This window comes from Colias croceus, chromosome Z, assembly GCF_905220415.1.
Source record: "Colias croceus chromosome Z, ilColCroc2.1".
Classification (NCBI taxonomy): domain Eukaryota; kingdom Metazoa; phylum Arthropoda; class Insecta; order Lepidoptera; family Pieridae; genus Colias; species Colias croceus.
Window position 1 is genome coordinate 5,247,072 of NC_059568.1, and position 120,562 is coordinate 5,367,633.

A 120,562-nucleotide genomic window follows, 5' to 3' on the forward strand; every position below is an offset into this window, starting at 1 on the left:
TCCGTCTTGCTGCAACCATGTTCTCTGGTTAAGTTATGTGGTGTGCCAGGAAAATTTTGCAGTGCAGGCACTAAAAACTCGTCTACCATCGCTCTGAATTTACTGTAACTGCACGCCCCCTTTCGTCTTCGAAAAAGTAACGGCCAATAATTCCTCGCTAATTTCTATTCTTGATAATTTCTTGTGGGGGTATCTTAAATCTAAAGTGTATGCCAACAAACCAACTTCTCTAGAGCATTTAAAAGAAAATATCCGGCACGAAATGGCAGCCATCACTGTGTCTACCTGCCGAGCTGTCATACTGTAATTTTACTGTTCGATTAAATGAGTGCCGTGAACGCAATGGACTGCATTTGGACGATATTATTTTTAAGAAATAAATTCCTATATTATGCACTTTAATAATTAATAAACATTTTTTCAATACACCGCTTACTTTTTTTTTTATTCATCCACAAAATATAAACTTTCCTTTGAGTCACCCTGTATAATCTAAGACCAATATTGTCAATACAATTCAGAAAATATTAATGCCGTTTTAGGAAAAATAGTTTGTTTTTAATTTATATCAAATGCATTTTATCATGAATTTATTTATAATTATCTGATCTAGGTGATTGACCCCTCTCTGAGTTAGGAGAGCTTCCTCCAGAAGCACTTTGAGGACTTCTATCACTGACCTAGAAAAAATATACATAAAACATCATTTAAAATTTTCCTTTTAATTTTACATGTTATAGGCAATTTATTAAAGTGAAACTTTTATTACATCGTCTCAAACTTTTTGGTCTGTGTAACGCATGTCGCGTGACGCACGATACATACGATAATTATCGTACAAATACGATAATTTTTAGTTAAATGTCTATAGTGTAAAAAAAACTTTCACATTTACCGTGGTTACATAAAACCACACAACATTTTTTTATATTAACTTCACTAATATTTACTCAATATAATATTTACAACTGTTGAGAATTAGGTACTAGTGTTTATCAGCAATAAAACATTGCGGTAAAGACAAAAAACAGTCGCTATGGTAAGTAGTCATCACATTGCAGCTAAAAACTGAACCTACAAGCCAGTATGAAGCATATTCGCTAGTCTCAACATAGAGCGACGAGTCCTGGGCCGAGATCTTCTTTATAGCCGACGACACGTCTCTCTAGGAAATTAGATATGTATCCAATATTTGAAATCTATCAGTAGGTATGTAGCATATTCGCTATTTCTCAAAATTTTTCTAGCAGACGACACGACTCTTGGAACGTAGAAAATTAGTATCCAATATAGTAGAGTTAAAACTTTACCTGCAATCCGGTATGAAGCATATTCGCTATAGTTTCAACATCGAGCGTCGAGTCCTGAGCGGAGATCTTCTTTATAGCAGACGATACGATACAAATATCGCCTCTCAATTCGCTAACTAGAGCGGTTATCTTCTGTGCATTGCTGAGTACTTCGACACTTAGGGTGTAAGGGTTGTAGCGGACGCCGAAGGGACGCTGAATACTCTCCGCGAAGGCCCTGTATTTATTTAAGATATATATGTGTTAATAATAAAATAATCAATTATTTAAAATTTATTTGGTATTAAAACTTCAAGACTATTTATCTTCAAAATGTGTTTATCTGCAGGTACTTCTTTAATTATAAAGCTGACGAGTTTGGTTAAACATTTGAGGAACGATTCAAGATCGAAATCTATTTATCGAGCAAGGCAAAGTGCTGAAATTTTGTTTACAGTTTTTGTCATCGATAACAGATTACTCTTAGTGCAATCGCTGATTTTTGGTTATTGGTAAATACCATATAACTAAAAATAGGAAAATAGAACTTAGAAAAGAGTGGAAATATATCCCTCCGTAATCATTGTAAATCGTATATTATTACCTCATCTTCTCTTTAGCCTCTTCAAAGGAGTCAGTGTAATAATAGGCGTTTTGATACGCCGTAATGATGCATTCTTCATTAACAGTGACATCAGGGTCAAATCTCTTGATCTTATCGGGAGTGGATATCGCGTGTTTAAGTTCTGCTACAGAAGATAGTAGACCAGCTCCATACACCCTGAATGTACCATCCGTTTGACGGCAAAGACCAAACTCCACGGTGAAAAAATATAGCTAAAAATAATAGAATTAATAAAGTGTATAAACTTTATGTAAGTTAAATATAAGTTCCTACTTATATTTAGTTAAGGAAATTTCTAGAATAATTGCGTACAATTTGCATAAAGATCTTACTTTTGTTATCTTTGTCTATAACACGGGTCGAGTGTTAAAAAAAAATATTTTTTTCTAATTTATGTGGTATATAATTAATAATAATATTATAATAGTAGATAAAGATGAAAAAATCTGTCATAACATTAATATATTGTCATATATTATGTTTTAACAATATTACCGTAGCTAATTTGTCGATATCTTCGTCAGAAGCGCCAAGTGAAGCCAATCCCAGTTCTTGAGAAAACTGGGCAAAACTAGGATTGGCCAGAAGCGGCATGTGGCCCAAAAGCTCGTGGCAGCAATCACTGTAAGTAATAAATATGGTTTCAAAATAAACACTTTCTTTATTAAATTCGTAGTATTATTGTATTGTCACCCATGCTTGGGCTAAAAAGATTGAATTAAAATTTTCCATTAAAAGTCGGTCTCAATCGAGTCGGGTTTTGGTTACAAAGAAAATTACAAACGTAAACGTGACGCTAATAAAAACGTATAAAAAATTAAAGTTAATAAATTATAAAGTTAAAATAATGTTAGAAAGATATTATACGTAACCTATCTATCTGATACCTTCAACGACATTGATCTTACCAAAAATTTTATCACTTTACTATTTTCAATGTCGCTTATTCTTTTGCTATTTATAAATTAAAGTTGTGATTAGAATTAATGTAATACTTACGGTTCTGGCGTATAAAATGGATCCGAAGAGTGTCGTATATACTGCGTGCAATGGAACACGCGGAACGCCAGCCCAGACAGAAAATCTCTTGGTGACAGGTACCCGGCAACGGGACGCAGTTGAAATCCCGTTTTGCGCTTCAAAAACGCACTCACGTCTTCCAGCTAAAACAATACATTATCACTAATTTAACACATACAGAAGAACAAAAACAAGAGTGAAACACACTTAAACAAAAATACAATATAGAAAATAACTCTTTGTCTGTACGCAAAATATGTGGAATATAATTTAAGCAATTCGAATATAAGTTAATTTAAATCAATCAGTCCTAGTATTCTGAAAGGCATCTTTTAAGACGTAGAGCTCTTGAATCTGAATTAAAGAAATAGTCCAAGAAATTGAGATTGGTTCAAAAAAAAAACTTTGAAAGACGTGTTTTACTGAGTCTAATCTCCATTATAAGAATAAATATTTTTTTATAACTTAAAAAAAATTAAAGGAAATTTCAAGGATACTACAAAGTTCACAGGGTGAGCAAGCGGATTTCTTAACAAGAATTATAAAGGTACAAAGAAGCCGTCTTTAATAAAAATGCGTAGAAAATAATTGAAGAAAATAAACATAAACAAACCGCCTCAAGCTTCAACCTGAACTTGGAACTCTTTACCGAGGCCTTGAATCTCTGTAATTATATCTGAGAGCAAGTGAAAGTGCTGTTGAAATATGCCTTTGAAGATTATACTGTATTCCTAGCTATTAAAGTTGTTTATTTTATATCATAGTGTTTGCGCAGGCAATATTAAAAAGATTGTATACTTTTCTAGGCCATGTTGAGTACTATTTTCCTAACCAATATTATAAGTTGAAGAGATGTGAGGTACAGAACCGTATGTAGATTTTATACGAATATTTTTATGTTAGGAAATGTGATACACTCATTTTTCAATATCACGTTGCATTTGTAGAACTTCAAGAAGGTTACGTACATTCCTTGCGAATAGCAGGTCTCAATTTTCTTTTATATTTTACTTCAGAATGAAATGCGAAAAGAACGGAAAGTTTTGACTTGATTTTATCTTGGAATACACGTGCCAAGATGAAAATTATTCCCTCTTGACTTTAAGAGCATTACGATAAATCATGGCGTTATCAATTACAAACTTGATTACAAATATACACACCAGCCAATAATTTTATTGTAATCTATGAATATAAATTTACTGTATTCTCTATGAATATTAATTAATCATTGTAACTACAGGTACCTACAACGACGTCAATCGACAAAATCAAATATTAGATTTAAAAAAAACGACTTAATAAGAATAATTATTATTATAATACTAGCGTCCGCCCGCGACTCCGTCCGCGCGGATGTTTGTCTTCGCGTGGATGGTTTATTTCTCCATTTTTGTGACTCTGACAATGACATCTTATAAATACTATTGGACCCAAATACGGCTAGGCCTATAATAATAATACGCAACGTGTGTTCGCGGTTCTACAGAACAACGTCTATGGATAAAACTGAAAAAATAAGATTAATTTTTTTCTACGTATTTTTCCAGGATAAAAAGTATCCTATTTTACGCCCAGGATAATAAGGTATAATTATACCAAGTTTCATCGAAATCGAACCGTTAGTTTTCACGTGATGCCTTCACATACAGACAGACAGACAGACAGACAGACAAAAAATTTTTTAATCACACATTTGGGTTTGGTATCGATCCAGTAACACCCCCTGGTATTTATTTTTTCAATATTTTCAATGTACAGAATTGACCCTTCTACAGATTTATTATATGTATAGATTTAATAATTTTTAATTTATTAAAATTTACTAATGAAGTACGAAAACATTTTAGAATTTCGTAGATTGTAATATAAATAACTTTGATAAAAATTTACTTTAAATTACACTCTTTTCCCATATTAAAAAGACGGAGCAGAAACAAATAATTAAATGCGAACCTTGATTGCGAATTCCAGACTTAGCTATAAAAAAACCTTTCTAAGTAATTAAAATAAAAAATAAAATGTAATTTAAATATCTAAGTTATCCAAAAACAGACCTTTTTCATACCAGTAAAATCTTTTATAAGAATCAACTAATATAATATTATCCACCATATAAAATATAGTGTACCATTTAATACATATAAATTATAGGTGCAAATAAACATACCTGAGGGAGATTGTCCTCTCTGTATCCACAATATTTGACCAGTTGAGGCCAATTCTGCAAATATTCTTCACACGCATGCATTTGATACAGCTTGTGCAGCTCACGGAACACAATACCCCTGTTGAGTTAAAAGCATTTTTAAATGTAAAAAGAAAAAAAAATAGAAGAAATAGCAGATTGTAGTATTGATTCTGTCTCTAGAGCAAATACTTTCAGATTACGTCCTTATAAATCATAGATCAGAGATAAATTTATTCTAGAATTATCATTAAGAAGAGAATGGTCGAATATCACGGTCCATTTGTAAAGTACCTATAGTTCGTATAGTGGTGGCTCTGTGGTGAGGACCTAGGACTTTCAAGTTTCAATCGATTAGTCGAAATAAATAGATTTTTCAACCATCACAATATCTTTCACAATTTTTTTTAGAGTAATAAAAACAATAATCTTTGTATCTATAGGTATACTAATATTATAACTGAAGAGTTTGTTTATTTGTTTGAACGCGCCAACTACTTGTCCGATTTGAAAAAAAAATATTTAGATAGCCCATTTATCGAGAAAGGTTATTAGATGGTTATTAGGCTATATTATATCATAACGATAAGACAAATAGGAGCGGAGCACTGCGAGTAATACAACGGGGCACAGCTAGTTGTTTAAATTGAGAGATAATCCAATTCAAACTTATAATTTTATTTATTTTAGCATCAAAAATTCGGATATTGCAGATACATTTGTTAGTAAAAATAATAAACCTAATAATGTTAGGTAATTACGTCTAAAAACTGATAATAATGAAGATCTTGTATTGCGCGCAAACACTAAGTTAAAGTCTTCAAAGCTGTTGTACGTCAATTCGAAACTGAGCCAAAACACTAGTTCAAAATTAGTATGTAACACAGTTTAAACTTGTAGTTACAAAGTTGAGTAAGTCCTTGTTAACACCACATCGTCGAGGCTTAAATTCAACTCGGAATAATTTACAACGCCAGATAATAATTTAAAGTTTTGCTGTCAATTGTGTTGAGTTATATTCAGAGTAAATTAAAATATAGGTTTAAGTATTATTATCTTACATTTTATTTTCTCGGAAACAATTTTCCAAACAAACAAGCTCACGTTAAGAATATTTTGATAAGAATTTTCACTTTATATGAAATTTCTTTATTAGTAAGTTATGAAAAATGTGCAAAAAGATATAGATAACACTGCCACGACAGAAGTTAATTAAAAAATGTTAAATTCCCAAGAAGTAATATTTAAAACTCTGAAGAAACTTTATGGAGATTGAAAGGGTTTCTTTGAATTTTAATTTTGTAAATATTAGAATTTTTTGCATTTTTTCGACTTCAAATAGATTCAATATTATCAATTTAACCTACCAGGTTTTGATTTCCACTTCTGTGTATTGCACACGAGGTATCGGTTGTCCACTGGAAAAGGAAATAGCATCGTTTTGTTAAACGAAATAGAAGCAAAACATATATGAAATAACATAGCTGTGCGAGAAATGGTACGTTTCATAAAGATTTTGTTTCCTGCGAAAATCAACTGTTACCTTAAGTTTGCTTAGTATCAATGTATAAATATTGAAACATTTGAAATACTGTAATTTGCAAAAATAGATTTTTCTAAAGAAACAAAAAAAATATTTAAGTGTGTTAATGTTTAAGTTATTTTCACAATTCGCCGTCCCCGGAGAATAAAATGATAATCGCCATTACCATAGTTTTATTGTTATGCGATATTTGAAGCCTACGTAGCTTAATACATCTATACAATTTTTTTTGTATTTTTTCTCCTGTTATCCACAAAGTTATAGGATATTACAATTGTATTCACTGCTTTTTCCCAGAACATATTCGTACTAGAAAAAAAAGATAGTAATATGATAGTGAAAAAGTTTCTTCACTCTTTATGTGGTAATAACTTTTACAATAATATTCTCGGAAAAAAGAAACGGCGAAATAATGACGAACGCCTATTATCATTTTATTCTCGTAAAAATATGTTTTGGCGCCATTCGTATGATCATGTACATTATGATCACGATGTAGATCAGGAAGACTGATTTTCATTATTTTTTAGTGTCTTCATTTTTTATGTAATAATAGTTGATTGCTCTAATATTGTTTTAAAAAAAACCCAGAATAAAAGTTCATTGGATATTATCCATTAATGCATATGTCCAATATAAACGAGAATAAAATGATAAGTGTGTATTAGTAAATTTACATTTCAGTCAAATGCTACTAACTTTTTAAATTTTAATTATCTTCAGTTCTCTTAAAGTTATTAAAAATATTTTGAAACATAATAAAAGGTTAAAAAATTAGCTACCACTGAGCCTTTTTTTATATCTCTACGTCTATTGCTTTGCGAGTTATAGACAATTATCGGTTTTTTATTTCTCCTGAAAAGTTGTGTTTTTGCTGTTATCATTTTATTCTCCGGGGACGGCGAATTGATTAAAACGATATATATTATGTATTTCAAAGACATTCAACGCAATGCTACAGCCATAAACTTCATTTTCAATTTTCTTGAAACAATACTTACTACTTATAATTATTTGCAATCGCTGCAAATTGCTCACGCCGTTTTCTATACACAGGATCCTTGAAGCCAGGGTGATCAGCGTCCAGCTCTGAACCGTACATTAGAACATTCTGCGCACGGTCCAAGTCAGAAATCTTGCGAGGAAACCACGGCATTTCACCGAAATCTAGGCGAAAATATTTAAGTGAAGATATCAATTACAAAATTTTATAATCTGCAAACATTACGTAGTCACTGATTTTTACCATTTCTGACTGTTTCATCACTACTTTACTTTCTTCAAGACGGATTTACGGGACACAGCTAGGTAGGTACTTTTTTAATGTCCATAATTTTATTTATCAAACATAATCATTAGATCAGAATATGAATTCTGCTAGCGGTTCATATTTGAACAATGATAAAGAGACTAATAGACTTTCATTTTCATTTACTTTACCATAATAATATGAATATTAATACTTATATCGATATTGATCTTGTTTAAAATTTATTCTCCAACATATTTGAATCTGCCAATCGATAAAGCAATCTGTTTTAGCTGATTAACTCATTTAATCATACAACTTACGATTAATAGCAAACAGGGTGTACATATAATTAGTTTGGATTAATTAGCTATTACTCTCTGTAATAGGATTTAATAGCGATTAACTTAATTTTAAAAGAAAAGCTTTTTCCCGACTTCACCAGAGAAAGGTTTTATTTTGCGAGTATTATTATGTTTATTTGTGTGATATGCTCTAGTAGAGTACAGTAACAGTAGATTAAAGCTTAAAACTAATCTCTCGAATAACGTTATTATCTACATCATACAGTAAAATGTCACCAGTAAAATTAGTATTGGCAAAAAAAAAAGACCACTTGGGTTGATTTAAAAAAGTGTATTCGCTGAACAGGTAACCAAGGGTTGAAAATGCCCTTAAATAGGTTTGTCTAGATTCGTTCTAACATTAACAATGCATAGATGTCTTTTTTAAATGACTTTTTGTCAGGTAATTTTTGATGAAACTTTTCCCAGAAGATAACTCACCAAAACTAGCAGCAGCGGACAACGGTGTTGGTGGGGGGAACTCGTCACCAGTATTGGAGGCAACCAGCTCGAAATCTTGAACCTCCCGTTTTAGCATTCTTTTCAACTGTTCCATGAGTCTTGGATCACATTCTACATCGACCAGAATATCCGACTAGGAGAAAATACATTTTAATGTCATAGGAATTTAGTGTAAATTTTATAATATATTGTGGATTGTTTTGGACTTTATTGGACAAAAAACTGCAATATATATTTATTACAATCTTTATTTAAATCTTTATTTATATAAAAAGCTGAAGCTTTAAAATATTTAAAATAATTTATTTAATAACATCAATATTATATGCGTGAACTTTTCTCGCGTCTTATGGTAAACAGGTGAGCTTTTTCATACATTTTATTTAACATTAATTGAAAAGGGATATTATAGTAGTTATTTGCTTAAACCTCGATTACGCATTTTATGTCTTAAAGAGCGAAGGGCTTGGTGCAAGACTGTTACGACGAAATCAATATAAGAACAACAATCATAAATTAAATAATAATATAATAAATAAGTTTTAGCAAAATACTCGATTTCTTTATATTTTTGCATTTATACGCGTTGCGCTTATACTTGTTTCACCATTCTTTTGAAGTATATGAAAAGGTTTACATAAATGTAACAGTTCTTAAAAGTACTTTTTTTCAGACTTTAAATAATGGGTGTATAATAAATTTTGCAATCAAATTATAATGAAATCGCTGAATATCGCTCTTATTAAATAGGTTCTTATATTACGAAAAAGTTAACAGAAAATTTTCGGAATAAAAATATAAATTTGCTTTCTGATTTTCTTAATGATGGGATTAAAAAGAGAATTCGTTAAAAATAAAATATTATATTTCTTTGAAGATGGCTAAACTTTTTTGTAGTTACATAGTGAAGGTTGCTTTCATCAAAATAATTGGCTTTCTAAGAATGCAAAAAGATCAGAGTATAAAAAAAAATTATCCTATCATAAAGCTATTCTAGATGGACAAAATCGCAGGCAGCGTGGCATGCATCATAAACTTACAGCGGAAATTTCAGTTGCTGATTTCCTCGATTCAATATGAAGTACGTTGATCCCAAGGTCTTGGAATACCGTCAGAACCCGCACCAATCCTCCCACTTGGTTCTTAATAGTGAAGATGACGGAAATTCTTTCCCCCTCCGGCTGGGTTTGGGACCTCATCTCTCCAAGTTTCGGATGGTGAGGCGCTTCCTTTTTGACCTCCCAGTCCGAGCCATTTCTATAGAGCCACAAACCGAGGAGACCTTTGCCTGATCCACTCATTTCAAGTGGTTGAAATTAATGGATACTATGGGTTAGGGGTCTAAGGAGGTTTGTTAGGTAAGAGTGACGGTGATGTACTGCGTCGTGTCCTGTCCCGAACGCTCCTTATAAAGAGATGAGGCGCGGGAGCCGAACAGGAGGGTGGGTATATTTGATTGGCTGAATCAAGTGTTCACTGTAACTTGGAAAATCTTTTCACACCGTTAAGTCACGGACACACTTCGCTTGTTATTTTTGATAGGAGATATTACAATTTTCTGGTACGTGTACACTTATTTACAACAAGAGTTGGCCTTTTGAGATGTTTTACAACATAGATTTTTTTTTTTTTTTTTTGAGTTAGAACTGATAAACCTGTATCGTCGTTAATTTAAATGCTTTGTTCAAATGGTATTCGTTCATTAGAAAATGGCCATTTTCACCACTTTTATATAACACTAGTGGTCATATTTCGCAATAAAAGGTAGCCTATCTCCTTTCACGGGCATCAAAATATCTCCATACCAAATTTCATGCAAATTGGTTCAGTAGTTTAGGCGTGATTGAGTAACAGACAGACAGACAGAGTTACTTTCGCATTTATAATATTATAGTATGGATGTTCTGAAAAGTATGAAAAAGGATATAGGCATGTTATGAGAAAGTTGTGAAAGCATACTGAACCAATTTTAAAATTCAAATGCCTTATCCCAATTAAAAGCGCCTGAACAACTATTGCAATGAAATTTATGCTCATGTTAATTGCTAAGACACTAGTTTCAGGCGTCGTAAATTTGCCAATATAAGTTATCTAGTATGTTCTAGGGCTGTTAACACACACAGATGCACCCACCCCCTTTCGGACAACCGTCCGATAACGGTGGGCTTGCTGTATTTATTACCATTGTTTAGCGGAAAGAGGATTCGCTGTCATTCATTATCAAACAGCCTTGCGTAAACGTATCTACTGATACATTAAGGGAATCTTGAACTACACTTATACAAAAGGTTTTCTTTTATTGTTTGTTAGTGTCATCTTAATGGAATGAAACTGAAGAACTTTTCATAAAACCATTTAAAAAGTTTTAGATTATCCTTATAAATTCCTCTTGTATCTGAGATTATTTCTATTTTTAAATGATTTGATTCGATATCTCTTGTTAAAAAAAAAATAACTTTCATCTAGTTACTTCTTCCCCGAATTTTTGGTTATAAGATTCTTAATGCTCTTTGAACGACCAGCAATACAGACTTCCATACACTTATCTATCAAATAATTAGAAGGCAGATTGTTTGGTATACAACAACATTCTTGTACAATGTTTGTGTTTCCAAATTCTGTAGTAATCAAAGTGAAAATCCGCAAATAATTTTCACTGTACAGTTCATACGACCTACATGTAGACTGGTATGACTATGATAATCCATTCATGTCATACACAGATCGTAGTGGATTCAGTTACAGTTCGTTAACGTTGGATACTGATTTATCTAATGTGTATGACCCACATTTTGACTAATTCTATTTTAGAAATATATGGATGTGAATTATTATAGGCATTGTTTCCATTGAGATATACCTACATATTATGGAGACGACACCGCCTACATCACTTAGCTCCGCTCAACATACGCCATATGGCGTAACTGCACGCTCATTTTTTATTTGTTTTAAAGTGAAACGCATCAAATATGCCTTCGTGTGTGTTACGATATTGCACAAATAATACGGAAAAGTGCAAAGGAATAACTTTCATCGGTAAGTACCTAACTAGATAATAATTTTTAAAACTTAGTTAGAGCAAAAAATGGCGCACAGATTTTGTTCGTGGTGTCTCCTCCATACGTAGTAATATTATCTCAATGATTGTTTCGAATGTTATCGGTGTTTCTATGTATGGGAATAGGGGATGTTATCTATCTGTTGATTCATTTTTAAAATTGCTTCAAAATTTAATAGGAAATAAATGTCTGTTTTGTGATTTGTGATTAGACAATTATGTATTTTTTTCATTCATATTATGTTTGTAATTTTATTTACACACAGGACAGTTGGCTAATTACTACTTTAATTAATTCATTATTTTATTTAAAAAATATCAGTTAATTAAAAAAATATTTAACGCATTTATAAATATCGCATAAAACTGCAACTGAAGCATGAATAATGTTGTTTATATAAACACATCATACCTTTTCAACACACAAGCGACTTTGTTCGATTTCATTCTCAATTTCCATTTCCAATTATTATGTCACTGAAATTCTTGTTTAAACATAATTTCATTGGTTTCAGTTAACCGTAAATATTTTATTGTAAGATATTTATTAGATATGTAAGCATTTCTTTATAAAAAGTTAAAAAAACATGCCTTCCTGAATAAAAGAGGTTATTATAATATGAGATGTTGCAAACAAACGAAATATTAAAGACAATAATATTATTCCCATTGAAGCAATCATAATTCCTTATATTGAAACATCGTTATTCACTCATTTAGCATCTGGTATAACCCGCCCTTTACATTCAGTCATAAGAAGTATTACAGATCATCCGATTTCCTCGCTTTGAAAACAAGAACATAGGTGCTTTTGATACATCGTCAGTTAATTATTGGAAATTGCATACATAAATACTAAGTCTATTCATATTATTCAGCCATAAGAACACTGTCTACTGCTGGGAGAAAAAGCATAACTATGCTCAAAAATATAATCTTTCATTTTTTTCGTAAAATAGATCAAAACCCAAAGAAACTTAAGAAAGTATTATAATACTTAAGCTACAAAGTTATAGTTTACTTTTATGAATATAATTTAAACAGAGTGAAACTTCAGTCTTCAAATAAAATTTGGCATTTCTTTAAATATGCTTTTCGTCATAATGGTTTTAAACAACAACCGATCAACCACAAAATATGACCATCAATGCAACCAAAGTACGTATTTGTAGCTAGAATAACTAAAGTAGGTAATCAGCCAAGTCAATTAAAATCAAGGTTGTCAATTCGAAGTATTAAAATCAAATTCCCATCTCCAATATTTTTATTTAAAACTGATAACTTCAAGATCCATTCCAATGCCACTATCTCGAGGCCACGTCTCTTTTTTCCACAAAGCAGATATTATTTCGCAGTATTATTATAATATCCTTTGGGGAAAAAATGATAACTAAATGTTTATAGAAATGGAAACACAATAAAACATTTCATTCGCAGAGCGAGCTTTTAATTCGATTTCCTAAGAGACGAAGCGTTTATTCGATTTGTACTGGTTCAGAGCTTGTTACTGCTTCCTCGCTTATTGTGATTTCAATATTTAGAAACATGTTTATAACCTTTTGGTAATCGATATTATGTTTTATGTCCTACTATTATTTCTTTCTTGGTCTTTGTATAAGCTCAAACAATATGAAACCATAAGTATATTTTATAATTATTCTTTACACATTTCTCAATATGAAACACATTTATTCCTGTAATTAATATTATTCTCTATCATGATAATAGGTAATAATATTCTATATACCTTGTATGACCAATGGTCATTCATTAAAAATAATATATAGAATCCTTATAAAACAGTTTAAATTTAAAATACCTTATGGTTTTCTAGGTGATTTTTACATATAGTACAGTAATTTTTCAAAATACACAAAATTAAATTGCCTTTACAAGTCAAAATTCTAAGTCCAAAAAAAATTGCTATCTTATCTTAGCTATTATAACAATGATTTTGTGGAATAATTATACACAATTTTACGTCAAGTGATATTATCAGCAAACTTATTCAACATAGATTTTCATTTAAAATAGCCTACAGAATCACATAAACGAAATCTATGGGTATTGCTACTTTTGTACTGAACTAAAATAATGTTCTATTAAGAGAAAAGATAATTCCAATCACAGAAAAGAAACAGCAAAAGTATAATAAAAGATGGAAACTGAAATAATTGAATATTCTTCGTTTGCATACTGGTTAATTATGAAATCGTTATCAAATGCGCATTCAGTGTGTTAATTTTAATTGAAATTGTATTTTTTCTTTCTATCTACCTTTTCATAATATGAGGCTCTATTATTTCTTCTTGTGTTAATTAACTTTTTTTAGTATCGATAGATTGTTACTATCTGCTGCTCGTAACATGTGCAATACATTTTTTTTATATTTCCACGGTGTGATGATGTTTATTGAAATAATTTTAATGAATATACTTACCTACAACAATACACAAAACATAAAAGCTGTCTTAGGCATATTATTTAAAACTGCTTTTATTTTTGTATTTCGTATTATATATTCTTATGTAGTTGTTACTGTTCGTTAAAATGTTTAAATGTGTGTTAATTTTAATTGAAATTGTATTTTTTCTTTCTATCTACCTTTTCATAATATGAGGCTCTATTATTTCTTCTTGTGTTAATTAACTTTTTTTAGTATCGATAGATTGTTACTATCTGCTGCTCGTAACATGTGCAATACATTTTTTTTCTATTTCCACGGTGTGATGATGTTTATTGAAATAATTTTAATGAATATACTTACCTACAACAATACACAAAACATAAAAGCTGTCTTAGGCATATTATTTAAAACTGCTTTTATTTTTGTATTTCGTATTATATATTCTTATGTAGTTGTTACTGTTCGTTAAAATGTTGTCCAATCATCTCTTTTAACCTATTTAAAATGGTAATTTTATTGTCAAACATACTTTGGCTTATTTTCTATTATATTATATTATAAAACTTTACACACGACTTTCAGATTCTGTACATATTTATAAACAGTTAAAAATGTACGTCCTGCCCAACCAAAAAAATTACACAGTCTTACATAGTCAAGTTACACAGTACAAAGATATACTCCTTCTTTCGTTCAAGTTTCCCACAGAATTGTATAAAAATTTCATTACTCTTGAAGTACTCTTTCATCCCACAGACGGAGTGAGGCGCACGTCTAAGAGTATTGTCAATACTTCGGTCAGTATCCCAAACACTAGACTGGCTTTGAATTAAAAAGGATTCATGCAATTACATCATTCTTTTGATGAGTGTGCTCATTTGGTTTAATTATTTCATTTGATATAACTTTGTACTGAGCTAATGAATATGTTTCTCTGCTCCGGAAATCGGGTCTACTTCACATGACTGAATTATCAAAAATTATAGTAAGACTGGGAGGACTGGGGACTCTTTTTTTATGGAAGTGCAAGCAAACGGATAGGTGGGCAATCTTTAAGTCGTCACCACCCCCCTTGGTTAGGGTTATAGGTTATGTTACATGTATTTATGTTATTTTTCAACGAATTGTGGTATTATAATTATTATTATTTTTTCATTTACACATTTTCACAAATACAATTTAAATGTAACAGACTTATCTAGTGTGTGGTGATGGCGTTTTGTTCTCCCGAAATAACTATCACAACACAATAACATAAAACTGATGAATCATTGTAAGTTTTATTTCAGAAACTTTCTTTTAACAGAAAAAGAAAAGATAAAAATATTAAAAAAATAGTCGCATATGACCACGACTATGAGTACAGCGACATCTCTGTTAGGGTGAACGAACACAATTTCAAACGCACGGCTACGGTGGTAATGAAAGAATTTGATATAGTAGCTTACTGTGGTAGCTGAGGAAAGTATTGAACAAAGTGACATCTGTGAAGATGAGTGATCTCTACTATCAAACGTCCACGAACATTGCAGAAACATTCTAAATCAGAAGGCGCCATCTTTTTATTACCAGAAATGCAAGTATTTATTACATTTTTAGCTTTACGGACATCTATCGAATAGTGAAATTTACAATTCAGTACCGAGAAGTGAGAGTCTTCTGTCTTCATGAGGTATTAAAATGCAGTCTTCTGAATTTCATAGCGTTTTGCTGGATTCCAACTAGATTGAGCCCTGAGCAATTGCCTTTGACATCCCATTTTTGATGACCGAAAACCATTGACATTATTAAAGTTGATCTGAGCCAGCGCGCACTAGCAACTTTGTCTCCGCAACTATTTTGTATCTCCATCAATTTGTATGGGGAGTTGCGTCGCCACGTGCGCGCACTTTCATTCTAGCCCATGGGTGGGAGAGACAAAATAGTTGCGGAAGAGCTACCTAAGAGCTAGCGCCGAAACGAAAATTTCCTATTACTAATAAATACGCTATTTTTTAATTTAATAAGCAATTTTAATATTCCGGAGACATGTTTTGATATTTTTAGTGCTTTTTGCATCTAATGAAATATTTTACCTAGTTATGTAATAATTATGATTTATATAAAAAATATTATGTATATTTTATGTTACTTATTTTTAGTAGACCTTTAACATAACCCCAAACTTCACTTGTCATTCTCTAAGGCCTAGTGCGCACTACGGTTACCGCCGCGGTTTTTAACCGCGTGATATTTTGAATTTAGTAAAAAAATTCAAGCTGCCTTATTTGCGATTTTTCCACCGACTTATTTTGAACCGAACACCTGAGCCAGTGAATCATACATCCATACAAATTGACAAACTTTCACGTTTATAATTTTTGTTAGAAGGTCTATCTTATGTGCGCCTTTAAAAATAATAAAAATGTGTTGTTTTCAATTTGTGTGAAGGCTATAAAAATATGCTTTTTGTTTTCCTTTACAAAAATATGTTTTTATTTTTATAACATCTACTTTTGAAATTTTTTTACATCAAAAGATATTTGTAAATAACCCTCGTATATTATACAACACAAGAGGCAGATAAGTAAGCACCATTCTATTCGCGCGAATTATGAAGTCTCAAATCTGAAATATGTCTCAATTGGAACTTCTTACTGCGTCATATTCAGGCGAAGAAAGAAATATATATCTAGTTTTGACACGAGAGCGACAAGGATGCGAGATTCGTCAATGTAGATGCTGAACAGATTCAAAATGTCAATTGATATGAAGATATAGTTGATAATTTATATTATCATACCTCAATATTAAATTACCTTATCATGTTTTTTTTTTCATTATTTCTAGATAAATATGATGTTCAAAGATATGGATTAGGTATCTATTGTTCTAAAAGTTTCGTAAGACATAATCTTAAAAAATATACCTATCTATTTCAATTAAAAACTTATGAAACAAGAATAATTCTTTTATAATTTGACAAACAATATTCATTTGCGTAATCAAAATAACTTTTTTCCTCTATAGGTAAACATGCCCAAAATACACCGCAGTCCATTCATCAAGTTTGTCATCTAGTTTGGGTTAACCCTCTGATTCATAACACAGGTTCAAATAGACCCTTATATTATAAAGAGCAAAGTGTGGAGGGTTAACATGCGCGCGCAGCGGTCGGATACATGCGCAGTGCTGATTCTTTCTACCAACCCCCGTCATTAGGGTCGATACAGGGACTAGAATGCGTTTCGCGCATGCGACTCCCTCTATGTTGAACAATCAGGTGTAGCGATATGGCCGACAGCGAGTTTGAAGAATTTCGCCGTGTATTTGATAAATTACCACAACACATTAAGGCTCCGACGCCTTTTTACTCGTAAGTTTACGTTTACATATAAATTTCCGGCCGCCTCGCTACCTCCCTTCGAACACGCCGCGACATTGTCTCGTATGACTCCATGTTTTCCATAAGTGTTCAAGTACTGAAGTGATGTTTGTTTTAGATTAGTGCCAAATGTTGGATTTGAGGATGAATCACCTTCATCCAAGAGTGAGGAATCACCTGAAGAAGAGAAAGTGTGTGTTGGCGATACGGACGGGGTAAAGACAACCTCCGATGCATCGCCTGTCGCTCAACCTGATGTAACAGATGCACAACGCAGCCCCCGACACCAAACATTCACAAACGGCGAAAGAAGACGAAGAAAACTACCTGAAATACCGAAAAATAGGAAACGTAAGTATAATTTTTAATGTTGTCACCGGTCATTTTTGGCATAAAATCGAAGCTAGCGATTTCATTTTAGCACCTGCGCTCTAGCAATGGTATTTTAATATTTATGAAATTTATATTTTCTTGGTACAAATGCAATGCAATGTCTTAAAATAATGTGTTTTTATCATACAGGAACATTTGGGAATAGATAAAATAATTTTTGATGGATTTTTGAAATATATTATAATTTATGCAACCCTTGACGTACATAGACAAGATAAAATTTATTGCCAACCCTAATATTTCATATAGGGATAGCCAAAATCAATACGTGTTCGGGCTAGTAATGGTCGACCCGTCGCGATGCACTTATAGGTGAAAACGTTTATGGATCCGTATCCATAATTACCAAAAATATTACTATGAATATATTGCCATTATGATTTAAAAGAACTGTATAAAGTGTTTGTTTGATAACGTTATCACTATTACACAACGGGTACTTCAAAAATCCTTTCAAAATGGCCTCCCTTATATTTTAACTTCCTGTTAGTAAGGTATGCTTTAGTTTATATCGAGTAGGTACTATAAAATTGCTTAACGAGGCGAATAATGCAAAACAGTAACATAATATTATGTAAAGATAATCGCTTTCTTAATGTATTATGCAATGTACTCTTGAAGTTTAAGGCTTAAACCTCATCTACTATAAGAGTTACTTATTCCGATATGCTATCGAAGGGCATCTTATCTAAAATAAACAATCTAGCCTAGATCTTGTTTTGTTCTAGACATTTTTTTTATTTCAATCATGGAACTTATATTATCATAATTTGCTAAATTATTAGTTGATCAGTCTCACTAGCATCGTTTAATCTAATGATAGGAATGTATTTTTCTGTTTTTATTTCATTTTGGAAAATTATGAAAATTTCCATCGACATCTTTGTTACGAAGTGCGCGGCAGTCGAGTTTTGGAATTTTCCACTCATAAGAAAATTTTACACGAAATCAATACAGAGAGACAACCTGAAGTTTGATATTCGCCATTTCGCTTCCGATGGAATATTGATTCTCGCCCACTTGTTGAATTCGAAGGAAGCTGTATCCGAGAAGATTTATATCTCATATACGCAGTTTCTCGCGCAATAGGTGCTCGTTAGTTGTCCGAACAACTAATTTAGAGCCCTTTTCTTAGTAATTAGTTTGGACATTCATATTTTAAATATGTTTGTGCCATTTTCTTGTGGAAAGCGATGCCGCTATGGAAAATAGGTACGGATAAGCAAGTTGTTTGGATTTAACTTAACTAAATATTATATGTAATTAGTTTATAAATTAAACTATAATAAGCAGTTATAAACCTAATTAATGCGGATAAGTAAATATAATTGACTAAATCTTTTCACAAACGAAGCACTTCCTTATCGCAATGGGTTACTAAAAGCTACCTGATTTAATTAAAACATAATCTAGTGTAGATCTCATTTTGTTTTAGCCTTTGTTTATTACTTCAGTCAGATCAATTATGTCGGCATTTTCAATCTAATTTTTATTGTTGCATCAGTTTCGTCATCTAATCAAACTTAATCATTCGAATACCTAATAGGTACTTGTACTTTTCTATTTTTGAACAGAAACAAGAATTTTCCGTTTATGAAAACATCGCCCAAATAAAATCTCTGTAGTTAACGAAAACATTCAGTTATTCTCGAATTATTTTCCCAAAAATGTAATCAAAATCAATACACTGTACAACCTGAAGTATGACTTGCATAAAACTTCACACGTGAAATTGCAGTTTGATGTGCGCCATTTTGCTTTGATGTAATATCGATTTGCGCCCACTTGTTGATTTTGCGCGGAGCTGAGATGAAATCTCATATTTTCAGTTTCTCTCGTTGTAATTATAAGCTCCTTGGTCCTGCGGAGAGCGATTTTACTGATAACTCATTATCAGTAAATTTAGATTTCATAATATCATGATCATGATTTTGAGCTATTTTACTGATAATGAGTTCAGATTTCATAACATGTATTTAACACGGGTTGCCATTTTGTTTTGCGACGCGCCGTAACTAAGGAAATTATACAAATGGGTATGGCTTAGTTAAGAGTCTGGATAAAAAATTTATATTCAATAAATAAATTCATAGAAGTAATGAAGCAAAATACTTCAAGAGTTTGCGACCATTTTTGCATCATTGATTGCATACCCAAAACAAGCTTTTGTAGCATCTTCTTCCGATTCCCGTGCAATTTCTTAGACTATTTTGGTTTTTCAGCGAACTTAGTGCCAGGTAGTCAACCGGCCTCGCTCGCTGACGAACTAGGAGCATTAACTGGCCTTCTTGTACGACCAGGGGGCCAAGGGCGACCTTTGCTGGTGCTCAAGTGTGGCTATCTCTTGGATGAAGACTCCAGTCCTGACTCCGAAAGACTGCAGAGCCTTGGCGATGTGGACAGCGGGCACAGTACAGCTCATTCACCCATTGACACGGGGCCAAAGAGCCTCTCGCCAACGCCGCTACAGCAAAATGGTAAGAACAACACACATTCATAAGGATTTCTTTTACTTTTCTTGATAAACACTTCAACATAGAGTTGTCATTTTGGTGCACTGATCGTAGAGATTCAAATATAGAGGATTTATTTAGTGATAAGTTGTGACTGCTGTTGATATGTTGTATTTTTTAAGTAAGAAACCTGCATACAAGGAGTAAACAATCTAGAAGCATAAAATATAGTTATTTTATGAAAACATGGCAACATGATGGCATCAAATTAAGGAAACATAAACTAAGCTTTAATCATGAGAGTGTGCAAATACATAAATTACATCATTCAAATACTTAATATACATAAAAATACATCCATTTCGTATACAATCATATTGGCATAGAAACAAAAATATCATACAAACAAAAACAAAATTAACATTGTGGACCTACAAACATTAAATTTCAATTCACGTTATGAGAGCTTACTCTCCATAATATTATAATCTGAAGACACTAATTGTAAAGAAATGTCCAAGACTACCGAACTGATTTGGATCCAACTTGAATTTAGCGAAGTTTATAGAAAAAATACCAACGGACCATAATAAAAATTGACCTAACTCTGATCCTGTTAATAACCTCGACCCGCTAACGCTGTTTCACCATCTAACGATGCGAGAAACGGCTCCGAATAACCGTCGCGTGCAACCGCCGTGCGAAATAAGATGCGCGCGAACGTCGCGTGCGCGTGAACGTCGCGCGTGAACATCGCGCATGAATGACGCGTGCGCGTGAACGTCGCGCGTGAACGATGCGAGTAGACACTGCGAGTGACCGCCGCTTGCAAACGACGCGAGTGAATGACGCGTGTGAGTACCGCGCGGAATCGCAGCGCGAGGACGCCGCGCGCTACCGCTGCGCGCAGGCGCCGCGCGATTCCGCAGCGCATGAATTCGCGATTCGTGTGAACTACGCGTGTGAACGATACGTTTAACCAAAGTGCAACCGCGGCATGTGAACGCCACGTGTAAACGCCGAGTTTAAATGCCACATGTGAATATCCCGGCAGGCAACTGCAGCAACCACGTGAGTAGATAAAAAGAACAGAGACAATTAATGTTCATACAACTATCCGAATCGGTTGTACTACAACAAGCACGCGATTTACGTGTGCGTGACCACTGGTCGCTTGCCGTGCACGCGGCTCTCCTCAGGAACGCCGTTTATGCAGAAATTTTTCCTTTTTGTATGTTAGTCGCAAGTTTTGATAATATTTTTTCGTAAAAACATGGTATTTCAGTATTTTGATAATAGAGTACAAAAAGTACCTGGGTGGAGATTAAATTTGGTGCAAATTTGCGAGTTTAGAATCCAATATCAAAATAATAGGAAGTAATGCTTAGATTAATAACTGACTGTTCGTGTTTAACACTAGTTTTAAAATATCAGATTGGACATGTCACCGATTGGTAGATAATTATGGGGAAAGTATGGGGATATGTAGATATGTCGTGGCCATATCGTAGATTTGCTCATTTCATGAAATGGCCAACATAGTTTGATCAGATCGTTAAATCGTCAACGTTTCACGATTTGGTCATCGACATTTGGCCAGATCGTATAAAATATAGGTTAGGTTAGACTTTAATAAGCAACGCACGAGCCGAGTGAGCAAAGCGAGCGTGCCGCGGCAGCGGCCGGCGAGTGCCAGAAGCGAATCGCTTTTTAAATAAAAACCGGCCAAGTGCGAGTCGGGCTCGCGCACAAAGGGTTCCGTAGCAGCAAATATAATAAACTTATTATGTCAATTTATACACCTGGTGAATGGAGCCTAAACTCTCCCGATATTTTGCCTTGTACTTTTATGTATGAATATTAATATTAATGGCGTATTGCTTGAATAAGCTAATATTTCTCGTAAAAAGTACCTACATTATAAAGATTTTATATCATCGCGGATTTTTAAAGGTGTACAATACTGTAGTATATTTTTTGATCTATCTTATAAGGTTCAGCCATCGTTTTCAGTGTAAGCACAATAACTTAACCAAAATTACAGTTAAATCAACCTATCTCAAAAACTATAAGAGATACTTTGATCAAACCAAAAATCGTTGAAAGAGTTAATTAGCATGCATCACCTCTATTTTTTTTAGAATTTTATACCCCGTAGTTATAAAAATAGAGGGGGGGGGACATACTTTTTACGACTTTGAGAGCTGATATCTCAAAAACCGTTCACTTTAAGAAAAATGTTTTTTAGAAAACTTTATATCATTTTAAAAGACCTTTCCATTGATACCCCACACGGGTATGTACATCGAAAAAAAAAATTTCATCCCTCAGTTACATGTATGGGGGGCCCCACCCCCAATTCTTTTTTTTACTATTTAGTGTCATATTTTTGTAGCGGTTCATACAACACATATTCCCATCAAATTTCATCACTGTAGTACTTATAGTTTCCGAGTAAATCGGCTGTGACAGACGGACAGACGGACAGACGGACAGACGGACATGACGAAACTATAAGGGTTCCGTTTTTGCCATTTTGGCTACGGAACCCTAAAAAGAAACAAAAATGGTCGCATTTCGTGAAATGGCCATCCACGTTTGGCCAGATCGACGATCTGGCCAAATGTGGATGACCAAATCGTGAAACGTTGACGATTTAACGATCTGGCCAAACTAAATTAGTCATTTCATGAAATGAGCAAATCTACAATATGACCACGACAGATACATTATTTTTAACATATCTCGCAATACGACAGGTTGAACTTGAAGTTTATATACCTTGGAGGTAGATGGCGATATAAGCATTAAACTAGTACAACTGCCTCCTAAAGGGTGGCGCTAACATGCGCTTTATCTGAAAATTTAGCTTCACGTCACGTGATGGCTTAATTGATAAACAATAAATTTTATATCGCGCCCTCTATTATCTTATTTCAGAACTATATATAGTTCCGAAACGCGAATATAGAAGGCGATTGTCGATTGTCGTATTCCGAAACTGCAGCCGGCTGGATAGGTTGAGCTTCAAGTTTACAAACAGTTGAGATAGATGGCGATGTAAACATTAAACTAGTACAACTGTTTCCTAAAGGGTGGTGCTAATATTTACTTTAGCTGAAGGTCCTTAAGTGATGGCTTAGTCGATAAACAATAAATTTTATTCCACGCCCTCTATGATCGCGTTGCAGAAATACCAATTTCCATTACGCAATCATAGGGTGCCCTCTAGGATCGCAATTACGTATACACCTGAAGCTTAAAAAGGTCAAGCTTCAGGTGAATTCATATCACTATTGCCCAATAGATGGCGATGTAAACATTAAACTAGTACAACAGCTACCAATGAGTGGCGCTATCATACAGTTAAGGCCTGAATCGGGTAGAATCCCCTTTTGATACCGAAAATTAACTCTAGTTATAACCGTTTTTCTTCTTAGATTCTTTATGTACATATCTAAAAAAAATGTATATTATAGTTTCGAATATGATAAAGGGCATGGTTGTTTTAATTTGTTTATTTTACAATCAGGTTTTTTGGAAAAAAAATCATGAACTGAGGTCGATTTTTGTACTTTAAACCAAAACGCTAAGTCAATATAATGTCTATTATTGTAGTGTTTTTACAGTGTGTTTATGAAATTGAAACACAGGGCATGGTTGTTTTAAATTTTGATTCAATATCCAAATATCTTTTTAAATAATTTTTATACGTACTTTTACTACGATAGATTCGCGCCGGTCCCCCGATTCCGCCTAGTAAATCATCGCCAAGGTCGCTAGCCCCTATTAACGCCTTAAGCTAGAAATACCCTAACCCAATAGAAACTTAGGAGACAATAATTCAAGAACGCCTGAGACATAAGAAATTTGGTTAAGGAGAGTGAAGACATTATCAGTCATAATGTCTTCAAAATCTCAGAGAAACTGAAAATTTACACGACCTGAATATGACAATGTAATCATATTTCAAGCTGAGCAGTGCTGGCTTAGTGGTGAAATCCTCGAAACTCAATCGAAAATGTTGATGATTTTTGATAAGTAAAATTAATTTTAAAAATTTCTACTTATTTTTTATATCACCACTGCTCGCAATGGTGATAGGACACACAAAATTGACAATGACGGTGATTGTGATGTGCCATCCAGTCTAAAGAAGATTTTAATTCATCTGGAATATGAGCATATTATAAGCTTTCAAATGTCTAATTCACATTGTACCTATACACTTAACTGACCCAAATCTTAAAGGTCAAGGTAGTATAAACAGTGTTTACTGTGTACACCGTACATCCTTCGAGTCGTCGGATAAGAACCAACTACCTAAATCAATTTTTGCAATCCATATTCTTAAAATAAATCCCGTTTTTTTACCCGACTACGGCAAAGCAAATGGGGGGTTATGATTTTGACAGGCTATGTATGTATGTATGTATGTTCATCTGTTCCCTCGTAACGTCTAAACTACTTATCAGAATTTGACAAATGACATATCATTAGAAGCGTCTTAATTGTCCGCTGGTTACATATAGGCTATATGGGGTTTCACAAAATCTAATGTGGCGTCCTCTATCGGACAAAACATACAAAGTAAAAAAATAAAGTTAAGATAAATATCCCGTGTTTAGTATCATTTGAAAGCGCTTTCCTTTAAAGGAAAGGCGTAGTCACACGTTACATAATATACCTATCTACCGTAGCACTTCAACAACGTGTGACTACGCCTTTCCAAACATGAAATTATTTATCTTTACATAGTGGAATATTGCATACTTCAGAATAGTATTGTTTAGGTAAATATTATGTCTATAATTTTTTTGCAAAAATTTTTAGGTTTTATAGCCCATGTGGCCATATCCTAACACAATCACTTTTTAATACTGAAACAAATGCATCAAGCTTTCTTTATCCACTAAATATACAAAGATTATTTGGCAAAAACCCCTTTACACTTCCAGTAAAGATCATAATTTTAACTCTCTTTCATTTCGATGTTCTTTCTTTCACAGATTGCCATCACTTTCGCCTTGAAAAATTATGAAGTGACCTTAAAAATGACTTTTACATTATCAATCTAACCGATAAATTGGCTTTATATTAGCCCTATGATCTTGTTATTAGTAAATAATTTATAACTTCTGGTAGAAATAAAACAAACACGTACATATACATGTCATAGCCGCTGTTCGAGCGTTCATCATCCAAATTATTGAAAAAAAGAAAAAAAATTAAACATGTTCAAAATCTATCATAAAGAAATATTGTGTTATTTTATGTTTTGTATATTTTTTTAATTGAGGTTGTGAAATAAAGATATTTTTATAAGCCTCTATAAGTACCTCAAACATTATTATCATGACTTTATAGACATACCACACGAGTATTAACCATACAGTCATACACACTGTGCAATAAATAAGGATTATTAATAATACCGTGTTTTTCCATTTTGATATTTATATGCAAACTTGCAACTGAACTGAAAAAAAGAAACTATGACATTGTTCAACCGTTTAACTGTTAGTAAAATTCTTCTTGGTAAAATTCAAATCGCCGTGTATCATATTATTATTGTGTGTGTTATGTGCTTGTACTGGCGGAGGAGAGTACCAAATGTTCCGCTTCGTTCTTACTTCTAACTCGTGCTCTTTCTTACCCGGTCCGAGCCTCACCGCACATACGTATAGGATGCGGTACAGCGGTTGCGGTCAAGCTAAAGTGGGACCGATTTACGCGGTTGTATGAAGCTTTGTCTCTGTAATATTTATTTACTCATGTGGACATGCTGTAATTGTCGCCATAACTCCTTACATGTTTAAAACAATATTGTTTACCGACATCTCTATGGTTGAGTTACAGAACTATGAGAGCATGTTTAACTTTATGTGTGTACATACCGTGAATGTATTAGTACAGCTATTCCCCAATAGATGGCAGTGTAAATATTAAACTAGTACAACTGTTGTCTAGTAGGTGGCGTTGGTGACTTTAACTAACTTTTTTAAAATAACGTTTTATGATTTCATCTGACCGACCGACTGACTGATTTAATTGAGCGGGCGGGAATTTTAATTATTTTTTGAATCTGAGAAAATACAAACTGCAAATGTATTAAAATTTCTAATATCACTAAAAAGTATCCTATTGCCTGGATTTCCTTAATTTCATGGTAAAGCGGAAGGCGAAAATTGTAATGGTATTTTTTCTAGAAGTATTTGAAGGACTGCTTGTGATTGTATGCAGGTTTTTTTCACTAGACTTATTGTTAATGCTCCTTTTCGTTTTAAATTATTATTGATTTTCCTCCCCAGTGTCACCATCCTCCAGTTGTAGTATTAGCGGCATCAACTTCGCTGGAAACATGACTACTGTCCCACACAGCCAACTAGAAATGCTTGAAGCTACGCACAGAGGCTTACATAAGTTCAACCCCCGACACCATGACGAAATAGAGGTCGAAATCGGCGATCCTATTTACGTCCAAAAGGAAGCTGAAGACCTATGGTGTGAAGGTAATAATCCATTGAAAGTAATAAACTAGTTACGAGTTGTTCTGTCTTACTTCACGTTTAAACTTTTAACATAAGTAGTAGCAGTAAAATAAAAATAACAAATTACGTAACTAGACGTAACTATAATGCGCTTATAATGCGTATCTAAATCTGAAATTTTTGGCACTCTGACAAGTTACAAAATTTTGAGCAATTCCTTTTTTTTAGGGGTAAATTTACGAACTGGCCAGCAAGGCATTTTTCCATCGGCCTATGCCGTTGACATGGACTACAACGACTTCGATCCAGCCAATGCCAAAGTTAAACGCGAGAGATATTTATTGGGGTGAGTATAATATAAAGTGCATATATAAACTATTATTACTATTATAACTTTTTAAAATATTTGACTTCAATGATTGATACATATTATCCAGATTCCAACTGTTGCAATTCTATCGTGTTTTTAAGCTATTGCATAGCTTCTATCGCGGGCCTTGAGCGCGGGGACCGAATCGAGAAATTCCGTAACGAAAAACCTCACGCTCCCCCACTCCGACGGGCGGAGGTGTGGCTTGAAAGTGTGGAGGAAGGAAGGTGGAATTCCTCCATCGAAAAAGGAGGTTTCTCGACCAGTCTACTCGACTGGCCGGCCGAAGATATTTTGGAAGCTAATTTTAATCAGAGATCATCAGCTTATAGATTAACAAATTCCCACAAAAAAGTAAAAAAGGACCACACCAAAACTTCACTTTATTTTGCCTTATAATTCATAGATAGTTAAATTCTAGATATCGAGAAGGTTATTTTCTCGAGTTAAATGTGTGTCCTCTTTAGGTACATGGGGTCTGTCGAAACTCTCGCTCATAAGGGCACCGGTGTAGTGTGTCAGGCAGTGAAGAAAATAGTTGGTGACTCAAATGGTGATATTGGCGCTCAAGCTTGCATTCTAGAAGTTTCGGACCAAGGCCTCCGCATGGTCGACAGATCTAAACCAGATGTGAGTGATAGATTATAATTTTTTACTATTTCTAATTTATTGTGACTTTGAGTGATTCGAAATGAAACGTAAAATATAAAAATGGTCTATTTTCAACCGATAAAAAAAAGTTTCGGTTTATTGGTGATTTTATGGTGTTTTTATTTGACAGCAGTTTATTTTTTTATAATTATACATAAGATTCATTTGGTTTCTTACTTAAATTTTTTTTATATTTCGTTTGTTTTTTTTTATTATTTTTATTGAAATCAAACAACTATTCGTTTTTTTTTTCTTTAATTTTCCTTTTTTGATTTACATATTTTAACAGAGGAGTCGGAACACACCTTGCATCGATTACTTCTATTCGTTGAAAAATGTTTCGTTCTGCGCCTTCCACCCTCGTGACCATCGATATCTCGGCTTTATTACAAAACATCCAACGTTGCAAAGGTTCGCATGTCACGTTTTCCGCGGTCAGGAATCGACACGGCCTGTGGCCGAAGCAGTGGGGTAATTGATGATTTTTATATTATTAATTCAATTGTGTGCATTTTTTAATTGCTTTATAGATAGATATAGCTTTTGCCGATAATAATACCGAGTGAGTTGGTACGGACCTGGTTGTACAATTATTTGCAAAAATCAAGTTTGAATGTATGTTTGATTTTTAAAAGTAATTCCTTATTAAAAATCCCCTATTATTTTATGATATTGGCAACATAAAATATTTATTTCTAACCTATTCACTCGATTACAACGCCTTTATTATGGGCATATATTAGTTATCGTAGCTCCGAAATCCAATTTAGATTTTGTTATTGCACATAAAGTAGAACTGTTTTGCGTATATAGCATTGCATATTCTTATATTCCTACACTGGAGTGATGAAGCACGCGTATTAAAAAAATAGATTTTTTTTAATTATTTATATAGTTCATTAAATAAATATTTAAATAGAAAATCCAAGGGTAACTAGGTAAGGTTAAGCAAGTAACACTAAGGGTTCCGTATAAATAAGCAAATGGAAAACAATTATATACTTTTGTTAGGGCAGCAAAAGCCTCTCAAAAATATATCTCTGAAAACAACGGTCAAGTAAACTAGGAAGTTTCGCGAGCCTGGCGACGTAAGAACGAAATAATAGCCAGTAAAGACTCAGTAATAGGTTCCTGTTTTTGACCCAACCTTAAGACTAATCATGCTTTTATTAAAGCAAAAGCATCCATCAGCCTTTTTATACACAGTTAAATTTTGAATATTTGATTAGGTGTAATTTTGCACTAAGGGCATGTGCTCCCGAACCACGTCTTACAGACATAAATGGCAAAGCCGTATAGCTGGTCTAAAGATGTCACTTTCCCATACTGGAAATAATGCTGCTATTTCTTTTACTTGGAAAAATACCATTCACCCTCTGAGTGACCTCCAGATCCACAAAGATGGCATGCGTTTTTTCAGCTTGAGCTTAAAGTTCTTTGTCAAAATACTTTTATATCCCTCTAAAAGTTGGACTTATTAGGCGTTCCTTCAAAAGTATGAGAATCAGTCTCAATTGTTGTAGAAAACTACTACGGTTCTTTATTTCAGGTTGATGTAACCTAATAATAATTGTTTGCGATCATCTATAGAGAACCCAAAATTTGATACCAATTTAATTTAATAATCCACACCAAATGATTTGTTGCAAATATTTTTATTTTTAACTGAGTACTTTTAAACATTGCATCAAAAACGTCCACCTTTTCCTTTGTTTTATTATAAAAATATGTAATTTCCGGGCAGTAGGTAGTAGTATTTATTATAATAGAAGATAATCACGGATCACTAAAGTTGTTGGCTTTAAACAAAGTCAGTCGCGTGTCGTTTTTGTAATGTCACCAGGTACAAGGTATTCTCCTTAGATGTGATGTTTTTTGTCTATTATGACGTCGTTGATTCAGAGATTACCCCAGAATTCGCTTACCATTCCAGGTAATTGGACTACCTAAAAAATTGGTTGTCTGTAAAGTCGTGTCTGTAAAAACGTGATAACGTCCGATTGTGCTTCTTTGTCGTTCGTTCCGCGCTCTCGCTCGCACTTCAAGCCTTACATGGAACGCCTCAGAGCGAGGTAACGCCGCAGAGTCATGTTTTTTCGTGCGTGCAGGCGGCTCTAATTATCTAATTATAAGACGTTGTCACGTCAAAAAATTGCATCCTGTACTTTTATTGCATCGATCGCTAGGGTCAATTATATGCATGAAATCTCTCTAACTTGTATCCGTCCTGTATATAATTGTGTCCACTTTATGCTAATAATAGTATTGGAATTTACGAGTATCATTAGCCCGTATGTCCAGTCTTCAAAGTAAGGTAAATGAAAATGACAAGTAAGTAATTTTTCCTAAGGTCCAGTTTTAGAATCTTATAGGAATCAGTAGTGTATATATTATTATATACTAGCTATTAGCCAGAGGCTTGCTCACATAGCCTAGATAGCCCATTTATTACCCTTTAGGGGACATATTCCATAATCGGTAGGTACCTAGTGCTCATTTAGGATATGAAATATAATCATCCAATCTTCTGCTTTAAATTTTCAAGCAGCTTTATATATAATATTTTATGTATATACAGGGTGTGGCGTAATTAATAGATAATATCATAGTGACTGCAGGTAGACCACGTCGCGTCGTGGCAGTTTTGAAAATTCTGTGTTTTGTAAGAGTCGTCGAGATATTTTCGTTATTCAAAAAATTTACACTTGCCAATCTTTCTTTTGGTGAGATTCCAAATAAGATTCCAAACGAAGGATTTTTTTTAATCTGGTTTATTTCAAAGGGCGCATGCATAGTTTTTTTGACAATTTAAACAGCTCGATTTTCATGTTTTTTTTACGGAACATAATATACTGCATAAGAAATATTCTTATCTGAGCCGACAGAACGTCCTCTACTTGCAATTACTATATTTTCCACTCAAGCTCTAACAAACAGTGAAACATAATATTTAACAGACTAATATTTTTTTTCTTTTTTATCCCATGTAAAAAATCCCATTTTTATCCTATTCTCAATTTCAATGTTTAACATCTATTCATTAATTAACAATATATTCCTATAAAAATGTAGGAATGAATTTTTCGTATTATTAGTCATTTTTTACTAAGAAGCTTAGAAAAATTACAGTCTTACCTAATAATTATTGAGTGACTGATTGCATTATTTACTTAATGATTGATCCCTTTTTTGGAATATAAAATCAATGATGTTTTTATTATAATATTATTTATTTAGGGATTTTTGTACTAGCGGTCCGCCCAGGCTTCGTCATTTTGTGTTTACACCTAATAAAAAATAAAATTTATTTATCAACGCTACTAGCGTTTTTTAAAACTCAATTTTACTGATCGATAGATTTTTTTTTCATAATATATAGTTTATTCATAATTTATCCATAGATCATCTTATATTAATTTAAAAATACATAGTTAAAAAAATATTAAATTTTAAAAATGCCTGCTTCATTTATATTATTTTTAATAGTGCTTATTTAATAATTTTAAATGATCAAATTATATTGTCTCTTTAATAATTAGCCATAGCCAGTACGTTTATATATTTTTATTTATTCCTTATTCTACCACTCCAGTTACTTCAAATATGCGCAAAGCGAATGTGTATTTTTTTTTTTACTTTATTCTTTTTACAAATGTCTCCTATAAAATGACGATCGTATATTTTGAGATTCTATATTAATTATAAAATAATATACATAGTCTTTTTACACATAATATTATGTGATTTATGATAAATTATGTGATATTAGTCCATTGAAAATATACAATGACGGTTGCTTTTCTCAACTTCTGAGCGATAATCTTAAAAAAAAAAACTTCTCAAATATCATCGTAAAAAGACCTGAAGAAGAATGTATAAGAAAAGTCTGATTTTATTTTATTTTACTCTCAGATAAAACTTTAAAAAAAAATATTATTTTTAGTTAAAACTTATTTGTATGATGCGTGAAAATAGGCGTAACTTCGAGTTCGCGTAAAACGGGGTAGCGTAAGTCGGGATACTACGATACAAAGAAAGTTGAAGACTTAGTTACAATTTCAAATTTTATCAATCAAATTTTCTGAAGTTATTTTCGGAAAAAAAGCGGGTAATCCTTTTTTCAAGGTGGCAGTCAAACTTGAAATTTTGAAGTTAAGCAGAATCTTTTAAAAATAAGTAGAAACTAATCCCTGCTACACATAAAAATTACGTCTTCTCAGAAACGCAAGGTAAAGCCTAATAAGTAACATTTCAATGAACTATTTAGATGTCAACGTCTTTTAAAACATCCCTCAGCCCAGCGATTGTGTCTTATAGTATCTAATCTAACATTGTAACCGACCTAAATGAGCATACTTAGTTATTTTTGTGCCATACTATGTGATTCTAAGGTCTAATAAATATGTCCTTCTTTTATTGTGTTATGATTTGTCGTTAATTAAATCGGGTTTAATTCACCCAGCGTTTTAAAAACGAGTAATTTTTTTTGTATCAAACTTATTTTTTGCAAATATAGATGTATTCATATCAAGGTCCATTTAGTAATAAACGAAAATAAGACGAGCTTTGTAAAAAGAAAACAAGTTAACATAACATAAAATGTTTAATGTTTACTGCTCGTAAATCTTGTTAACAACTTACTCGGTATTATATGTCTATGTTATTATTTATGGATAGATGTGGAAATAAAATTTAATAATCAGTTCTTTTTTTTCAGGAGGGCATTCCAGAGGTTTTACCAGAAGTTCATAGAGACAGCTTACCCGATCGAAGACATTTACATAGAGTAAAGAAGGATAACGGCAAACAAGTTTCACGGATAGTTAGCGTATTCCTGTGTTACAATGAAAGGCAAGAGATAATACGAATTAAAGTGTGCTTTTTCCTGTATTTTAATTGTTCATTTGCTTGGGAAATCCTTCGATTACAACGCTAAAGGTGTATTGCGCTAAACATCTGTGGAATTTATAAAATCTTTAAACTCGCTGTCGAAACCTACGTCGCCTTCAAACTTAAATGTATTCATATTGTATTATATAATATAATATATAAAAATATAATTATCTAAATTTTAATTCATCGATAACAATAATATCACGCCTTTCGCGCCTTGCTTTACCTAAATATTCGTATATTTAAAAAACAGTAATATATAACGCGAATTCAATATTAGTATACTTAGACCTTATGATACATTCGATTCCTTTGATGATTGCCCAATATTAACAATAAAATTGTATTTTGTCAGGTTTTTTTAGTTTATTTTCCATTTTCCCCAAATACTGACGAAAAGCGTAACAGAATCTTAAATACTGTGATATATATGAAGTTTTTTTTTCGGTGTAGGTGAAACCACTTATTCTTTAATTATCGTGACTTTAAACATGATCTATTACGTTCTATTCATTATTAGAAATTAAAAATCAACTCGTAATTTAATAATTTATACAGTATTAATAATTATTAACTTGATCGTAGACGTTCTAGATTAGAAATGTTGGAACACGTCAAATCAATTACTACCTACACCATTATTATATTGTAAATTAATTTCAATTGTAATTCTAAGGTTATATTACATAAGACACTTTTTGTATACCTTAAGTTATTTCAATTAATTTAGTTTTATATTATTTTAATAAAGAGGATAATATTTATTATATTGTGTTTGATATTTTACCTTTTTCGGCTCTTTCATTCTTCGTTCGAAATATGAAGTATTTATAACATATTTCCGCGGATTACAAAATAAAACAAAAATATTATATTTACGAAAAAATACAAAAATTGTCTTTGAAATAGATCCTTTGGCAATAAATTTGTCTTGTAAATATTTAATTATTGAATTGTTTGCATTTACGTAGCAATAAAATAAATGCGTAAATCTAATATATTAACATGATATTATAAAGAATATAATTATGTTTTTTTCGTAGTATGTAATGATTTCAACGAGTAGAAAATAAAAGTATATTTTCACATGAAATTTTTGTATATCACTCAAAACTATTATGAAGTTAATATGGACGCTACGTAAATGTAATCTATGTAAATAACACGAAATATACCTAAATTAAACATTTGATGCATTATCAATACGAAGCAAATCTGTCAACAAAGCTGTCTTTGAGTGCTGTGACTCAACGGATGATAGAATATATTTATTTTTCCAGTTCTTCATAGCGAATTTGAGATAGTGTTTAATAAGGCATTTAAATATATTAAGTGGGACTGAACCTATGTGTTTTATTGTAGATGTAACGCCCTTGAATTCGGTGAATTCGAAATCTTCCACGATTGACGTTTGATGCGTATAACGATAACGTTTTGAGATTTTTAAGGCAAGAAGTTTTGTTTTCTCAAACTTAAGCTATTGCATAGCTTCTATCGCGGGCCTTCAGCGTGGGGACTGAATCGAGAAATTCCGTAACGAAAAAACCTTACGCTCCCCACTCCGACGGGCGGAGGTGTGGCTTGAAGGCATAGCATGCAATAGCTTTACCGCGGCAGTCCCCGAGTGCTACACGTCGTTTTATAATTTAAGTTTTACAACATGACTTAAATATATTATATTATTATGTTTAATATGTTACTGTTTATTCACAGCTGCTGCCAATGCTTAATATTTTTTATGCGCAGCAGAAGGAATGTCTAGTAGGTATGATATGTATTTTATATTACAATTGTTATATGTTTATTAAATTGATAATAAATGAACTATATATATAATATTATTTATAATTATATAAAAATACTCCACTGTCTTATTTTTGCAAATTTAATTATCTTGATTTGTTATTTCTTAATTTAATATCTAATTTTAACAGTACTTACACAATAGATGGCGCGCGGTGTGTCCCTTAATACACATAAAACTGATATAATAGAATAAATTCGATTGCTCTGGCGGGTCACGAGTGGCTGAGTTGGTCAGGCATCCGCCCCGGAATGGCGCGAAAGGATGCGGGTTCGAGTCCCGCCTCGTGATCGAATTTTTTCTATACTTTATAAATTTATATTTATAAATTATATTTTATGTACTAATTGACCTATTTTAGTACTTAATTCTAAGTTCACGGTCATACTTGGAGGAGACCTCAATGTAAAATAATATTATTATCTACTAACGAATTTGAGCATGCTTATCCATAAGAATGAAGACAATATAATTATTTTTTATTAAATTTAAAATAAAACTTTCCTAGGGCGTACTGGGCGTACTAGGGCTACTGCGTATTTTGTAAAATTGGGAACGAAATAAACTCTTTTTTTTTTCTTTAATTTAACACACAATTTAATATTAAAATAAAAGCAACTAGAGGAATAAATAAAAAGTTCGCGAGTAACTGAATTTTGAAAAAAAAAAGCTATTTTTTTGAGTGAAAATCAATAATTACGGCTTCTTTCTAAATTAGTTTAAAGCGCGTCACACACGGTGAATATACTATAATATTTTATGTTAAGATTCTCTAATATAATATATTACAGTATCTTAAGGTAGGTATCCGGTATCAGCGTTCTGACCATCATTTTTCTTTTTGTCATTGCGTACTAGGACCCCTGTAGAACCGCCATCCTGTTTCAAATGACCCGAAATTTTGTGGGTCATTTGTAACAGGATGGTGGTTTTATAAACGCTAAAATTTTAAAACGTGTGACATTAAAGAAATGACTATAAATTTTATTTCAATTTTATTCGATGCTTTTAAATTTTATAATTTCTAGTCGTGAAATTGAAGATTATTCTAAACTAGCTTACCGCCCGCGGCTTCTCCCGCTTTGTCTAAAACCTAATAATCATAAACGTAAACCTTCCTCTTGAATCACTCTATCTATTTAAAACAACCGTATCAAAATCCGTTGCGAAGTTTTAAAGATTTGAGCATACAAAGGGACATAGGGACAGAGAAAGCGACTTTGTTTTATACTATGTAGTGATGATGAATCAGGAAATAAACACGGAAAATTATTTATATAACTTTATTGGATCACAGAACTAAATTTCGTACATTGTTACTACACACATATTTTAAAGTTAATCAGTTTGAGCAACATCATTATTCACACCAACACCATTAGGTAGATAATATAAAAAATTAATTATGTACTGTTACAAATATATCACTTGAACACAAATCACTCATACAAAAGAGAAATATTATGATAAAACGCTCTATAAACGTCTTCGTGTAAGAACCGTTTCGAAAAATTAGTTTTTCTAATTATGTTATATTTGGAAATTCTTAGTGCGCAAAGTGCGCAAGATGCATTGAATATAGTTAAGTTTTAGAGATTAAATATGTTTAGTAAATTAAAGACGAATTATCGTTCTTGACATAAATTACTTAATATTTTTTTTATCATTTAATACACGCGCTGGCCACGGCTGAAGCACACAATATAGTCCAGCCTCGCGCGGAAAATGCTTCGCGAGGCCGCTGTGTGGACCCGCCTAATGAGCGCCTAAACACACAAAAATTTAATTCCTCATTTTGGAAATGAAACTTCTTTACGCGCGTTGAGATAAAATTTCAAGGCAATACCGTCACGTCATGTAGGCGACGAATTTTATACCTTTGAATCTTGCCAAAGAAGTTTCACTTCTGACACGTGCACGTGCACGGCACACACACTGTTTTTTTATAAAGAAGTAATTTTATCTTTACCTCAATTAAATTATTTTCAGAAAATTTCCCGAAACAGTTCTCAGACACTAAAAATACGAAATGCTTAAAATTATACAGAACACGGTAACGATAAAATCGTAGATTACAGTTAAATTATTGATTCGAGTCGAAATTTTATTTATAATTAACAATTCGTTTAAGTTTAAGAAGTTGTAAGGGTCTTCGTATATTCAGATGTTACAAAATGACTAGCGAAGAGGTGTGTACCACAATGTATTGATGGTTAAAGAAATAACGTATTATTAGTATTTTAGGATGTTTACCCATTGTTTATTTTAAAATATTATTGACGAATTACAAGATATTCTAAGAAACAGTTTCAGAATGATATCACAATAACGCCTCAGAAAGCTTTTATCAATTTGTACATATTTAAAAATTATATCTATAAAATATTTTTAAATCCATCAATATAACATAACATTGTGATACACGACCCTATAAGGACTCCAACTAAACTAAAACAAGTAATAAACTCTTTACACATTACATAACAAACATTTTAAAATTCTTGAAAATTTAAATGCAGATATAACCATACTTAATCACAGACTAATAAAATAATACTCATAAACTCTTAATTAATAAATAAATTATGATAAAACACTTAATTCAGTCTTAAATTATATAACTAATAATTTATCAATTGGATAATACCAATAGTTTTTATGTAATAGCAATGAAAGAGTTTAGATCGGTAATACAGCTCTGCAAACAGCACAGTTAAAACAAATTTGAAACATGAATCAAATATAATACAAATACTAAACAGTAATTAATAATTGAAGACGATGTTGTCAGAATTAAAGAAGAGTGATCATAAATAAATGACATGGTTAGTTTTGTTGTAAAAGCTTGTCATATATGCGGGGGAGACAGCATGATCGATCGCTAATCAAAAACTAAACAATTTATAATATTACATTACTAAACAATACAAATCATTAATGCTGCTAATCCAAAAATACTTTAGCTCAGTAAAATAACAAACGCGTACATAACAAATACATCCTCAAAGTTACCTCTTTAATACTGACAATCGATAATTCCGTTGAGTATATCTAGTTAAAGCTAGTGGGAGTAAATGACGTGTAAAATAACACAAAGGAATAATTAACAGTAGACGGACGGTGTTAGCCTCACCTTAGACCTTCCCCGAAACGTAACTTTGAAACCCGCGAATTAAACTTTGTTCGTTAGCCGAAACATTTTCCCGGGGATTTAATAAACTCCCGTACAAAATCTTTTGAACAATTTTAATAAGAACTACGGTTTGAGCATTTTAATAAGCGAGATAACAATGCTGCAAGAACAAGGATCTAAAGTTAAAATTACAAAAGGTTTAACATAAAATTTTGCTACTTAAATATATACGTAGTCTACGGATAAGGTCTAAGTGTAAGTGAAGTTGATTTGATTAGTTATTTAATAATACTAACAAGTTAACATGATATTTCGAAAGAAAAGGTCGAGGGCCTTAATAAGATATAACTAAAAATACTTTTATCAATAGTCAAATATAATAGACTTTATCTGGAAGTTATTATGAATACACGAAGCCTTTTAATTTTATTTTTAATCACGGTTCGAAGTTATTTTTTTTAGCTGTACAAAAATATTAATGATCAACTACATTAATTGAAATGTCAAGTATAAGTACAGAGAATTAAGTACAGAGAATTATTATAATAGTTAGTGAACAAAATTGCGATCTAAATAAATAATATTAAAATAGTATGAGCGTTTTATATGAGAAGAAAGACAAGATTAAAAGGCTGGAACCGTGAATTCACAATAAATTAAAGATAACATCGAGATAGTATATTATTTCATTGTTACCTAATCCAATCTCGGGTATCACATCAAAATTACTGTCCTGCTCGAAAAACGAGAATTGAAGAAATGGTAGTCAGTCAATAGCACCGAAAGGAATCCCATATCCTAAGATGTTGATATAATTTAAGTGGACCACGGGGAATTTAATTTTATAGATATGGAGCTCGCCTAAGCTGTTCTTGGATAGATTTATCGCGAAAGTGTAGGATTCGAAGTTCATTGTTTAGGTACACAGGTGAAGTTAGATATCATGAGACGTCATTAGCTTAGTCCTAATACATCATGATTTTTTATTTATAAAGCAACATCTATGTAACATTCAAAAGTAAGCATATCGTCGCGCGTAATTACCATTTAAATAGTAACACGAAACACCAATTATACGTTGAGTACATTTAGCAATCTCAATATAATCTGCGTCCTACAAAGAAATTTAAAATTTTTTTCACATTAACATCGAGACGGACATTATAAAACAGCCTGAATTTGGCACATAATCTCATTTCCGTACGAAATTCAAATAATATTACAACATTCATTTGTTTTAAAATCAACACCATCTACAAATACGAATCGTGTATTAAAATTACGAAATTTCTCTACCATATAAACGTGACTTGTACAATAATAAAAATATATATGCATATCTACAATATTTATGCATTATGCTTGCGTGTGCTTTTTGCAGGCCCGGACCATCAAATTTTGACAAAAAATAGATCCAATCTGTAATTCATAATACAATAAAGGCATCCGATCGTCTGTGTTGTTTTCGGCAAGTTTCGGCATGGCGTCGATGTTGCTATATATCACTTCAACTATTGTAATTTGAATCCCTAGTTATATGTATATAATTTTACACGTTACCTATTCAATACCTAATATTCGACTCTCGTCAAAACCATCTCAACACCTCTCTCTCGTCCGCACTGAATTTTACTTCCCAAATGTTATTATAAAATGGTATTATGTGCATATTCTCCGTTTTCAAACGCTAGTATGAAATATGATATATTATAGGCATTGAACAATTGATACCTATACATTATATTAGTTCACTAACTCGATTTTATATCTCAATATATATTTTTATTATTCTAACGATTATTTAAATGTGATTTAGAATTTGGTTTCGCAGTGGAGGTTTGCGGTCGATTTGCGTCTTTTATACCTTTTTAGCGTTGCAATTAATTCATGTTTTGACTTATGACTACCTAATTATCATTCATACTCTCATCCCCTACAGACCTCGCATAGTCCGACAGACGCAATCCGACCGCTCCCTCTCATGCTAAGCTACTCTACTTCCTTACTAGCTAAGTGCAGTAATTTACATTTTATTTGAAATTTGAATAATTGCTTTAGTAAAATTATTATGCAACTAACAGTAACACAACATCGTTATATTTCTTTGACACTAAATTAACAGACGTAACGATTGTATTAATAAAATTTACATTTTAAGCCAACATAATATTATTTGTAACGTAAAAATAAATATATTGTTTTATAAACATAATTATTCAACTTTGATTTATATTAAACGATTTAATAATACTTTACAGGAAAGTTATCTACACACACGCCGAATAATTTTTTTTTCAAAGATGAAAGAAAAGGATATCAGATCTATTCGTATAAAATATTTCCTACAAACTGATTAATACTTTTGGCCTATATAAATTCTATAAAATTTGTCTATTCCTCGAACAACAGAAGTTTCAATTGAAATGTAGCGCAGTATCTTGATACTATAATTCTATTCCTATACAAATCTCCTACATTAATAGTTTTTACTAAAACATTGAGCATGTTTAGACGTTATCATGTTTCCCTATCGGCTTGAACCAATATGGTTCGTATAGTTTCTCATAATAATGAAATTTTAATGAACTAAACATTATCCGCAAAATTTCACGCGATAGTGGTAACACTAAACTTAAAATATATATTCATATTTTGATAAACCAAAATAATCTATCAAAAAGATTCACAGAGTCATCGGTGTGCGACTCTTAGAAAAACATACCTTTCGCTACTAATATGAGTGTTATTATTTTTTGAAACGTCGGTTAAAAGACATAATAAAAAAAAAATATTGAATTGAATAATTTCCCTTCAAAGATTGTACTAATTATATGCATGTAGATGTAATAAGCTGTAAGCTGTAAATAAAATTTGCTCATACTTTATTCTATGTTTTGCGCAGTTAGTTCTGCAAAGGCAAGTCAAGCCTGCGCAGACCTTGCTTACTGCGAAACTATTTTCATCAAATATTTAACAGAGCCATTACCTTTGATACGAACCAAGGTTAAGGTAAAATGCTGCAGAATTTAATATTAAAGGAATTTTAAACGTACATTTCTTTTTAGCTCTTTCTTTGTACGTAATGATTTAAATGCTCAGAAATTACAAAGAATTAGGGTCAGATTAAGAACTTTGTAACATTTATGTTTATGCTTAATATTTTTTGTAAAAATAAAAATTGTATAACACAAACATTGGTATAAAAGCTCAACCGACGTTCCAAAATAACGGAGGTTTTCCAGTCGCATCTTATTTTTTAAGTATAGTGTAACCACCATACAAAATTTCAGTGAACTGAAATTTAGAATTACTTTAACGTCTACCGTTTTAAAAATTCTTTTAACGCGTTCACACTTGTTATATGAGCTATTTATAATATTTACATATCTCTAGAATTGTTTTACGCGTTTGCATAAATTTATGTAGAAACAATACCAACAATATTATTCCGCGGTTCCAAGCCTCGGAGAACTAAACATTATCCCCATTAAAAATCGTAAAAAATATCTTATTTTAACAAACTAAAATTCACAGCACTATTTACTTGTACACATATTTCCTCAATCACTAATTACTCACAGATACATTGTATATTTATTATCGAATATGTGAAATTATTCGGTACATCAAAGTAATAGAGAATTTTAGAACCAGTTACTGATTTTACGAAGGATTACGAATGTTTTAAATTTTATTATAGACCATTATTTCGATTTCTGTTTGACAAAACATCGGTTAATGGTCAAGTATATTAAAACATCGATTCTTCTTTGGTGGAATATTTAGCTATATCAGAAAAGATTAACGTTAAACAAAATTAAGATTTTGAAAATATCAGGGACATACATATTATCAAAGTTATTTAGATGATTTCACAAATACATTACACATTATATATTATAACGTTTTATCTTTGAAAAAAGTATTGCGTCATTGAAGACATTTTAAAGGTTGAAACATTCCGAATCATACCACAAACATTCAGAATAAGGGTACCTTATACCACAAATGAGAAAGATGAATGACAAAATAGAAAAGTTCGAGAAAGATCGATTCTATCTTTTTTAACACCAATTCTAAGGAATATTTTATCGTAAGCGAGACCACATACATTATCGCTCATCTTTCTTATTATCTTGGCGGACGGGCACCTTAAAACTAAATACACAGCTTCAATAAACTTATTTATAAAAACACAGCAAAATATTGTCAAAAAGGAACAGGCATCGATAATTACATTAATTTTATAAGGTCCAATAACGTCTCTTGTTAAGTTAATTTGCCACAGGGAAATAATAAAAACCGTTCTTTTTTTATAAAACCAAAGAGATTACATATCTTGTTATTTATTCTATTTTTATAAGGAACTAGCATCTGTCGTAATCCTAGGGTTCTCGTTATTTTTATTTCTGGAATCAGAATATTTTTTTTATAAAAATCTTGATAATCCATTGAAGAATTCTATTAAAATTCCGATGGTTTCTCATTGCCTTACAAACTATAGCCATGCACCTTCAGCCGTCATTTATATTAAAATTCATCAATGATTCGCGATTTATATCCATTTAACCATATTCATGTCTCTAATTTATAATTTTTATTGAAAACCGTTTCTCATATATCACTGCGACAATAATAAAAAGGTAATTTTAATCTAAGCACGTAGAAAAAAGTGTACTGTGCACTAAATTTTAATATTGTGTTACCGGTGTATAAGTAATTATTAAGTTGAAACAAACATTATATAAATATATTTTTACATATAAAACTAGAATAATCGTATCGAGTACCTTAGTAATACAGAATATGTATGTATAAGTATTTACAATTCACCTTATAATATACCCGTGGTCATTTTAACTCCGAGGTCTTGCATTTTGAACGTTACGTTCTCCTTCCCCATTATTTTTTTATATTTTTTATACGTAATCTTATAATATTACATCATCTCATTTAGGAAACTTTTGAATCTAAGTCAGGTATCATGTAGGAGACACTAACTTTACATTTTTCTGTACAAAGTTAGATATTTTTCTTAGAAATATAATAATAGCGTTTTGATTCTTATTCGATATCGATTAAATCAAGAGTACTATAAAAAATGGTTATGAAAAATAACCAACTGAATTTTACTAAATTATATTAGACTTGTATTGTCAATAAATGACATGTCCCTTAGTTTAAGAACTAAGTATTCCCAAAGACTATTGCTACTAATTCATGTCTAATCAATACTTATAGGATACTTTGTAGAAACTATGATACTATACACTAACAAGACTACATAAAATTATGTATAGATTGACATAAATCTTTATCATTTAAGAAGTTAGTTCTGTTTAGTTGCCGTGCCGCTTACATTTTAAATGAAGTAATTACATGTGATTCTATGTATTTCATAAGGATAGTGTGCTACATAGTCGAGATTACTATAATATAATTTAAATATCAATTCATCGATTGGCCGTCTTTGTTTGGGAGCCTGCCGTCGTGTACCATTGTTTGCGCCAGATTGTTGTCCTCGTATAATTCAATGTTCCTCGCCGAGTAGTACCAGGTCGTCAGCAACCACGTCGGACACATGCAGATAAATGATCCAATACATTAGATTGAAGCAAACGAAGCACACCGGGAAAACGATTCGCGAATACTTGTCGATGTCAGACGGTGTCGTGCCCAGCAGTTTGTTGATGCTCTGTAAAATTTTCCCAACTTAACTTTTTTAAATTATTTGCATAGTGGTTATTTGTGGTCAGCACCTTCGCATCGGCAGACAGTCGCATTGCTGATAAATGATAACATTTGCATTGCACACGGTTATTAATAATTAAACGATACGGTCATAAAACATCAACTAACCTTTGAGGCCTGGAGAAGATGAGGTGGGATTTCCTCTTCTGGTTGCGGGGCTGGTGGGGCGGGAGCTGGGGGTCCGCGAGCACCGTTGATCGTGTTTTCATGAGTGACGCCTTTTGAATATGCCTTTGGGTCGTGGACTTTGAAGCGAACCTCCTGCGTGTGAGGATTGTACGACTAATTAAGGCGGTGACAATCATGTTCTTAGTTACATGAAATAAATCTACTGCAAGAAGGATACTTACTGATGATCGGCTTGGTGGAGCCGGGCGAGAAAGTGTGCTCGTCCGGGGTGGTGGTAGAGGCTCCGAAGTGCCAGGAGGGCCGTCTATGTGCATTTTCTTCTCAGCTGCCATTTTCTGAACAGCGGTGAATCTTTGCTTCCTCATCTGTATCCTCTTAGCCATGTAGCCGACGGTAGCATATTCTGGAATAGACAGAAATCGACTTTGTTAAGTGCCTACATTGGAACAGTCGCAAAGCTCTGAAATAACTAGAATAAATCATTGTAATAACAAATATAATATGATCTGCAAATATTAACATATCAGATTTGATCATAATTATTCCACATAAAAAATATATACCAATCAAAAAAATATACGACATTTAAAATTTTACAATACATTTTCATCATAAAATCACGCATCATATTCTATATTTGTTACCTAAGAGACTGGCGAAGACCATCACGAAGCAGGTACCAAGATAAACATCAATGGATTTGACATACGATATCTTCGGTAGTGCTGCATTTGTAGATGACATGAGGGTAGTCATAGTCAGCACGGTAGTCACTCCAAGTGACACTCGGGCAGGAGTCGCGTTTCGGTTCAACCAAAACGAAACCCAAGATATGATCACGATCAAACCAGATGGAATATAAATCTGGATCAAGTAGTATCCCATCGAACGCACAAATTGGATTTCACAAGCCAGGCGTGAATAATTTCCTGCAAAAAATATTTTTTTAATTTATTTCATCATTCAATAATACTCGAGTATTGGGAATGGACGATATTGACCTAGATATAATAGCTAAATGAAGTTGAATGACTAAAATAGTAGTGAAGTCGAATAAAGCAATTAACATGCAGTTGGTTGTTGTAATACCATCAAAATGAAAGGCTCAATCTTGACTCTTGGGGTCAGGTATATTTGAGTGAATTGTTTAAGTGCAAAGTACCTGTGGTAAGTGAGATCTCCATAGCTCTTTGACGATGCCCGAGCACCTTGAACTGCGGCAAAGACACTTCACTGGATACGCCCACGGAGTTGGGGCCTTCGTTCCACTTATATCGGATGTCCCGCATGGTGTAGCCAACTGTACCATGCAGATATATGGAACGATAAAATAAGCACCCATCGCACTGGGGTTTTTAATAAAATTGTAAAATGAATGAACCAACTACCAAAGCGAAAACTTTGAAGTGATAATGGAAAAAGAGAGCAATGTATGACAGAGATTAGAAAATGCCCATTATTTTTTAATCTACTGTCCAGCTTTATGGATCTGTATATCCATAACTGTGGTGTAATCCGTAATTTCATATTATATTTCTGGTGAAGCAAAAAAATACGTTAAGTTTCATCAAATTTTATAACAGCTAATTTGCAAAGAAAATAGGGAGGCATGGTAGCAAACTCACAACTTTCAATTTCTATGTTGCATAATTGACGATCCATCGGGAAGTACTGGAGATCCATGGGACATGATGCGGTGATTGTTAATCTGAAAATTTATTTCAAAAATTATTAAATAACAATTCAAAATTAAAGAGTTTTAGTTACGATACCAATTTTTTGAAAAACTCACCTTATACTGCGGGTAATCGATCCAGAATGATGGATACGAATAAATTCATTGCTTGTTGTAGCGATATGAAAGTAGGATTGCTTCTCGTTTACAAAAAATGTATCCGGCACCCAAATGTTTCTAATAAACTCGGACCCGACGGATAGTGTCTCTACGCCTGGCCTCTTTTTATAGGCTAACCTTGGATCCGTCCAAAACTGTCTAAAGTAGAAATCCAAAGTGAAATCCTGAAACATTATTTTGTGTTGTAGGAAATGATAGTTTGCTGCAGGGTTCTAGAAAAACATTGAATGCGGCTCGGCAATTGTGCTTATTTGCTGAGTAAACGTGTTCTCGCCAAATATTTAAAGAAAACGTTTCTATTGATTCTTGCAACATTTACAACCAGACGCTTGTGTTTTCTGCATAGTTAATATTATTATGTATACCTAGTTAACAATAAATGTCTTGTCGTTTTTAGAAACGTACCCTTTAAAGTTTAGTGAGAAATTGTGCCAATTTAAAATTTGCCGCCGAGATGCGTATTTTTTTTACATAAATTCATATCAAACATCGTCATGACAGCAAGGCAGGTCCTTTAAAAACAAGTCTGATAATATCTTAATATTACTTCACGATTGAACAAACACTTACTTTTATTTTATTTTCTGCCTTGCGTCGTCTATATCTTATTGTGTTTAAAATAACAATAGTTTTGTATTGTTATTTTACACTCTTTTTCTTTAAAGTACACGTATTTAACCGAATTAATGGAACGAATGAGACAATTTTGATATTTAACTGCAATCATATTACTGCTTTTATCTCAACACGTTATAATATTACGTGTACCTTAAATTTTTTCCTATCAACTATGGTCACGTCTCAAAGTGACTTTTATATGTAGTCCCCTTGATTTGGTTTCCACTAGGGGTCATAAACCCTGGTCACAGTTAGACGGTGTAATTTGGAACCGTTATCAAGGGTGAACCAATAGCGTCACTTGATTCAACAAAAAATACAATCGCGATTTTACCGACAATTAATAACGCGCTTATCACCGCGGACCGTAATTTTGAATTCTCAAGGTCATGGTATCGGAACTAAAAATTTAACGTTAAAAATAATAAAAACAAAATCGAAACGGTCGTTATAATTGAAATAAAGAAAATCATAAAATTAAAAGTTCCCTCGTCCAACTGGAACTCACGGACAACATTACAAACATTAAATAATATACATTCATAGCAAGACTACTAAAAAGTAAGAAAATTGCGAGTGGCGAAATTTAGGTGTTAAAACGCCAATCTGGGAGACAATAGTAAGAAACCCACAGTCACGACAAATACCTACTCAAAAACATAAAAAGCTCAAAACAAAAAACAACAATGGAGCAACGACAGTGTCTTGCTTGGAGGTATGCTTAATAGCAAAGTACATTTTAGTATGCCTTTACGACGCTCCTGGAAGGTCTCACTACTCCAACCAATTGGTTACTGATGGTATTGAGAGGAAATACAATTTAGTAATAGCAACGAGTAGTGTCGACCTATCCAGGAGGTCTGCTCCAAGACGCCGGCATGCTCGCAGCCTCGTGTCTGGGGCTGCTCGGTCGCTTAGCGCAGCTGAGCGACCGAGACAAGCGTGAGCTGACAGGGACGAGTACCATGAGCACTTCGGAGACGGAGCTGATAGAGAGCACATACATGGTGACGCCCACCTCCACTGGCGGACCTGCAATCAAGCCCAATCGTGAGTCGAGCGCATTACGCGCGAGTGAAAACCAAACCAAAGATCCCGGTAACCCTCAATCGAAGGCGGACTTATACGTATAAATCCGTCACTCGAAAAAGAGTAACTCTTCAGTGAATATGACCATCTAAGTAAAAGTAGTCTCTTAAATACCATTTTCACTTCAGATAGGGAGCTGATCGATAGCACGTACATGGTGACTCCCACGTCGACGGGTGGTCCTGAAATTTCATATTGGTTACTCCACAGTAGTCCCATCGCGACCGCTTTTGGTGCAATGCTGCCCAATACATTTCTTCACAACGTGAATTTCCAAAAAGCAGCAGATGACTGCTTCTCGAGCGCAGTAAAATAATTATTCTAATATGGAATACCTATCGCAAATCAGTTCGTGCTGCTATTTACACAGATGCATTTATCGAAACATTATTTAGGTCTATTTGGATGCAATTATTTGTGATGATATTTTTTTACAAATTTTTGTAACACGAACTTACTTATTAGGTCTAAATTTAAAATTTTCAGAATTAAACTTACCTGCAGATCAACAATTTTGTAAATAAGGAAATTTTAAAAACAATCTTAAATTTTTTGGTTTATTTTACCAATTAAATTGAAAATTTTAAAATCGTATTCAAAGAATTTTATCCCCTCTTTTATTTCAAGGAATTGTTTCCATCATAACAACGAAATTTAATTTGATAGGTACAACGTTATAAAATGAAAACATTTATATTCTGCATACAAACCGTCTCTTCCAGGAAATGTATTTTAAAAATGATTGTAACAGCATAACAGCGAACCGTTAAAGCGTGTCTGCGTGTCATTTATTTGAAAGCTTAGCTATCCTGACAGCTCGTTTTGCATCTGCAAGCTCAAGCGAATTTAGGAATTATGATAATCGTGTATAATACGAACATTTGAAAACGGTGACCCACATCGTGTGAGCTCGTTGCAAATAAGCGACCCTTTTCGGGGTTTAGACATAGTATAAAGAGAAAAGTTAAGTCATCTTCGAACAAAGGTACATCGTGCCGTTTGTATGTACGCCGTCCGCTTGGTCACGCTCTCCGTTCATGTACTTACGCTCGCACACAACGGCGCTCGGTTCCTACTCTGGTACCGTGACGGCCGCGCCATTGCTGTGAGCGGTCGGAGTTTGTTTATACAATTATTTAAAATATCAATCTGACATGGTGACAACCCTGCACCTCGCGAGTTTACGAGCCGTGCGCTTTTAAACGCCGGAAGTCGGCCTACTTCTCTCTTTATACTATGGTTTAGACAACACAGAATTGGATATACTCACCGCCGTAATTGGGTCTCACTCTTTTATCGTAGCTGACACTCAGCGAATCCAAAATGGCGGAGATGTTGACGTCACCGAACATGCCCCCACCGCCCGCGCCTCTGCAAACAATTCGTACTGTTAATATTAATATTTCATACTCTTCAATATTTTTTTGGGATAAAATATGCACGTTATGTAACATACACATACGCATGAGATACGTCCGTTAATTCGTACATTTTTCATAATCGGTCCCCTCATATTACTCGTTATATATTTATCTATAGATTATAAGTACAAAATATGAGGTCCGCTTAAATACAATTTTTCGAGCCAATAACCTCGCCCGATTAACACGTTCGACCGAACGTTCCGTTCGCCCGACTTTAAATAGAGCGAGTGCCTATGGATATATCGTCGCACTTTTATATCTTCCCACATTATTGATCGCACTAACGCAACCCTCTTTCACCCCAATTAAGCCCCCGGCTTGTAGGGTGAAACATTTAAACGGTGCTGGCAGTAATTGGTACTGTATTTTGCCAGTGGCAATGGAATTTGGAAATGATTGCGCGCGATCGGACTTATATTTCTGTTTCAAATTTTGCGCTTCAACCAAAAATTGCAATTCATCTTTTAAAATCAATGAATATTGTAAAATAAACATTTATCGGCGGATTTAAACTACAAAAATAAATTATAAGACCATTAATTTATATGTAGATGAATTAATTATTATAAACTATAAAAAATAACTACGCTAATATAGTACGTAACTAAAACCATGTTCTTTATAAAATGTTAACTCAATTTTATCTTCCTGAACTTTATCGTGAAAGTATCAAAACCTTTCAATACACTTCCACTTTATATGAACATTTCCCAGGAAATATGAAATTCTCACCGCCGCGATGTTGATATGCGTCGACAGCGTCAATATTATACAGTACATTTTCCTTTTATACATTTTATATTATTCTGTGAAATTTATTGTACTCTTCCATGTGTATTTTTTACTATTTATTCATGTCTTATTCCTGTAATTCTAATTGAGTATGTAGTTACTCGGAATTATTAATATTTTTATACAATTATTCGTATCACGGTATAACACGATGTCTATTCAATAAATTTCTAAAGCACACGTCTTTACAATAAATTGAAATTTATTTTTCCAACAAGTTTGATTTCGTTCGTCATTCATATTTTTTAATATTATGAACTCATAATGCCAAATTATCGTACTTTATTTAATTCATCATATTTTACTCAAAACTTCGAAGGGAGAAGTCATGATAAAGAATTTATACGTAAATCAATAAATTGAAACGGAACATAACGATAAATTACAGATAGCATACAACCCACATGTAAGCAAAAGTACCCCACTTAAGGATAATGTATCAATTCATTTAAATACAAAATGAGGGTGAATTGTTAGAAATTCAAGTTCACCATCGATTTGTGGAAATTGAGACCCATTATTCGAGCTAAGACATTTGATCGTTCGCGTAGGTGGACATGTTACGATGTTATTACCCCTTATCATCTGCTATCTTCAGATAATTGTATCGTGGTTAATGGATTGATCAAATCAATAACGCAAATGAACTATGAACGTTTAGGGAAATCGTTAGAAGTTTTAAATTGTATCTACGTATGACCTTTGAAAAACTTATAAAACGTTAAAGCGGAGCGTTGTTAAAAACCGTAATAAAAATAAGATTTCAATAACTTTTAAAATTAATTAAGTAGAATCAATAATAACGTTTTCTTTAACTAACCTAATAACTTAATTTTTAAAACTTCCCATTTTTGGAAATTAATAGATAAATATTTTATTAAGTATAATTAATAATTACATAGGATTTTTTTATATTATTTACAAACATATCACGAGCATAACTTCTCTGTGTTTAAATTATTGCTTGTTTATATGCAAATAATGTATTTAATTACAAGTGATTATTTAAACAGATAAAGATAACGCTATAATTTGAAATATTCTAGCATTATTGGAACAATTTATTTAAATTCGATTAGAAAACCTTTTAGTTTGAAGACGATTGGATAAACATTAATAACCTATAATCTCCTATCTAATGCGCTTTTATTTATTTTAAGTCCTGTTATACTGCAGTATAAACTCAAACTCAAACGTCTATATAAGGTGACTTCGTAGAAACTTGAATCGTCAATAAATTATATAGAAATTACCCCGCGTTCGGAAAGCAATTTATATTGAGAAGCCGATGAAAATCTCTAGACGCCCTGCCCTTCAAATCGTATCAATTGAAATAAATTACATTTATTATATTTACGTAAATTACCTACTTCTTTAGTATTCTCATTTCTTAGAAACGGTCAATAATTGATATTTAAGGAAACCCACATGAATAGTAAATTATCAAACATACTTTTATTGATTCAAAGAAATGCATATTTTAGAATGCTAAGTTTTATTATAATATTAAGTAGGTCGTGATATAAATGTGTGTGTAAATTATATTATAGTCACATAGCCATGCCATTTCATTTATCGTACATACCTACTGTATATTATTTTACAATTTTTAGGTTATATTATTTCTTAAACAAAAATGGTACTATGTTTTAAAATACATGTATTATAAATCCCACTGCATATGTTTATTATAAGTATAGTCAAATTATGTATAAAATATATACGAATAAATACTTTCGTCCCTGTATATTATACATAATATAGGGAAATTTATATAAAATATCGATTTTCTAAGGGTGCGCTACGTCTTACGTAATTTTATTATGCTGGTAACTTCTAGGCATGCGTGGTTAAAGTTGCTAGCATAATAATAAATTAAGAAATAATGAAGCATACAAATACAACATAATTTGACTATTAATCGATAATATAATATTGTTTTTAATATTTTTTTTCTAGAATTTTCTAGGTGGTGAAAGAAGAAAATACGTAAAAAAGGAATTGAGTTCTTATAAATGAAATGAATACGTGCGGTTTACGATGGACGATGGACGATCTTTTAATGAAAATAATTCTTTGTAATGTTTTAACCCTTTTTGTTTATTTTTTATTTTCTATTTAAATGGAAATAAAAATATTTATTAAGTCTGTGTTTTAAACTTGATCCTTTACCTGTAATCCAGAAAATTCCTACACGCGTTCCGAACGTCTTTTTTGTCGGGTTTTCAAATGATGCAAGGTGGAGGTGATGTTTATTTTTTATTTTTAAGTATTTTATATGTGAATTTATTTATTTTTTTTAAGATTTTATATTATATTATAAGATAGATTCGCTGTATATATTTTTTTCTACAATCGTCATCGTTGGCGTTGGCAGCCATTATTTCTACGCTACGCCATTTTAGGTATATTATCTACTCACAAAAGCTTCAACACAAGGTAAGTCGTTATTTTTATATTATACGACTATTTTAAGGAGCACTTTCATGCACCAAACTCGATCATAAAAAATATGCATTTTAATAAATAATAATATACCTGTTACGTATATTTAAAAATGTAGGTATGTGTTTTCGTATTTATTTTACTGTGAATTTATGAGTATAACGTTTCAACATAACATATTTTACTAAAATATAAAAAAATTACATTTACGTAGTTTACGGTACAAAAGTTTACGCTTAACTCTGTGTACAAAATACGTAGGTAATCGATTCGCGATTTTTTTAGCAACGTTGAAATGCATTTATTGCAAATAATATAATATCAAATAATATAACATTTTCAAGCAAAAATTTACGTTTTCTTAAATTATTGAAAATATCAAATTTAACATTTTTTACGCAATTATTTACGATTTTTAAATAAACAAATCAACCCGCCATTTCCACACACATTTATGCACAATAAAATCCGTGAAAAAATAAAAATATTTTCTACTTACATTTTTAAGCGCGGTGAATTTCGCGTCCATTGTTTTAGTATAGAACTGTTGCTCTACGCAGTACATAGCGGGGCAACGTTCCAACGTTGTTTGACATTAGCGGCGTCGCTGACATCGGCTCAATCGATTTTTCGGGGAACTCATAGGAGGCGGTTACACCCGCAAAGCTAAGAAATATAACTCCCCCAAAAGTGAAGTTTAGGGCGTCGGCTGTAGGATCGATGTTGGATTTAGTTACGGATGGAGGCGAATATGGTTAAGTTTGAATATTTTGATGTAGAAATTTGAAATTAATTTATTTGAATACTGAATTTCATTATTTAAAAAAAGGAAATTTTAATTCATACTGTACTGCGATTTCAATAATTTCTGGTTTAAATTAAATATCTAATTTATTGCTCTAACAGATACTTGATCGATATTGAAGGTGCATTTTGTTACGTTTGAATCTGATGCAAAAGTGTAAAAAATAGTTTATAAATACTGAATTTAATAAATAACAAAATATAAGATTCTCATCTATGAATACTGGATTGCGATTTTAATAAATTAAGGTGTGTTTTAAGTTAAATAATTTTCCATTCTAGCAGATATTCTTGCAATATAAAGTGATTATCGGATAAAAATTCTATAATTTTTATGAAAATATAGATCATAATATTATTATGTTAATGTTACATAACTAATAAATAAACTATTATTTAGTTCTCGTGTACAAAATTCGTTAAGGCGTGGGTTACTATTAGATATATTATTATTTTACCTACTTACGTATTTTCTAACACCAGAATATGAAAGAAATATTTATAAATAATATTATCTGAAAGCGTCTCTGAACTAATGGCGTTTATTTTTATATTCCTTTGATAAACTTTAATACATTTTTGTTTATTATAAGTAGATACTATTTATCGACTGTTGTTACACACGCGATAAAGTTTTAACTGTTCTGTCAATATTTTTATGAAACCTATGCAAGATAATATTATGTATATAGAAACCTCCCTATACAATTTATTGATCCGTGCTAAGATTTTTAAAAATAAGACATCACGTAATATATATTACTGTAATTTATGTAATATAAGTAATCGTATACATACGTAAATTAATTTGCATAATGTAAAATATTCATTTAAATTATTCCTGTATTTCCCTAAAGACAGAATATCTGAACAAAACAAACTTGATGAAAACTTGAAAATTGAGCACAACATGTCGAAATCAACAGAAAAAACTCGCTTGAATCATTTTAATAATGCACAACCCCTATTAGTATAAAAGAGAATAATTTCCAAACGTTAATAAACGAATTACCAACTACCTGAGGCATAGTTTTTATCGTATCTCGTTAATCCATTACCGAAATTAATTGAACAAACGAATCAAGCGTGTAAAGAACAAAAAAGAACGGCCAAGTGTGAGTCGGACTCGCGCACGAAGGGTTCCGAAATGTGGGGACCCCGCCTTAATATATGTATATTTTTTAATTTTTAGTATCTGTTGTTATAGCGGCAGCGGAAATGCATCATTTGTGAAAAATTCAGCTTTCTAGCTATCACGGCTTATGAGATACAGCCTGGACAACAAAGTCTAATAACTAATACTGTCCCGTTTTACCGTTTCGGTACGGAACCCTAAAAAGCACTAACACAGAACCACGTAACGAAATCAATTACAGCTAACCAGCTTAATGCATCACCTGAATGGAATTTGGTTTTAATAAACTTTGTTTGCAGTAGGTAATGCAATTATTCGGTTAACGATTTTAATGTGCCTCACTGCGGCGCAACGAAACCGCAATTTATTATAGACTTTAAATGTGGCATTTTTAAAGAATGAACTATGTATTGCAGTACGTTTTTCTTTGTCATAAATTTTGATAGTGTTTCTGGCGAAGTAACGCTGAATAGTCGAGATTTTGGAAAAGAACGCGTATACTAAAGAGGAAAAATTGTCCATTGAATCAGCAAGTAAAATGAAGAAATAATAGTTTCGTTAAATCACTGAATACTTAATTAATCCTGACTAATTAAAATTTCAAATCAATTTGCAAATACATGGCTTGAATCTATTAACAGTCCACAAAAATATCACATAAAACCCAGATAGAGTATACCTACGTGAAACAAACGTCTCACACTCGAAAATCTTAAAACCCATTATGCAAATTATATGTAAACATTGATCGTTAACATCATTAACCTTTCAAGCGAAAGTGGGTCTTAAGAAGGGAAAAGCATTTTGGAAAATTGGCTAAGAGAATCAACTGATCTGCCGCACAAGGGTGCCTGTATTGAGAACCACTCCACTCGACCACTGATTCCTCTTATAAAGTGGAAAAATAAACCTTTCCAACTTTTGATTAATTAGTTTGAGAGTTCCCGTGCGGTTGCAGTACTCTTTTTAGCTATCTTAACTTTTGTGGGTATCGTTTTAAATAAAAATGTAGAGAGATAGAGTTTAGTTATTGAATATTGTAAAAAAATAATAAACTTTTGGGTGGAATTCTGATTACAATTTGTTCTCTGCAGTCATAATAAAATCATTTTGTATGTTAATTACATTTAAGGACAATTAATTTTCAATGCTTCATTTCAATTTTTTTAACGTCATGACGTCACGGGGATATGCTGTTTTTAATACATAAAACATAGATTTAGTTCTTCGATAATCGAACAGTTTTTGCTAAGCTATAATCATAAGTGATATTAAACTTTGAGCGATACAATTTACTAAAGCGTTGTAATTTATTGCAGTTGTGTTCATTTATTCATAGATAAAGTCCGTCTATGGTGACTATAATCACAAAGAGAATATCTAATAGCATGATTGCACAGAAGCAAAGCTCCAAGAATAGACATCAATAATTACCAAGTGCATTTACTAGTAGGTAAAATGACGTGATGAATAATATTGAATGTTTTGTTATATTCTACTAGCTGTCTGTCTATGGCTTCACCCGTGTAGTCGAAGGTAAATTTCCCGTTACCGTTACCGTGGTTTAGCAAATTAAACATAGATCCTTTTTCAGGACTCAAACTGTCTTAATAAATTCACCGAAATCAATGGTGTAAAGAAAATACAGACAGATAGAGTTACTTTCTCATTAATTATAATGTTATTAGGGATTGTCTTTTATTAACATCTAATCAAAATACACATTATCATTATAATTCATAATTAATGAAACTGAATATACCAATGAATTTCAAACAACACGAAGAACATCTTTCTCCAAATCAATATAAATAGTTAAAAACTGAACCGCAGCAACTATTTTGAATTCGTGACTGTTATCGTGAACTCTGTTTAACTTTAAACGTTGTATAAACTGGGTTAAGTTGGTACAATTTCAGATTACGATTCGTATCACGTAACCAAAATTTGAATTATCGATCCCTATGGATGGTAACTAAGAAGCAGATGTTATGTAACTAGATACTGGTTTTGAGCTGGACTAGATTTCTGAATAGTAGCTGTAAGAATGGTTGATTTTACCTCTTTATTATTACAAAATTCACTGGGATTGAAGGAAATTTGCAAGAATTTTGTAAAACTGTGTTTTTCACACCGACTTTTTTACTTTGAACAAACGTGTTATCGACCTGGGCCTTTTTCTCAATGGTTTTTTCTAATACGTTGAACAATTGTTTTAAATACACCTTTTTGTTTCTCATACTAAATAAAAACAAATGTTAGCAACAAACTTTACTTAATCATTACACAATAAGACGTTTATGTTTCTTGCAGTAAAAAACGCATTACAATTTTTTTACGATTTTTCGTCATCAGATTTGAGAACAAAAAGACCACAAGAGTTATTTTAATATTTAAAGTTCCCGATGTTTTAAATTCCTATAACCATATAGTGAAATATTTATTAATATAATCTGTAACCACGGATAATTAAAATAAAGTTGATACCACATTTATTGTAGCATTTGTAATGTCAGTTCGATTAATAACAATCAATTAATAACCAGTTTAATATTGGAAAACTTAGATTACTTGGAAAACATGTCTTTTTTCATATTATAATAATGTTTTTCAGTTATTCCATAATTTATGTTTAATCTATTTCATAAAGAACAAAAATATTGAAATGTTATATCGGTTCTTCTCCGTAGAAACTGCTTTTCGAATCAGTGGTATTAATGTTCAAACTAAATTATGACGATTCAAACGTGCTTTTAGAAGAAGTCTAATTGGTTTAATAAATGTTCGAGTTTGAGTTTAATCGTCTTCTACACGTTAAAATGTTTATCAAACTTCATCGTAGTGTAACGTTAATAATATCTATTTAAGGAATATAAATAAATTGTTTGTTGTTAATTCTCAATTTAATACCTATTACCAGGCATCCCTATATTTATTAGGTTAGAAGGCGTAGAGCTGATTACAGCTAGGTGTTTCATGCCGTTGATCAGTAAATTAACTATCGACAGCACGGCTTCCAACAAGACTACAGTCTTAATTAAACCTTTAATTAATTCCACTAAATATTATAACGAGGCGTATAAAAGTATTACGTTCATTTTTACGTAGGTCATTTCTTAAAATAAATATTCCAATTATTTCTCCATAAATGCTATAAATAGCCTTTACTCCTCATTTATACGGACTTCATTACATTATGTTATACGCCTTTGCCTATCCTTTTTCGACGTATGAAATGGTAAGCTGTCTTTTGATATATTTACCTTTGAAATTATATTCCTAATTGAATGTAGGATGTACTTATTTCTCAACTTCCTCGAGATAATTGTTATTGTTAAGACCAGTTAGGAAGGAAACTGGGTGTTTATCAAAGAAAATCAGTAGGACGTATACAATTTTATTAGCAGAATATAAATATCTATTCTTAGGCGTGATATATTCCTAATATACCAGTTACATAAACCAAAACATGTGCAGTCTTTGTAACCTTACATTCAAAACAATTTTCAACACGCATTACGTGATCAAAACAAGATAATGAGCCAAATGCAGTACGAATTACCGCCGTAATCCGGAATCCCCATTTCATTATTTATGTAACAAGTGTCGCACAGCCATTCGATTAACGCATTAACTGACAAACAGTATGAACAATTTGTTCGTATACGTATATATCGAGTTCCCGTTATCGGCAGCAATATATTAGCATTCATTATAACTTTATTATCTGTATTGGAACTGCCGCTTTATTTATGCAATCAAGTAAATCCTATTAATTGCAAATACATTTATGTATTGATTAATTTAGTTCATTATGTAGTTGAATGGTATTGTCGCTAATGGAAAGTGATTGGGTAATGAAAGATGGTTTACTTCATTATCGGCTACTATCTTTAAAAGAAAGACAACTTAGAATACGTAGAGAACTATTGCCTCATGAATTTAAGAATCTACACATATAATAAATCTGTACAAGGGTCAATTTTGTACATTGAAAATATTGAAAAAATAAATAGCAGGGGGTGTTGCTGGATCGATACCAAATATTATGTGATTAAAAAAATTTTTGTCTGTCTGTCTGTATGTGAAGACATCACGTGAAAACTAACGGTTCAATTTCGATGAAACTTGGTATACCTTATTATCCTGGGCATAAAATAGGATATTTTTTATCCCGAAAAAATACGTAGAGAACGTATTAAATACTCATGTTATTATTTTAGTGCTTCAACTTGTTTCTGATAAATTAACTATTCTCTATGTCCTGGCGGACAACGTCTCTTTTTAAGTATTTCTTAATTTGTAAGTTTTTACCGTAGATTTGGAAAAATCCTGTATAAGATGAAGCATAAATGATATAACACGCCCTGTATTGAAAGCATTACGTGTTAGTAGTTTAGTACTGTGTAATTTTATTTGTTCCAATAGTTTCTAAAACAAAAACTATAGCTTGCAAAACTGTTATAAAAAGTTTGCAATTGTGCCAATATTCAAACCAAATGTTCACACTGTTTTTCCATGACTTTGTGTCAAACATCCAAAAGTTTGTTTGGGTTCTTTAAAAATAATAATATTACCTAATAGGAATTATGGCTGACTGACGAATAATATTATTAAATAAAATGGAGATGTTTTTAAAAATCAACACGTCAAATAAAACGTTGTAATAATTCAATGCAAATATGTTGAATTTCGAAGTTCAATGACATTTTACTTTTAAAAGCTTTTACTAGCAATTTTCATTACAACCTTTAATGAAAATGAATTTTCCGATCAATCGGTAAGTGGCGTTATTCACAAGCATATATGGGTTTCAGTAAGCGAATTGTTAATGAAATTTATAAAATTGTTTTTCACGTGCTGCAATTTTAATTGTGAAAAATAAGCGAAAATTCATTTTCATGGATGTTTTGATTACATTGCCAAGGTCAGGTATTCAAGTTCACTGTAGTAAACAATTCCATACGTAAAATATTTTGCGTATTCATATTTCAATTCATCGGAAATGTTTTGTTATTTAATACTGACGTATTTCTATGATAGATTTTATTTTATACATTTTATTTAGTTCGCTGAAAGCTTATTTTTATACGTAAATATTACAATGTGTAATCATGGCTCTTTATACCTTGGTAATTGAGTACACATGAAGTACTTAATAATAAATTGGTATTTACAGTGGCTTATATTGGATTGTATATTATTGAACATATTTTTATTTAGTGAATATAAATCGAAATATCTAAGAGGAAATCTTTCACTCTGATTTTTCATATACCAAATAATAATGTAATCTGTGGTTTTAGAAAATAAACTACCGAAGAATATGCTATTGAATTAGGCGTTAATAGTGAACATATATTACTACAATATTTAATTGGCCATAAAATATAAATAAAAAACATCTAAAATACGAGCTACGTTGTGCTACGGTGTGCTACGATGTGCTACGATATGGTAACCTTCCTCTTGAATCACTCTATCTATTAAAAAAACACATCAAAAACCGTTGCGTAGTTTTTAAGATTTAGTGTACAAAGAGACATAGGGACAGAGAAAACTTGATTTTGCGACTTTGTTTTATACTATGTAGTGATCAATAAGTACGTAACTATGGGCTATTGAGCATACATCATCAAGCATCGACAAATTAACTAGCTCCGATCCTTTGTTCTATCTATATGTTATCTTGAATTACACCATTGATGCGTTGATCGAGTGTCCACCACAAATCGTTCCGACATACAGTTATGGTGCATTTACACATTCGTGTTCGAATTCGCCTCGTCACTCGATGAAACATTCGTATGCGAGCGTCATCGCGAACCACTGTTCACAGTTTCGTTATTTCATTTTTATAATGGCTTCAGAGTACTGTAGGGGCGGGCTTCCACGCTTCTGTAGCGCGTCTCAGATGTTTGCCAATTGCCAGATCGACGATTTTTACGCGATAATGAGGAAAAGGGCAGCATCTATGTTGAGGAGAATGCATGAGAGTTCCAATGGTATTCTGAAGACATTAATTGAGAAAGTAGACGGTCCATTCCATAAGCGGTGGGCAAATTTACATTGTATGCAATATAATTAGGATAATGGATAATTTGGATAATTTTTAATGGTTTTAATCTTGTTTTTTAATTGTATGAATTTAATTTGTATGGAATTTAATTTTATAATCGTATTACTAACATAGTTTCTAAGATATATGTATACTAACACAAATATGGATGAATATCTGGAAATAAAATATTATTTATTATTATTTATTATTACGCCAGAAAACTCGTTTTTAAGACAAAGACGCGATTCCAAAGTAAATAGCGAGTACACTATATTGAGGAAGGCAGGTAGATGTCCTCCAACAAAAAAGAGAGGATCGATCGATCGAGAAACAGAGGATCCTTAACCTTCCGGAGGAAGGACGGTTGAGGATCAAGGATGGGATGAGGATCAGGACAATGTTCGTTAAACCTTAACCGACTGGCCAGATGTTAAGGCCCTGATGGATAGTATCGAAAATTTGATACAATATGCTACAAAACGAAAACATTTCGCTAGAGCGATAGAGACCGAGGTCGCTACACACTATATACATTTGCGTGTTCGGTATTCGCCTTGCTCGTCACCTCGACATTCGCACGAGTGTGTAAATGCACTATTAGGTTATACCTGTGTTAAGTTCGTGGCATAACCCCATTCTGTACTAATTGCTCGTTAATCCACTTTCCGGGACGCGTCAACCACAAATGCAATAATTGTCTAGCCACATTCTCTCGTTGTTTGTAACTTAAATACAGTACAAACGGTATTTAGTATCGAAATTGTAGGGGGGAAATTGTAGGATCAAATTGGTGGTGATTTTATCATGAAATGGGAATGAGTGTTGCATTTGTGTATGTACTTCCTATATATGGACTTTTCAGGTTATATAATACTATTCTACAGTTAAATTGGCAAACTATAGACGTTTACTATTATAGTTATATACAGCGCTGATCTGTTTTTCACAAAAATACAAATTTAGGAGATTTCAACTTGAATGTCACTTTTAATATGAGAAATGCTTTCGAAAGTATAGTTTTATCTAGTTTAGTTTTATCGTTACTTTATTTGATGTACATTAGAATATTTATCAGGATTAATTACAACATTAATTTATCTTTAACGCTGCATACAAAAGCGCTTCATTATTTTTGGAGAATGAAAATAATAGACTTAATTTCACATTGAAATTACCAATTCCTGGTATAAAGTAATATGAGATGTAATTAAGCGTACCTACTGCCTACGCGAAATTCCGATAATAATACTATTTTGTACGCAAAATATTCCCGGTAATATGAAAATTAATACTTAAATGAATTTAATGTGTTTCGATTTACAAATAATAAATTTGTTATAACATAGTAAATTAGATTTTTCTACGTGTAAAGCCAATTCTGTTTAGCATAACTACTGTATTATTCCTAAATAACAATTTACAAATTTCAACCTATACTAGTGTCATGTAACTTTGAAAACATACAAGTAACAGAGCTACCGATAAATACATTTTTGCATTTTTAAGACAAGTATGGAAGAAGAGCTAGTTTTCGTAAATTTCCGTAAACTCTAATCCCTGCTTAGACCATCTTTATTCGCCTAGTAAGACCGCTTCCGTCTCATTACAAAAACTTAACACCTGGCTTCTAAGTTCAGGCTATAAAGTCATGGTTTAACTTTAGAACAGAAGTTATATATTGTCCTTGCCCTGTACTGTTCTGGTTTAATACTAAAAAAATGTTTTCTATGAAGTTAACTTAGCGCATGGTTTAAATAAGTTTAAACCCGGTTTTTAGTTAGTCCGTATTTTATAAGACTTATAAAGAGTATGTATAAACTAAACTATATATTTCAAGTACATAAATACTGCAATAGAGGACTAATCCAAAGCTATTGATTTACCTTCACCCACGGTTGGGGAAGCCATACATTGTTTATTTATACTTAAGTTAAACTATATAGTGTACAAGTCAATTACAATACGTTATTTAAGTGAGAAATGTCTTGTGAATGTTCCAGTGAAATTAGTAATTAGTGAAAGCTAACTGTGTACTTATGACAATAAATCCAATGTATATAGGTACGATTTATTTATATTTCATACATTAGGTATCCATTTTTAATCCATACTAATATTATAAATGCGAAAGTAACTCTGTCTGTCTGTCTGTCTGTTACTCAATCACGCCTAAACCACTGAACCAATTTGCATGAAATTTGGTATGGAGATATTTTGTTACCCGAGAAAGGACATAGGCTACTTTTTATTGCGAAATATGTACCACGGGCGAAGCCGGGGCGGACCGCTAGTATTTAATAAAATAAAGAATAAAGATAACCTCAAGGGGATGGCGTAACTTACTAATCTTCTTTTAATATACTAAATTACTTTTAATATATTTTGGATACCATAATCTTACGGAGAGAGTTTTTTTTTTTTTTTTTTCAAGTAAAATTATAACAAAATATTTAACATTTATTTTAAAGCGCGAGTAATTTTAATTTTATTGTTACCTAGAATACAATAATCTCTTTACATGTTCCCAATTTTCGGTATATTTAAGCTACCATGGTAAGGTGTTGCTAGTTGCTAATTCTAACTTATGCTAGTTATAAAATAATTTAATTTTAAGATCTATAAAGAACAAAATAGTGACTTAATTTTAATCATAAGAAGTTAAATATAATAATATCACACATTGTTGAGCGTGTTTTAAGCATTTAAGTTCACAAAAGATTGCGACTTCAAAAGATCTATAATCACTAAAATTAACAAGTGATAACTGCGTTAAAAACAACCGACTTCAAACTTGCACTTGCAAAATTTACAAATACCTACAGACAAAAATGCTAATAAAATAAAAACTACTGGGCCTATCCGAATAAAATTTTTATGGGACCAATTCGACACCATCCCGCATCGAACAAAAAAAGAATCACGTAAATCGGTTCAGAAACCTCGGAGTAATCGGTGTACATACATAAAAAAAAAAAAAAAAAAACATACCGGCCGAATTGATAACCTCCTCTTTTTTTTTGAAGTCGGTTAAAAATACAGGGTGTCTCAAAAGAAAGTTTATATTTTGTGGATGAATAAAAAAAAAGTAAGCGGTGTATTGAATAAATGTTTATTAATTATTAAAGTGCATAATATATGGGAATTTATTTCTTAAAAATAATATCGTCCAAATGCAGTCCATTGCGTTCACGGCACTCATTTAATCGAACACTAAAATTATTTATGACAGCCCGGCAGGTAGACACAGTGATGGCTGCCATTTCGTGTCGGATATTTTCTTTTAAATGCACTAGAGAAGTTGTTTTTTTGGCATACACTTTAGATTTAAGATACCCCCACAAGAAAAAGTTCATGGGACTTAAATCAGGGCTGCGTGGAGGCCAATTTATATCACCTCTCCTAGAGATCAATTTTCCCGGAAAAATTTCATGAATTCGAGGTAAAGACATATTGGATGTGTGTGATGTAGCTCCGTCTTGCTGCAACCATGTTCTATGGTTATAGCCAGGAAAGTTTTGCAGTGCAGCCACTAAAAAGTAAAAACTCGTCTACCATCGCTCTCAATTTACTGTAACTACACGCCCCCTTTCGTCTTCGAAAAAGTAAGGGCCAATAATTCCTCGCTAATTTCAATTCTTGATAATTTCTTGTGGGGGTATCTTAAATCTAAAGTGTATGCCAACAAACCAACTTCTCTAGAGCATTTAAAAGAAAATATCCAGCACGAAATGGCAGCCATCACTGTGTCTACCTGCCGAGCTGTCATAAATACTGTAATTTTACTGTTCGATTAAATGAGTGCCGTGAACGCAATGGACTGCATTTGGACTATATTATTTTTTAGAAATAAATTCCCATATTATGCACTTTATTAATTAATAAACATTTTTTCAATACACCGCTTACTTTTTTTTTTATTCATCCAAAAAATATAAACTTTCTTTTGAGACACTCTGTATAACCGAGATTTTACCCATTGAATGTATTCTACATATAGGGTGTTGTGGGCATTCAATCCTTTATGAGAAATAGAACGTTATAAATACATCACATTTCATAGAAACGAACAGACACAATACAGAAACCAATACAGTATAAAAGTACCGTATCTTATCGTATTTCCATTCTTCAATATAAGTTCACTCGACGTTGAAAAGCACAAATACAGTTCAAAAATACTTACACATTCTCCACAATGAATAAGGGATTTCCAAGGCACAACAGTGAAAACTCACCGCGGAGTCCTATTGAAAAGACTTACAAGCGCCTTTGAAATGCCTCTTTACCAGACTTTATTCATATACGAGATACACGCTTGCTGCGAAAGGAAATGCATAAGGATTTCTCGGATATAAATTTTCACGGCAAGCTTATTACGAGCTTTTCATTTACTTGCTTTATATTATGAAAATTTTAAATAACCCGACGCGTCCTTTGGTAAATTCTTGCTTATTAAAACTTATCTCGTACACGTGTAGAGTTTTATGTGGAGTTTTCTCTGAATTCAATTATTTCTTAACCTTGCTACACCTACATGTGGCGTGTTAAATAAATTTATGTTATATTTTCCTTATTATCTTACACATCTAACACATTATTATAAAGCTACCTACATATTTATAAGTATTAAATATCCCAATGATAAAAAAATAGCATACCAATTAGAAAAAGAAATCACTAACTAGAATTTTTAACTGGAAAACTAATAGTCTCAAGCGCGAAAGATACAGCCATTTAAAAACATTACTACTTCGCTATAAATTGTATAACAGGCAATTACTCAGACGTCTAGAAAACCTATTGTAACCTGGAGAAACTAAACTTTGTTTTTTATTCTCATAATATTATCTCTTCTTTTAATAATTATAGAGATAAATATTTTTAAATGTTTATCATAATTTAATGGATTTATTACAAAAGTGAATAAATTTAAGAAAGCATTAATTTATCTAGAAACTAACAGGTATCTCATGAGGTAACTAACTTATATAAGACTAGATTTGTAATGTAACAGATTAGCTATTACTCCGGGCTTAACGAATAAAAATAATATACCTTTCCTATATAGAAGATTTCAAATCGTTCCATTATTTTTACGAATCTTGAATGCACAAATAAACAAACATTTCGTTTTTATAATATCAATATAGATATCATTAATCAGTCACTCGTATTAGCATAGATATTTGAATAACCCCTCACTCGAGCGTTATGATCTCAAAATAATTGGCGAAACTTGATACATGATACTGCAATATCGTCGAACTTCATAGAATACATTATACATATAGCTATATAATACTAAAGTAGGTACTAATAAAAAGCAGGGATGAAGCGGCAAGATTTTAATATACGGGCCGCGTCAATAAAATCGCTTTTGAAGCTGAATAGCGATACGATGCCTCTGTTATTAGTTACAGTGTTTTTGGCATGAAGTACGCTGATATTTTCTTATAAGCATAAGTTTTTAGACTCATACTTTAATATTGTATTTACAATCCTAAACATAACTAAACGTTCAATTACCTATTTGGCTAATATAGCTGTTATTTTTACATAAACATTAAACGATTGATATAACGGTATAGGTACATAAAAAAAGATGGACATGGCAGACCACTTTGGCAGGAATTTTATATAAATTTACTATGATACTTTTAGAGTACAAATTCATAAAACAATCGACATTTCAAGCTGAAAAAGCACTCAGCATACATTGCAAAACAATTACCGAACGTTCCACTTAAAATAGAATATGTACGCAGGGCCGGCAATTACAAAAGTAGGTGAGATATGAATTTTTTACTATGCACAACGGGATTTCCTAAGCTGGCGTTGGATCGTAAGATGAAGAATCGACATTGGCATGCCTTAGTGCGCATGCGTAACGATCTACCCGTATGCCCCCTCCCTCATTGTTATTCCACTATTTACCACGTGGTCTTACGTAATGTTGGAACGTTGGACTGCTGTTTGCTTTTGAACATTTTGGTCAGGCATGTTGGCAGCCCCGTCTTAATGGTGAATCGATAAATGTTATGTGATGCGTGCGCGAAATTTCGTTGCCGACATTCTAATGCTTGCGTTTATTTGCTGTCTGTACAAAAAAATGTTTGCATTATATAAAACATCAAAGCCGAAGCTCGGGATAGATGTTAAAGGAAAACCATGCCCGCTATTATCCTATTCACTAAGCTGCTATAATCCGATTTCGTTCTCGTGAATTAACACTTAGATTTACAAAGAACGTGATAATATTCAAAGGTTAAACCTTAATGTATTAGTTATACTACCTTACTGCCCGCGGCTTCGCCCGCTTTGTCTAAAACCTAATGAATAATATACTAAAACCTTCCTCTTGAATCACTCTATCTATTTAAAAAAAACGCATCAAAATCCGTTGCCTAGTTTTAAAGATTTAAGCATACGAAGGGACATAGGGAAATAGGGATTAGGGACAGAGAAAGCGACTTTGTTTTATACTATGTAGTGATGATACAAATATAAATACTAAATACACATGTGTATATAGGTAGGTATAGCGTAAAGTTGCTATCCGCATTGTCTCTTTGGGAGTCTGCGCATCAGTATTTTTATAGTAATGCGCAAACTCGTAATAATATATTAGATAAAAGTATGTACTTATATATGTGACTTTCAAAAAACCTCTTCTACTATAGATGTTGAAATCATTCCCATTCATATGCAACAACAATTCTCTTGGACTTGGAAAAGTTATTATTATATAAATAAGTTAACGTGGCTAACATATTTCAGTATTTCAGACGGTCCGCCCCGGCTTCGCCCGTGGTACATATTTCGCAATAAAAGGTAGCCAATGTTCTTTCTCAGGGTCTAAAGATTGTCTGTGCCAAATTTCATCAAAATCGGTCCAGTACTTTATGCGTGAAAACCATACATACATACAAACCTTTCCTCTTTATAATATTAGTATGGATTTGTTTGATTATAGTAATTAAATGATGAATGAAAAATTCTTTATTGCACACAGAAATACAAGTTTACAAAATAAAAGTGCATGAGTGTAATGAATGCATGTTGTAATAGAAATTTTAAATCGTGTTTTTAATCCGTCGAAAAATACAATTACTAAATGTGAAATACAAGTGATAACTGCGTTAAAAACAACAGACTTCAAACTTGCACTTGCAACATTTACAAATACAGACAAAAAGGCTCATAAAATAAAAACTACTGGGCCTATCCGAATAAAATTTTTATGGGACCAATTCGACACCATTCCGCATCGAACAAAAAAAGAATCACGTAAATCGGTTCAGAAACCTCGGAGTAATCGGTGTACCTACATAAAAATAAACATACCGGCCGAATTGATAACCTCCTCCTTTTTTTTGAAGTGGGTTAAAAATTCATAATTCCTATCTAATACTTAAATAGCTCCTCCCGTTAAATTAAACAACAAAAAAATACACAGTTAAATCAATCGTCAATATACTCCTTCTAAATCAGGCTTTAAAACAGTAAAATTGTATTGTTTTCGATTGTCCGGGAACCGCCCTGATTAAAAAAGGATTGATCAACCGCCCTCATTACTTAATCTAATCACTTCGAATCAGAGTTTTAATTGCTTTGTTTTCAATTCGCAAATTGTCCAATTGTTTATTAAAAAGACTGAAGTAACTGTATTTTATCTTCGCGAAATTTAAGATCATCTTCAATGCAATATTTATCATACTTAATATTATATCATACATTACATAGTATAAAACAAAGACGCTTTCTCTGTCCTTATTTCCCTATTTATGCTTACATTTTTAAAATTACACAACGGATTTTGATGCGGATAGATGAATAAAATAATTATTTTAATTTATTTCATAAACTTCATTATAATACAATAAAACCAAGCTGACGAAGAGAATACATTGTTAACTGAAACTCATAAACAAAGTCCACAATTATAACACTCGACACTATCTTATAATTTTAAAGGTCATCGAATGTTACAATGTTAATGAATTGTTTATTCTCTTCCTTAATTACTGACCGTTTGCTTTATTAACCTTTGACCTTCAAATGAAAGAACGTACCCGACATTGTTTATTGACCGAACGATGCATTTATTAACACGTTTATATCACTAGCTTTCGACACGCTGCTTCGCCCGTGTTTTCAAAGAATAACCCACAGAGTTCCCGTTTCCGTGAATTCCAGGATAAAACCTATCCTATGTGTTAACTCAAGTTACCCTCTATACACTTGCTAAATTTAATTGTAAACAGTTCAGTAGTATTTTCGTGAAAGAGTAACAAACACACACATACACATCCTCACAAACTTTCGCATTTATATATAATACTAGCTTTCCGCCTGCGGCTTCGCCCGCGTTTTCAAAGAAAAATCCGCATAGTTCCCGTTCGCGTGGGATTTCCGGGATAAAACCTAGCCTATGTTACTCGTGGATAATGTAGCTTTCGAACGGTGAAAGAATTTTTAAAATCGGTCCAGTAGTTTATGAGCCTATTCATTACAATCAAACAAACAAACAAAGTTTTCCTCTTTATAATATTAGTGTAGATTATTAGGATAGGATAGGATAGGAACCAACTTGAAAAAAAAAGAAAAGGATAGGATCAGTAGGGTTATCCCTGCAAAAGTATCAAGGGAAAAATATTTTTCCCAATATGCATTCGCAAAACAAAATGGCCGACCGATACACGTGAATCATCATTCTGACATACCTACACGTGTAAAAGTAACGAGCAAAACTCGAATGCGAAAAGAGAAATTCATTTTTCCAATTTGAAATTTTTTTTCAACGTTGATACGTTCCGAGTGTGGCGGAATAATGCACGTCGTTATAAAAGTCTATGTATATTCTAAGCGCTGTACAATGAAAGAAACGGAAATAATAATTTGAAGCGAGGCGACATAATATTATGGAAAGCCGTGACTTAGGGCTGATTTTTCAATCCTTGGTTAAGACTTATTCGTAGAATAACGTATTAAACTACCATTTATGAAATGTATTTTAATTGCCAGTATTTGACAGTTTACAGGTGTAGGTAGTTTTAATATTATCGTGTAATACTCTATTGGACGGGTAAATTTTATCCAAGGATTGAAAAATTGGCCCTAAATGTCATAAGTTAATAATATCTACGTAGATATCGTAAACGTTATTTCATTTTATTTGTATTTTATTTTTATGTAGGTATTTTACTTTTATTATCTTAATTATGGGAATATTTTATATAGTGCCTTTTAAATAGTTCTATTTTTAATGCATTAAAATTGATAATTAATTGCTTAGATATAAAATGAAAATGAAGTCTCTGGATTAGCGACTCCGTTCGCGCGGAAAAATTAAGAAAAAATAAGTTTTCTTTTTCTATGTATTTTTTCGGGATAAAAAGTATCCTATTTTATGCCCAGGATAATAAGGTATAATTATACCAAGTTTCATCGAAATCGAACCGTTAGTTTTCACGTGATGCCTTCACATACAGACAGACAGACAGACAGACAAACAGAAAAAATTTTTTTAATCACATATTTGGGTTTGGTATCGATCCAGTAATACCCCCTGCTGTTTATTTTTTCAATATTTTCAATGTACAGAATTGACCCTTCTACAGATTCATTATATGTGTAGATTAAGCTGAGACAACACCCTGAGATGGCGGGTGCCTATATTTCAAATTTTTTTATTAAATTATTTAGACAGATTCCCATAAAAGTATCAATGATGTAGGCATTTCAAAGATAAACATATCGTACTAATTAATAATAATCAATTATACAACTATGAGTAAAATATTTTATTTTCATGCAATTATATTCTCAAACTAGCACGTTGTTACATATCGTATTAAAGAAATGGCTTCAATTAAAACTAACTTAACCTCTTATGTATTTAATCGATTGACGACAAATCTAGCTCTCTTGTGAGTGCGATAACCAGCCTTGACTTGAATCCATTTATACTTTCAATGAAAGTCTATTTATGTGAATGACAATAAGTATTCGTATTTATTACTTACATAGTAATGGTAAATGTTAAAAAATGTTATGACGATTCAAAAGTGCTTTTATAAGAAGTCTTATTAAATAAATAAATGTTTGAGTTTAAAATTTATTAATTATCATTATCAGATTCTTCATTATCGTCCATTAAAACATAGAAAAAGTGGTAAAATGCAGCGTGAAAAATTAAGCTTACTAAATGAATTCCTAAGATTCTCCTTGTAGGAATATTAGTTGCAACTGCTCTACACTGCGCTATAATTATTTAATATACGTATAGATGATAATAAATAATGACTATTTGAGAGACATTTAAATACAATTATAAATATAAGTTAAAGAATAAACCAATACTATAAAATATATTTTTGATGTCTTCCGTCCACACATACATTCATACATTTTACGGTTTTTTTTTTATTTAAAGCAACCCTAGTTAATCTGTCTAGATTAGGATTAGATAGGGTCTTAGAGCGTGTTATTGTAAGCAACTGTAGCATTGTAAACGAAAATCATCCTATAAAGAAATAATACGATCATGAGATTTCAAAGGAACAGTCTACGTCACAGCCGAAATCCGGCCACTCCCTAACCTCCATCGATTTTCTTCTTTAGGACAGATTGTTCACTTTTGGATTTTCTAAATATAATAAGCTATAGAATTTAAATTGAATGAAGTAAAATTTATGAATTGGAATAACTTTAACTAAAATAACATGATAAAGTGATTAGATACATCGTTGTATGGATTAAATTATGTTATGAATTTTATCGATAGGTAAATGGTAAATGAAATAATAAGATTCAGAACTTATTGTTATTATAGTATAAAAAGTGAAACACATTACGTACTTACTACGTGTAAACAAAAAAGTATTTTCTCAATGAGATGGGATATAATAATAGAAATATTACAATAGCCTTCAGGTTATTGTCACCGTTCAAATATTTATTTGTATCACGGATTCCTATTGTATTATTTGTACCTATATTTAATTAAATACAGATAATAATCTGTATAGAAATTCTATCTATAGGCTTGAAGTTTTGTCGTTAAAGTATTTACATTCATGAAAAAATGTTGTATCTGTGGTTGTATCTTAAAGTAAATCGATTCTTTTTTTAATGAAACGATACTTAATTAATTGAATAAATGAATTCTGAACAAGAACTCATAAAATTATATCTCATTAGAACAAATTGCGTAAGGAATATAATGATTTGATTATCCAAAATTCCTAGATCATATTCGCATAAACATCAAATGAAATAATATTGTCTTTATTCAAATCATTAAATAATAATAATATGTGGAATACCTAAATTCTGAATAAAACTACGTGTGGCCCTGACCATTTCCGCATCAGATATTTTAAAGGTCAAACGAAGCGTTTATGAAGAAATTTAAAACAGTATTTTGTTACAAATTACCAATATTTGGATTACAATGAAAATATGATGCGCGTTGTATTAAATCTCCGTTAAAATTAATAGTTTGCTTCCTATTAAAAATATGAGATCATGCGCGATGCTATCAATTTTAATAGGGTATTTATTTCTCAGTACCATATTTCGTGGAATAAACTTCGTTTAAAATTGAATTTCATTTCGGCGCGAAATCGTTTGATGTGGAGGATATAAAACCAATGCGCGAAATATGCTTAACAATTCTGGAAAATTCGTTTGAATTTCGGTGTGAAATATCAATAAAGAGTTTTTTCTCTGTATTCACTCGTTTTTATTTACCGATCACTGGAATACATTCTCCGCCATTTGCGGAAAAAAAGGTGAGTTGATTCTGAAAAATCCGCCCTGAAATATATTAAATAAATAATCCCCATTTTATCAATAAAGCTTATCAAAGTAAGTAGAACATTTTCGATAAACATTGCTTAAAAGCAAAATAAATTTAACCCGAAAATAAATAACCGTCTACAAAGACTTACTCCGAAAGTATTTGGTGCAAAAAATTAAAAGATCTGTTCGCGGTACAAAAGTTAAGTGTTAGAAACCTCTCAGGTGTGCCGGAGCTGCGCGAATATTTTTGTAAACTTTCGTACCCTCGAGAATATTTCCTCTGCATTGCACTTGAGTTTTTATATCCGGAGTGCGAGGGTTCAAAATTGCGCGCACGTGAACCGTACTTTGTCGACTGCGATAACAGTTTGCCACATATCATTTAGACTTAAACGCAATGGTACTGTTTGGCCTGGTTTAGTTACAAAATGGCAGCCAGCCAGGTAAATAGCTGTACAGATGTGAGTGCCAGCTACTGCTATTTGATACGGGCGTCGATTAATCACAGCACTTTTTGTTAAGAAAAATGATAATCTGCTTGTGATAGTGCTGGTTTATGTATAGTTTATATATTACATGATACAGTTTATGGAGTAGGTTTATGACTTTTATATAGCAATTACCGTAAACCTTATTAAAACATGAAAAGTGGTATAAGCGTATTTATAACTAGCCTCCTAGGGTATTGACCGGGTAAAGTAAAAAAAAAATGTGTGCGTGTACTAGTGTACACAGTACACACGTAAGAAGTGAAACTTCTTTATGACCTTATTTCTCAAAAAATAATTGACTACTTATATGCAACTTAACAGGACGCGTAACGGAAAAATGTCACGCGTAACGAAAAAATTTTACACTAAATTTTTTTCCAACCCCGATAAAGAAGTTTCACTTCAATAGCCTTATTTACACGGTATTTTTGTAACTTTCTAAAGAGGAACCAATTATTTATGAATTAGCTCGATATGGCGATTACCCCCTACAATGTCACAAACTCTCAAGCGTCACCTCTTCATAATATGTAACCCTCGTAGTTTCCATTTCAGTGGAAATATGAATAATTCACGACCATACGCGATATTTAATAATTGATCAAGCTTATTATTTGACAAACAATTTACATGGATAAGGAATAATAGCCTGATATCAATTTCACAACTATTCGACCTTAAAACTATTATTTTTTATAACTTTTGAACGAAATATTATTAAAACTGTTATTGTTTATTTATATATTTATTTGGGTACATTGACAGATCGTGCATATATCATTGCTTATATTAATTAATACAAAGTAATATTCGAATGCTTAAATGTTCATTTTATTCTGAACATTTTTATGATTGGCTTGTTACTATTATTTACTATTGCATTTTAATTATCTATGTTATTTTTATGGTAATTTTATTTGCACACAGTATTTTAATTAGATCATTTTTTTTCCTATTGTATGTTTTTTTTTTATTGTTACTTATTATTTTCTGTCTCTGGATAAATAATCCAGAGGAGGCACGAACACCCTGAGATGGCGGGTGCGTTTAAAAAAATAATATAATACCTTCATACTTTATGTACACAACATTTTTTTAAAGTTATGATAATGGAGCCCTCTTTACAAATTTACAATCTTGTCTTGAAAAATAACCTTAATTATGATACAGTGAAATATAGATTTGGTATATTCTGTATTCAAACTCAGATAACGTTAGGTTGTGGCAAAAAATCTCTCAAAAGAGGTTATTTTGAATTTTTAAATCACTTAACTGATGCTAACACATACATGTTATGTACAACTGATGTTGTAAGTACATAAAGTTAGTTCAAAAATTTTTCAAAAAATAAATGTCTCTTTAGAAAAGAGGCACTTATCAAATCTATTTTTACGAATTTCAGTTCATTGAAAGTATATTTATGGTTATTATATTTTATAATATAATATTGCTATGAATACAAAATTGAGCTCACATTGTTTAAGCTTATTACTTTAAAAAGTTAATTAAAATATAATATCTACGTTATGAAAAATGCAAAACTCTTTAAAGAAAATAATTTCTGTTCTATTATAAATAGTATAGAATATAACAGTTCTTTTTTGTTTGTTGAAAGGTAGAATTATGTGGGTGTATTAAAATCGTGTATTGTTCTAAAACATTATTAATCTCATTGTTCACATTTTTGAATGGTTACTCATTATCAGGAGTAGGCGATACAAATTTAAAATTATGATCACCAAATAATTTTTACATTCAGAGATTATATTATTTATACGAATTAAGTTCCTTCTCCAAATCATTGCATCACTATTCTTTCTTATTGTAACTGATTATTTTATGTCTCTGGACAATAATCCAGAGGTGGCACGAACACCCTGAGATGGCGGGTGCCTTTAAAAAAAAATATAATGCCTTCATACTTCATACACACAACATTTTTTAGAGACAAGCCTTTTCAAGAAAAGAAGCAAAGGTCTTAAATTAACCATAGTTAAAACTTAGGAATTACTTGTATTTATTTTTTGCAATAACATCTCCATCATAATCCACCCAAAACTACGATGCTCATTTGTCAAAACCAATTAGAATTCAGCCAAACTTCAAATACCTACCGTTCATTAGTTCACAATTCATATCAAAGAACGTTCCACAATAGAACGCTTAAACACAATTAACGTGAGAAGTTTAAACTCGTAAAGTCTAGACGTATTCGAGCCATAGACGTAAGGGAATCCACATCAGCTGAGAGTGTAAGGGTGCTTTTCCACCAGTAATATGCGAGGAAAAGGTATCGTGCGAGAATGTCTAGCCGTGCTGTGAAAATGTGCGGGGGGTACCACAAAAGCTGTGCAAGGAAAATGTGCGGTGCGATTATATTGCTATTGCCCAAAATTTTAGAATTAACGGACATACCTCGCACAGATCTTTCGCAGATATTCCTTGCTTGTTTTGTATGCGCAAAACTTAGCACCGCTAAACTGTTTCCACCAGAACTATTCTGAGCGAGGCGAGGTAAATGATGCGATTTATTGGTTCTTTACATCTCTCGCTACACATCCTCGCACATCGCTTGTGTAAAAGCACCCTAAGAGCATAGTGCATTCGCGGGAATCCAGACATGAATGAAAATCGATTCCCTTGCCCATGTTTACACTCGAACCTTCAAGAGTGCGCTGTTCTGTTTACTGTCAAGTTTTCTCGTATTTCCAATAATAGATTCAATTCAATTAAGGAATGCTCAATGGGATGCTGTTTACATTTTACGTTCTGGCTTGTTTATTTGCGATTTAAGTGTACTTGAGGTTGTTTATGAGATTAGAGAGGCTGAGTTGAGAAGTCTTTCTTTCTGTTATTTTACTTTTTACGGTTTACGATATTCGATATTTTGTTTTATAATTATTTACAGTACGTATTGATAATTTAGTTATTATTCATATACATCGTCTTGAGAAACTTGGTAATATTTGTCTTGAGAATACGAAATAAATTGAACAGTTTCTTATAATTTATCAAATTCTCATTAGAATAAGAGAAAATAATATTGCATAAAGCTAAAATTCATAAAGTAATTTATATATTCATTAGATGCACTTAATATGGAATTGAATATCATAAATCATGTAACTAAAGCACTACTACCTATCTCCAGAATTGTATCCATTTTGTACCGCTCTCAGTAAATACATTTCCGTTATCCAATTCCCTAAAAAAACAATATTGAATCGCAAAAGTTAAGCCCATTGAGAGCTTAATAAAGAACAAAGAAAAAGTGATCAAACTCCACACGCTTATCTGCGCTGAATATTTATCTCTAAAGGTAAACTACAGTTAGCAGCCGTTCTCTACGATACGCCTTGGGCAAAATAATTTCCAATTCTCGTATATTTTCAGCCCCAATACACTGTTGTTTTTATGCCGTCGACGTTGGGAAACGGCTTGTTTTATGCGCAAAAAAGAAGAATTTTAAACGTAGTTTCAGAACGAAACGTAGAGGTATCGGAATTTTATTTGAAAATAAGTATTTATTAATGTAACCTGTAATTGAAGGATATTCCCTGCCTATTCTTGATTATTTCGTTTTTATACATTACTAGCTTACTGCCCGCGACTTCGCCCGCTTTGTCTATAACCTAATAAATTATATATTAAAACCTTCCTCTTGGATCACTCTATCTATAAAAAAACGCATCAAAATCCGTTGCGTGGTTTTAAATATTTAAGCATACAAAGGGATGTCCCTTGAGACAGAGAAAGCGACTTTGTTTCATACTATGTAGTGATACATGAAGTTAATTGTATTTTATTAAGTTAATCATTAAGAAAACTAAAATTATTTTTAACCTTCTGATAACTAATTTAAATAAAAATCCCATGAATATTTATATTTCGCGCCGCCAAACCGTCGCCAAAGTTCCAAGTCTGACGTTTTACCATTTCGTTACGGAACTCTGAAAATATGCGGGCGAAACTTTGGTTGTATATCACACACGCCTGCCAGCTTCAGCCAACCAGCAAGAACCTTCAATTTGGCTTTACTAACTCCAACTTGACATTTTAAACGTCCGTCTAAATTATGTGCGCTTTCTACCCATTTTCATAAGAGATAGGATGATATTGCACGATGCATTTTTTATTTAAATGTATATTTGGCATTATTATAATAAAATGTATTACAAATTAGTTTCAATAAACTTTGATGAATCAATTTATATATTAGACTAGCGGTCCGCCCCGGCTTCGCCCGTGGTACATATTCACGTTTTCTCTACATAAGAACCATCCTCGTACTTCAAGGAATATAATAAAAAAAGAATTATCGAAATCGGTTCAGCCGTTCTCGAGTTATGGAATTACAACGAAAAGTGGCATTGATTTTTATATATTAGATAATGATTATGTTAAAGGCATAATATACGCAGTATCAAAGCAGTACCTAAGTCATTTTATAACCTACCGTTAATTATCAAAATTAAAATTAATTTTAAAATTGTGTTGATAAAACAATTGTATAACTTTAATAATAACAATAAATTTATGAAAAAAGATACAACAAACTTCTTTTTACCGTACAATCCAAAAAATATTAGGTACCTCAAATAAAAATCAGCAAAATTTAGTCATTTTAAACCTCAGATTACCACTATAATACGTATAGCTTTTTTGCACAATGAACCGTCCTAAAATAGAGCTTTTCAACTGCATAAAGCGTTAAAGAACCCTACAATCTGCTTTAGTATTTTAATAGCCTCAATTAAACTAAAAATACTTTTGTTACGTAAATACGAAATAATTGTGTCAACAAGGCGTATAATAAACGACGTATTATTATTTTCTTTATTTACATACCATTACGGCTAATTTACGAGCTGACCCACTTCAACATAGGCGCGTTTGACTATCATTATATTATCATTTGCACAGAAAACAAAACATTCCAATTGCTTCTGTTTAAGAATAATGAGACCTACCATGAATTACCTACATGAGATAATGATAAATTTACAATACATTTCGTTGTTTTAAAGGGCTTGAATAGTTATATTAGAGCAAAATGTGTTTATAATTCTTTTTTTCGTTTCTAATTATTACGTATCTATTGCATTAATAAAAATTAAACAGAACGTAACGTATTGAATAAGAAAGCTATAAGCTACAAATAATTCTACCATAAAAAGCTAAGATAAAAAGTCAAAGCTATAACCGATAACCGAAACATGTATGAAACAAAAATACAGAGGTGAAAAGCCAAACCACAACAATCCTTTACAGATAGACGTGTTAAATGGATAATAGACGGTATTCGATAGTGGGAATTATTGTGAAAACCATACGAGTTTAGGTAATGGAGCGAATTTGATAGTTTCGGAATACCGTAGAATCCGCACATAACTGTGGCACTGCGAAATAAATTCTGCTAAATTGATAGCTCTAACTGTCGGCTTATGAAATAGGAGTCTATTTTCTAGCTGTATCGTATCGTATATTTGGAGGTGCGGTATATTTGAATTAAAATGACAGTGCTGGAGCATTTTTTTACAAACGTGATACTTACAAATTATATAAGTTTTTATCCATCTATATTTTGTTTGTTTTGTCATATTATTTATTTAATTTGAATGAAGCTTCAATGTAATGAATTCCATTCAAATGATGCCTGGAATAAATGAAGAGCCGCGATTCGTTTTGAATTTATAATATTCATATTACAATGTACGAGATTATAGATTCTTTATGTTTTGTTAATTCTTGAATATTTTTCTTGAGTTTAAAGTTAATCAAAATATGATATATTTTTTTGAATATTGAACTGAGTGTTGATACTAGATTATTAATTTATAATAAAATGTTAATCTAGATCCACAATGTATAAAAAGATGGATTTTGCGTTGGTATCATTTATTGTGTAACATAGCAATCACTGCACGGAATTTTTGTTATCGGTTTCTTGGAATAATTTCCGCATAATCATGAAAAAGACATAATTGAAACATAATTAAACTTTTATTTTCTTAAATATATAATTTTATACGCAACACCCGAGTCGAACTGTAAACGAGTATATCGTATTTTAAATGTTAAAGTTCGTCATCTTATAACCTTACATTTAAATTATTAACTAAAACTAACAACTTAGTGTAAAATATAATATTTGGTGCAATTTTAAACATAGCGAGAACTAATTTCCTCTCTAGAACGTTCTAGAAATTCTCTCTCATATCACCCGTTCATAAATTGAGCTTTGAAACTGAGCGAGCCATTCGTCAAATCCCCAGAGCTATGAATAACGTTCGCCTTTTAACTTATATTACGTGTATGAGAATTGTATCAAATATTCTGTTTGTATGACTACTGGTTGTTATACTACTAGTTGAATCCGAGTTCGCTCATATGGTGCTGACATACAAAGCTGTATTATTAAAAAAGTTTCAATTTAGACTCTGACTTTCATACAGACTCTATGAGCCTGTTTTGTTTGTAAAGTTTGAAATTTATCTTATCTTGCATTGCACGTATATGTCTATATCCCTTTATATATATATCCCTTTTAATTTAAGAGATAGCATCTTTAATAAATGTTTTAATACTAATTTATGATATTTTAAGTCTTGTTCTAAATAATTTTAAGTATTACTTTTCTAATATCTAAAATATTCTAAAATGAATGAATTATGTAATGATCGTTAAATGATTTTAAATACCAGATTTATAAAAAAAACAGTACAAAATTTTATAAGTTTAGGTCAGGAATTTAAAGATATAACAATCGGTTAAGATTTATCTTAAATGTTCTCAAGTGATAAAAACATTGATTCGATTTGAATAGGGGTAATATAAAGTGAAAATTCCTGTTAACGTCTCAATGTATTTATTTAAAAAAAGGATGTCTGGTACAAATTGCTTAAAGCAGTTACATCAATACTGAAATCACAAAACATATCAAATTAAGTAAAACAGTAATATACACAATTTTACTTGAACACAATGTCCAATCTTATAAATTAATTAACAACGACAATAAGAACGACAAATAATCAAACATAATTACCCTCTATTTTCATCTAATCCATTAATGGAGCTCTCACTGTAAAACAATCAAGCCTCTAATGAGAAATAAATAAACAACAACTTTAAACAACCACAGCAAGTCTCTAGAGAACTACCCTCACATCAAACAAGCTTAACAATCAACTAATGCAGCTTAACTGCATAGGGTTGTCAACGCCGCAAACATGAAAAACTATATTTTTTGAATTGATAATTTTGGTGATAATTTTTTTCGCGCTACATCGTATTGCAATTGAATTTTAACATATTCAGTTATATATTTTATAAACAAAGTTTGAATTATATTTATTAATTGTATACAACAATATCTTGTAACATATATTGTTATACATAATAAATAGTTTAATTTACAGTATTTTTTCAAATATTTGTTATTGTTATTTCAATATTTGTTATTGTGATCCTTTCTACAACAAATTTTTAATAATATTATAAAGTCTACATATTATCACTAGAATTTTGCATATAAAGAATAAATTAATGAACTTTGACATTTAAGTACGATGTAGAAACTGAGACAACCCTAATGGTTCTATGTGATGAGTAAAGATGTGGATTTATTTTGAATAGACGTGTGTCTCTTAAAATTATATGTAGAATGTAGATGAATAGAAGAATTTTAACATGTTTCAGTGGAAAGACATTTCACATTCATAAAATTATAATCTTATGTAAACGAAAATATTTAGGTTTTCTTTTCATATTAATATCCTTAATCACTTCAAACATAATTTATAATTGTAATTACCTACAACGAATATGCGGTGTGTTTATTTCTTGCGTGTTTTTATTTAAAGTTTAGGGTGACTGTTTTGATTTATGTCCACTTGTCTGCTTTTTAATAATTATTTTTGAATAATAATATGTTTTATGAAAATTTATAATCAAATCTAGTGTTTAATATACAAGTAGGTACATACATTAACTATTACTAAGATGGGAATGGTTTCTGCATACCTTCTGTTCATCACGAACTATATAATGTCAAAATTGTTCCATGAATGAATGAATTCAATTTAACATTATCTCTCATTTTTGATTCTGTGGTTTTACCGAAGTTGGACATGATTTGCCAATAAGAGTTATTCCTACATAGTGTAATTTTAAGTTACTGTCTAAGCTCGCAATAATCACGCTTGTTACATAATTATCAGCCGCAAAATTTGTAATTTTTATTCATTATGTATGTAGGTTAGATAATCTAAGATATTTTTTTATTACGATGAGGTTTATCAGTAGAGGTTAATCGCTTAATGTGATGGATTCAAGCCTTTCTTAATTTTGTTGATATCAGTTTTTCACGGAATAAAATTAGTAGTTGTAGCAAATATATATTCGCCTGAAAACCGTAATTACCTCGAGCCAATTTAAATCAGCTAACTGTGCATGCGATTTTATATACTACCTTTATGTAAAAGTTGAACTAAATGAAGTTTTAATGGCTTTGCGTGTTCCAAATAAAGTTAGATGATTATATGGACATTTAAGGCTCAGCCGTACTAATATTATACTCTATTCACAATGCATAATATACATGAATAATTTCACGCCATGTGATTTGATAGCATTGCGCGTATTTGCCTTTGATCAGTACGTTATTGAGACATCAATATTTCAGAGAACCGACGTTCAATATATATTCAACGAATATTGTAAATAAAATTCGAGTTCGCTGTTTTATGCTGCGAAAAATGGGGAATAATTTCAAAAATATTCGCTAAAAAGAACATTATTTTGCCGTTCAAAATTCCAATTTTGACGGCAAGTTATTAACACAACAAGCCAATCAAAACAGCGATAAACGTCGAATACTATTTCCCAGTTTTTTTTTTAAAGAAATTTAAAATATAATATTTGCTTCACATTTTATATATTGTTTCTGCAATGCTCATATTCGAAGAATTCCACTTATTGTCCGTGAACATTAAGGTCTTCATTGCACTTCAATTCTAGACGACTGGATGCCAGGCATTCTATCTAAATTAATCGTTTGAAGCCGTGGATTTCAGCTCTTTAGTTTGTTAGAGTAAATTGGAATTGCTTAGCGTTTGTTATTTAATAGTGGGGTATTAATTTGGTAGATTGAAGGTTTTAGATGCACAGGTACATTTTATTCCAAATGGACAATTTTAGACTTTATAGGTAGAACTGAAATATTTTTTATTTTGTAATTTTTTCAACCTACCATGGATAACGCTATAATAATGTTAGAATGAAGGATATATTCTTCAAACATTTTCACAATTATAAATTTACTTTGTGAAGGAACGGCTTTTTGCTTCATAGGCTCTTCTAAGATACTAATATTTTTCCTTGCTAAAATAACACGTTTCTAGTTAACGTCCGTCGAACAGAATATTCTATACATGCTTTGCCTTCAAAAAGTCTATCGCTTATATCAATCGTGTGTAAAGTTATCCTCAAAAATCTTTCTGTAAGAATTTTTGACGCCGTTGGCTATTTTAGAATGGAGTCTTTTTACCTTAAAATGGCTTTTTCGTTGAACCTTGGGGGTTTTTGCAGTCACATTTCTAGATGATTCGGTTGTGTGACTTTAAAAGGTCTATTTACGAAAAACGACATGTTGATAACATTTTTAATTATTTGAAATTGTTGAACGTTAACTATAAATGAAAATTAATAAGCTATCGGTGTTCATCATAAAGCTATTTTGACATGAATTTATAAATAGGATTATGATGAAAACAAATTTCAGATAAATTATAAATGGAAGAGTAATTAAAACAAATGATCTTAATTGAGAGTTAATTATTCATTTATAAATTCAATTCATGACACTGAACACAAAATATATATATTTCATATACAATAAAATTGTATAATCAAATAAATTAAAAATGGTCGTACATTTTTTATTGAAGCAATTAATCCTTGAATAAATATTATGAGCTTTGTTTACGAATGAGTGGGGCTTTATATTCGATATTGGATTAATTCCGGTACAATTTTATGCTTTATTTTGTATATATTCGACTATAAAAATTAAACAAATTGTCATATTATAATGTTCTTGCTACTAACATAATTTTGATGTTTTAGAAAGTCATAATATTAAGACAGGTACGGAATTATAAATCACTAGCGGTCCGCCCCGGCTTCGCCCGTGGTACATGTTTACGATTTCTCTCCATAAGAACCATCCTCGTACTTCAAGGAATATAATAAAAAAAGAATTATCGAAATCGGTTCAGCCGTTCTCGAGTTATGCGCTTACCAACACATTTTGCGATTCATTTTTATATTATAGATTAGCTATTCATTTTGCAAAATTAAAAATCATTAATTAATAATATTTAATATTTATGTTAATATTGTGTACCTATAGTATTGAAGTTCAGATAAAGACCGGCATGGAATAAATCAAAACCCAAATATTATAATATGTCTCATGCAAAATCTAAAATTCATTCCTACGTTCTAGTTCACTATACGTTCCATTTTGTGTCGTATTATATTAATAGTAAGATGCTATTTAGAGTGCCACTAAATATTCTCATAGGCCGTATCCATGTCAAGGTTCCCAGAATAAGCTATCCACTGAAATCAAGCAAATTCGCGTCAACACGTTATCGCCTAGTGGTATCTATTTTTAACAGGCTTTCAACTTCAATTGTGAAGACATTTCTATTTGATTTCACACTGAAAATATAGTTTAGGTTTCTTGGTTAAAGAAAGATGTTGTTATTAAGGCAGTTGGTGTAAATATACGACAGTGAGTAAATGGCGCAGTAGATAATCTATACATATAATAAATCTGTAGAAGGGTCAATTCTGTACATTGAAAATATTGAAAAAATAAATACCAGGGGGTGTTACTGGATCGATACCAAACCCAAATATGTGATTAAATCAATTTTTGTCTGTCTGTCTGTCTTTCTGTCTGTCTGTCTGTCTGTATGTGAAGGCATCACGTAAAAACTAACGGTTCGATTTCGATGAAACTTGGTATAATTATACCTTATTATCCTGGGCATAAAATAGGATACTTTTTATCCCGGAAAAATACGTAGAAAAAAAATAAATCTTAACTTTTCCGCGCGGACGGAGTCGCGGGCGGAAGCTAGTTTTGAATATAAGTCTAAAAACGCTATCACTCTCCAAGTGATATGATGATCCTCGATAACAAGAACAGATTTTGTCCGAATAGCCTAAACAAAAAGTTATTTTTGAGGACTCCCTCTTATTTTCTACTTCTCTATATAACCAATTTACTCTCTATATAACAAATTATTATAATAATTTATACACAAATCCACTGTTGAGATTGTACTTTCAATTTAAACTGTTATCTTACAAACCATAGCTGAATAGTCTAAACGTTTAATTATACACTCAGCATTATCTAAACTCGTTTACTTATGAATAAAACTTAAATTAATAAAAACAACCTTCATTCAATGTATGTTAAGATAATGAGCACTAAAAGAAAACCCTTCATAATTATAGGTATGAATTGAATATTATGAATATTATGAATATTATGAAGCGCTTAAAACTGCGTTTAAAGCCCAGATTAAAACTGACATCTTCCCGGAAAAACCTCTTAAATACTTTATTGCGAAAGTCTCATTAGTTTACATGATACCAGTCTTGTATAACTAAGTAGGTCAATTAACATTCAGTGGAGTTTTTTATATAATTTTATTAAAACCCCGCCTTAATATGAAATTATTTACTCGCCGTGGAATGAAAAGATACGATGCATTTTTTAATTACTCATCCTACTCGGTATTATGTGCTTGCTACGGGCAAATAAATTATAGTTCATTTTTAATATTTACCTTTCATGATATTCATTAAACCTGTTATGTTTTTGTTACTTACTCAAAAACATTTTGTATCTTTTGACGTGACAACGTCTTATAATTCGATAAAGCCGGCTGCACGCACGAAAAAACATGACTCATGCGGCGTTACCTCGCTCTGACTCATCTGAGGCGTTCCATGTAAGGCTTGAAGTGCGAGCGAGAGCGCGGAACGAGCGACAAAGAAGCACAATCGGACGTTGTCACGTTCAACTATCGTCAGTAAACCGACTTTACAGACAACCAATTTTTTTGACGTGACAACGTCTTATCGTAGTATATTATTATTAGTCTGTGGTCTTATAATTCGATAGATCCGGATGCACGTACGAAAAAACATGACGCATGCGGCGTTACCTCGCTCTGAGGCGTTCCATGTGAAGTGCAAGCGAGAGCGCGTTGTCAGTTGTCACGTTCTACTATCGTCAGTAAACCGACTTTACAGACAACCAATTTTTTTTAGTCTAACCTTAAAGTGGTGTAGTATATTGTGGTGTGTATTCACTTAAGTTGTATAAAATTTTCAAAATAACAATCATCACTTGTATAATTGGACAAATGAGATGCATATTCATTTAGATTATTCGAAAATACATTTTTGGATTAAATAAAATAATATTTTGTGTTTTATAACATTGCTCGTACTGGTATTGATCCGAGATTTTTCAGTATTTAATAATAATAAGTACGAGCTATACGTTTTATCGGCTGTAATTGTATACACGTTCTCATTTGTAGTTAACCGGTAAATTTAAGTACTTATAAGAAAAATTTGCAAGTTTAACTTGATCATATTATTTTCTGAACATAAAAAAGTTTCACCAACTATTAATAAAGTAGTATCAGTTTGAAAGAATAATTTTTATTCAGAGTCAGTAAAAAACCTTTGCCAAAAAAAGACTCAAAATAAACGTTCAAAACATATTATATAAATAAACTTTTTTCAATAAAATAACTCATAATACTTTTTAAATCTAAAAAAGATCGGTGAACTTTTTGCTTCAGAAGCCGTTGGGAAATCTGTAGAGTTCCCAATAAAGGTGTCAATAAAATAACTTTGACTATTGTGTAAAACATTTGAACTCCAATACACTTATAAATAGCAATCGAATGTATTTCTAGACTGTTTATTTATAGTGCCCGTAAGATTTGTAGATTGTACGCTGAAATACAAATACTACGGTTGTAGATTGTGATTGATTTTACTACCCACATTTTAATTTAACTGTCTTGTTAGATCTGTTTATTTGTTAAATTTTATTCGTAATAGAGACGTAGTTTAAATGCAGATTGTACTAAACAAAAGCCACAGTTCATAGATAAACAGTATACCTACGAATAAAAATTGTTATTAATTACGACAGACACGACAATACACGTAAATGAGTTCTGCTACAAAATTTTATGATGTAAAAAACTGCCAAATAATATCAACTTCAAATAAAAGTTAAAGATGTCTCTGCTATTTTACATTTTAGACTATCGTAGGTACTTAATTATTGAATTAAATCAAAGTCATTGACAATTTTTTATATTTCCTTGTATTATATTTCATTACGTTCACCATCACAAGTATTTATTTAATCTTAAATATTCATATATTTAAGAATACATAGCATTATTATACGTCTTATAAAACAAAATCTGTTTTAATAGAAATATATATCTACAAACATTTGCACGTACCGCATCATCAACTTCAAATAAAACCGGCCAAGTGCGAGTCGGGCTCGCGCACAAAGGGTTCCGTAGCAGCAAATATAATAAACTTATTATGTCAATTTATACACCTGGTGAATGGAGCCTAAACTCTCCCGATATTTTGCCTTGTACTTTTATGTATGAATATTAATATTAATGGCGTATTGCTTGAATAAGCTAATATTTCTCGTAAAAAGTACCTACATTATAAAGATTTTATATCATCGCGGATTTTTAAAGGTGTACAATACTGTAGTATATTTTTTGATCTATCTTATAAGGTTCAGCCATCGTTTTCAGTGTAAGCACAATAACTTAACCAAAATTACAGTTAAATCAACCTATCTCAAAAACTATAAGAGATACTTTGATCAAACCAAAAATCGTTGAAAGAGTTAATTAGCATGCATCACCTCTATTTTTTTTAGAATTTTATACCCCGTAGTTATAAAAATAGAGGGGGGGGGACATACTTTTTACGACTTTGAGAGCTGATATCTCAAAAACCGTTCACTTTAAGAAAAATGTTTTTTAGAAAACTTTATATCATTTTAAAAGACCTTTCCATTGATACCCCACACGGGTATGTACATCGAAAAAAAAAATTTCATCCCTCAGTTACATGTATGGGGGGCCCCACCCCCAATTCTTTTTTTTACTATTTAGTGTCATATTTTTGTAGCGGTTCATACAACACATATTCCCATCAAATTTCATCACTGTAGTACTTATAGTTTCCGAGTAAATCGGCTGTGACAGACGGACAGACGGACAGACGGACAGACGGACATGACGAAACTATAAGGGTTCCGTTTTTGCCATTTTGGCTACGGAACCCTAAAAAACCAGTAAATTAAAGTTCCAATAACAGTGAGTTTAAAATAGATAGCCAATTTGCATTCTGAATTGTATAGAGCTTTATTTGGCGTGTTTACTCATATAACATCACTACAACATATATAACAATACCATTTACTAACCACCCACCGACTACCCACTCTAACAAGGTTGAAGGTCAGCACACAAAACATGAATATTGAATACAAAGCGACCGCATATTGTCGATCAAACTGAAAGCATAAACACAATAATATGTATCTATACCAGTATTATACAGGTGAATAGTTTGAACGCACTTATCTCAGGATAGAGGTACTATACACGGGTCCGATTTGGAAAATTGTTTCATTGTTATCTATATGTAGGAAAGGTAGAGCGTAGTAATACGGGTAAAACCGATGAGCCCAATTAGTGAAACAATATATAAATGATAAGTTTTCAGTCTGAGACTTTACGTACGTAGTCAAAGGAAAACCCGCATAGATGTCGTTTCAGTGAGATTTCCGGGATAAAAACTAGTCTGTCCTGTCTTAAACTATATTTGTACCGAATTTCATCTAAATGTATAGTGGTTTAGGCGTGAAGAGACAGGCCTCTTTTACGTGTTTTCGTAGCAATGTTGTATGGACGTGTTATTAATCGATTTTGCGCTTTAACTTCCTGGCTATAGTGTAAATTTTTGCGTGATACTTCGTTAACTTGCGTGATGAACGGTAAATTGATTAAGTGCTTTAATGGAACATAGAGTTGAAACTGGTTGAAACGTTATTGGTGTAAAATTGGATAAATTGATGTTTCATTAAGTTTCGTTTTGTTGATGTTTTCTAGTTGGGCGGTGATAGTTTTTAGAGTTACTTTTTTAGTTAGGTAAGCTAGGTTTACTTCGTAGGTTTTATTGTGCTTATTTATCGTCGTATTCCTATTCTTATAATTAGAGAATAGTCGAATACACATAATAATATTTTATACTTGTAATAGATTTATACATTAATAGGAAAAGAAACCTTAAAAATATCACCGACTCCCCAGAAGTCAGAAAAGAATAATATTATGAATTAAAAACTTTACTTGAGTTTACAAATTTATTCGAAGTTATGCCCAAAATTGAATAACTGCCAGATATATAAGAAACTTCGAATAAACTTTGAAAACTTTGAATATTTCTATTTTGCATGAAAACAGAGCATGTCGGTGGCTATTTTTAAAGTTTATATTGGAATTTAGGTACAAGACTTTCCTCAAAGAAAATTGTTACTTTTTGACATTAAATAAATATATTTTCGGTAGTTCAATTTGGTAGTTAAGTCTTCTTTATATTTTTGCTTCGTAAACACAATTGGTTTTGGTTAGATACATATATTGAACAAAAATATTTCTTCATGCTATAAAATTGCTTAAAACTTTCATATGACTTTCATATGACTTCAAACTTAAGCAATTCTACAAAAGACTTCAAATTTATCTTTTCAGGTACAATCATTGAAAGTTATGAACAACCATTTTAGCATTGTTTCGGATTAGATAACGCGTTGCTCGAGATAAAGAAGTAAAGCTAGTTATCATTGTGTACGTTTTAGCAATTTTCTTGCGTAATTAGGACGGTTTCATAATCTAAGTACCTACCTTCTCAATATTTTTAAATATTTGGATATAAATTTTAAATTACATGCATCTAGCTTGATATTATGTTTAGCGCCATGAAGTCGCGAGTTTAATGCGAATACGCATATGTGCAAACTGCAAGTTAAATTATTTAAGGTTTTTTTTTTATAAATTATAATATCAAAGGAGTAAATAAGAGTATGTAGATATTTGTGAAATATTCATAATTTAACATATTTCTCGTTCAAAAACGGCTTTTTAAAATCGTATTGTCTTTTTCTAGGAACGAATATGTTATTAATTATTAAATTGTAATGAAACGAATTAAAATAAAATATATAAAACCAATCCCCAAACCACACAGCTCATTTATCTCCGACATTATCATATTGTGGTTAAGTTTCACAAATTTATTTTCATTATTAATGTCAATATAATTTTAGTGACTTATTGAAATTACTGAAAAGTTATCAGTAAAACGACTGTACTATTTTTTATTGGCTAGTAGCGGTTAAAGGTACGCCACAGTTTACATGATTTACAAGTTAATAATTTTTCGTGTAATATTGTTATGAAATTAAGGATTTTAAACGAGATTTATTTATAACATTATATATATAATTTCATTGTAATCGGTTCAGTAGTTTTTACGTGAAAGAGTAACAAACATCCATACATCCATACTTACAAACTTTCGCCTTTATAATAATTATATATTAGATATTAAGATAAAAAAAACGCGTCGATTGCATCAAATACTAACGTCCAAGGGTGTTGAAGTTTTCTCTGCATTTGTTTTCCAATTGCCCGATGTTTACAAACAATCTTAGATGGAGAAATACTTTCAAATGTTAAGGAAGATGAGTTTATATTGCGGAAACATGATGCACTTCGATAGAAATGGATTGATCGCTGATTTTAAATCTAAATACAGGAACTTTGAGAACAGTTTTAGGATGCCAAAACGTGGTAATATAAAGGGTCAATCCCTAAAATGACTGGACTATATATCTTTAACCAATACAATACTTTATTAAAAAGTAGAGCTCCAAAAAGCTCGTTTGTCCCATTTAAAGAATGAATACAGTTTAATTAAGTTTAATCAAATTTTGTGCTCCATTATTTCGGCGCCTTGGTAAATTTAAATCCAGTAGCGTCTACCTTTTATTAACAATTCAATACGATTTTATTTCATTGAATTAAAACTTGCTTTTTAATAAACTGTCGTGGATTCAGAATACGTTTCGCAATGAAATTAAATTACTTTTCATTAAGAGCATTTTAAATACCAGCCGTTCGTTGTATGTGATTTTGTTTCAACGGAGAAAAAGATTATCAATTTCATTTTATTACTTCATACAAATAATATAAAATATAATTTAATAATGAACAATATATGCTTCATTGTATAATAGAATATCAATCTTACTTATCGTTGTACCTATTCAATTGTTAAATAACGTTTCGGAACACTTTGTGAACAAGTACACATTTTCTTTCCGAAAATATTGCGTATTGTTAAGGCGTTGAACCGATATGAAATAGTAAATATCTTAACTTTAAATTCCGGAACGAGATGAAAAATGTAAACAGAATAAAAGTAATATTCCAAGAATTGCGAAAGTAAAAGCTCGCAAATATTATATTCCTCGTATTATTGTGCTATAAGGCGAGCAGGTAACTAGGTTAGTAGTCCAACATCCTCTTTGATGCGGGACTTCCACGTAATTCAAGATCTTTTCGAAATTCAAGGATTTCCCTAGGCTAGACTGAACGGTTAGACGTAGCATCGTACGCTGAAGGCTGCAATTATTTCAAGGTTGATAATAACGGAGCTACGATGTATGGATGTGACAATGTAGCTTTACATTTATTGTACCTCTATTGTCATTATGTTCGTGAAGTTTTGGGCTCGTATAAGGTTCCTTAAGAGACTTTTTTGATTTTCTGGTGATAGTTTTAGTAGTGTATAGACATTGTAATTTTGTATTACCTACATCGTACACTTCTTAAGGGGCTAGCTTTTTTTTTAATTAGATAAATCCTGAAAGCGTTGTTTTTTCTTGTTTCTGTTGATTTTTTCAATTTTCTTGCATCATGGTTTTGTCGACTAGGTCATTTATCGCGCTTTTTAATTAGTTTTCCAATTTGCGCTCATAAATAATACAATGGCCAAAAGTAAATGAAATTGAATATTAATCGTGAAAGCCTTTGTGGATTTCTATTGAAATTACAACAGTTATTGTTCAAGGAACCTTTATCTTGTTTCCTTGGATAGACAGAACGTCTAACTTTTGCAAAACTTCGCAATCTTGATTTTCTAAGCGAATATGATTGTAGTATTTGTTACCAGTTAACAAAAACTTTGAGTTTTTCGTAACAAAAACTAAGTTTGTTGTATTTTCAATTAATTGATGGAATAATAAACTTTGCAGAGTTTTAGTACCCTTAGAACTAATTAACTGTACCTATATAATATAATATGTATGTATGTATGGTTTTCACGCATAAACTACTGGCCCGTTTTTGATGAAATTTGGCAAAGACAATCTTTAGACTCTGAGAAAGAACATAGGCTACCTTTTATTGCGAAATATGTACCACGGGCGAAGCCGGGGTGGACCGCTAGTTATTTAACATATAAAGTAATAAGTCGCACATGTAATAATGTATCCCATGTAATAATTATGTAATAATTATTGATATATTCGTATATCTAGGTATACATATAATAAATCTGTAGAAGGGTCAATTCTGTACATTGAAAATAGTGAAAAAATAAATAGCAGGGGGTGTTACTGGATCCATACCAAACTCAAATATGTGATTAAAAAAATTTTTGTCTGTCTGTCTGTCTGTCTGTATGTTCAGGCATCACGTGAAAAGTAACGGTTCGATTTCGATGAAACTGGGTATAATTATACCTTATTATCCTGGGCATAAAATAGGATACTTTTTATCCCGGAAAAATACGTAGAAAAAATAAATCTTAATTTTTCCGCGCAGACCGAGTCGCGGGCGGAAGCTATTTCTAAAATAACTTTAACTTTCAATGTTCGTGTATGTAATAAGGGTGAACTATTACTGAAGAAAATTCGCTGCAAATTATCGTATGGGTGAAATAATTATACTTAATCGCTCTGACTCGTTTCCAACCTTGATTTTATATTCATAAAATTACGAAGCTTTTAAAACTTTTACTTAGTTTTAAAGTTTTATTTATTATGTAGATAATTGATTTGTCGGACATAATATACTATGTGTGTTTAATTTGCGATTTACTTTTTGTTCTTTCTTTTAATATATTATATACAAAAATATAAAATATACAATAAAATTATTATTTAATTATTTTTAACTTAATATAAAATAGACATTAACTGTAATTTGTTAATAATAATTAAGTATTTTTTGTTAGACTAAATTAGAATCATAATTAATTATAATATTGTAATTAAGAATTATCCAATAATTAACATAATTGTTAAAAATCATAACAACCTGATTTTTTTTATATTTTACATTAATGAATAAATACATTTTTAAATAATTATTGATCAATTTAAATATTTTGCATTGCAATTATTTACGATTATTCGTTTGATTAAAATAATATTATGGATCATTTAAAAAAAAATATAAAATATAAACTTATAGGTACTCTACTTTTTTTATATTTTTAAGCCTTCGCTGTTTAATATTCAAAAATATTTTTTTTGAATAAGTAATAACTATGTTTTAGGTACTTATAAATAAATACTTAGCGCGCGCTTCAAAAACATTTATTTACAATGCCATATTCAGGAATTATAGTTGTAAATCCATGTTATGTCCAGCGAGCGAGAGCGAAAGTGAAATGTGCATGAATGGCGCGGTCCCGCCCGCAGACTCCGCCGTGCCGTTTCCAACTTTACTATATAATATAATCAATATAATCGTTTTTTTTATTTCCTATTTTATTTTTTTCATAACTTAAACATACTTTTATATTTTTTTTCAAACTTTTTCATAACTTTTAAAAACTTTTCGAAACTTTTTAAAACTTTTTTTTGTGAACAAAATGCGTAGAGCGATCTGAAATGGAACGTCGGAACGCACGCAGAGTCTCGCTATGCGGTGGTCGATGCGGGCCTTTGCGGGTTTCGGGCGCCAAAATGATAACTGAAATGATGCAGATGATTGCCTCTCGTCGATACTTACGCTTGGTCGGCATGCGGCAGCCAGGCGATAGCGAGGGAAAATACGACCGCGAGAGTTCGCACGCTGCGCGGCCGAGTCGACGCCATGCTTAGGTCCGCCGCGCCCGTGCGGACGCTTCAACCACCACCGCTTTTCGGTTTACCGGCAAGCTAATGCGATAGCTCGGCTTCACCACCAGCATTTACTCGCGCTTGCGCCCGAACGTTAATCGACCGTGGCCCCGCGATAATTTCTTTTGAAAAGACGGCTCTCAGAAGCGCACCACTTATGGAGCGTCAAGCAACGTCTTGAGGCAGCGCGGCGTCTTGCCGCCACCGCTCATGTTTTATTAACGTGTGACGTTCGATTGCTCGGGCCGCCGACTGCGGCGCTGCACGCATGTACAGCGGGCCGGCGCTATGCGGCTGCGAGTATCAACGCGCGCAGGCCCCCCGGCGCCCGACGGCTGCGCGGCCGATCCCCGCAAACATGACAGGACTCGCTCCGATCGATCCCAAACTAACCTCAAAGCGACGGACAAATTCAACATTTCGCAAATTGTGTTATCTCAGTTTACAATGTGGTGCATATAAAATTCACGCTATTAAAAATTTAAGGTTGGCTATGAAAAGTACCCGTGGGTCGAAACCGCGGTATAAAACCGCTATAACGATGCTTTATTTATTTTCCGCATTACCTATGTGGAGCACAATCTGTCCATATTAAATGACTTCTACACAAAACACCCTACACGCGTATAACACACGATTTCATGTAGATACACATATTGTTATTTTTGGCAGCAAAAAGTAGTATTCCGTTTTGCCCCTGATCTTTATGTAATCTATAGTGTTGTTTCATAGCAAATTAAGTGAAATGCCCCGGCAAAAATATAAAATTAACGAAAATGAAGTTTAGGTAATTAATAAAGAATTAAGAAGCAAAATCCTTGCTCATAGAAACGTCGAATACGTAATATAGGTGTATAATGTATATATAGCGCATAGACGAAATATAGACGAGCAGACATCAACGAGACTGCATCCACAATTCAAATAAAAATTTTCGTCAAGTTCAATATATTTACCCCTTCCTAAATAATATAATACAAAACATATTAAAGAGACATGATAGAAAAGGAAAAGGAAAAATAATTTGTTAATTATTTCGCGAGTTACGTTGCGTTTTGCCGCCAAAAGTTCCGACGCCGACGAACTCGCGAACTACTACTAACTTTCTTATATTTGACGATCCCAAACTTTGAATGACTTATTCAAAGTTTGTGACGAGTAACCATCATTTTTATTTTTATAACTTATATATTGTAAAATATAAAAAAAATATCATACAGTTTATTATATAAATCCGACATAAAAAGATTTAATTAAAAAGTTACGCAAATCTTCCTTGATTAAAAGTTTTCTACTCTTTCTTTCATAAACCGCTGTTTTGTTTTTAACAAAGAATTATAACCGCTTTATGGCATCACCGTAAAATATTTCCTTGTTTATATAAGCATAGACTGACTGCTAGAGTCCGCCCCGGCTTCGCCCGTGGTACATATTTACGTTTTCTCTACATAAGAACCATCCTCGTACTTCAAGAAATATAATAAAAAAAGAATTAACGAAATCGGTTCAGCCGTTCTCAAGTTATGCGCTTACCAACACATTTTGGGATTCATTTTTATATTATAGATTTACAAATAGTCCAGAGAATAGAATCCGGAGGCAGAAAACTTCTGAAGACTTTGGTTAACGAAGATTTAGGCACCAAAATTAACATCGCAACCTTAATGTCCTTCCCATTAGGGGAAAAATTATTATGTTACTGCCAATTTTAAGTTGAAAATTCCATAATATACATCTTCAAGCGTAGAGTGAACAGGTACCTTCTAGGAAAGCGCGTTCCATGTTAGACCATATCTCAGCTTAACATCAGGCTAGATTGTGGTCAAGCGCTTCCCTATTCCCAATAAAAAAAAACTAACTTATATAACTTTAATAATATCAAAAAAGCCTAACAAATGGAATACATTGCTAACTGAATCCACTTTTTTATGATATTCATTATCAACTATTAACTATATAAAACCTATAATATATATTAACCTATAACTATATAAAAAAATCTTTACAATTCTCCAAGTCCAGACAGAATAAAGGTTGAATACGATTCGGCGGAAAGTTACTAACAGTGAACCAACGTATAAAACAAAAAGGATTAAAAATTTTTATCCAGTTTGTTAGAGCTGTGGAAGACAGCTCTAACAAACTGGATAAAAAAGGTTTTGTTCAAAAAGCGGATATATATCAGATAACGTGAATCGTTTCCAATTTAAATTGACCTAAACAGAATAAAATTCCAACCGTTCACAATGAATGGATAGCCATTCAACTATTAAATAAATAAAAAGCTTTCAACGAAGTTATTTTGTAATAAAACATTTTGTTGAACTTTGAAAAGGATTTATAAACCTTTATTAAATACCGTGAAGCTTAATTAATAAATACTTATATTGTTTTACTTTAACCTTAACAAGCTTAAGAAGCCAAAATATTACGCGCCGAAATAATCTGTAGACGTTTAATTAGGAGCTGCTTTTTTGTGTTCACTAATACCTTTTGAACAATAATGTTTTAATAATTCAGAGTATTATATTATTATTATTTTCGTCATATTGTATATTAAGAGTGTAAATAGATCTAGAGTCACTTTCTAGTAAATAACTAACGGCTGGTGTCGCCCATTACATAAGCAAATATACCTAGTGAGTTGTTGTCTTCGAAAATAATAATGTTTGCATTTTCTGTATGTGCTGGAATCAATTTAACACTGTTAGGACTTTTCTTATTAAGCGCTCGTTTAACGATAGAGAAAACACATGGAATGCCACTATTGTTGCTTATAATGAAAATTAATGTATGTAAATTAAATTGAAGAGCTGATTCTGTAAGCGCTTTACTTCCGAATGAGCATGGACCTACTTAACTGTTTTTAAGTCCCTAAATGTTAGCAAGATAAGTATGGAAGGATATCCATAAAGCTATAAGCTACGAAGTGAGAACCGCCGTCATTATTGGGAAAGCCGACTAGAAACTAACATAAAACTTGAAAGATCTCGACAGCCTGACAGACAGACGGCGGAAAGCGACTTTGTTTTATACTATATAATGATATAGACTCGGTAATTAACTGATTGGAGACCAAAATATCTATATATAAATAGAGCTCTCTTATCAAAGATTTTAATTAAAATATCGCTTGAAGCGCTTTTACTGTAATGGAACCGGTACAAACGTATTTGTTTACAATAAAGTTCAAGTTCATCGTGTTCATTGCATAGCTAAAAGCGTCCACGGTCAGTGTATCAAAAACTTCTAATTTTTTGTTCGAAGTTAGAAACATCGCTGGAAGCGCTTTAGTCCATAAACAAACGTGTTTGTTTACAACAAAGTTCAAGTTCAGCATGTTCATTGCACTAAAAGGTTTTCACGGTCAGATTCCCAATATTGGATCACTAACAGAACTGAAATCAAACTACTACGTATAGCCGCTGGCTACACATGTATAACTTTACCTGCTTGCCCAGTTCTATTCAAGGGGCTGGGTAATTTGGGCGCATTGTGTCTAAGAATTGTGCAGACGCATTCATGCTGCTTTACTGTGACAAGTAATTTTGCTAAATATGTTGGAAGCTATTTGATTAAACGGACCTTTGAATATTTTAATGAATTGAAAACGTAGGTGCGTAAATAATGTAAATAATATTGTGTTGAATAGGACGTATATAAGACTGTGAAAATTGTATTGTCATGAAGATATTATTTTATGTTTTAAGTTCTACATAAATTCTTGGTTCTGTAAAGGATAAACGTGTAAACTATAATACCAGCATACGAGCAACTGCGAATAAAATATAACGTAACAGCTGAGGCTCAGATGACACAGTTCACTACAAAACAAATGCCTCCCACTTGAAACTTACACGTGTTTCTTGTATAAGAAAAACTAAACTGTGTGGAAACTAATATACATATAATATATGGTTAAATTGTCTGTAGCACTTGTATTAAATAGGGATGATAGCGCCTTTTTATGATTTTTGATTGGATAGATTTACTTTTCTTGTATTTTGGAAAATTGTGAAGAATATAGTTGAATTGCTACGAAGTATGCTAGTCCAGATTAGTTTTATGCTCTGTAAGACGTAGGTTCAAGAAATGTACTAACCGGTCTTCGTTTAAAACATGTATTTAAAAAAAATAATGTTAAAAAAATACAGATCACATTAATTTATCAAAACTTATATAAAACATCCAATGACATATTAATCGTATTAATCCGGGAGCGTTAATTTACCTTTACATAAAACCGCACGCGCGACAAAATTCCGCGGTAAGCTAGTGCGATTGCATGAAACCGCGGGAAAAATTTTAACCAGAATGTGGACGCAATTAAGGTATTATTTACACATCCAATTAAAATTGAGGTAGTATTTGTTTTATTTATAACCACTTGGGAAACCTAATTAAAGAGAAATGTAATTTTACTGTTGTTATAGGAGATTGAGTGGTTACGAATGTTTTGTTTCTTTAGAATTGTTAATCTGTTTATTAACTTAAATTTAATTATTTGTGCATAAAATTGTCTTTTTTATGGCAAATATTAATTTACACAATATGTTACTTGTTATAAAAAAGAAAATCAATTTACACCTCTTAGTAAAATCCACTGAATTAGTAAACGAAAAGTACTTCGTACACTTTGTAGCGAAAAGTTAAAATGCACTTCCTTTTAAGCCCCTAGGCAGCAAAAAGGCAAGGAATTTAATACTCGGAACTCGCGTAATGGCAAAAATTTTAACATGAAATGCTCTATGCATGCAAAAACCAGAAAAAGACACGGGTGCATTTAAGATCAGAAAAAAATGAGTACATTTACAAAATGAAAAAAAAATAAGATTACGAAGTACTTTCAATCTTTAGTGAATTCTTTTAACGAATAATGTTCTTGTTGCAGAAGGACAGATAAGTAATTTACAAACTAAATGTTATATGTATATAGAGTATTTTTTTTGAAACCTCTTACAAAATATATTGGTACTGGTTAAGTTTTACATTTAAACCTGCTTCGCGTAGCAATTGCTTCACAACTCTCTCTGTGGGGAAGCATACATAATGCTTGAATTACTCCATAAGCTATACTTCGTTGTATCTACTCATGAAACATGGACAACCGTCACGTACCTATCTCAATTATTACAACTAACTGCTTCATGCATGACTTATTGCAACAGCAATCTAATAGGGACTGCGTTTTGACCGCTACATTAATTACTCCGTTCATCCAATTAGTGCTCCTTCGGACAATGCGGGTATTTGTGAAGGACATTCTAGAACTTTAGATTGAATCGTTTCGAAACAACTTGGAACTTTTATCGAGGTTGAAGTTAGCCGTTACAATTCTTGCGTTATTGGTATATATTGTGGTTGATTTGAGATTTTTTTTTTGTATTGTTTTCTGTTATGGTAAAATAAATGTGCTGAAAAATTCATTGGGTTTTGTAACCCGGATAAAGCGTAGATTAAAAAAAATACGAGCATTGGGTACAAACAAAATTTTAAATTATTTACGCAATTTTTATTCTTGTTTCATATTTCATCTCGTTTTTAGTTCTCAATTAATCCTTCGTCTGTCAAATTTAAGTTCATGCTAATCTAGACACGCGGCAGCGTGTCAAGCCGAGTTCAAGCGAAGAGAACTGGCGAGCAGCAGCCGTGTGTATATTTACACGAACCATTTCGAGCCACTTTTCACCCCCTTACAACTCGAAAACTATTTAAGTTAAATAAACCAAATTTGGTACATATCAAGAGGACCTCAAGATAAACAAGAACCTTAAATTTCATAAATACAGATTAAACAGTTGTGTAGATATTAATATCCAAAAATCGCAATTTTTAAGACTGACTGACTTATAGACATATACAAAACCTAACCCACTTCCAGATGACCTAGAAAGTTCAAATTTTGTAATCAGCTAGGTAATAGTCAGTGTACAAAGGAAAAAATCAGAAAATACTGAATTTATTTGTATTTAATTTTTTTTTCGATGACATTAATTTTGTTTGTATGGAAAAATGGAAAAGTTTAAAAAAATAGAAAATAGTATATTCACCTTACTAGTCTTAAAAAATAGATCAAAACTAGTCAGTGGCCGAAAAAAATTTTGAAATCCATCAATAAATGACTGAGATATAGATTATTGAAGTTTACATATTTTAGCGCGAAACATCTGTAGATTCGATGCGCCTCTGACATCACACTCACTCGCGCTAGTATCGCTAGGGCGGATTACTTCGATTGCATGATTTCTTTATTCAAAACTATTATTAAACGTAAAATAAAAGAAAATTGTAATAAAAATATTGCTCATACAGTTAAAAATAATATATAATTTTACAAATTCACATTTCTTTATTCTTTATTTATGAGTGTTTAGTTTATTTTTAATTTCAGTGTAATGGAAGAAGGCTTTGTCGAAGGTCGAAATGATTTAATTTGCGTAATATTAATATTAATTTATGTGAAACATCTTTAGGCGCGTTTAGAGTAAAATTTCAAAATCTCGTCATGGCAATACCGTAACGTCATGGAGTAAAGCGACGATTCTTCTACAACGATCTTTGCATCTTTGTTATAGTGTGTGTACATATTCACGCTGGATGTTTAGAAAATCATGTAATCTTTTAAACAGAAAACGAGTTTAAAAAATTGCAGATAATGACGGGGCAATGTGCGCTGACATTCATAACATACAAGAAAATATAGAAAATAATACTAAACAAACCATACAAAGAATCCGCAAGAAAAAATATAAAAAAATCGTATATAAAAAGTATTATATTCATAAAGTACCTAAATCAAATTCGCAGAGTAATTTTCTGTACAAAAAGTAATGATATCCCACCAAAAACATAAATGTAAAAATTGGAGCCGAGTTCAATCGTTGACTTAATTTGCCAAAAAAGAAATGAGATCTAATTAATGTGTGCCAAGTTCTGCAGACAGTCCAGAAATTTATTTATAAAGATGTATTAAGTTCTTAGGTTGACTGAAAACTCAATTGTTTTATTTTCCCTTAGAGAACAATGTTTATTCCAAAATATAACTTTTTTAATTTGAATAATATAATTATTTTCACAAAGCAAACAACTAATGACCTATTGAACCCCATAATTTGATGAGGCTAGTTTTTAGAACTTCACAAAATATAAACAGTATGTAAAACTAGTCTCATCAAATTATGGGGTTCAATAGGTCATTAGTTGTTTGCTTTGTGAAAATAATTATATTATTCAAATTAAAAAAGTTATATTTTGGAATAAACATTGTTCTCTAAGGGAAAATAAAACAATTGAGTTTTCAGTCAACCTAAGAACTTAATACATCTTTATAAATAAATTTCTGGACTGTCTGCAGAACTTGGCACACATTAATTAGATCTCATTTCTTTTTTGGCAAATTAAGTCAACGATTGAACTCGGCTCCAATTTTTACATTTATGTTTTTGGTGGGATAGAGAATATACATGTAAAGCTAAATTTCAAGTCTATAAATAGTAATTACAATTAGTATATTAATTTATCACATTATTCTATCTGTTTATCGTACCTTAACACTTCGTAGAATTCATTTGCGTTGGCGTATCGTGCTTGTCTTTAACATGCTATACAAACATACATACACGCATATAAAATACACACAAACAGACACACGTAATTAAATATTATTCACACATACATTATGTAGTTTCTTATCTCGTTGATTACTTCGCATGGTGAGGAGTCAACAACACATCAATTAGCTACGCCTACAATGTCACAATTATCAATACAACAATAATTACCTAGTGAATTGATTTAATATACGCCCTCGAATTTATCAATATTGGTTCTTAGGTATCGTGGTTACTGAGTACAACGTGGTATAACGAGCGGTCCGGTGTTCGGCCTACGACGTAGACCGTAGAGTGTAGACCATCTTGTCATCGTAGATTCTGATGTAGAAGATGTAGAATGTCAATACGCCAAACCTCGAAAGGAGATGCAGAATTTATACGCTACAAAAACGGTTTTAAATGTTATAAATCTACGTAAAAAAAACAAAAGAGATTGCCAAATTTTAGATAAACAAAACCCAATTAATAACACAAAAAGAACCGTTATCAAAACGACAAATTCACATAGATACGTGAATTGAAATGCAAATTTACAAGCCACAAAACCCGTAACTTATAAAGGGCGGGAAATGTAAAGGCGCGGTTTTATTTGATTGCAAAGAACAAAGCAATCGTGTACTCAGAGTCGGAGAGCAAATAAAAACGTCAACGTCATATCGAATAGGTGCTGTTTTAAGGTGCTTGTCCACCAATGTGCGAAATGCTTAGATCATTCGAAATGTGTCGTGCATGGATGTCTAGCTTTGCTGAGCGTTAAATTGTCTTCTATTACTCTAAATTATGTTTCTAATAATCATACCTCGCACGCATTCCTCGCTTGTTTTGTATGTGCAAAGACCTAGCACCGCTGAGGCGTTTCCACCAGGGCTGTGCTGAGCGAGGCAAGATTAATGAAGCGACATCATTGGTTATTTACAAACACATTCCTCATTACACATCCTCGCACATGTGGAAAAGCACCCTTATCGACAAAAACTCCTCGGCTTTTCCATTGTGCGCTCTTGTAATTACTTTTTTAACTACTCTGGCGTTAGAAGTGTGAAAGCAATATAACTAAACTGTAGTATCGCCGCGGAAATACCGCGGTAATACGATCAGCTTCAGAACAATTACTACTTTTTGTTCGCTTTGCAATATTTTCTATGGACTTTTTCACACCCGGGCTTTCGCGGTTCCTGCTAACCGAATAAAAGGGATTAAAAATTCCGTGCGATATTTAAAGAACCGTTGTCTTTTTAAAGGAATTTGATATTCGAACAGGTGGAATTTTGCTGTTAGGGGATTCGTTTCCCTTTTTGTTAACAGAGATTAGGTTAACGTAAGGATATTGTTAGGGATATATAAATACGTTTTTAACTTTTCTCGGCCGATCATTCCAGTCTATTTAATAAAAGCTACAGCTTCAAAATCCGATACGTACTTTAAAAGATAGAAGATAACATAGGGATAAATAGTTTTTTTTTTTTATTGGAAATAGGGAAGCGCTTGACCACAATCTGGCCTGATGTTAAGCTGAGATGTGGTCTAAGATGGAACGCGCTTCCCTAGAAGGTACCTGTTCACTCTACGCAGTAGAAAATAAAAAAGCGTAGAAATTACGTGGAAAGTTTAAATAACCTAGCTCTATGGAGATTCCACAAAGGATATCGACAAATTATCTAGCGCATTAAATGTAAAAACACCTATAAAATAATTGAGTAAACTCTATTAGAACACGCTGACGTCAAACATTCCGGAAAGACTTCCCAACTAAGGCTCGCATAATATTGTTTTATAATTTACAGTTACGCCGTTAGTACACCGACGCATTCAAGTGCGGCAGCAAGATATAAGCTTCTTGGCGGCAGCGAAACAACGAAAAATCTGTCAGTAGTATGGCAGGTTTTCGCATAATATGATATGTCTCACTCTAGCACATACTTAGATAGATGAAATAGTTGCGTCCTTGTCAGTATTGTTTCGCAACGAGTTCCTTCGCAGTTGCGAAATGGCCATTACACAGACGCATTGCGAAAAAGTTGCGAAAACATTGCTGTTTACTAACGTTCCGCAGATATTTCGCTACGTAGTAGTTTCGCAGAGATTCGCTGCCGCACGCGAATGCGTCGGTGTACTAACGGCGTTAGAAAACTTAGCTCGCACGAGCACAAGAATTCTCGGTAATAGACGACTAATGAGAGTGAACTTGTAACAAGCGACCCTGGTAACTCCGGCACGTGTGAAATTTATCAAGAAATATAGAAATTGTTAGATGCAATGGAACTTTCTAGGTTAGACCGTGTTATGATAACGCGCGTATTGAATTCTTCGCATCTTGAAATAACAATGTAAAATGTACTAAAAATACAGTTGGGGATGAACATTTATTTTTGTTATAACTGAATATCTTGTTCTGAAATTTAACATTACATAAGAATTAAATTTGTAAAACCGAGGGTCATGTTAGATTAAACTTGCAAAATTATAGAAATTCATTTCTATTTACCAATACTGAAAACAGTACAATAATTAACTATTGATTGCCACCGTCGATTTGCTCCTATTAAATATTAAACAACCAAACCTTCACTAAATTTCGTTAATAAAATATAAACCACGTTTTTATTGGACCTTTTATATGACCTTTATCTAGGTTTCAATACATCTTCTGATACACGCTTATGTGTGTTTGGGAAGAATAAAAATAACATTTTAATTAAGAAAGTCGTACCAAGATGAGGTAACTAATTGCCTCTCTATTCATGAAAAATTTTTTATAAAATATTGTCTACCCATTTCTAAACATATTGATTTGATCGCGTTTCGTTCGCGTTGCAATTTTTTTCAAATCAATAACATTATTGGAGTTTACACCGAATTTAAATACAAGCATTATTAATCAATATGATTTCCTTGAATTAATAACTATGACGTCACAACATGGCGCTCAGCTAAGCTAAATTCCTATTTTTGTTATACTTGATACAAGATGAAATTGAAATAAAAATTCTCATTTGTACCACAATCGGGATTATTCTCTCGACATAATATTCTCATATATGTGAAAATGTGTCCCTCGAGCGTTTGATCGTGGTTTGATCCTATTTAATATACCTAGTACTTAATTGAAAAGAATTATGTAACCATAGCCGCACTATTATACAGGGTTATTTGTAAAATACCGGCAACCTCGCAGGACAAGATAGCTAACATCATAAGTAACAACAATTGTTCTACGACTTTTGGCATAACGCAATCAATTATTTTTAAATGATTTTTTAAGCTTTTATTGTACTCTCCTAACATTTGTAAGTCTATGTTCTATTCATTATCGAAAGGACGTCGCGACGCCCCCTTTCCCCTCCCGTTCGCTTCTTGTTTATGTAATTTTTGGAATGCGCGTAGAGTTTATAATTTTCAAACGGAAAATTAAATGAATATTTATTTTTGTATGAAAATAAAATCTAACAAATTATCAAAAGTCGTAGAACAAATGTTGTTACTTATGATGTTAGCTATCTTGTCCTGCGAGGTTGCTGGTGTTTTACAAGTAACCCTGTATATATTTATTCGACAGATTTATTTTCCAAGTATGAAGCTTTTATGTAGGAAAATTTCAGAACTATTTTGAATATAATATGTTACTTTTAATTTTGGCACCTTCAAATGGTTTTGTGTAAACTGTAAGTTGTAAAAATATATCTTTTTCTATGAGTAATATTAACAGGAATTATGGCTAAGATTTTTGTACTTTTATCTATGTTGTAAATTATCTACAAAGACTATTATAGCAGATATTTAAATAATGTATGGTAAAAATTATTTCAAATAAAACTGATAATCCACAGGCCACACAGAGCTTAAAGTAGCAATCAAATAAATAAAACAAAGTATAATATATATTCATTAGAAGCTTAATTGAACTATCCCGTACCATTGATAAATGAAAAGGCTGTTTGAAACTAACGCGACGCAAAGGAAATAATCCACCAAATGGCACCTGCATTTTCAAACTCAATTACGCTAGTTAGACCAACAGTATATATCTAACTGTTTCCAACGGTTCACGAATCACAACTAATCATGATACACACTGCATCATGTCGGGGGCGAGCAGTGCCGTGGCCGGGCCGTGCCGGATCCTGGAAACAAAATATGAAATAACATCCATCGAAATTTCAACGCCGTACCTCGGCCGTGTGCCTCCGAGCCACGATCAGGCATGCATCACTTCATACAAAAAGTACCTACACAATTATAAATAATTAGCTGTGCTCCGCGGTTTCACCCACATTGCTCCGCTCCTGTTGGTCTTAGCGTGATGATATTATATTGCCTAAGTATAGCCTTCCTCGATAAATGGGCTATCTAATCTACCTATAGAATTTTTTAAATCGGACCAGTAGTTCCTGAGATTAGCGCGTTCAAACAAACAAACTCTTCAGCTTTATAAATATTAGTATAGATTTGATCGGTGCACGGACGGGGCACGGCCGAGTCGGTATCATCTTTAAATTTCCTGGAAATTGCAACCCTGTACATTAATTCTATTATGCCTACGCTTCCCTGAATTTGCGTCATATAATTAAAACAATATTGCCAATGCGTTAATTCAGTGGAGATTAATATTATTGATTACTGTTTAACCTGAAGAGGATTAACAGGAGTCAAGGCCAATCGTCTGGTGAGTAAATTGAATGTTCTCATTAGTCTCCTTGTTACAGATTATGTTTTGATTATGAATTCAGGTTGAAATGTCTTGCTGAAGTTGTTCTTGATTTGGTCTATAGATTTTCTTTAGTAGGTAGATTTAAAGTTATAGATTCATGTCGGGTATTCGTTTATGGGCAGTGTATAATGAGTTGAATGCCTTTTTATTTAATAATTATTAAGATTAAAAATATTAGGATTAACAAATTTAGTAAAGTCAAAAGGCATTTCCTGTTATTTATACGTTTAAAAAACTATGTTACGTATGGTTATGAAAGCTAAATTACCTACCTATACCTCCATGTTAAAATATATTTTCAATTAGGTACCATTAAATAGCTTTCATAATAAATTCGGTACATCCTAATTGAAACGCAATTAATTATTCAATAACTAGAGAGCATAATTTAACGGCATTGTTAGATGTTCAAGGTCGCTGAATAATAATATTATAACAATTGTACAAGCTATTAATTAAATAAATAATTGAAAATAGTACGAAAACGCGTGTAAATAATTCCATGAATTAATAATTAGAGAACTTTCTGTTGTCAACAGTTCTTGATAACTTGACAGATTCTACGTATTTCTTAAAATAAACAATTTTAATAATAATTAACGGATTTAGACAAATAAGCAGAAACAAATTGGAAAAGGGTTAATTACAATACAATAAAAGCTTAAAAGATTTAATGGGGTACCTATCAGTTATTTTCGGGATCTGGAAAAAATGTGTGAGTAAAAAAAATTCTGCAACATTTCGACAACATTCTACAAATTATATGAGGTACTTTTAGAAAATGCAGCCAGGCAGGATATAATATAGCATTATTTCAATGTAGGTAGGTATATGGTTCTTACATTTCTAATTGTATTCTATCCTCGTATCGATAACGATACGAATAAACCAAGAACCACTTTTATCACATACTTATTTATATACAAACTATGCTCGATATATTAAAAAATAAAACGACGAAAACTTTCCCATTGAAAAGACAAGAAAAACTTGAGCGATGTCAAGGGACATCCGGATGGAACGAAGTGTTAAGTTAGAGAGAGATAGACAGAGAACCACGCGCACGCCGCACGGCTTACAACTCTAGCAAAACTTAGTGTCGTGACTACTTTTCGTAAGTATTTTTTCCGTCTAGCCCCCTTTCACAACGTGCGATAAGGAACTTCGTTCCAAAAAATTTATGTAGAAAATTATAGAGTGACCGCTCAAATCATTATTATATATAAAATATATAAATTATATTAATCATTATTATTCTATATTTTGACGCTACGGAAGCTACGCTACGCTACATAAATAAAATAATAAAATTCTGAATATATAAATGTTTGAGTTTCTATCATTTTTATGGACGAATGTTTTGCTATTGTATGGTATAATATTGAGAAATATTAATTTTATTACTTTATTATAAATAACTTACTTAAATCGATTGAAAAGCGCTTCTGGAAGAAGTCTAATTGAATAAATAAATATCAATGTTTATATGTATATAAACATTATAATCACTGAAGCGTCCGAGTATAACACCTATATAAGATAGATTTCGATCATAATTAGTAAACATATCTACTCATATAATATACTATAATATACGAGAAACAACAAAATAACATGATTGAATTCCTAACATTTACACAACAAACTATCTTCCATTAATTGCCACTGCAATACAGTAGTCAGTAGTTCAGTGCCACTAGTCAAATATCTATGAATGAATGCTTTTGCATTGTATTCTGTTCATCTATTTTACTATCTACGAGTTTCCTTGAATGATCAACCTGACTGAAGTGTTTTGACTCGAACCGTTTGTTGCGAAATAGTCGTATCTATTTTTAAGGTCTCAGCACACATATGGGATCGGAAAGGGATCGTAACCGTAACGCCTTTCGCCTCGCTGTCAACCAGGCGTCAACCTACCGTATGCACGTGACGAAAGCGTATCAGCAGCGCCTGTACGTCAACTCGGCTACGGCTAGGCGACACCGGCGTTACGCCTAAAAACGGTAAGTACCTACGGCAAGTCGTAGCAGGCAGACACGTAAGCGCGTGGACGGAGAGACGTAAGCGCGGGGACGGAGAGACGTAAGCGCGGGGACGATGAGCCGTTAGCACTGGAATTGCAAGTTTGGAGCCTGTTCCGAGGGGAGGCGATTACATTACTATTCCGATTAGTGTGCGTTGCAGTAGGGAGTTTAATACAAACCATTCTGAACGGCTCGAGGCGATACGGTTACGATCCCTTTCCGATCCCATATGTGTGCTGAGACCCTTAGAATTAATGTATTTCGTATTTAGTAGGGTTGTCACTGGTGTTCTTCTTGAAAGCTTACAACATATATTTTTTCTAATAACTGCAACTATTGCGTTAAAATTCAGTTTCAAAAATCTGTAATTAAGAAATGTAGACATCGTTTGTCATTTCTTTATATGTGGCACACTTTTGCTGTCGTTTTGTATCGGAAGTCGGAAGTCGGAAGTCAGCTCACAACGGGAAAGGTTTCACATCTCCACAACATCGAACTCATTCATATCATCCAAAATCTTTTTTTATGAAAAACCTGCGACACGTACACACGTAAAAATTAATAATGTTATAATAATAAAAGGTGTTAGTACCTATTATTATTATAACATAGATTATACAAGCTTAACAACGGAGTCTTAACAATACGATCCCGTATTACCCTACACAAGGGAACCCTAAAAATGCGTCTCAGTTAGCAGTAGGTACTCCGAGGGTTGATCCCTTCACGTCCGAAAAGAAAATCGATCAGTAACACAAAATGTGTAATGCATCTACCCCACAATGGGATATTATTTCATACGAACACCAAACAAAGTAAAATAATCAACTTATTTGATATGAAAATTCTGTATTGGAGAAAATTTTTATTGTACAGGGTGTCTCAAAAGAAAGTTTATATTTTGTAGATGAATAAAAAAAAAATGTAAGCGGTGTATTGAAAAAATGTTTATTAATTATTAAAGTGCATAATATGGGAATTTATTTCTTAAAAATAATATCGTCCAAATGCAGTCCATTGCGTTCACGGCACTCATTTAATCGAAAAGTAAAATAATTATTTATGACAGCTCGGCAGGTAGACACAGTGATGGCTGCAATTTCGTGCCGTATATTTTCTTTTAAATGCACTAGAGAAGTTGGTTTGTTAGCATACACTTTAATACCAACCATATTTATTATTAAAATATGATACTCCCATGGACTTTTTCTTGTGGGGACAAGAAAAAGTCCATGGGAGTTAAATCAGGGCTGCGTGGAGGCCAATTTATATCACCTCTCCTAGAGATCTCATTTCCCGGGAAAATTTCATGAACTCGAGGTAAAGACATATTGGATGTGTGTGATGTAGCTCCGTCTTGCTGCAACCATGTTCTCTGGTTATAGCCAGGAAAGTTTTGCAGTGCAGGCACTAAAAACTCGTCTATCATCTTTACATAGCGCTCTGAATTTACTGTAACTGCACGCCCCCTTTCGTCTTCAAAAAAGTAAGGGCCAATAATTCCTTATTTATTTATTTATTTATTTATTTATAATAAGGTACCTTACAGCTAGTGATACAATTTTTGAGATGAATTAATACTAAGCTACGCCAATTAAAAGGTACACCAATAGGTAGTGAAATAAAATATGTATGTGAACAAAGACTAATTATAAGAATTTTACAAAATATGATATTACTTAGGGGATTTTAATTTTTTGAAGGTCAGCATTGATCAAGCCCAATAAGTATTTATAAAGAAAGAAAATGTTATAAATATCTACAAATTCATAATAAATTAAAAACAATTTAATGTAATATTAAGTAAGACCTGGTTAGTAGGATGTGATTGTGTGTGTGACTGTGTGTGAAAGTGCATGTATGAGAATGTGTGAGTGTAATAGCAGTGAGTGTAAAATGCTAATTTATTATATTATTGAGAGAGAGAGAGTGAGCTGAGATTCAGTATTGATTAATTGTAAGATTTGCTTTTTAAAACTAGTACGTGATAAATAGAAGGGATCCACAGAAGAGAATTTTTTATTATAAATGTCCGGGAGCCTGTGGAATGGTGACATTTTTAGATAATTAGTTGATGTAGCCGGCACGTGGAATAGGCGTGTGTGGCGAGTACGCTGTGTGGGTACAAGATACTCTATATTTTCTAACGCTGTGGAATAGTCAAACTTGTTGTTCACAATATCGTATAACAAAATAATATCTATTATATCTCTCCTATCCTCCAAAGTATTTAACCCATAGTGGGAGCAAGACTGTTCATAATTCAACGAATATTGTTTTGTTTTATAATTCATTATGTTCACAAAATTTTTTTGTATTGCTTCCAATCTTTTAATGTGACATTTATATTGCGGTCGCCAGATCACACTTGCAAATTCGAGAACACTACGTACGTAGGCAAAATAAAGAACTTTCAAGCAAGTAATGTCTTTAAATGGATCAGCTTGTCGCAAGATGAAACCAAGATTTTTGTAGGCTTTATGAACAATAAAATCCACGTGCGTACGATATGCTAGTTTGACGTCCAGAATCACACCTAGGTCCCGTACTGAAGTAACAGCTGGTATACTTTCACTATTAATTTTATAATCAAAACTAATAATATTATTATTTTTATTACGGGTAAAACTTATTTTTTGGCATTTTTTTATATTAATTGATATTTTATTTAATTTATAATAGTCACTTAATCTATTAAGATCATCTTGAAGACATTGACAATCGTAAAAGGAAGTGACTTTTCTGAATATTTTTTTATCGTCAGCATAAAGTAGGAAATTAGAATTTACAAAGCAGTTACTAATGTCGAATAAGTAGATGTTATACAATAAGGGACCGAGATGCGATCCCTGCGGGACGCCCGAAGTAATACCTATCAACAAAATCTGAATTAGACCCTCCTAGAATCACCGATTGACTGCGGTTCCTGATATAAGACTCTATCCATCTGAGAAGATCTCCCCTGATACCCACTGCATAAAGCTTACGGATAAGGACATTATGACTTACTCTATCAAATGCCTTCTCGAAATCTGTGTAAATAACATCAACCTGTACTCCTTCACTCATGTTGTTATTTATGTAATGTGTTAAGTAACCTCGCTAATTTATATCCTCAATAATTTATTGTAGGGGTACCTTAAATCTAAAGTGTATGCCAACATAGCAACTTCTCTAGAGCATTTAAAAGAAAATATCCGGCACGAAATGGCAGCCCACTGTGTCTACCTGCCGAGCTGTCATAAATACTGTAATTTTACTGTTCGATTAAATGAGGGCCGTGAACGCAATGGACTGCATTTGGACGATATTATTTTTAAGAAATAAATTCCCATATTATGCACTTTAATAATTAGGTAATAAACATTTTTTCAATACACTTACTTTTTTTTTATTCATCCACAAAATATTAACTTTCTTTTGAGACACCCTGTATATCACACTAGCTGCTCCGCGCGGTTTCACCCCCGTGGCTCCACTCCTGTTAGCCGTAGCGTGATGATATATAGCCTTTAACCTTCCTCGATAAATGAGCTATCTAACTCTGAAAGAATTTTTCCAATCCGACCAGTAGTTCTCGAGTTCAGCGCGTTCAAACAAACAAACTCTTCAGCTTTATAATATTAAGTATAGATACGCAACGTTCCGTAAAAGTTAGTTATATGAAGCATCGTTATTACAGGTGAAGGCTGTGCTTGCTTGAAAATTGAATTTTAAATAAATTAAGATGCTAATCAGGCTAATTTTATTTCAGCGAAGGTTGCGTTGTATGTTAGTTACTTTAATTATAAGTTTACGTTGGTTTATTATTTATGAATAGGGCGTTTAGCATTTTTCTATTTTCTAATCATTTGTTTAAAATAATTACTTGTATTTGTTATTTTATTATTTGCAAAAAAATAACAGTTCAGTCTCAGCTCTGGATAAATTGAATTTAATGTCTTAGCTACAATACTATTTTTTTGCCACTTCACGTTGTAATTACCAAAACATAGCTAATTAATAACAATTTTACAAGAACAGTTTATCAAAATTTTAATAAAATTTATTTTGACGTATAATTTAAAACACGATAAAGGTGCGATAATCTCATAATTCCCAATTAACTTGAACATCGATAGCAGTTTATTACTGCCATAATATTTTTAAAACACAAGTACTTCAGTATAAAAGCGACGCTTAAGAATAAACAATAAACAATGGTGTTAATCAGCTTACGCCTTTTATTCGTAGGTACAAATCTCGACTATTGGTAAACACTGCCATTCTTTATTACGCTCGTTTAAAAATAAAGGCTGATTTGGTTTACTATTTTTGCATCGAGTTGTTTTCTGTTACAATATTTATTTAAAAGTATAGCCATGTCTAAGTTTATCTATATATTTTTTTTTAATTTATGTAACAGGTTTGCTTTCGCCATTGATAAACATAATCTGATATTTTTTTATTAAATTTCTGTCTTTGTTTATGTTTGGGTTTATGATGACTACGATTGATTGAAAAATCATTTGATTATATATATAGGCTATAACCATTACTTAAAAAATATCATTCAAATATATACATTTTATTTACATGCCATAATACCAAAAACATTAATTTTACACCCACTTTTTCTATCTACCGTCATTAATAAACTAATATCTACTTGATATACTTCATTAAATCTCTTGTCTATCTTGAAATTGCTACACTAACGACATCATGTAATAACTACAGAGAGGATCGCCATTTCACAGAAAATATGTCTGCTATTTTACGAGATAAACGCTATATTAGGTTCGAGCACTTACAGCTATGGGAAAATTTGCTGTTAATTCGCTCGTTGTTCATTGTAAAACTATAATACTACTTAATTTTTGTAATTAAAAAGTTTAAGAACAAAAAAATGTAAATAACTAAAACATTGTTAAGCATAGCATCACTGTCATTGATCGAGACCGAATATGTCAGGAATTGTTTAAGGACAATGCTCGTTTTATTTCTAACCTGGATAATCATAATGTTAACCGTCCTAATGTCCATAAATTATTATGAGTGTACGCTTATTTATACATGTAAATAGTACGAACCCATGTTCATTTAATTATAGAAGCATTGTGCCTGCAATAGTCTTACAGCAATTTTGGATTCTGAACTGTAGGTCTAGACAAATGGCAAAAACGCTAGAATATATGTAATATCTGCAATGGATATAATATTATACAAACTTGTGACGTTAATATTTCGATCAAATTAGACATAAATTCACATCTAGCTGAAAAATTGTAATAAAATATAGAATATAAAAATAATCAGTCATTCCGGAATTATTACTTCCAATTTATAAAAAAGATGAACATTAAAACAAAACATGCATGTATTGAAGTAAAGATGATATAAAATGTGATAGATATATCGAATACTAGCGGTCCGCCTCGGGTGCGCCCGTTATGTTTTTTTTTTTCATAAGAACCATACTCGTACTTCAAGGATTATATTAAAAAAAGAATTATCGAAATCTGTTCAGCCGTTCACACGTGATGCCGTGACAATGCGAAACGGAAATATAGATATTATAATGTATTAGAGACGCGACTGTCACAATTTTTTTGGGGCGGTTTCTTCAATACATTTGTGTCGAGGCATTATACATTGCCTGATACATCTGGTTGCGAAAGATACCGCCTGCAATAAACTACGATGAATTCAATATGAGCAGCTAAAGGAACTTATGAAATCGACACGAATATACAAGGATATTAAGACAGTTATGCGATAATGTAATACATAATATTTATTTATAATGTTACAACTAAAAGCAATGTCTTTGAAATAAAGTGCAAAAATTTTATAACCGAGTTATATGCAAGGAAAGAAAGCTTCAAGAAGACCTAGCATGTTACGGATTACGGCCCATGTCTTCAGCTATTCTAGTGCAGTTTTAAGGAGTTTGGAGTGCGCTTAATACAAGCAGAATGATTATTAACTAAAACATTATTAGGTCTACTAGATAACACTCTATATAAGAAATTGTTTAAGGTCAAGGCTTGTTTTACTTCTAACTGGGATAATTATAATGTTAACCGTCCCACTAATTATGTGTATACGTATTTTTACAATATTTTATCAGTACGAACCAATGTACATTTAATTATAGAAGCATTGCAGCAATTATGATTTAATAAACAATCTTGAATTCTAAACTGAAGGTCACATGGCAAAAACTGAAATAGAATCTTCCATGGAAGGGATTGGCATAAACTTATGACGATTTACTAAATTCAGGGACAAATTTCATCAAATTAAACAACATTTCCCGTTTAGCTGAAAATTGTTGAACCATGATAAAGAATATAAAATCAATGTATCCATCATTCCGGAATTTTATTTATTAGGTATTTAGAATTTGTAAAAAAGTTGTACAATATAAATATGTACGTATTGAAGGAAAGATGGTATAATATGAGTTTGAGAAGATCTACAGAGATTGTTTCAATTTAGATTTTTTGAGGCAGTTTCTTTACAACAAATGTATCAGAGCATTATACATTGCCTTTTACATTTTAGTTGTGAAAGATACTGTCTACAATAAACTACGGAGAATTCAATGAGAGCAACTAAGTGAGCAACTAAAGAAACTTATGAAATCGACATTAACATATTATTTTAGAATAGACAAATATTATATATTGTTTAATTTACTTTTTGAACTATTTTCATTAGTATTCATTGTCTATGTACCTATCATAAATTTTAAGGTGTTTTAAAAATTCACAGGTATAATATTAACAACGTATACAGTATTGTTTAATCTAAGCTTTTACATGTGGTAGTTACACCCTCAATGTTAATGCTCTTCTGTAGGTGTATATGCTTCGAATGAAATTGTATAGGGCGGGTTGTGACAAGATGTCGAAAATCTTTTAAATACATAGCTTTTGGTCATCCTATGTCACAATCGTTCTTTACACTAATCTACGAAGAAACGTTTGAAGAGTTTGAAGAAACTGCAAGAAAATAAAGTATCAAGAAGACCAAGCATAATATTACGGATTACGGCACATGTTCCTACGGTGGAGGGACATCCAAAATTCTATCGGTGCATTTAAATCAAATGAACATACAGCTAGAACAAGACCAAGAACGTTCTTTCGCGATCTTTTATTGTAAACAAAAACTCGTATTCAGTGTTGTTCAGTATCAGAACATTGCATACTTAGAATCTTTTCGAACGCACTTAAGATTAAAGATAGAATCCTCTACGCCTGTTTACACAAAAAGAATTTGACATAGTGGGGTTAGAATGAGCATTCGCTCGTTTGGTGTAAATGCACCGTAATACAAGCAGGGCGATTACTTTTGGATAATAAGCGACTTGATTTGTTAATAAAAATACATTATTTTCTGGGTTTTTAAATTGCGTCACACACACACACTCTTTTTTTTCTATTCTATAATAATAATATTTTTTTTATTCACAGCATAATAAATAACTATATAGGTAATGGTCGCCCGCGCCTCCTTATTCGCAATTAAAGCTCATAGTTATTCATCAAAGCCAAGAATTGTGATACTTTGAAATAGCGGGTATAATGTGATTTCATTGTGCAAATATTAAATGAAATTACGTATATCCGCCGTATTATTGTATCCATAACGTCTGGTCTTCAATCGCAATTTGAACGAAAGTTGGTGTCACGAATATGGATCAAAAAACTGAAGCTTTTCCTATATAACTACCCTACTTAAGTGAGAAATAAGAGTTCTTTTAATTATTATTAACCTACCTAAGTATTGTTTAAACTTCCTACTATTATAACTAAAGTGTAAAAAAACAGTATTCACGTAGGTACTAAAAATTAATTTATTAAATACTGATGGTGATACTTAAAAGGTGATATTTTAAAGTTTAGTTTCTTTATTAGATCAAATTATTTTGTAAACTTACTCCAGTACTACGTGAAGTAAGAATGTTTTTTTTTTAAATCTTGTAATATAAAGTTTATAAAAAAATTTTGTTTATAAGATGTATAATTAATAATATTATAATTGTATACTAGCAGTCGTAATAATATTAAGAATTTTTAGAAGAATTAAGTTATCTGTGCGAGTTCGTAGCAAGAATGATAAACTGTAGTCTATATTCGTCTTGATTTGAAACAAAAACTTTGTATGTGTGTGCAACTTATTACCCGGATAGCAAAGAAAGCATAATAACACATTTGTTTATCTGAGATCTAGTTATTGTGTAAAACTGGGTACTCACCTTCCTCCAGCTGGGGCAATATTGGAATTGCACACTTAATTGACTCCATAATTGTGATGTGTATAGGCAAGCAGGGGCAATTTAGAGAACAATTAAAATTGCTCCAACCGCCGTGCAATCGAGATTGTTCCACAATTGCCCCTGTGGCAGGTACGTGAGAAGCCGTCTTAAGCCGACAGGTACACTGCTACGCAAAAGGCAGCGTAGCGCCCAAATACGTGATGTAATGCGTATGAAGATACTCACGCGAATGCGCATTCAGAGCATGTTTTTATGTATAAACTGATATACTTACTAGCAACGTTAAAAAACGCATTCACGCGCTACGTTGCGTGTTGCGTTGCAGCCAACCGCCTTTCACAGGCATTAAGTTGTCTTCTATACCGTCTCAGGTTTGAGGAGATTGTACCAAGATTATATGCCATACAGAGTTTTTACTATGGCGATTCTTATGTAGCTGTGTAGTTGTGTACTATAGCACTCCAATCGACGTTCAAGTTTCTAGAAGCTATGAAGAATTGGGAAGATGGCGCCGGGGGAATATTGTTTAATGTATTTATAGCACGTACAATAACATTATTCCTGTCTGGCTGCCGTCTTATCCAACTTTCAACAAGGAAGAGAGCTATATGAAGTTCATGCGAATTACAATGACCTATCTGATTGCATTTCGACCAAGATTTAATAGATAAAACAATACCCTAAACATTAACATGTTATGAAACTCGTAAAAAATAATGATCTCATAATTATTATACTATCACAATTTATAAGTAACAACCAGCACGGATTCCATTTTGTTAATGAGTGTACATGACTGTGACGTAAACGTTGCGCATCTGCCATGCGTCCGCAACGAATTCGCTGCGCATCCGCGGCATGTTCGTCACTCAAAGTGACATATAGGGACAGAGAAAGCGACTTTGTTTTATACTGTGTAGTGATTTGTATTCGACGTTCAAGTTTCTAGAAACAATGAAGAATTGGGAAGATGGCGCCGGGGGAATATTGTTTAATGTATTTATAGCACGTACAATAACATTATTCCTGTCTGGCTGCCGTCTTATCCAACTTTCAACAAGGAAGAGAGCTATTTGAAGTTCATGCGAATTACAATGACCTATCTGATTGCATTTCGACCAAGATTTAATAGATAAAACAATACCCTAAACATTAACATGTTATGAAACTCGTAAAAAATAATGATCTCATAATTATTATACTATCACAATTTATAAGTAACAACCAGCACGGATTCCATTTTGTTAATGAGTGTACATGACTGTGACGTAAACGTTGCGCATCTGCCATGCGTCCGCAACGAATTCGCTGCGCATCCGCGGCATGTTCGTCACTCAAAGTGACATATAGGGACAGAGAAAGCGACTTTGTTTTATACTGTGTAGTGATTTGTATTCGACGTTCAAGTTTCTAGAAACAATGAAGAATTGGGAAGATGGCGCCGGGGGAATATTGTTTAATGTATTTATAGCACGTACAATAACATTATTCCTGTCTGGCTGCCGTCTTATCCAACTTTCAACAAGGAAGAGAGCTATTTGAAGTTCATGCGAATAACAATGACCGGGATAGTTTCCCGGGAAGACGGAAGTTTGAAGAAATTATTTTCTCAATGTCTTTTTTTTATATTGTATAAAAGTATTACCATGAACATTCGACAGTCCACCTAACAATTAATTATTTTATCGATGCAGTAATTTCTTCTTTTAAAGAGATGAATGTAGAAAACTACGTCGATAGCACAAGTAATATAAATATACTAGCTTACCGCCCGCGGTTTCGCCCGCTTTATCTAAAACCTAATAAATTATATACTAAAACCTTCCTCTTGATTCTTGAATCACTCTATCTATAAAAAAACCGCATCAAAATACGTTGCGTAGTTTTAAAGATTTAAGCATACAAAGTGACATATATAGGGATATAGGGACAGAGAAAGCGACTTTGTTTTATACTGTGTAGTGATTTGTATTCGACGTTCAAGTTTCTAGAAACAATGAAGAATTGGGAAGATGGCGCCGGGGGAATATTGTTTAATGTATTTATAGCACGTACAATAACATTATTCCTAGCTGGCTGCCGTCTTATCCAACTTTCAACAAGGAAGAGAGCTATTTAAAGTTCTTGCGAATTACAATGACCTATCTGATTGCATTTCGACCAAGATTTAATAGATAAAACAATACCCTAAACATTAACATGTTATGAAACTCGTAAAAAATAATGATCTCATAATTATTATACTATCACAAGTTATAAGTAACAACCAGTACGGATTCCATTTTGTTAATGAGTGTACATATTACTGTGACGTAAACGTTGCGCATCTGCCACGCGTCCGCAACGAATTCGCTGCGCATCCGCGGCGTGTTCGTCACTCAAAGTGACATATAGGGACAGAGAAAGCAACTTTGTTTTATACTGTGTAGTGATTTGTATTCGACGTTCAAGTTTCTAGAAACAATGAAGAAATGGGAAGATGGCGCCGGGGGAATATTGTTTAATGTATTTATAGCACGTACAATAACATTATTCCTGTCTGGCTGCCGTCTTATCCAACTTTCAACAAGGAAGAGAGCTATTTGAAGTTCATGCGAATTACAATGACCGGGATAGTTTCCCGGGAAGACGGAAGTTTGAAGAAATTATTTTCTCAATGTCTTTTTTATATTGTATAAAAGTATTACCATGAACATTCGACAGTCCGCCTAACAATTAATTAGTTTATTGATGCAGTAATTTCTTCTTATAGATAAATGTATAAAACTACGTCGATAACAAAATTAATACAGAAAATATATTTGTATTTTGAATAATTGCACATAATATAAAAGATCATGTTACTATTATAAGCAAAGGAAGATGTCATCTAACTGCATTGTATTATAATTAATGGAATTATACTGTTCCTTGATAGTATTACTTATCTTCTTCTAAAACGTCGCGAAGACTTCACCCGTAATAAGCGTGTGATGAGATTGTAGGAATTTAATTTAATATTTAATAAAAAGCCTTGCTTGCTTAAGCCGGCTACTCACGTACCTGCCGCAGGGGCAATATTCGAATTGCACCCTTAGTTGGCTCCTTAATTGTAATTTGTATAGGCAAGCAGGGACAATTTTAAAATTGGACTCTTTGGCTTTTTAATTGCTCCTACGGCAGGTAGGTGAATAGCCGGCTTTATGTATAGGACCCTCTACACACACTACACATTGGGATCGTCTATGGAGTTGTAAAAGCATATAAAAGCAATCGAAAATCGGAAAGACGCTGGTAGAATGATATTGACACTTTGTTTGAGCTTTCAGATAAGCGTTTTTTCATTCTAACATCTGTCTTAGACGATTATCATCTGTGAAGCATTGAAGCTCTCGAAGAATATTATATAAAATGGTTTAGTTAATATAACTTTGTAGTTAAATCTTTTGCATGTATCATCGCATCGTGCATATCGTGCTCATTATATTATTTGGCCTGTCCAAAAGAAAAATTATTTGCTTTGTGCGAGTTCACAGTGACGATGATACTCGGGGTTGTATATCTAAATTTATAATCATTTGTAAAATTGTAGCTATGAACTCATACTAATTTAATCCATCCGATCCACTATTGTTAAGTAATAAATGGAGTTGTTTTAGTAACAAATGGAAAGCTAGTGGCAGTATAAGACACATCGATGCCGGTTTTAGTGAGTACTCACAAAACCAGCTTCTTGTGTCTTCTTCTGCTGTCTAGCACGACTTCCATCTTTGAAGCAATGAAGAACTCAATAATCACATGTATTAATTTTATATAGATGAGATATTTAACAGTGTGTGTTTATCAATATACTACTAAGTGAATTTTGCTTTTATTATATTATGACTCATGAAATGAAATAGGTACCTACATAATCTAATATATAAAAATCAATGCCACTTTTCGTTGTAATTCCATAACTCGAGAACGGCTGAACCGATTTCGATAATTCTTTTTTTATTATATTCCTTGAAGTACGAGGATGGTTCTTATGTAGAGAAAACGTTAATATGTACCACGGGCGAAGCCGGGGTGGACCGCTAGTATGTCATATAATGCTACTTTGAATATGTAACAGTTTATATTATTTTTTTGATGTGAAACTTCTTAAGGCGCGTTGAAAGTAAAATTTTGAGGTGGCGTCATGGAGTGGTGACAAATGTGATAGTGCCACAAACTTAACTGACCCGGTGACGGTGTCACTGATGTCGATTTTACTACTAGCGGCACAGTTTTTTTCACCGGGATAGTTAAGTTTGTGGCACAATCTTTGAATCTTGCCAAAGTAGTTTCACTTCTGACACGTATGTTCGGCACGCACGTTCTTTTTTACAGTGATTTAGTATTTCAAAGTATACTATACATTCTTATTAAAATGTAGCTACCAACTCGTACTAGGCAACCAGATCAACTATGATTTATAAGAAGACAATATTTTAGAAGAAATGAAGAACAGCAAAGACAGCGGTGCGTGGCACATTGCTTTTGGACAATATTTTGATTATGCAAATACTGACATTTTGTCTAATCGCAATGTGTGATGTAAAGCTGGTTAATACAACTTTCATAAGAAGAATTGAAAAGAAGCCCTCAAGAAGCCCCCATACCATGATGCCAACATGATGCCTTAGTTGAACATTGACTGCGCTATAGAGATGGTCTAGCGTCGTCACTTTTTCACAAGGAAATAATACTCGTTATTATCGCTGAGATATTTAAAGCATTTGGGGAATTTCAGATGTGGGAACACTAGTTAGATTTTAATTTAACTTATACGTATTTTCCCCATCACGGTCGCCGGAATTATCTTACCTACATAATTATGTTTATTTATAACTTCTTTATTTTATGTGAAGCCTGTGGTGAAGCTAAGATGTTACTTGTCAAATATTCTATATTCTTTGCTAGGAGGAGATAGTGTGAAACCCATTTTTCAAAATGGCGGCCGCGCGTTACTAAAATTCAAAAAGAGATAGTTAGCATTTGTTAACAATATAACCACAAACGTATCGGACAGCTCTTTAATTCTAAAATCACATTCACATTTTTCGACTAAAAACTCGGAAAATAATTTATCCAACGTCTATAACAAATTGTGTCTTCATCTTATTCTTCTAGCAATTCCGAAGAACTGTGAAACCCCGCTTCGAAACGAATAATATCGTTAATTATTTGTTGAAGGACGCAATTTCAGCGCTTTTCTTATCTTCTGCGAGGGTCCAGTTAAATAACATTTACTTGCAGTTCTCGGTACATTAAATGAACTCATCTACTTACACAGCGCGATCTTTGTATTGAAATATTTCATGCATTTTAGAGCGGATTTCTCATAACGGTGCAAATGGAATGGAATGATGAAGACAATAATAAATATGAATAATAACGTCTACAAAATATATAATTAAGTAGCAGACGCGTTGATACATTTGACTTTGAAACAG

At 32.2% G+C, this 120,562-nt stretch overlaps 3 protein-coding genes across 6 annotated transcripts; 1 reads left to right on the top strand and 2 right to left on the bottom strand.

Moving 5' to 3' along the window:
- Nucleotides 1-437: 437 nt before the first annotated feature.
- On the bottom strand, nt 438-10,044 carry LOC123705172 (tryptophan 5-hydroxylase 1). Its single transcript, XM_045653833.1, has 10 exons — nt 9,761-10,044; nt 8,700-8,853; nt 7,667-7,832; nt 6,490-6,540; nt 5,105-5,222; nt 2,914-3,077; nt 2,410-2,536; nt 1,894-2,126; nt 1,311-1,527; nt 438-680 (listed from the first exon to the last, which is right to left on the bottom strand). Exons 1-10 carry the CDS (start codon nt 10,019-10,021, stop codon nt 591-593), a joined length of 1,581 nt encoding a protein of 526 aa, XP_045509789.1. The 5' UTR covers nt 10,022-10,044; the 3' UTR covers nt 438-590.
- A 7,357-nt stretch (nt 10,045-17,401) lies between these two features.
- On the top strand, nt 17,402-34,146 carry LOC123705348 (JNK-interacting protein 1). Of its 2 annotated transcripts, none has more exons than XM_045654091.1 (8): nt 17,402-17,543; nt 17,671-17,903; nt 20,168-20,422; nt 26,710-26,910; nt 27,118-27,235; nt 27,727-27,889; nt 28,200-28,381; nt 32,628-34,146. In XM_045654091.1, exons 1-8 carry the CDS (start codon nt 17,461-17,463, stop codon nt 32,698-32,700), a joined length of 1,308 nt encoding a protein of 435 aa, XP_045510047.1. In that variant the 5' UTR covers nt 17,402-17,460; the 3' UTR covers nt 32,701-34,146. The 2 variants fall into 2 exon arrangements, with proteins under 2 accessions (XP_045510047.1, XP_045510048.1); XM_045654092.1 differs by having other exon boundaries at nt 20,246-20,422.
- Nucleotides 34,147-38,294: 4,148 nt separating this feature from the next.
- LOC123705150 (gamma-aminobutyric acid receptor subunit beta-like) lies at nt 38,295-92,721 on the bottom strand. Of its 3 annotated transcripts, none has more exons than XM_045653800.1 (10): nt 92,377-92,721; nt 48,453-48,553; nt 47,297-47,364; nt 45,413-45,639; nt 45,246-45,328; nt 44,783-44,920; nt 44,265-44,549; nt 43,842-44,023; nt 43,600-43,773; nt 38,295-43,435 (listed from the first exon to the last, which is right to left on the bottom strand). In XM_045653800.1, exons 1-10 carry the CDS (start codon nt 92,460-92,462, stop codon nt 43,271-43,273), a joined length of 1,509 nt encoding a protein of 502 aa, XP_045509756.1. In that variant the 5' UTR covers nt 92,463-92,721; the 3' UTR covers nt 38,295-43,270. The 3 variants fall into 3 exon arrangements, with proteins under 3 accessions (XP_045509756.1, XP_045509757.1, XP_045509758.1); XM_045653801.1 differs by lacking the exon at nt 92,377-92,721 and adding an exon at nt 52,343-52,422; XM_045653802.1 differs by lacking the exon at nt 92,377-92,721 and adding an exon at nt 48,672-48,714.
- Nucleotides 92,722-120,562: the final 27,841 nt, after the last annotated feature.

What these genes read in the sequence shown, in the direction of transcription:
- LOC123705150 (XM_045653800.1), bottom strand. Translation starts at nt 92,462, where the DNA reads ATGGCGTCGACTCGGCCGCGCAGCGTGCGAACTCTCGCGGTCGTATTT. An exon ending in CCCTATCTGAAGTGAAAATG is followed by an intron (nt 45,640 to 47,296) that starts GTATTTAAGAGA and finishes ATAATGTTTCAG; the next exon opens with GATTTCACTTTGGATTTCTA. An exon ending in CTCCACCAAGCCGATCATCA is followed by an intron (nt 43,774 to 43,841) that starts GTAAGTATCCTT and finishes CGCCTTAATTAG; the next exon opens with TCGTACAATCCTCACACGCA.
- LOC123705172 (XM_045653833.1), bottom strand. Translation starts at nt 10,021, where the DNA reads ATGAGTGGATCAGGCAAAGGTCTCCTCGGTTTGTGGCTCTATAGAAAT. An exon ending in ATATCGACAAATTAGCTACG is followed by an intron (nt 2,127 to 2,409) that starts GTAATATTGTTA and finishes TATTATTTTTAG; the next exon opens with CTATATTTTTTCACCGTGGA. An exon ending in TGCTTCATACCGGATTGCAG is followed by an intron (nt 681 to 1,310) that starts GTAAAGTTTTAA and finishes TATTTTTTCTAG; the next exon opens with GTCAGTGATAGAAGTCCTCA.
- LOC123705348 (XM_045654091.1), top strand. Translation starts at nt 17,461, where the DNA reads ATGGCCGACAGCGAGTTTGAAGAATTTCGCCGTGTATTTGATAAATTA. An exon ending in AACGCCGCTACAGCAAAATG is followed by an intron (nt 20,423 to 26,709) that starts GTAAGAACAACA and finishes TTTCCTCCCCAG; the next exon opens with TGTCACCATCCTCCAGTTGT. An exon ending in CCTGTGGCCGAAGCAGTGGG is followed by an intron (nt 28,382 to 32,627) that starts GTAATTGATGAT and finishes CTTTTTTTTCAG; the next exon opens with GAGGGCATTCCAGAGGTTTT.